The sequence below is a fragment of the Athene cunicularia genome, assembly GCF_003259725.1.
Source record: "Athene cunicularia isolate RWA chromosome Z unlocalized genomic scaffold, athCun1 chrZ_part1, whole genome shotgun sequence".
In the NCBI taxonomy this organism is placed as follows: Eukaryota; Metazoa; Chordata; class Aves; order Strigiformes; family Strigidae; genus Athene; species Athene cunicularia.
Genome location: NW_020799142.1, coordinates 21,821,253 through 21,943,207, shown reverse-complemented (window position 1 = coordinate 21,943,207; position 121,955 = coordinate 21,821,253). Strand labels below are relative to the sequence as shown.

At 39.9% G+C, this 121,955-nt stretch overlaps 1 protein-coding gene across 2 annotated transcripts; it reads left to right on the top strand.

Moving 5' to 3' along the window:
* Positions 1–64,589: 64,589 nt before the first annotated feature.
* LOC113489636 (leukemia inhibitory factor receptor-like) lies at positions 64,590–117,094 on the top strand. 2 transcript variants are annotated; one of them, XM_026865552.1, is made up of 20 exons: positions 64,590–64,608; positions 84,217–84,371; positions 85,087–85,207; positions 87,222–87,373; positions 89,075–89,238; positions 90,079–90,253; positions 90,520–90,789; positions 92,523–92,652; positions 94,504–94,667; positions 96,108–96,253; positions 98,954–99,119; positions 99,289–99,359; positions 99,761–99,974; positions 102,713–102,892; positions 104,498–104,599; positions 106,193–106,360; positions 107,009–107,170; positions 108,210–108,303; positions 108,850–108,928; positions 109,578–117,094. In XM_026865552.1, the coding sequence occupies exons 2-20, from the start codon at positions 84,290–84,292 to the stop codon at positions 110,208–110,210; spliced, it is 3,273 nt and encodes a 1,090-aa protein (XP_026721353.1). In that variant the 5' UTR covers positions 64,590–64,608; positions 84,217–84,289; the 3' UTR covers positions 110,211–117,094. The 2 variants fall into 2 exon arrangements, with proteins under 2 accessions (XP_026721353.1, XP_026721352.1); XM_026865551.1 differs by lacking the exon at positions 64,590–64,608 and adding an exon at positions 71,908–71,927.
* The last annotated feature ends 4,861 nt before the right edge of the window (positions 117,095–121,955 follow it).

Genomic DNA, 121,955 nt, shown 5'->3' with positions numbered 1-121,955 from the left:
TGAGATGAGATGAGATGAGATGAGATGAGATGAGATAGATGAGATGAGATGAGATGAGATGAGATGAGATGAGATGAGATGAGATGAGATGAGATGAAATGAGATGAGATGAGATGAGATGAGATGAGATGAGATGAGATGAGATGATGAAATGGGGTGGGGTGGGGTGGGATGATCAGAATCCTGGCTGGATTAAGCATTGCCTTGTACTGAGGAGAGATCTCTCTACAGGTAAAAACTCCCGTGGATTTCCTGGGGAAGGAGTGAAGAGGCTCCTCTAAACAAGGGCTGTATGTGGGGTATGTAGCTTCTCCAGAACCCGGGAGCACCTTATTGTACTGTACACATGCAGCAAACAGCTGGGGTAGAACAGAGGATTCTCTAAGTGCCTTTTCTTCGTGAGGTTGGTGGGATCCCTGATATTGGATCAGTCTGTAAATCAGCCATGCATCACTTTTATAGGGCCTTAGCTGAATGCCACTAGACACACCACACTTCATCTCTTCAGAAGTTCAGCCTTTGTGCAGTGAAGCAATGCCTCTTAAAATAGCCTGTCCTACTAATATTCTCCGAATTTTAATTGAAGAGTATTGAATGGGACATGATATGCAAAGGGGAACAAGGGAACATGATCTAGAAGATACAACAGCTTAGTTCTGATACCAAAGCTAGACTGTAAGTGATAGTGAGTGGAGTTTTATTTTTGCAGGTAGTAAGATGCTTCATCATTTGGCCTTGGCATCCATAATAAAAAAAAAAATTATTGTCCACAAAGACAAGAATTCTCTTTAATTGTGTCAAATTTATTTAGTGTTGAAGAAAATGATCCTTTTATTTTGTTGGAGGCTGTGGCTGCCCTACTTGGCAATCGAGAGAGTGTCATCAGCCTCAAAGTTGTGAATGAGAGCAGACGTGATATAGCCTTTTGGGCACAGTCAAGCAGTGGTTCATGCTTTAGACTGGGACTTCACAAGGGGATAATATTCCAATTTAAGCTTTCAGTGTAAAATTACACTATTGTTCTATTTCAGGATTGATTGAGCATTTGAGGATAAGTATTATTCACTAGCCTGCAACTAAAACCCCCCAAATCCATCTGGTAAATGTAAGGAGGGTTAACTAGATTTCCCCAAGAAGACCAGAGAGAGAAGTGAAAGGAGTGTTATGGCTGTGGGACCTGCTGAAATCCCTCAGTTGTTTTGGGGCTAATCATGACTGGCTTTGAAGAGAGTGATTCAGTGCAGGAATGTAATTTATTTCCCCATCTGGTTAGAGAAGGTGGAGTTCAGGTTTTTAACATAGGATCGAATGTTTTCTTGAACCCCTTGGCCTCATTTAGAGCTTTGAGGAGCTTTGAAGATACTTGCAGCTCTATGACCTCCAAGTTTATACAGTCCATATCCATTGATGCCCAACTGGAATACAGAAGGGGGAATTAGTACCGTCAGTGAGGATGCTACAGTACCACAGAAGCTGTTTTTTCCCATTGGCTTCATGGAATATGTTAGGGATTGGGCTGCTACTTAACACACACATGGGATTACCATGGGCTTGCAGCAGCTCCACAGTTCTGTGGAGCACATTGATGAAATATCCATGTGAATTACTTCTGAAATCTCGTTTTTTTTCCTGTGCAGAACCACAAGGAGTGCTGTACCAGCCTGGGTATATCAATCAGTGAAGCTGTATTGAGAAGCCATATCCAGAGACTTTGCTATAACAAACCTTGAGGTCTATATTTCATTTTGTCCTAGAGTTGAACTTTGTATTTTCTTTTGGGCTAGTGGCTTAGAAATGCTTTCCCACATAAGGTTTCTAGGGATGCAGTCCTTACTTGTGATATTCTGCCACGAAGGAAACCACATATTAAAGGTCATGACTGCCATCTAAGTGTTCAGAGTTGATTAAACACCAATAGCTTGCCATGCAGCTTACCTGCCAAAACTCCTAAGATGTCTGCTCATGACTTTTTAGTTGCTGGGCTAAACACCAATTCTAGCGCTCTGTTTTTCCACGCTTGATAAATTATGGCTGACCAACACAATCTAGGAAAGAATTTGCACAGAGTATTTAATTCCTGAGAGACTGTTAAGGAGTCTTTTAGGAGTCTTAGGAGACTTTAAGAATCTGTTTTTCACTGCCATGGCTAACAGTAATGATGCTGTTGACATAGTGAAATAACAGTGGCTTAATCTCTCTCTAAATGTTTGATGCAAGAAGGGGAACTTTTAATTTGCCAAACGAAAGTTTCATAATGCAAAGTTTAGGGATAACTACCACTTCCATCTTTCAAACATCTAAAGTATAATTAGACAAATCTTAAGTACTTCTGACCATTCTATTCCAGGATGACAGCCCTGATCCCATGTTAGAGCACAACTAATGCAAGTCTCTACACATTGCCTTTGAAAAGTGGAAGATGTTGGCAGAAACATCAAATAATGATACTTATCTCTTGGAGCACTTTTTGGCTGTAGGGAATGAGAAGCTCTCCAAGTATTGTTGCACCATATTAAACTACAACTGATAAGTGCAGGTACCCTTTCCTTTTGCTTTTTCTTACTTCTCTGGTACTAACATTCACTGACTTACCCCAGGAAAGGGGCCACAACAAGGGATCAAATCTCCTGGTTGTTAGGAGATGCTTTGTTTAAAGGACTTTTTTTGATTTTAGAAAAGTTTGGAGCTCATGATGTCTCACTCCAGGGTGACACATGGAACAAAACCTGTTTTGTCTCTATTGGATTCCACTTTCTATCCTAGTGCAGGATAAGAGGGAAACCACAGACTAGCTAATACTAGTGATGCTAACTCACATACAAATTCTGGGAAGAGGTATAAGTAGGACCATGTCCTCCCATTGCATGTAGGTTCCTGCATAGCTTTTATCTCTACAGGTTTCTCTGTGTGCCAGAAAATACCTAGGAACAGTTGAAGGCTTCTGACAACTCCTGTAGAAAGGTAGTATTTCATGGTTCCTCCAAGGAATATCAGAGCCCTTTATCTAATATGGGTTGCCCTTCCTTGTCCTCATGTTTCCTATAAGCCATATTTCTTGCTTTTTTCCACTCAGCAGGTAAAGACAAAGGGGTTGATTCTCAGACATTCACAAATTATTTTCCTATAGACTCTGACGAATAAGAGAGTAGGAAGCTACATGGTGAAAACAAAATTTAACCCTGAAATATCTCAATTTTTATTTTAGAAGTAAGAATGAGCATTAGATTCCAACAGTTTTCAGTACGAATTCTCAGCTCTGCTTGATTCCTGATCTATTTCTGACCTCTGCTTTGTTTCCCAGATGGAATGTCCTTTAGCATCACTGCCTTGTGGCCACTGGAACATTAAATTTAGCACTTTGAACCATAAGCAAGAGAGTCAGAGCATGCTTAGAAGACCAGTAACTCCCAGCAAAAGCCTGTTTTGTCCTTAAACAGCTTCAAAAAGCTTCAAAAGTTTCAGAGAATGAAACAGTTTTTCCAAATTGCTTCAATTCCACAAGCATATTCCTCCCTCCCAAGCACAACACTTCAGGTGTTTTCCCAAACATTCATAACTGTTCTTAACTAAGATCATCAGAGCTGTCACACATTAAAGCTAGGATGATCTTTGACTGCAAGACATCTAGAGCTTTTCAATACCCTTCCCTTTCTCTGGAAAGCTGAGATATGTATGTTCTAGGAGAAGTTCAAAACTGCCCATAAAAGAGTGGGTATTTTCTACGGTACAGAAACCTTAATACGGTGTAGTCTATGGAAACATCTTCATTTGCCTTTAGGTTAACTAGAGTTTTATCCCAGTTTGTTCTGCATCTGAACTAGGAGAGAACTGAGTCTAAGGGTTTACGTAACATCAGCTTTGGAAACAAATTTCTTTTTCTGGAAAACATGAAAGTAATAATTTGCTTAGAAATTCCAAGACAAAGCACAAAAGACAAGTGAAATGAGTGAATTTTACACTCATGAGTAAATGAGTGTTGTAAGAGAGAAGAGATCTTGTGGGAAGGTCTCCTGGGAAAGACTTGTTCCAGCCACTGAAAGCAAATACTGTTTTAATGTATAATAACACACTTTCTTTCCTTTGGTCTGGCTTCTCCCTAGAAAATGTTACAGTGCAGCTGAGCTGTAAGGAAAAGAAGATGACTGTCTCAGAGCAGTTTTACTTGGCTTTGTATTGCAGTTAGTACCAGACCACAGAAGCACACAGCTACGGTCTCACCTGTGCAACAGAGGCGAAAATATCTTCTCTCTACCTACTCTTCCAATGGTCTTAAAGTCTTCCACCACTGATGCTGGGAGAATCTTTGCCATATTCTGAATGCACAGAAAGCCTAAAACACATGAATGAGAAGGTGGTGTTTGAAACAACGTAAAGCCCTTATATGTCTTGGTCCTGGTTCTACTCTGTGTACATAGTTTCTACTATTTATTCTGTTAGAGTAATCAGCGGGCTAAATCCAACATCCTACTCAAATCCATTAGTATCATTATCATGCAGCACTACCTATGCTTCACCCTCATAAATCTTTCTCATGTGTTTCTCCTCTTCAACCCCTTTGAACTTCACTGCATTCATGACTAGAACAACCTAGCACTGATAGCAGCAATCAACTCTGATCTCTATCCATAATGAGAAATGTCAGGTTGCTAACATGGAAAAGGACAAGGATTGCAGGAAAAGTTGTTGAACTTGACAAACGACAACAGTGAGGTTCAGGTCTTCTCTTGGAGAGCTGAGAAGATGCCAGAGAGAAATTACTAAAAAACCCAACAGATCCTTTGATCTGCTGCTGCTAATTCACCTGACTGTTGCTGAGCACTTTTAGACAAACAGTATTTGAATCCAGGTCCATTGGAGGTCAGGAAGTACTTGGCACCTGTCAAGCCTGCAAAGTGCTTCAGCTGTAACTCTGAGTGCTATTAGATATCTACAAAAAGGACCATGGGAAGTCCCAGCAGAAGGTGGGTGGGCCCACTGTGCTATGTGCTGCTCAGATGTATTGAGATGAGGATTAAGAAGTTTACAATGAGATGCAACAGATGATTAAAACAATAAACTGACAGGCTGGGGATGAGGAATTGGCATCACAGGAACATGGTTTTAACCTAATGACTAGTTGCCTCCACTGGGCAACCTGCCTAACCTTGGTATATCTGAGTTGCATCATTTCAGGGAATGCTGTCCTTGCGTGATTATTACCGCAGTAAAGTTACAGGTCAAAAGGTCTGAAGCATGACATGTTAGGAAAGATGGAAAGCAAGGTGGTTGTTTAGTCTGGAGGAGGAAAGACTGTGGGGAGGCATGGTACAGCTTCAAATTTGCAGAAAAGAGAAAAGGAATAAAATGTTGCAGAGAGACCAGGAAGTAGTGGGTATGAATTGCAACAATGGAAATATGTGCTAGTAGTGTTATGTGAAGTTTAGTTCGTCTGTCTCTGGATTAAGTTGTTTAGGATACTGTTAAATCCCCATCAATGAAACTAAGACCGAATTAGACAAGTACCACTGTGTGATATGAATACTGTAGATGGGCAGGGAGCTGACCTAGATGACCTCATGCTTTCTTCTGGCAGTAGTTTCAGTAATTTTTGTGGTGTCTCTGTGTCCTTAAAATACACATAAGGCTGTGTATTTTAGAAGTTGTTTATGAAGAGCCTCTCCTAATCTTTAGGGCTGCTTGATTTTGCACAACAAACTATTTTTTTTTTCTCCTCTCAACCTTTCTTCAACATCCCATATTTGAAGGGAATATGGGCAGCTCTTTGCAATTTTAGTACTTGTGTGATAAAAGAGGTTTATTGTTTTGTTTCCCTCCTTGTGTTTGCAGTCTCTTGAGTTTGTTTTGCTAACTTACATTGTCAGCACATTCAAAGCAAAGAAGCTAGAGTCAGAAGAAGTTTTATAAAACATTGACAGCTGTTCATCATGCCCTATTACTGACTGCAGTTTGTAAGGGCTTTTTTCTGATTCTCATGACTCTGTGATAAACCAGCATTCTATTACTATAGTCGAGATTTGTCTAAGCCTGACCTAGAGCAGCTAGTCCAAATATGTAGAGGTTCACAGGGAGCAGAGTGATCAGGGAGCCAAGGAGCTGTCTAATTCTGTAGTAAAGTAACATAGCAAGAGTACAGAACTGACAGCTTACTTATCACTACTTGCTGATGTTTCAAATAGAGAGAAATAGCTCTCTCAACTCTTCACTGCAGTTTTTTCCTGCTTCGGTACTGAGCTAGTCTTTCAAGTGGCACTGTTTCTCTATTTCCCTTCTGACCCCACGACCCCTGTTTATGAAACTTTTCAAATCAATGGTGTGACTTTTTTCTTAAGAATAAGGCTCTCTGCCAGCTCTGATTAGAGGAAATGCTTGAAGGCATATGACAGGATGGTGCTTGCTTGCTTTGCGTGTGCAGAAATTTATGCAGCAGTAACCAAAGGGTACAAATATAATGCAGTGCCAACTCAGAGACACTGGACTGGGACCCAAATAACCATGTTTGCATGGGACTGCATTGTGTTCAGACTGAGTTCAGGTGTTTCTAAACTCTCATATAAATGGTATGTCTACTAGTTTGTGATTTGGCCAAATCTGGACAGATTTTCAGGCAAGCAATACAAGGTATCATATTGTCAGATTGTCCCATTGTCATATTGCAAGATTCAGTCCAAATCTTGACATTTTTAAAATTAATTATCAAGTGTAATACAATATTTTCTCCTTATTTTACTTTCAGAAATGAAGGTGGTGTTTTGCCAAAACTAGGAACAATCCAGAACAGTATAGCAACACTCCTTGCATGGTTAACATTTGGCAAAAGAAAATGAAAGTGTGTAATAGTATAATTGAAACAACAACTTAATATTGCCAGCTGTCTTCTTTATGGTCAGTATTATTTAAGATCATAATTTCACTGAGAAAAGATAGTGATCAGTTAATTGATATGTGGTTCTTAGAAAAGTTGATAAGTTTTAACCTGAAGTTTTTAACTTGCTCCATTGAAAACTAAGCTTTGAACGTGGTGTGACCTTTGCATTTCTTAGAATAGCCAGGTAACCTGAAGTTATTAATAACGAAGTATTTGGAAATGTTGTTCTTTTTCTGGGCTGACAAGTGGCATGCACTGTGTTATCAGTTGGCTCTCTTCTGCATACCTTCTTACAGAAGGAAATAGCTGGCACACTTTGAGACCTCTGGTTAAGATAATCTGGGGACAAGAGCAGGGGAGCTGGAGGTGATGGAAATAGTCAAGTATGATATCTGACAAATACCTGCCAGATACCTATTTGTGGTTCTATCCTTTGCTTTTTATTCATCCCTAATCATTAGCCCTGTTAAGAGTTTTAGATTAAAAGTTAAAGGAAAAGGTTAAGTGCGATTCCTTTTACCTTTTTTCCAGCTGATATTTCTAAAACCTAAAGCAACTAAACTAAAGCAACTATTTCTAAAACCTAAAACAACTAAAGCAACTGTGACAGCGTGGCTCAGAGAGGGGAGAGAAGGAGCGAAAGTAAACCAAAGGGACAGTGACATTTGCTGCTAGACTCTTGGAATGCACAAGAACTGGAGCATGGTAGATGCCTTCAGTGCATGGCTGCCTTCTGAAAAATACAGAAGACCAGCAGAGTGAGTCACCAAAATGTTTTTTAAAATCTAACCCTGGTTTCTTCCATTTTTGGTGTACTCTGCAGGATCAAGTCTATCCAGTCTCATCAAGGACAGAGTTAGCTGTCTGTCCCCCAACTACACATGGGTTTTATACAATAGGTTCTCACAGAACTGAGCTTAGCGCTATGACCTCTCTCCTGCTCCACACACCAGATGCAGCTGGTTGGCTTCATTTGTGCTCCCTTAATCAACGGCATATGCACATGTGGCCCTGAGTGGGACTGTGGTCATTCTACTGTGTTGCAGCCAGGATAAGAAGGGAGAATTTGTACCTCATAGCATTGTCCTCGAAATAAAAGAGCCCTGATTGTAGCCAGTCCCCACTCTACTGTACCATGTGTTGACTCCTGTTTTTAAAGGAAATACTCCCCATCATGTGTCCTAGCATGCCTCTGTCTGTCAATATCAAAAAGAAAGTAACCTGCAAGGTCTGCAAATGTCCTACAGTGAACAGCTGATAAACACTGAGCTCTTCCTTTCTTTGCTCAGACAGTTTACAGTAAGACCAGTCCCTGACTTTTCAAAGTCTACTATATATGGGGCTAAGTACCCATATTAAATATGATTTTCACAGCCATGGCAGCCACATGCTTTACTCATGACTCCTGCAGCCTAATGTTATGCAGCTAAAGAAGTACAACTACCTAGTGAAGAATAAATAAACCTTAGCTTGCTCTTGGTGTAGGTTTTCTTAAACCTGTATTGCCAAAATTATTATAAATTGATAGTAATATGTCACTTTGGGTGGATCTCATGTCTTTTTTTTTTTTTAAGTGACAATTTTTAGAAGTATTTGAGGTAAAAAAAGGTAGATTATCTCTGCATTAAAATATATGCACGCATTAGTAAATGCTGAAAGATGATTTTATGCACACTTTTCTGCTGTGCCTCAGTACCAAGTAAATATCATGTAATCATTGCATGAGTGCACACAAGTGAGAAATTATGACAGGTAATTTCTCTGATGTATTTTCCCTTTGGGCAAAGTCTTCTAAAACTGTGTCATCCTTTATATGCAAAACAGCTACAAATAGTAAGATTACACCAGAGAATTTAAGATTACAGCATTAATGTATTTTAAATCCTTTTTTTCATAGGAAGCTAGTGTTTATAAACACATGAAAATCCCCAGAATGTGCCTGGTAGCAAGATTACACTTCAGTCTGGTATCCATTAGGTGAAATTGAGAGCCAAGATTTCACAAGACAGAGAACCTCTTCAGCACTCTGCTACCCAAAACCAATGTGGTAGGCAAGATGAATATATTTTCCCCTTCTTACTCCTCCTCCCTTGAAGGTCAAATCATTACTTTGACCACTTAATAAGAACTGTCATGCTGACAAGCCTGTTAAGCAGAGAAGATCTCTTGCCCGGTATCCTGTCTCTAACAGGGACCAGTAACAGATGCCTAACAAGAGATGCCACCTGGTATAGTGTCCTAGTTGTTGGTCTTTGACACCTTAATGACTTGCTGAGGTTGTGGTTGCATCTGGACAGTGCCTAACAGCCACTGACAGTGTCATATTCTTCAATCCTTTCTTAAGCCTGCAAGGGTTGCAGTTTTCTATGTCTTGTCTGTGCATTTTCCTGGGAGAAGCAGGTCAAGTAACAGAGAGGATGTCTGCCTTGAGGAGCACCTGAATGTGCTTACCAGTAGCAGGACAGAAAGGTGGGGAAAAGGCACTTTCCACAGTATGGGGTGGAGCAGGCAGAAAGAGAGGCACTAAGGCTGTATTTCTGCTTCTAAATGAGACAGGCTTAGAAGAGGGTCTCAAACACTGAGCTGCTGCTTAGTTGCCAGCACAGTGGTACAGTCTGGCCTGTGCCAGCTAGCACCCTCTGAAATATTGCCCGAGTATGGTTCAGGCAATAGCATGTGCCAGGTTATTCCCAATGGGCATTCATATGCTGAAGCCCTACCCTTGAGGACAGCCTTTTTCTATTCTTAGACATCTTAAACTGAAAGGAAAAACATGCCAAAAAATGTTTTAGAGCCACATAATCACCACATGGAACACAAAGGAGACCCAGAGTCAGCTCTGCACAGTGTGGACACTGCCATTTGGCCGAGGGCATGGGAACAGTCCCTGCCATAGTGTCACTTAACAGAATGAATGGATGCAGTGAGACTGGGAAGCTGATGAGAAAAGCAAGAAGCACACGCCTAGCCATACCTCAGAGATGATAGAGAGAGCACTTCCTTTATGAACCTGAGGAGTTGTGTGGAGCTGATTGCATGTCAGAAATCCACTACACTGCAGGAGTAAGCATGAGCCTGAATCCAACAGAAAGATAATTAGGAGGCTTATAATCCTTCTTAATATCTATTCTATCTCAATATTGTCTACTTTAAAACAATTTTATGCTCATAGTTTATATCCTTTCCTCTCAAAAAACGTTAAAGCTTAGCCCAACCCAAACTAATGAAGCCTTCATAGAGGCACCCTGAAGTATCCATTAGACACATTCTCTGACACACTCAAAACACTGACTTCAGCTGCACCTTTCAGCTGTCCTGAACAGGAAATTTGCCTTGTTCCACAGAAAAAAAAATATCGCTAAAATTTTATAATCCCTCCTCTGTGGAAGTTTTCATCGACACTACTTCCTTTTAGTCATCATTAAACTTGTATAGCATGGTACTCAGGAATAGGGCCTGTGCCACATAACCTTGGTAATGCAGTCTCGAAAGGCTGATGGACAAGAGATGTCACAGGTATAGTGGCCATAAAGGGGCTTGCATAAATCTCTCCTCAAAAGGTCACTGGTCTTCCAAATTATCTCTCACCATAATCCTGATTTAACCAAGTTGTGCCAAGCACCATTTTTAGGCAACTCAGTCTGACACACTGAATTTAACTACATCTCTTCCAGACTTTTCCCACTAGCTAGCACTAGCTACATGTGGTTAAAATTATGTTGGTTCTTTCAGTTTCTTGTTTTCAGAAATCTTAATATGTTTTTTCTGGAAATGGAAAAGTTATCTCTCAGCAGGCATAAATTCCTGTAACGATATCATCTTCTGTCATTGAATTAACGTATTTTGCTTCATAGTTGACCTCGTAAAAGTTGATTTCTCAGTTATTTAAAAAGAAATATTCAGATCAGAAAGAAAACACAAGAAACACAAAAGCATTTAAAGAGAGAAGAAACATTTGCTGAAAGCACTTCGTATTTGGCATATGTATAACAAAAATTCTCAGTTTTTTGTTCATCTTCTCATGTGGCCACTTCATATGCAAAGGATAGAAGAAGACATCTAGGATAAAGGCAGATACATAACCTGAGAAAAACAAGAAATCTTGAGAGTGCTAAATAAATTCACCCTGTGAATCACTTCAAATGCCTCTTTCTCTGAATCCACAACCCTGCTAGTGCTTTCCAACACTTCATCAATTTGTTGTGGAGAATGAAATGGAATGCTAACTTGGGAGAGTTCATTTTTTCCATTGGCATCCTCTGGTGCCAGTAAATCATTAGCCCCCTAGGTTGTCACAGCAGAAAAGACAACATATTGAATTTAGCTAGACAAACTGGGGCCTAATTTGAAGTGTTCAGATGAGCTCTTATTCCATATGGGGGATATTCCTAGAGAGAACATTAATAAAATTCATGAGCATGATGAGAAAAGGCAAAAACAATCCCTTGAGTAAAAATGAAAGGGACAAAAGACCCTTCTTGACTCATTTCCTAATTCAGAATGGTTAACAACATACAGATTATTTTTCTCTGCTGCACATGGCATTTGCTAACATGCAGGTCAAAGTTGACTGACAGTAATAGTATATGTTCCAAAAAAAATATTTTAAGATGTTCAGAGCCCATAATATTGTGAATTTGCTGTTTTCATTCTCTTCCTCAATGCACCTTTAGAAGCATGAATCTACTTTTCATAAGTACATTAGCAATTTGATGCACAGGGACTTTACACCATGACACCAATTGAATTTAATGAAAGTTCTACAGCTGAATTCCCACATGCTCTCAGCTGAAAATGTACTTTAATGGTGTTTGAACTTGTTGTTCTCTATGAGGTTTTTTTCTGTAAGTTTTTTACCTTTTATGTCATTAAGAATTGCAGCATAATTTGCATGTTTTGCAGTCACTATGTCTATGTGTTCTAACGATGTATTTTTCCTCGTCAGCTGAATTTAATCAGAATTACTCTGCATACTCTAATGGATAGGGCAGAAAGTGCTGGCATACTGCATTGATCTTCACTATAATTTCAACCTGCCAAATTGTATTCTGTTAATTTGAAGCAGATTCTGTTAATTTACTTAGTGTCTTCACTTTTTCTGATCATTTTTTGGATCGTGTTTTTCTGTAAGTGCTTTTCTTTTCCCTCCTTTCTACCTACTCTCTTGATTTTCTTCTCAACTGTGTAATCAACAGAGAGTATCTTCTCATTATATATTAATGGCATGCATGTTCTCAAAGCTTTTATCAGATCTTTTTACCTGAAAAAAAATGTGGGGAAGCCATACCACAGGTTTTCAAAATAGAGCTGTTACTTTTTATTTTATCAGTGATATATTCTCTGTTCATTTAATAATTTACATAGATTATATGCTGTTCTGGACAAATTCTGACTTCATATAGGTATCATTATGTACGGGAGAATTTCAGGAAATTTCTCTGGTTTTACAGTGTAGATGCTGAGATTGCAGTTTGGCCCAATGCACTGAATAGAAATGTGCAAGCATTTATAAAGAAGACCATTAGTTTTAGTTTTGATCCTACATGCACTCATTCTAGTAGGGGAAGGATCCCTAAAATTTGTCTCTCTCTTGTGTGTCAAGGAGCAACAAAAGCAGTCCACTCTACAAAGCAGGTCAAACCAAAGCAACCACAACAGAGATTGTGCTCTCACCAGAGCATAGGTCCACCCCAGCTGAACAGTTTGGGCAGAGTAAGTCTGCTGATAACTGGTTCCATCAACAGATCCACATGTGGGAAGGTGGTGAAGGAGGTCCAGTGTCCATCCAGGGACCTAGTTAGGAGCAGCAGGAGATGGGACCAGAGACAGGACTTTAAACCAGGTTACAGCATAGGTCCAAGAGTCCTCTAAGAGGTAGGGCTGAAGTTAACAACATAACTCAGGGAGTGAAATGCCCAGGTCTGAGCCTACATGGAGCTCCTGGGCCTTGGGCAAAGGGTGGAGGTCCCAGATGAGGCTGGTCAGAGCAGTTAAGACATATTGGTACAACTCGCAGTCCTGATTGTGTGGTCTTGGATGAATTTCTTAGTACCAGGTTTTCAGCTGTTTCATCTAATTCCTACCTACTTCAAAATTAGAATCAAATAAGCTGTTTAAATGTCTTCAGAAAGCTGGCTGTAAGTGCAAATGATACTTGGCTGTTAGACGCATAAGAAGCTTTCAAGCACATCCCTGAGGTCAGTAAGGCCATTTATTTAGTCAGCAAATGTTTGTATCACATTTTAACTTTAATTCCTCTGTCTCTTAGCTTCGTTGTCTTTAAGATGACACTCTCATGGGGATTAATTAGTTCACATTTGTATTGCAAAGAACAAAAATTTCTACAAACTGCAAACTGTTATGCTAAGGGCTACTTTACATGCTAATCTTAAAGATATTCATACCAGCTAAACTGAATGATAGAAGAGATCCAGAAGAACCCATTCAGACTTCTCCACCTCCATGTGCTTGTGCTTTGATTAGTTTGTTCTGCACTAACAAGCATGTGGAAAGTCAAAACCAGAGAAGGTAGATTACAGTGATTCAAGAAGTGAGACAGGAGAAACGGCAAGGGAGCATGAACCTCAGATGTGTGAAGCATGACATATCTGTAGGTTTTTTGTAATAAATAGCCTGAACTCCCACTGTGCCTCATGAACCATCCCAGAGACCCAGAACAGAGCACATGAGAGCACAAGTAATGAGATAAGGCTGAGTGCAGATTGAATGTACTTTGTAATGGATAGGGACTAGTCCTCAACATCCAGGGGACAGAACCTATTGCACTACTGATCTTGCAAATTCCAAATGCTATCATCCCCTTTGACTTGAGAACTGCAGCTGAGACATTTGGCAGGGCATCAAGGGCATCTGTGAGAGAAGAGGAGGAGACTGTCATACTTTGCAAGTAAAAAGTATAGGGTATACAGATCAACCTCTAATGCATTCCTTCGTGTCATAAATATAATATTTATCTAGTGAATATTATGCACCTATTTGTTACTTTCAAGGCTCATTTTGGATTTTTAGCAGTTCAGCTATGTGTCTGTATAGATGAGTTACTAATTTTGTAGTAGTGCTATCTTTGGAAGGTGAGCCATTACTAGCTGATTGCTATAGCAGTATGTTGAGCCAAATTTACCCTGACATGACTGCATTACTCAGGGCAGCCACACAGGTCTGTTTATGGCATTTCCAGACAACAATTCACATCCTCCCAATGCTGAATATTTTCTATTTCAGGTCTATGTATCCAGGCTTGGCTCAACACTGCATTACTCCATGTTTATGCTGGTAGAACTCCTTTGGACAAAATGATATAAAACTGGAGGCACACAAAGATAAAATAGGCTTCCAATTGTCATTTTCGGAACACTAAGACTAATTCCCTAAGATAAGGATGAACAGACATATCCTGTTTGAAACTGCTGCCTCAGCATGTATTTTTCACTTGGTTTTGATCCTTGAAGCTTTTAAGTATTCGCTGTATGTTTCTGAGCACCCCTACTGGGTTACTCTGATTTGGTTTTTCCCACAGAAAACTGGCATTAAGTGATCCTTTTCCCAGCAATAATAATCTCATTTACTATAAATTATTTTATTTGTAGTACCTTGGAGACACCCTAATGCTTTTACATAATAAAGGAACCATTTATTTCCAAATATTTTAAAGCTTGTTTTTAATGTTTTTTTTTTCTCATTTTTAAAGTGGAAATCATTGAATGTGATGGGAAAAGAATTGTGATTTAAGAAAATAATTTTTCAAGTATATATATAATTTCATGTGAAGGGAAAGAAACAAGGAACCCCCTATTTTTTAAACATATAAATGAAAATACAAACTATGTATAGATAAATAAAATGAAAAGTACATGAAACAAGTAAACTATGCACTGGAATGAGCTTTCCACTGACATTTACACTAACGCTTACAGCTGTCTGCATGAAAGGTAACATCTGATAATAAGGAAGGTTTTCAAAATCAGACTTGTACCAGCATGACTGATTTTTAGGCGAGTCTGGCTTAAAGGAGGAATCTTTAACACCCAATTTTAGAGGGAGGGTGAGGTAATGATACAAGTTAAGTGTTTTCATAATCCTTTTTACATAATCTGAGCAATAGGGCAGTCAGGTAGGGATGTCCAGTGTACACTGGCAAAGGATGCACAAGGTACCACAGCAGCTTAAAAGTAAAATAAAACACTTTTTTTTTTTTTTTCCATATTATTTATGGAATAAATTCCAGATGTGGAATTATTCTGTGACACTCTAAAGGGTCCCGATGTACCTTCTGAAGACCTGAACCCGCTGGCCCAGTCCAGCCCCATGGTTCCCACTCAGGGCCTGGGACCTGTATGCAGCTTGTGCCACTGGTGGGATTTCCAGGGTGTGGCTCTAAATAAGCCATCCTCTCAATCTACATAGATGACAGCCAGGAGGGTGAAAGGATTTAGCACTGTACCATTAGCACTTCTTAAGTCCAGGTCAACTGTAAAGCAGATGTAAATGTCGCTCCTCCAGAAAGACCCTGTGACCAGTGTGACGGGAAACAGCATGCCTAGCTAATGGGAACAGGCAGCTGGGGGGCTGTGGGACAGCGTATGGGAAGGGTCTGTTGTGAAGCACTGAAAAGCTGTGTGGGGTCAGGGCCAGAGGTGTTAGTGCTTTTATGTAAATGCCACAAAATTTATTTCTGACTCTTTATTTTGGTTCCTTGTAGCTGCATTCAGTTCAAGGCTTAGATTTGATACTTGGTCAAGAGCATGGTAAATGTGTGTAAGTGCACACAGGTGTGAGTGTGTGTTTGAAAGATTATTGGTCCTGTTCAGCAAATGCACTTCATTCCCATCTGGCAGGAATGAAAAGCTACCACAGACATAGATCAGTGGATATGATGAGCTGCATGTACAGACCATTGTCCCACTTGCCATCACACTTCTTCCTGTGCTAGCAAAATTGAAGCCAGAGTTACAAATCAGTGTTACCCAGTGGGTCATGGCACACATTATGAACCAGTATAGAACCATGCTATCAAAAATCTGCCTTTTCTGAACTGGCAGTAAGTCTTAGAGAAAAATTAACAAAAAAGTCAAGATTTTTCAGGTTGTAATGGTTTTGCTTTGGTCAGGCTACCTTCCATGACTTCGATGCTTGTTTCCTATGAATGTTTGATTACTTGTTTTTTATGGTAGTTGTCAACATTTACATTTATGATTGTTCTCATGTATCAGTATCATCATGCTTTGATCTGACTATTTTTTAAATAATTATGTGTGCATTTAGAGTGCTGTGTCATGCTTGTAAAGCTAAACATGCCATATGAATTACAATTAATTTCTGGTATAGTTTGTCTTCCTACATACTTAGAACAGATGTGCATTTTTCAGGTTAACCAACATGATTTTGTGCTAGAGAAAGTGCATACGAAAGTATGTACCAGGAACAGTTTTGACAGTGGGACTGAAGGATTTTCATCTGTCACTGGATCAATTTCACAAATGCTCCATGTGAATGACTAATGTTCAACAACTGGACAGGCACATGAAATAGTAGTGGAGACGCTCTTCTCTAGGAATGTGCAGTACACAAATAATAGAATCTCCTCTACTTACCCATCAGTAGGTACTGCAGATGACTATAGTGGGCTTTTTACTTTATGGAGTGCTGTCAGAATAGTGTGCAAATCTTTACATTCAATATACGCACTGTACAGAAGCTACAATTAAGAGGAAGGGCCACATTGATTTTTCCCGTAAGAATTCTATTTTTTTTTTATTCTTAGCTCTCTGAGAGCCAAGTTATTAGCTATCAGTAGAGGTTGCAGGATGTTTGAACTCTGCTTTTTAGTGGCAAGAAAGTGAGATTAATGGGAGTTCTAGTGTCTCTCTGCTGACAAGAATCCCATTTCCATTTTTGCTTTTAAAGGAAAGCAACACATTTCTCGTAATTTGCAGGAGAGCCATCTGCTAGATATGAAGAAAAGAATATATATTCAGCCTCCATTCTGAGACATGGCATTCTTGTCACAGTTACTGGCAAATGAGCATGCACAGCACTGCACTGCTGTGTTTGCTGAGCGGTAAAGTGCAGGCTTTAGTATATTGGGACTTCTTAAACCACTCACTCCACCCCCCAGTCAATTAACCCACATGTTGACTTTACATTCTCATCATGGACATCTGTCTTGCATGTTTTTCTTCTGTCTGCTGCAGATAGTTTCACAGAAATCTGTGCTGAAACAGGGTCAACCCTGTGTCCTTTGTCAAACAGCTTTTCCCCAGTGAAGCTTGCCTTCGGGAGCTGTGGGCTGCGGGGAGTGAAACACTGCACAAACCACTCTGTCTCCACTGATTTGTGTGCACAGAGCTGTAACACAGACTTGTATTTGTCCTAAAAGCTTGTCTGGCACCTTTTGATTGATTATGCAATCATTAATTTCCTCAATTTTTTTTCCCAATCCACATGTACCATCACCATTAAGAGGCTGCACAAAGCCTTTTTAGCCTACCCAGTTTCTGTAATGTAGTGTTTAACTCCTAGGCTCCTATATTTCATAGAATCATAGAAGATTTCAAGTTGGAAGGGATTCATAAGGATTGAGTGCAACTCCCTGCTCTGTGCAGGACAACCTAAAACTAAATCATACCCAGACTATATCCAGACACTGGCTTATGAACTGCAGAGGAGCTCCCAAGTAGTATATTGTAAGCTGCTCTTGGTCTGCCATACTTAGGTTGTCCAAGAATGTCTTGCAATATATTATACTCTTCAGCTGTAGTTTTTAGGCCACTCCTGATCAGACAACATCAGATAAATTCCATTTTTTTTCACTGTGGAGAGCAAGACAGAACTGACTGAGGATGAGGATAGCAAAACCAAACAATGTGAGGATTTTCCCCTCTTTGTTTAGTACAGAGGGCATTTTGGTAACATCTGCTCCTCTAACTCTACAGCTTTTTGGGCAATAACCATTCTGGAAGCTTTAAACCTGGCAAATTTCAAAACTGATAATGTTTGTTGAAAAGATAATTCTCAGTTTTTGTTTGTTTGATTTTTATCAGAAAATTATGTTCTGTTCTATTCTATTGGGAGGCAGGGTAGAGCACACTGTATATAGTCTAGGCACTTCTATAGGAAGGCAAGATTCCTGTCCTCTGAATAAATATGAAGTGATTGCTGGCCCCTCATACCTCTTTCTCATCTGTTTCTGCCTGCACAGGTGTCTTCGGTTATGAACACTCTCATAGATTGCTGCTGTGTGTAAAGCCAGAGGCAACTGAAGGGAAGTAGGCCCCCTCTATTACCATCCTGATGGATGTGAGATAAAGCAAGTAGGAAGATCTAAGCTGCTCCTGTCTACAGGTTTTACAAGATCTGCTAAAACAGAGAAAAAAGAAGCAAGTGGTAGCACAGTTACTGTGAAGGTAAGCAACAGCAAGTGTCTGCTAAGCAGTGCTTCTGAGGTCCACAAAAGTCTTAACTTTAGCCCAAGGATGGACAGGCAACCTAAGCTACAAGCATTTGCAGAAAACATGGCTTTTCAAATTCTGGCTGCTCTGCGATTGGGAAGAAGAAGAAAGCATTGAATTTGAGAATACTGGAATAGATGGAAAAAGAATGGATCTGATGATGAAAACATTTTTATAGGAATGGAAAATGTGGAGTGGGATGGAAGAACATATTTGTTAGGAAGTGGACAAAGCCTTTATCAGGCTAATTAAGGTCAATTGGCGCACTCATGGCCCTAAAGGCCCTCTAGGAATATTATGATAGTAGTGGTGAGTGCTGTTGAGGAGAAAGGAGCCATGTGAGACTGTTGCAGCAGTGAAGGCAAAGACTGAGTTGGGAAGAAGGGAAGTGATGTATCTGGGAAGGGCTTTGGAAGGCAGGAAGTAGGAGGACAAGGGGAAATCTGGATGGAAGACATAACCAACCTCATGCTGAGAGCTTGCAATCTTCAGATGCTCAGCTTTTTGTTATAAAAAAGCATCAGTGAAATACTAAATGAAACACCACTATATAGTTTATGGCTGTTTCACACTGTACTTATTTGCTTGACTTTGGTCTGAAAAGGTTATCCCTCCTCTGTGCCAGGAGACACTGCAGAAATAGAGTGCCTAGTAGGATGACCAAGGTCTGAAGCAATATTAATGGTTTCTAATTTTTGTTTCACTGAGAGCACAACACACAGGCTGAAAAATAAAGTCATGTTCAGCCAAGTTTCCTTATTTCCATACATGTTTTCCACAGTCACTCACTGCACTAACTTTAGCCCTATAAAACCATGGAAGAAAAACTGTACATGATGAAGTATTGTACATGAGGCAGTAGGAAGGCCTTTGCAGCCACCCCAGCTTCTGAGGCATAAATTCGATGTTCAAATTTGCCATTCTTTGGAATCCCCTTCCTTGTTTGAGTATAGCTTCCCTGACATGGCCCAAGCCTGCAATTTTACTCTCTGTTATTGTCACTACCCAATAAATCCCCATGGCTTAATATATCTATGTGATCTGCTTAACAACTGTTTTGGTACATTGTCCTAAAGCATCCCTTACTGCATCTCTTACTGCAAATGGCAAAGTGGTCTCAGACTATCCCATAGTTGTTATCCTGCAGAAATTTGTTTTGTCTATCTAGGGACACCTCTGGGGTGTCTGCCAGCACAGTTGTCAGAGCTGTGTGTGATGCTTTTTCCCCACACTCTTAACCAGCATGTCTCTGCCAGTAAAACTTCCAAGTTTAGACTGGCTTTAGTGAGAATGCAGTTGTATCATTAGGGCTTATTTCTGTATTAGAAGAGGACAATGTTGTACCACTGTAAGTACCTTTATCATCACACTTGTATTATGGGCTATATCAGCATAGGCACTTTGGTACAAGTGAGAATTAGACCATTTATCTATCTCACACCCTGCTGCTGCTGAAGGGGCCCAGTTACAATCAGCTCTGAGCCTCTGAGGAGAAAATGCAGGATTTGCTGACTGGGACAAGTTATATATGATGGGAGAGATTCACAGTTTCATGTAGTTCCAGTGGTGGGTTTGAAAATAATTATGGGAGCCAAGTGCTAAAAATCCAACAGATACCATAGCAACCTGATGGGCCACTACATGTTTTCTGGCTGGTGGCATCACCCTTGTTTGCAGGGTTTGTTGGGTTGGCCAAGGCTTTTTTTTGGTCTTGATACTTCATGCGTTTCTTAATGAGATATGATTCTGTGACCTCTTCAAAGGTTTTCTTAAGCTGCAGACAAGGCTACACCTAGATTTCATTCATTTTATTTTCAATCAGATTATTCAAGAGAAAAAAAAAAAAAAGGCTCAATTGACAAAACACTGAAGAGTAAGAGCAGCATGACAGGATGAAGAGACATGCATTAACCTTAAAATTTTAACAACTTGCTTATGAAACTGTGGCCCTGTCATGTTCAGCTGTGTAGTCATAATACCTTTTCATAATACGTCCTTTACCAGTTGTTGAGGGACACATAGTGTATGTGCTTTTCATGCAAACTGAAGGGATTGGAAAGTATTTTAGTAAACATTCTGTATACCCTGGTGTTGAGTGGGAACTTTTTCTGCATTTTCTGGGGAATTCCAGAAGTACAATTTCAGAATTGTTTCCATCACAAAACAGAGTTGAAATGAACCTGCAGATATCTTCCAGAGACCAGAATTGTCCAAGAGTTGTCCCTTACCTGAGAACCTCAAGGCCTTGAGCTCAAAGTGTTTTCTGGCAAGGACATGATTTTGTACTTAGGCAGGTTTCAGTAAGACATGGAGCAGCTTTCTCAAGGAGGCAATGTATCTGTGTGTGTCAGTGCTCACACAAGGGGATGTACAGGAAGAAGGTACTTGCAAGAGTAGTACCTGACTGCACTTCGAGCAGGATTTCCAAGCCTCTTGTGGTACTTAATGTATAGACTCTAGAAGTGATGTTTCTGAAACAACTCGAAACACCACACCCTTCCCTGTCTGTACTCAAAAGATTGCAAAGCTTTTCTACTTTTTAATATTAACATGAGGAATCGTCCATTCCTTTTATGTAAATTCTTTGCAACATGCCAGTGCAGGGTCCTGGGAAAAAGTTAAAAAAGGATTTACTCTTGTCTCTTACAAGCAGTAGTAAACTGTTTTGGATAGGCAATAGAAGGGTTTAAAGGCAAAGATTGCCATTTATGTGAACTGACAGAGTTTCTGCTGTAGTCCAGGGTGAAGCCAGACACAGTTCTAGCCTTAAATGAAAGCCTGAGAGAGCATTTGCTTGTCTTGCCTGATTGGCTACGGGAGTGCACTGCAGGCTCCCATCTCAGTACCCCACTCCAGGCTGTAAGGTAGCCAGGCATGTTACTGCTTTGCTGGCAGAACCAGCATAAAGCAATTCTATTGGGAGAGTTAAAACAAACTGAGAAGCTGAAACTGAGTGGCTAATGTTTCAGCTGGGCTGTTGGCTGGTTTAGATTTCATCTTTATTAAGAAAAATCTTACATCTAATTCTCCTTCTTAAATGGACCAGAAACAAATGGTGAAACCTCCAGGATTTTTTTCTCAGAACAGAAACTGTGTGCAGCATGTACAACAGACTAGGCAAGTTGTCTCTGAATGGGTCTTTTCATGAATTCAAGGGCAAACTTCTGCCCTATTTTATGTAAGGTTGCCTCAGAGAAGACACAGAGACCCTCCAGCTCTCTCTAGGCTTTGGCAGATGCATGCAGGAGCAGGATATCCTGTATTTCTGGTACTAACCTTGGCACTCAGGTTGGTCTCAACTAAAACACATGCTGACAATCCATCACTAAGAAGAGACAGTTATAAAACATTGAGAGCAAGCTTTCCTGTCTCCCTTTTCCTCCTTCAGGCCTTTGCACACATGGCTCTTTTTCGTAGGAGCAGAGTTTTAGAGGTGCATGTTGTTCCAGCCCTTTGAACCTCAATGTTCTGTATGTCCTTTGAAACATTCTGTTCTTTGTTAACACACAGTTTCTAACCTTTTTCCATCAGCACATTTGGTGTAGGAATCTGTTCTCTTAGTAAATATGACCTATCTGAACTTTTGAGTATATATCTCAAGTCTCCAGTCAACTTTTCTACCCTAAACCCATTTCTCAGGGGATGAAGTGCAAAAAGCAGCCCTAGTTTCTGTAAACGTCTGGAATTTGTCTGAGGAATTGAGTAAAATTAGGGGGATTTGAATATAAAGAGTACAGTGTGTTTTCTGCTTTTGATTTTTCTGCCTCTGCATTCATCTATAATTTGTGGAATCACAGTTAAGTCATGTTATGCCACTGACATTTTTGTATGGTGTAATCATTCCTGATTGCTGTCTCTGCCCTTTGCTAGCTGGTTTCTGTCTGCAGTACAGCTCTCTTGAGAGACCACAATTAAAAAAAAAAAAAAAAAAAAAAATAGTGTACCAGCAAGGCACTTAATTTTCATCTCTGAATGTTTGAGTAAAACAGGTCTCCCCTGAAATATGAAGTCAAATGAAATGCTGAACTAAGTTAATATACCATCTTGTCATCTTTCTTCCCGATCTCTTCCAAAGCAACAGAAACTTGCTCTCATCAGCAAGTCTTAAGAAGCATTGGTTGCTGGAAGGGAAGCAGTCCGCATTCTAGTAGGACATGTGCCTCACCATGAAGGGAAATAAAGGCGTGATTCACATGAAATCTGTCCTGTTTCTGCATTGTACCATGTGAACATCTCTTGACCTACTGGCAGGCCCTAGCGTGTGTGCCTTGCTACTTCAAGTTGTTCTCAGAGTGGACAGGTTGTGAAGAGGCCATACAGACAATGTTTTCTGCCAGTTCTGTCCTGTGTGGGCCTTAAACAGTGCAACAGGGAAACTGAACAAACTATTGCTCATGGAGTGGATGAAAGGCAGTGTTGTGGCCTGGCACTGGAAGTGTCAGTTGAAGCAAGCTGGCTGGGAAACAAACTTCCTCCACTCTGGACATATGTCCACACTCTCCACTGTGTTGTACTCCCCACCCAGATAACCGCATCTTCAGGGTCAGGAAATCTATAGACAATACCATCCTAGAGCCAGAAGTGTTTGTTACTTTGAAGGTATTGCTTAGAATATATGAGCAGTGTTGCAGTAGGGTTTTTACACAGGCATCCACTTCGGTGTCACTGGCATGTTACTCTCAGCTAGTATGTTACTCCAGATGGGTTTTAATCATTACTAAAGCACATCTGGCTCTGAGAGGACAAAACATTGTGTATGGAGTCTTCTTCATTCAGATTCTACAGAATGGTGAAGTGTGTCTGAGGTCTTTTCAAATATACTTTTAAACTAACACTTTCTGGCCAGTCAACCTGGTGATACTCACTTCAGCCAAATACCTGTTAGATTCTCCCTGAGGGTAACCATCTCTTCAGTCTCAGCTAATTTAATCCAATAAATCATTAGCTGGTGCATTTGTGAGACAGGGCTGTGAACAAGAATGAGAGAGGATTCACTAACAGCTTACTGTTGGTGGCTTACAGGCACTGGCTACATCTTATGTAACTCATTAATACAGAAAGAGGGAGCCGCAGGTGCTGGAGTTCACTATCACAGAACATTTCTCAGGAGATTTCTGCATGGAATTTGTATAATTTGATGTCTTTCTATCCTCCTTCCAGTACTGTGACTGTAGTCCATAAAACAAATGGCAAAAGTGTATTTTAAAAGCATTTGTTTCCAAGCATATATTTCAATATCCACAAGGAAAGAAACAAAATGGATGAAACTGAATTAATTAAAGAACATGCAAAGTTTAGAATAATTTTCATGTGTCTAGGTCTGAGCCATTACAGCAGCTCTTCCCTATATGCCTTTTGGATCATTTGTTTAATGAAAAAAGCTGAGCTGTCTCTTCATTATCTTTTTTCAATATTTTTTTTAAAATTATTATGAGTGCTTTATATTATTTAAGTTCAGCTTTTGGACATTTTAGCCAGTTTAAGTTCTTTTTGTAAATTTTATCTTTCACCCCTGCTCAGCTCTATGATCTGTAGAAGAAGGCAATATGAATAATGAGTCTTTCAAAGAATATATTCTCTAAATCAACCCCATGAAATTTGAATATACAGTTAATCTTTTGTGTATGCTAGTGCCTATTGCCACACACAAATTATAGGGTTATGCCAAAAATTTTACTGGCAATGCTGGCCCTTACATTTGAAAATCTGATCTTTAATGTCTTTGTGCATTAGTTCCCCTTTGTAGAAACTATGAGATCTAATTGGCCTCTGCAGACTTTTGTGATTAATAGAGTTCAAGTCTGGATGGGACCATGGTAATTATTTAATCTGATATTTTGCAGAAGACTGACTGATATATGGAATTCTCCAAGACCAGAGGGAATTTATTTTGATTCATAAAGAAGAAGGACAAACACTCTTTGCAGTTGATCTATACCCTATTTTTCAGAAAACACATCAATGTAAAGATTTCAGGGGTGAAACTTGTCTTAGATCATTTCAGGTTTAGTCTTTGGTGTTTGCATCAGTTCCCTTTCCAGTCAACACAGAAGTAAGCATTGTAGGCTGACACATCTAAGAATGATGGGCTCTATCACCTCCAAAAGACATCTGCCTCTCCCCACAGAATATAGAGGGGACTTAATCAATTAGTTGAGGACACCCCAAGTGCTAGTGTGGAGATATGTCATCAGATCTCTAACGGCTAATGCTTACATACCCCTTTTTTCTTTTTTCCTAAGTATAGCCCACCACAAACACTTGGCTAGACCCTTGATAGATGAAATTGCCAGTTAGGTAAAGAACTCCTTGTAGTATATCCTAAAAGACAGTGATCCCATGAAGTTTCTGATCCCTTTCACAAACTTAATAGATTGACTTTTTTTTCATTTTCATTAAGAAGCCAAATTTCCTGGCCATGAATCATCTCTCCTGAAATACAAATAATCAGAAAATAATCCTGCAAAAAGACCCTTAGAGGTTCTTTGGTTCCTCTCCTTTTCCCAGGGTGAGGTCATCTCCTTCCTCAAGACAGAACATTTGTCATTCCTAACAGAGATTTGCATAGCTTTTTGTCAAAGGTCTCCGAAGGTGGAGATTCCATATTTGAATTCTGTAACCAAGCCACATGCTAGAGTTTTACTGTTTTTTTTAGGAAAAAGTTTTCCTTAAGATTAATGTTCATCATTGCAGCTGCAATTTAAAGTCCATTATTACTGCCTTTGTAGTCTTCTGGTCTCTGGGTATGGAACAGTAGTGTTTTTCTCAACAGCACATATAGAAAAAAACCTTAATTTTTCTCCCCTCCCTTTGTTTCATCGTAATGCAAAGAAGCTTGAAAGTTGGATCTCTCTTTTTTTTGTTTGTTTGTTTTGTTTTGTTTTGTTTTGTTTTGTTTGGGTTTTTTTAACCTCTATGTGGAGTATATGTATTACCTGACAATCTGTCTGTGCACCACTAACATAATTCCTTGTTAATTTTATACTGATGAGAAACTGAGTTATGTATATACATAGGTGAAACCATTCTCCTAGCTTTGGGATACTAACCATAGACAAAGCATGACTAATGGTTCTTGATAAGAAAGGGCATGCTCAAAATGTAATCACCAGATTAAATACAGAAATAAAAGGCATGGCTGTGGGAAAAGCATTCTGCTGATGGTTTCAAGTCTAATTAGAAGAGTGTCAGACCGTAACAGTTGACAGGCTATTGTTCTTCCCAGATACAGAATCTGCTGAGACAGGAAGGTGAGGAGATGGGTAGCTAAGTTTTAACTTGTTTGCAAAGCACTGTCTGAACAAACAAGCTTTCTGGATCATTTTCTAACAAGGAATCAGGGATATTGTTTTACTTCAGGAATGTATTAACAACAGAAGGTTGCTGAACTAATGATCTCCATGTCATACAAAATGCCACAGGCTTTCAGAGTTGAAACCATTGAGTGAAAATTATGGTCCTATTCAGCAGAGAAAATGCTTGACTATAGCCAACTAAGGTGCACTTATACTATTTTTCTGCAGCTGTGTGTGGTGTAAATGGAAATCAACACTGGTTTGTAGAGATTTAGGTCAGTGTCCTTTCTACTGTGTCCCTTCTGAGTAGTTTAGCAGCTGCAAGTGCATGCAGAAGAATAGAGTGGTTCCTAAAGTCCAAAATTTATCTTGTGAAAAAAAAATTATAGTTATAAATCTCAAGTTTCACCATTCCTTTAACCTTCATCCTACATGCATACTGGCATGGCACACAGTCTTCTAGACCAACACCGAACACCCTGTGTATGTATCATAGAAACACATGACCTAATGAGAGATGGTGCTTGGTGTAACTGGAAACATCTTGAAGCGTACCTGTATGTACACTGTATGTCAGTAAATGTGGGATCTTTGTAACAATTCCAAAGCAGGACTCTACATTCTTGATGCTCAGTTTAAATCTGAATGAGAGCCTGAGAGTGCTGACTGTAATTGCTACTGTGAAATACCAGGTTTTTTAATCATTTGGAGACTTGAACAAGACATGCTAGAAAGAACACAGGACGAACAGTTACAAAGCTGTACACACAGAAAACCTGCTTTCAAATTCTTTGTACTTTAGAGAAAGAGAAAATAGTCTTTAATTGCTTTTTTTTTTTTTTTTTTTAACCTTTTGAGTCTTCATTTTCTCCTCTGTCCATGCTGCAGTGTTACTTGTACTGCTTCTGTCACGGAGAGTCTGTTTCATTATCAGGGTCATGACTGAACACCTTCATAATCTGCTTCGCTAGGGCATGTGGCAAAACCAGAGTACATAATTGCTGTGACTAGTTGTAACATCTCTATTTCTGAAACAGTTTTTGCCTGGAGCCTCCATCCAAACATTTGCTGGTTGAATAGCTTTCTTGTGTGACACAGGGCTGATTGACCTGGAACAATAATAATTAGATTAAGATCAATGCGGAGATTAAGATCTTGAGCGGAGTACCCTGCTAGGAGAAATGAAAATGGCCCATCTATTTCCCAAAATTATTTGACATAGACTCGATGTATCAGCTGAACGGAACTAGTTTAGGTCTCTAACGGTATGTTGTGTTGTAAAAACTTGACATCCCTATTACTAATGGCTGTAGGTGTCAGATCAGTATTTCAGTGTGAAGATATCTCTATGCAGTTGTATTAACACATGTGTTTACCAAAGGCAGTCACGGGGAACACTTGTTTACTGAGATTATGGTCTTTGCTAACAGATCCAGTGTAGAGAGTTGTACGTGAATGCGACCTGTCTGCAGTGAGTAACCTGCACAGATCTTCAATAAGTATGGATTGTGAGTGAATGATCCTCATTTGCTCCTCATTACTGAATGAAAGTTTCATTCATTTCTCCCAAATAATGTATCTTTAGAGACAATTTTGCCTCTGCTCAGGTTAAAAGTTAGATCTATTAATGCTAAAAGATTTCCAAAACCTCCTGCCAGAAAAGAAAGTTAAATAGTTGAACCAGAGGTGTGAACAAAACAAAATCCGGTTTAGCATTGTTTTAAGGATTGAATGAAAGAATAAAGACCTTCTTAAGTTTTATTATCTCTCAAATAAACTCCAGGACTGCGGACAGTTTGTAGTGTTTTATTTTTCAAAATTAAAATTGGTTCCATTACAATCTATGCCATTCCTCTACAGTCTATACTTTAATTTCATTGAGCTACAATTAGACTATAGAAGGACCCAGATAAATGCATCCAATTTTAATATATACATATTTTGCCCATATTCAGTATTATTAAGGAAGTAACTGGTACCTAAATACCTGAACATATTGAGAAGTTGAAGCTTCGTTGTAAATTTTGCACAGATGACTACCCTTATCTCTTTTTTTTTTCTTTTTTTTTTTTTCCCCCCAAATATATAACTCTCTGTGTGCCTGTATATACAGTAATGCAGCCCCACTCTTATAGTCAGACGTCTACCAAGGACTATGCTGGCAGGATGGCACAAATTGCTCAAACAAGAAGGGGGAGATTAAAATGACGTCTGTCTACTGGCAAGTGGTTGAGCAAACTACTGTCTGTACTTGAAAAAGAAATGATACAGAAACATGACAACATAGCTAATCTCTTTGAACAGGGAGAGCAAAAGCTTGCCTGTTCCCTGAATAGTTTCTGACTATTCTGGGAATACTCAGGTTTGACTCTGAAGGCTGTGGCTTTCAGGGAGCACAAAGTGATCACAGAATAAATAAAGAAATGAAAATACACACATTCCCACACACAGAACAGGTTAAAATAGAAAGGGATGAACACTGAGTTCAGTTTATTTACTTGGTTGTGAATAAAAGTCAGTGTCACTGTACAAAATAACATGGGCCTTGGATTGTTTTTCAAATAGGTGAGGTAGTCTTTTGGTTAGAATTAGAAAAGAAGTAGTGGTTTGAGACAATGTGCCTCAAGAAATGAGCCAAACTTTCAGAGTGCTTGCATCTCACTTAAGTCTTACTTAAGCCTGAAGCCTTAATTAAGTTGTTATCTTATGGGCATTACCAAAGACTTCTAAATTTAAGTATTTGGGTCTAGTAATTATCCAAAGTCATTTAGGTCAATTGTAGTTCCAGAGACTTCAGCAAACTTGAGGTCAAGTCCTTAATGAGAGTGTTTTGTTGCTATGTACATGTACACAATAAATACACAGTATATACATGATGCATGTATTGCTACAGAATAGAGCTATATATTACACAGAAATTTTCCCTGTCTAATAAGCATAGTTAAAGAGGGTTAAGTATACCATGGTTGTTTGGGTTTTTTTTCCCCTGAGGCAACCTGTTTCAGATATGAACAATCACATTTTTGCAAGTTAACTATTACACAGTTGGTTATTAACTTTAAACACCCTTCATTCCTGAAAACTATGTGGTAAAGACATTTTAGGCTGGGGCAACTCCTCTTACATAATAGAGTCTTTCTGCCAAGTTATTACCTCAGATGGTCTTAATGTTGTAGGTGAATGTTTATACAAAGATTTCTCCTCCTCACACAACAGAGGGCTACTGGAGAGCTCAGATGCCCAGCATATGGCAAGAGCAGGGAGAAGTCAGTCTTGTATGTGATAAAACAAACAAAAAAAACCCTCTCCAAAATTATATAGTGAAAAGGAAACCAAATGCTGAATTGCAATCACATCTCCTGTGGAGTCTTCCTTACTCCTGCTGCTTCCAGCAAAAGCAGAAATCTCTTGACACCTTGCAGAAGCTCAGGAACACCTGGCTGACTCTCAAGGGTAAGTCTGAACTTGTCTATGAGTTCACTAGAAAAGCACTAGCATGTTTTTCTTTTTCCACCTGACTTTTCAGTTTGCCTAGAGAGGCTCTGGTCAGTGCAGTTTCTGCTTCTCAGAAATTCCATTAAACAAACGCTGATACGCTTGGCTTGCAACTTAAAAGTGCCAAGTTAAGCAGCTGTCCTGAAGGTCTTAGGCTCCCTTGGGTGCCTGAGGTTTCTATGTTCTTGCAAAAAGAAAAGAGAAGATGACATAAATACACACTCCTTTTTCTCTTTTCACTGGTTTGCTGGTCTGGGGACAGCATGTACTAGCTAACAAGTTCTGCCCTGTGCTATTGTTATCCTAAATTGGTACTCTTTGGTTGGACAATTAGATCAGGCAATTAGAGGGCTCTGTTGTTAGGCTTCCTTTTAATGTGTATTTAGATTATGGGCAGACTAAAAAGACTACTGTGGGTGTCTGGATAGATCCATACAATAGGGTTCAGAGCTACTCAGTCAAATTCACTTTTTTCCACCCAGCCAGAAAAAATATTAGGGTGTCTAAGAGGGAGGAAACTGAGGGGTTTCTCACTGAGCTGTAGTCAGACTATTAAGGAGTGGTGTCTATGAATGAACTTGGGGAAGGCTGAGAATTCTTGCAGGAGAAAACTGCTTTGGCCCTAAAAAAGAGGTGTGAGCAAAAACCCTTTCAGACATTGGCTTGCTTCCCACTCCCACTGGAGTAAGAGAGAATGCCTGTAATTGATTTCAAAGAGAGAAAACAATGCCAGCATTCGCACAGAAATGCTATTTTTCATATACTTCAATACGTGGGACCAAAGTTCTGGCCCTTTTGTAGCTTATGTAATGGAGTAACCTCCAAGGAAAGGGAAAATTGGCTGCTATATAAATGTGGAAACATTCATTATTCACGGGATCAGCACTCTAAACATTTCCTGTTTATATCCAAAGTGACACTTCTTCAAATGATATTGCCAGCTCAAATTTGGCATTGATGTTTTATTTTGTAAAAACAAGCTGTTATCAAATTTAGCAGAAATAGAATGGTTTCCATGGAGAAAAGGATTCTGAATGGCCTTTGGTTCAGATCTTGTTTCAGAAAACAAACTTTCTTCAAAAGTTGTGATCCTGTTACCTCAGACTGAAAAACTGAAGGGAATCTGGTTGAAAAAATTAAGTTTGGAATTGTCCTGTATTGTCCAATTCATGAGAAAAACAAAAATGATTTATTGTAGAGATTTCCAATTGACTGGCTCGGCTCATGGTAAATGAGCCTCTGATGGATGTTTTTCTAAAGAGAAACTGCAGTTGTACTGCTCACACACCCAGAAACATCCATTCTGATTCTTGTTGTTTGTCACTTGTGCTCTTGCAGAATTGTCATGATCAACATTTCTCTGTCTGCTTTTTTCCCCCCCTCAGACCTAAACCTACCTCCTTTTTCTTGGCAGGAGCCAAATAACACACAGCTTGTAGCATATTTGTGACTGCTGCATGAGCATATAGACAGATTTTGCAGGGAGAGAGACAGAAGGAACTGGGGGAAGGAAAAAAGCAGCTGAAAGCCAAACCTTTTCATATTCACTTCTGTAATTTGTCTTCAGCACGGCAAGGCCAGGCTTCTCAGGATAAATGTATACTAGGGAGTTCCTATACTAGGAAACAAAACCCCATTATTTAGCACTGAGTTTAGCTGGCATAGAATAGCTGTGTCCATGCTGTTAAACTCTTTTGCCCTCCAAAATGGGTTGATTGCATCCAGACTAACAGTGGGGACTGATGCCTGGAAGCATTCCTAGGAATTGTTTGGAAGAGCCCTACTTGGCCTTTGCTGAAGCCATAGCCCACCAGTCCACTTCTTTAACAGCTTAACGGTGAAGGCAGTTGATTGTCAATGTGCACACAAGTTTCCTGGCATTATATAGTTTACTACTATAAACATAACTTAATTGTCCCCTGGACTGCAACCACTATGGACAATATGCAAACAGTGCAATGAAAATTTAAGTTATAAAATATTCTGAGTTCCAGGATCTCTATGTAAGAATCAGAAAGTTTCACCTTGACACTCTGATGTATCTCCTCTTCCCCCTACACATACTTAGCCAGGGAAGGACCTATATGGTAGGATGTTGTGGGGAGGAGTATTGGCAAATTCTGTATTCCTAGCACACATGTGGCTTGTAAAGGAAGAGGGAAAGGCCTTTTTCAGAGAAGATAGAGAAGTAACACATCCAGACTTCAACATTTCCCTTGCCTGTGTGTCTGAGCCATGACATCAATGCATGAAAACATCATTCCCAAATGTTGAACTCCCATATCTCTCACCCCTTGAAAAACAGGTGGGTGAGTAATTCATAGTAAGACATAGTTGGTCAAAGTATAGTAAATATCAGAACACTGTGTCTGTTCTTACTTCTTATCTGTTCTGCTGTTTCAGCACATGGAAGAAACAGACTTAATGGCATATAAACTGCTGATGGAAGTGTGAGTCTCTTGTCATATTTTGTGCGAGGCAATTGTGATTCTCAGAGTTTGGTTTGCAAGGTAAAATCTCTTCAGCAATCTCATAAGAAAATTATTCTTGATGCTTCAGTGTCGGTGTTTCTAAATAAAGTAAAAAATGTTTCAGGGAGGAAGGCTGTAGTTTAATTCAAGCAAATTCAGTTCAGTGTAAGAGAAACAGTTTAAAATTCAGTGTGTTGCATCAAAAGAGACTACAGAATAACTTAAACTAGTAATCATCTGTTGGGTGTTTTTAAATTCAGGTCCCAGTGATATGGCCAGCAGAGGAGCTGTAAAACTTTGGCTTTCTGTTCAAGCTGTCCTGACATACATTACCACAACAAAGCACTTGGCCTTTGCCTCTACAACACTGCCTTGTTCCCTGGCAGGGTCAGGAATGTAGGAATGTGGCTCCCAGCCAAGATGGTGGGGAGAGAATTCCCTTGACCTGGAGGATTTCAGCTCTCTCCACGTCTGCATCTTTTGTTCAGCACTTTGTGCCATTTGTAGTGCGTGCTTCTCCACACTGCCCACAGCTGCTGTTCTCTCCCCTGCATCTGCTCTTCTCACACTCCCAGCCTGGGTGGCCATGCTGGGTTTGTGCATTGTGGGCTAGCCAGGATGTGGCTACTGAAAGGGCAAATATGGGGAAGGCCAGAGCTTGGCTATATGTGAATAACATCGTCAGTCAATGTTCACAGGCTGAGAATACCAGTTTTTGAGCTAAGGGGAAGTTCTTTGTTTTCGTTTCCTTGCACTAGTAGCTGGGTTATTTCAACTTAATAGAAGTGTCTTTATTTTATGCTCCGTGAACCTGACCCATCACAAATCACTTACAAAAAGCCTATAGGTTCTTTCCTCCTGCTTCTAGCAGGAAGGGCAGCTGAGAATAATTACTGATGAATAAACATGATAGTTCCTAGAGGGCTGTATTCAGTGACCTCTAAGGTTTTTCTCCTGCTTCAAACTCTCACAAAAAGAGAAATGAGTTTCAGGTGAGGTGGTGGTAGTAGGAGAACAGGCATTTTACACTTCATCTTCACTAGCAGGCAATTCCTGACTGTCCCTCTGATATGCTCTGTAACTTTGGGAAGCATCTTCACCAATGATCCTATCAGGAGGTAAATAAAGTCTTCTGTGGAACATCATATGACTGCAAAGCAGCAGGTCCTCAGACTTCTGCTTGACACAGAGATGGAGTTTTACTTCACAGTTCTCCCTGTAGACTGAATGTACCAATTTCTGGGAAGTTTAGTGTTAAAGAAATGAGTGGTTTATTCTGCTATAAAGACAGGTACTACTGTGAATCTATCCTGTGGCTCTGGGTCCAGATATTAAAGTTGACTGAAGCCCACCTCTCATACTAAACTCACTGGTAGTCTACAAAGGAATTAAATGAATCAGCAAGGATTTAAATTGCATCTTTTTTTTCTAAAACCTGTTTATATTCTTTGCTTTAATCATACTTTCGTTGAGACAGCAAATAATAACATTGTAATAACATTGTGCCAGATAACCCACTTCAAAAACAGGAAGAAATAGAAATTACAGACACTGAACTGGCAGAGAAGACGACCACTAGAGATTGCCTGAATGGTGCCGCAGTGTCTGCAGACGTTGCAGGCAGACAATAAAAGACAGTACAAGGAGATAGAAGCTGGTTCTGGAGGCAGGGTGTTTGTTCAAGGGATGGAGGATCACAGCCTCCGAGATTTGTATTTGATGTACTTTATTTAAGGCCATGTTTTAAAAAGTATTTAAGTATCTAAAGAGTCAGTTTTGTGTCTGTGAGATTTCAAATGGAAGCTGGAGATGTAGGTGCTTTTGAGTTCTTATTAGTCACCATTCTGCTGCTTTAAATACTGTAAGAGTCTGGCTTTTTGAGATTGATTTCTCCAAAGCACTTGATTTCACAGAGGGATGAAACAATCAAACTTGAGTGGTGTCCAAGACTGTGTAAGCACTGAGTAGCCTCCATTCCCATTCACACTGGTTGGGGTATGGAGATCCTGTCCTCTGCCTCACTGTTCCCACAGCCCTATTACTTAAAATCCCCAGGCCCAAAGGTAAGATTTGACCTACATGAGGTTGCTCCAACAAGTGATGATTTGTTGCCAATTTCCTTTCCACCTTGCAAGAGTGTTGTGATACAAAATTTCAGTTTGCAAATTGCTCTGGCAGGAAAGCACTCTGACAAGCAATATGTTGTGTGCTGCAGAGTTTGGTTTTAGTCCAAAGAGACAGAAAAGCAGCAGGAAGGAGGCTGGAATTATAGTTAATCCTCTGTATTTCTGAATCCATGTAGAATATATCTAGTCGTCCGCAAAATCTCAGTATGTTGAACGACATGTGAACATGCTTAGTTGCCTGTCTTGAAACTGTATTGGAGTTTTTCTCAAGCCACTGACTCTTGAAGGTCCAGCACATTTAGTGTCTGCAAGCTGAGAGAGGAGCATCAGTGAAGTTCAGGCTGAATAATGCAGATTGAAGAAATGCATCTAGGTATCAAGGGTGGCTAAATCAAAGCACCTTCACCTCTAGATATATGTGACTGCAATGAGTGGATTAATTCTCGTGGCATAGGAAAGGATACTTAGTTCACTGTGGTGTGTATAGCCGAGGAGATACGAATGTTTGGTCAAGAAGAACACACAGCAGTGTCAACAGCAAACAACCTCTGACTCACTATATGGTTATTAGCTAACTTCTTTAACTTAAAATTTCCTCTTAGCTAAAGGGAGAACATTGGAAGTTTGGAGTTTGTACATTCTTACATCATTTAATGGAGCTTACAAGGAGGTGCATTTAAACTGCCTATGGAGCATGGACATCCAAGGACTGGCTGCTTTTTATGCTAATACAAACTCTTGGTGTTGCTTCGATTTTGTGCTTAGCCACTCCCAACTATTAAGTGCAAGAAGAGCTGCTGCTAGCAGTTGAATCTTCTGCTATTTGCTAGGTGGCAGGATGATGGATGGCTTCAGCAAAAGAAGGGAGCCTGATTTGTTGCCTTTTTTCTCAACTTTGAAGAGCCCATGTGATTTGTAGCACATATGATCACTTCATAAAGAGAAATCTTGTTGGGCAGGAAGATCAGAGGGGAATGGGCTTTTACATGGGGACTAGCACATACAGACAAGTATGTGATCTTGGAATCAAATGTGCATATATACATTTGCGCATGTGTATGCATATGAACACACATAAAATTTTGCAACAGCGTGACGTTGTCTCTACAAGGAAAAGCAAAGAGAAATTCATAGCTATCTATAATATAGATGTCCACAGCTGAGCTAGTCACTCTACACTTCCTTACAGTCAGTGGTGAGAAACAGGCACTTAGCAGAGCACAGTTCATCTCACCATCTGAAATTAATCACATTTTTAAAAGGCTCTCTCCATTATCTGTAAAGGAGCATAAGGCAACACCTTCAGCTGCAGAGATCCATGTTGCAGAGGTGTAACATGAAGTGAGATGAATCCCACCTTTCCTGTCTGAGCTCTCCAGAGTATTTCACATACAGGTTATCATGTTATATGTTGCTTACAATGCTTTTTGTGTGACCTGAGTGTTCACTTGACAAAAGCCAATGAGTAAACCTGATCTGAATCCAGCTGAAAATGACAGATTTCTCCATACAACCACCCCAGTATTTATTACAGTGGGCAGTACTTTCTCAAATGCAGTCTTCAGTCTAAAAGATCATTAGGTTCTGGAGGCTTCTGGTTTAAATTCAGTTCATTTATTGATCTAGGTTATAACATGATCACACAGACTGTAGTGTTAGCACAATAAAGAGATCTCTGCACTAAGCCATGGGGCAAGGGGCAGCAATCTCCTAAACTGGTATTTCTGCTAAGATTTGTCTTAAAAGGGAAAGTGTAAAGGACTGGTTTGTCACACAGCAGTTAAAAGCTGAATGAGTTTACTTAATCAGTAAAATAATCAGAGTAGTTATCTGTCTCCTTCATATGTACCTGGCTAGAACATTAGAGGGCGTTCCCCAGGGGGAGTTAAATAAACTATGCAACATAAAAATTCACATTTCAGTAGCATCTACACTGATCGCAGTTTTGTATGACAGAAGATGCACCTCTGAGATGCTTAGGATGGTTTAGGTTCAAATTACGCAGAGAAAATGTCAGATGACACCAGTCTGTTTATACATCTTTTGCTTATTCATATATAGGTATAATGATGTAGGTGAAACAGGGATTGCTTCAGCTGCTGAGATGCCCAAGTCAGAAGTTTAGCTATATTAACTCACTGTGGCATTAGTGGAGAGAGAAAGGGGCACACCCAGAGATCAGTTCATATTCAGATTTAAGTTGGTCTCCATAGATGCATCTCTCCACTGACTATAGAAGGACCTAGAATAACTACGCACCAAATGTAGGTGCTGTTGTTAAATGGATGAATGTAGGTGCTATTCTGTCAACTCCTTAGCAGCCACTGTATGGCATTCATAGGGTCCACAGCAAGTCCAGATTCAGATCTGCATTTGGTATGTCAAGAGAAGAGCATATTTTTCCCTAGTTACGCAAACACCAGTTTATCAGTCAGCAGCGTGCTGCTGTGTTTTCTGATAATCTCAAAATCTCTTTCCTGAGAGTGCTGACAGAGGAGTACATGGTGTAGATTTTCAGACTGTACTAACTAGAGAGAACAGTACTTACAAACAGTTCATTAACTCCACTTCCATTAGGTACTTACAGCGGATGTTTACTGGCTGTCTTGGCTGGAGTTGTAATGGTAAATGGTTGCTAGGAGGCAGGAATGGATTAATCCTAAACAGAAAGGAAGAAGAGAGAATCAGCTTTTAAAATGGAAAAGTTTTTGTCCCTTCTGAAAAGAGAAGCATGACATGGAAGTACTCTGTCCTCTTAAAAAAAAAAAAGCCCATGACATCCAGCTAACCAGACCAAACCTGGTGCAGGTGCTAGGGAAATTGTGAAGGTGTAGCATTGGGAATGCATATATCAAACCTGCAGGGTCCTACTTTCATGCCTCTAGTTCTGATGGTGCAGTGCAAAAAATAAAGATAACGCTGCCCTGGCTAACGTTGCAAAGAGCAAACAGAGATTCTCACATCTACTAGATTGACTTGAGAAACATGGTATGTTGGCAGCACTCGATGCACTGGACCTAGGAACACATTAATCCCTTCCCTTTTTGATCAAAAGGGTAAGGTATCCTACACAGAAACTTGCACCATATTTTCTCTGGAGACTGTAAGGAACCTTTAGAATTAAGAAGTAGGTGAACTTTATGCAAAATAGTTTTTTCAAAGCAAGAATATTCTCATAGGTAATTTTGTGAGGGTTTTTTTGATGAGGTTGTTTGGTGGAGTTGGTGGGGTAGTTGGTTGGTTAGGTTTTTTAAGGGTTCTGCAGTGCTGGATAGTAGACCACTCCATCAGTGATTGGAAGGCACATTCAACCCTCCCTTCCAGTGTTGAGATGAATTAAATGGGGATTCTAGAAACCCTAGAACACTTTCAGCATGTTTGTGATGGGAAATAGGATTTCACTGACTCCACAGAGTGCTCTTTGCTATTGCTGAAAATAAGATGCCTTGTGCAATAGCTGTTAAAACCTACATGGAGCTCCTGGAGAGAGTCCAGAGAAGAACAACTAAGGTGATTAAGGGATTAGAGCATCTCTTCCATGAGGACAGGCTGAGAGAGCTGGGGCTGTTCAGCCTGGAGAAGAGAAGGGTTGGGGTGATCTCATCTGTATGTACAAATATCTGAAGGGAGGCTGTAAGGAAGATGAAACCAGGCTCTTTCCAGAGATGCCCACTCAGGACCAGAGGCAGTGGACACAAACTGAAATACAGGAGGTTGCATCTGAACGTTGGGAAAAACTTTTACTGTGAAGGTGACAGAATAAAAACAGGTTCCCCAGAGAGGTGGTGGAGAATTTAACAGCCATCTGGACATGGTCCCAGGCAACTGGTGACCTGCTTGAGCAGGGTGTTCGACCAGATGGTTTCCAGAGGTCCCTTACAACATCAGCCATTCTGAGATTCTGTATTTGTGGGCCTGGACAGTGTCTATGGATTTGTGGTTGCCAAAGCTCAAGGGAAGGAAGTTGCCCTTACCTATGTATGAGTATGTTAGTAGGGAAGAAATCACTTCCAGCTTAACTTTGGATGTCACTGTGCTTGCAAATTGTTGAGGAATTAACACGCATGGTAGCACTAATGCTTGCAGGACGTGGGATCTGTGGACCAAGCTGAGCCACATGCTTCCCAGGCAAGAGGAACGGCTGAGAAAAATGTTTCATTGTTAACAATACTTGCTTGCACACCCATGGATCAGCTTGCTTTGGCTTATTTCCAACTCTGGGACCCAGCTGCCAGCAACCTGGTTGAGTTCAGCTGATTTTTTGTTTACTTTTTTTTTTAAATGTCAAACTCTCAGAAAGTTAAAAAAGCAAAGGAGAAAATAAATTTAGTGACAAAGATGAATAAGAGTTAAGTAAATTTTCTTTCATGTGTGTAATGTTCATAACCAAGTGCGTTTGGTAAACACCTGGCCTATATCCTCCTCCTCCATCATACTTGAGAGAATCCTATACATGTAGTTTGCTCCTCTTTCTCAAAAGAGGCAGCCTGTGATCTGGAACACATAGCACTAAGGAGTTCTGCTGGCTTTTGCAAGTGACCTTGGATTGTTTCCATAGCCTTTCACTTGCAAATTCATCAGATAAATAGTAAGCCATAATTCTGCCTATTTGATAGGAAAAAATAATTTTCATAAAACTTTCAAATAAGTTCATATTCTATTTGTCCCAACTGACCAGGAGAGGAGAGATCATGTGAAAATGACCTAGGGCTAAATCATCTTTGGGGCCCTGGTATGAGGGTATAGCAGTCTTCTTACTAACCAGAAGCAGAATAAATGTGGCAGACAATCTCAAGTGTATATGGGTAAAATAACTCTGCAAGTGTTGGACCCAAATGGTCCTGGCACAACAGAGCTCTGCTTTCACAGTCAGTTGCTCTCAGAAGTTACAGTTTTCAGTCTCCTTGATCATATCTACAGAATATGATCCTGTTGCTACAACAGGATCTTTTCAGCGTGATACATGCCACATCCCAAGTTGTATTCAAAGACCTTCCCAAGCAGTTGTGCTAGCGTTCCCTAATATGGAAACTGCATTTGAAGAGTGGGCAGAAAATATTATATGGTACAGTCCTCTGTTTTCAAACCTAATCATATATATATATATATATATATATATATATATATGTATATATGTGTGTATATGTATATATATATGTATATATAGCGTGCCAAATCTGGTCTCTCTGTATGAACTGAGAACTGTGAACTGTAAAGTTATTATGATTTGTGTAGGGTAAATGCTTCCTGTTGGTATTTTAAAGAACACAGAGACAGGCTTAAAATAATGTACCAGCCCAAGAAGTTCTTTAAATAACACAGGAAATATGATGAACTCTGAGTCTACCAGTGACAACACAGGAAGAGGAAAGCCAGAGATCAGATAAGACCTTGGTAGCAGGAATGACGGTGGGATAATTTATTCCTCCAGAGCTTATCACATGCTTGACTATGATATAGGTAGACTCTCACTAATAAAGAGAAGATACACCATGATGGGTTATAGTCTTCTAATTATGGAGCTGTTTCTGTGGTTACAGACAGAAACCACATTTAGCTTGGTTTTGATGACTTGCTGCATGTATAGCTTTAGTAGTATGCTTCCAGAGAAATAAACAGGAAGCAAACAGTGATTTGTATAAAAGGGACAACACAGCAACATTGTCCTGCTGTCTTTCTTGAACACACTGACAAAATAAAAGTTGGTAAAAAGATAATTCTGGCTACTTTTAAAAGGAATTTCCCTTATAAACTCAGCTCCAATGAGCTCCAATGTCCTTCATAAACTGGATGGAAAAACTCTTGCTATCAGACACCAAATTTAATTATAGTTTAATTGCAGTCCTACAACTAGAACTGTATTCCACATTTGGAGGGAAAAAGCCTTATTTTTTTATTAGTGATATGTTGCTGCTATTAAAAATTGCTGCAGAGTCCAACTCCCTCCCCTTTGTCTGTTGATTTATGTGGGTGTTGCCTCACAGAATTAGTTGATAATCTCATTATGGCTAATCCTGTTTGTTCCTTCTACAAAACAATCTTGTCATGACTGGCAGAGCTCCCTTTTCTTCCTATTTTTCTTTTCCTTTAGTTGTTTCAGAGATATTCTCTAGAAAGCATTGACTTTTAGAGTGCATGCTTATCCTGTTTGCTGGCCATAATTCCAGCCTCATCAAATTTAGCACACTACCCTTTCCCTTTCAATAAACATTTTCTTTGAGCCAAACAGCATACAAATATTAGCTGTAGCTCTTTTATGCTCAGTGCACTATTCTGAAGCAATTAAAGTTTCTCAAATGAAATTTTGGGTTTACATTATCTTTTATGCCTTTAAACAGTGATCTCCTTTACAAGGTTTCTTTATGGGCAACAAAGTAAAGAAGAACTCAAAGCTCCAGTTGCCCACATATATTTTTGGTACTTGGATACTAAGGTCCTTGATAAGGTACATTGACTTCATCCAGGATATTTCAAACGTATAACTAATGGGGAGTATATTTTTGGTGACTAGCAGCTCTTAATGAAGTTACTAAAAGCATATGAACATTGTTGAGGTGAATACAAGCATTAGGAGCATGCACACAGAAAACATAACTCTAAACTGCAGTTGTAAAGCAAGATGAGAACCATAGCCATATTTACCTATTTACCTTGTTAAGTGCTAATTTTATTCAACGATAGTATACCTGATGAGGATTTGCACAAATATGCTTTGTATTTTTTGTTTTCCTTATGTAGTGCTTGTGAAGAGTGCCAAGGAAAATGAAGACTATATGCTTATTTCTATGACCTAGACAGTGAATAAATCCATTTCCTGAGTTTGTTTTAATCAGATATTCCTATTCTGAAGTGATAACTTTCAAAAGTACTTCAGCACAATAGGTTTTGGAAGAAAAGAAGGCTCATAAATTTCCTAATTATTCATTTTACACAGTTCCAAAATAGTTACTTATACTGTAGTTATTCATTAGTATTTGTCATAGAATTTCTACACTAAATGGGGCAGGAATTGTAGGGGAAAGTAATGTCACATTTTGATTCAGTCCAGAAAAAACAGATAAGCTTTTGGGCATGTAACAAGAATAGTTCCCCTCAAAAATCTTACCTTCAAACTTTTGGACCAAGAAGTACATAATAAGACTTTTTACAGCCTTGGCACTACATATGTCTTGGTTATACTGTACATGAGAAAACTATTTCAGCATCATTCAATAAACTGCAGTTCCATTATCTTCCAGTAACCAGTATCTGCCTGTCTGCCCAGAACTGCCATACAAGACAATAAGTGTTCATTCCCTATGATTATTTTGCATTCAGCAACACCCTGAAGCTTTGATCAGGATCCACTAAACAGATAATCCCTGATAATAAAATTTTCAGTCTAAACAAGAAAGATCATCTGATTATGACAATGAAGAATCTCACTGGGGGAGAAGTGACTGTCTCAGCACAGTCTCTAAAGTCATAGCAAGTAAATTTATGAGGACGATTAAGGCTCATATTTCAGTACCATGTTACCAATAAGAACTTCCACAGCAGAGTCATTTGCCATGTAGCTGTCTAGCTGCTTAAAATCTTTGTGTTTTACTTCCTGCCCTTAACATTTCTGAAGTTCCTACCTGTAGGTATTTTGTCACTGCATTGGGCTTCACTCAAAAGTCAGATAGTAAGAGGAGGTCCTGTAAATTCTCCTGTAAATGGAAGAATTGGTTTTACATCCTTACTTAAAATTATTTAAAGAAGAAAGAATTTAAACCAAGTCCTGCCCTCCCGCAGCTGAGCGCTCTAGTCACTGGCCTCTAAAGTAGATATTTTAGACTGGTAGATCTTTTAGACTGTTCAAGTTTTTCTATGTCTCATAAAAAGCTGAAATACCTGCTTGGAACAGGGACAGGAATCCCAGTGCTCCAGAATTGTGTCCTAAGCATCAAGAGTGAGGAGCAGATCTCTTTCTCTTGCCCAAAGACTATTTCAATAATTTGTATGGAGAGGGATAACTTCTACCGGAGAATTGGAAGAAAACTGCCCCATTTGACATAGCAAAAATCTGCTCTCAAATTTGAACCAGAGGAGATCCCAGATCACAGTCTGGGTCCTTTAATTAATAGGCTAATAAGTTATTAATGGAGACTATTTTTTCATGAGAACAGCTGATCTGGACGCAAATGGATCCAGCTGATATGCTTATGAACAGAAATAGGAGGTACACACACAAAGACTTGCCCATCATATAATAGGAAACACATCCCACTAAATGGTACCAGTGTGGGGGAGAGGGAGGCTGTGACCAGCCCGGTAAACATGCACACTCTTATCGAATTCCTCTCAGGCAGCTCTAAACAACTCCAGCACTCTTGGCTCTGTGTGTTGGCTTCTGGACCTTCAGTTCTTAGCTCTGTCACAGGCAAAAGATGTGCATTGAACCAAAGCCTGTTATTTCTGTCTAGGTGAAGAAGGAGTTACACATTCTCAATGATGAGTGTTGTAGTATTCACCATCAGTGATGTTAGCAAAGATTTACAGCTGTGGAAGTATGTAAAACCAAGCCCAGACCTAATTTCCATGATAGTGTCTTGCTCTTTACAAGGTCTCATTTTCTCTATTCCTCTATTGCCCTACAGAAATTATTCTTAAACTAGAGGGGCCAGATTTGCAGTCCAGTATATCCTGTAGTTGTATTACTGTATATTTACAATAAGAATCCATTAGAAATGCACCTCCTAAAATGACATAGGAAACATCCCAAGTACTTACCTGTCTCAGAATTTTCCTCAGTTTCACTGGTTTCTCTCCTTTAAAATCTGAGAGCTTTTATAGTGCAGAATGTTAGCAGAACATATTCCCTGGGTACTTCAGGATGTTGGTATGTGAGGTAAAGGGCTTTTCAGACAGCTGTTCTTTCTCTGCTGCCCCTGCTGCTAATGTCAGCCTGTTTACCTCATCTCTCCTTACTTTTACCTGTAGGAGTCTTGCAAAACTCTGCACAATTGGGCAGTTCAGGGACAGAGCCAAGGAAACTCTTGAATATCCTCTCCAATTCAAGCCTGGGAGACAAACACATAGAGACACTCTCCATGTGCAACTTTGGGGTATAACCTGATTCAGGCTACTGAGTGCTCGGTAGGAGGGCTCTACAGTCTTCTGTATTGCACAGAACCATTATCAGTTTTGAGATAATAACTCAAAAGAGCATTTCAAAATAGAGCTATGTTTTAATTCTATTTTCAAACCCATCAACAAAGAAACTAAATATCAAATTAAAACTTGCTTATATAATTTGTTGAATCAATCCTTTGCAGGCAGCCTTCTTTTTCTTCATAGTGCTTCACTTCCTACTTCATTGTAGCTGTGATCCTGGCATCTCAACAGCAGGAAAGTATGGCTGTGCCCTAGCATTATAAACAATGGCATTTGAGATAAAAACATTCTGAGGAGAAATTCTAAGTCACAGTTTCCTTTTAACAGTTAAATTAAACCTGCAGCGGCAAGACCACCCTGCAGATATGCATAGTCAGACATGGATATATAGACAGATACCCAGAGAAAGGGCCTTCAGACTGTTTTTACTTAAAAGGACACAGAGTTTTTTTGCTTTACAGGAATTCCCACAGACTTCTAGACGCAGCATTGATGAGAGCATGCTGTCTCTTGCCTAAACAATTTCAATTGATTTTATTAAGAAAAAGGAATCTGCTGTAAAAGACAGTGTCTTTCCTTCTTATTCTGACATAATAAGAGCTGACAGAAAAAAGCATAGAAGTATATCTTCTGTGAGACATCTCAAAGTCTCTGACAGCTGCATTCAGTGTTGTGTTTGGGCTGTAATTTTCAGAGGATTGCAAGGATGCAGGGAATCAAATCCTGTATGAGTTGGGGCCTTTGCTCTTTAGGCGCCTTTGAAACTTAGACTTACTTGCTGCAAGAAATACTCTTTACTGCATGGTAATCTTTACCAGACTTACAAGTAACATTGTTACTCAGGCCAAGAGTACTCTAAGCTATAGTGCAGCAAATACAGAATGACATGCATGTGATAGCCTTGCTAATGATGTTTATGAAATTCATGCTGTTTTACTCAGACAAGACAATCAACAGTTAAAGGGAAATAAACTTTATGGTGAGTGGTGCCATGGCCATGGAAAGAGAGGTATCTTCCCAGGTGGACATTAAGAACTATACCAAATAGAGGGAAAGCTGTCCAAGGCTACTTTTGCTTCCTAGGAAGGAGTATCACTATTTATTGTAGCAGCAAGGGTGATGGAAGAAGGTCAAGAAGAGAAAATTTTGTCGCTCTATATCTCCAGTGATATATTATCATAAATTCTCAACTTTTATAAGCTTTAAAGGCAAAACCAAGCAAACTGGCTGTATCTCAAGCTAGTGGAATATCCAGTACATTAAGAATAAATAAATGTGCTCCCGTCAAAGAAATACCTAACAATATAAAAGATTAATTCTGTGCTGATTATGATAATAGTCATCAAGAATCTTGCAAAGTACAGCACCAAAATAGTGGTAGGTGGGTGCAATAGAAAAGTAGAAAAGGAAGATGTAGAAGACAGTGAAAAGGATCTCATGTTTATCATGTAACAATTAACAATGACATGAAATTAATTGGTTTTGTCACAGTTAAGGATACAGTTGAATAGTACAGAAAGTTTCTTAATAAACATGTTCTCAAGCATATCCATTTATCTATAAAGGTGGTTCCTAGTAATAGGATTGCATATTTTGTCTCAAGATGCAAACCAAAGTTTGGAAGCATAAGAGCTGATCATAGAGTGATAGCTGAAAAGTTATAAGAAAATTCAGTAGACAAGTTACAGATATAATGCAACATCCTGGAGGTATCTGAAAAATAGACTGCCACAGGTAGCAATTAAAAAGAGACTTTGGGAGGTATCATGACAGACTGGAACAAAGAAGATAATTTAGAATTCTTAGTATAAGGAACAAGGGATCATTGAACAGCTCATGGGAACGTAAGTGGAGATAGACATGCAAACAGTGAGAATATACTTCCAAGGTGGCCTCGTGATAAGTTTGATAAGGCCAGAAAAATAGCTAAAGGACCATGCAGGATTTGCAGGATTTGGTGGACTGAAAGGAGCAAGACAAAAACGTATATAATGTGGGAGTATTTTGTGAGAGCTACAGCACATGGAGAGAAGAAGATCAACTGTGAGTCTGATAAAGAACAGAATGCAAGAATGCAGTTATGAACAGGGGGAGGATGGGAGCTCTTTAATGACTTTCTTAGTATGGACATGTTACAGGTACCTGAGCTGTTTGTGGAAGATGTATTTATAAGAGATTTAAGAGGCAGTTTAAACTCTCAGCAACGACAAAGACCAAAATGTTGGGAATTTTAGAAGTGAATTATTGAAACCAGAGAGGTGATGGAAAGGACTTTGCAGGATGGTGGGATAAGATAGCTTAAAGACTATGCAAACTGACTTTGTTGGACTGAAAACAGTGTTTGTACAGCATTTCTTAAAAAGTGTTGAAATAGACAGTAATAAGGACAATAAAAATTCCTGGTATTGCAGTTTATAAATTTGTAACATTTTACATGCCCTCCCCTGACACAGAAGAGGTAACAGCGGAATAGCAATGGTTTCTGGAAAATAAGAATGAGAGTAGACAGAAAGATTGACTCATGACTTTTTAAGGTGTCCTGGGAGTCATAGCACAATTATAAAATTTGCTGGTTGGACTGAAATTAGATGATCTTTACCAGTCCTTCTGATGTTACTGATAATTTTGGTGACCACAAAAGTCAGAAAATAACAAAAAATATATAATTGAATACCTCAAGGAAGTAGAAAGAAAAATGGAACTTGAGATAAATAAAGATAAAACCAACTGTTGTCTTGAATCTGATGAGGATTTTAAACAAGCAGCTGATAACTGTAGATACCAAAACAGGTAGCTGAAGTACCTCAGATTATTGACAATCAGAATATCAGTGAGAACAATTATATTAATGCCAATCTGAGGACGTAAATAGAGTAGGAATGTGTGATTCTTTATTTTAAATTTAGAAGACCAGAGTTTAGGATATACCAGACCATTTTAATATATTCTGTTTTACATAGAAGTGACACTTGGTCACTTACTAAAAAGACAAAGAAAGAAACTAAATAACTTCAGAAATAAAATACTGCTCAAGGATGTGTGGGTAAGATTTAATTAGGAATTATGGGGGATCAGTAAAGAACATGAATAGTGATTTAATCCTCACAGCTTCAGTGGGCAGTGTGTGGTTAGAATGACACAAGACAGACCAAGAAGCATCTGGGGAAAGCCCTTCCACTGCTGCTTGAGGCTGGTCAATCAAAACGAGAAGAGGAAACAGTAAATTGAAACAGTATTCTTAAAACGCCTGACCAGCTAGCAAAAAAGTGCCCTAACAGGAGGAGTTTGGGGCAAATTGAGGAGCCATGAATCACTATGAGCTCTAAAACCATGAAGGAGGAAAGGAAGCAAGTAAGTGGGAATGAAATGGACCACCAGCAGAGACTTGTGCTTTGCAGGCATAGCCACAAGCAATAAGAGACAACCGTGTAACAGACAAGTACATTGCGATTATGGTCTGCCAGATGGTGAGAAAACCAAATTGTAAGCCATATCACCATTTACATCATTCCTGAGTTTACTCATCCAGATCTCAAAATAAACAAAAATGAACCTCATATTTTAAGATGTCCTACTTCAGCTTGAACAGAAGTTTGTACATATTCCCTGAGTCCAAAAAGAATGTCCAGCTGCCACTAATGCCAGTGCCTCTGAGGTGAAAGTGAGATGGGTTGTAGGTGCCTATAATGCATACTGTACTGCTGGGCTGGCCACACACAATATTGAAAGTAATAACAAAAATTGAGGTGTAGTTTATGGCTCATTTGTAATATGCTGCAGAAGCTGTGTGAGGAGCTAATCTGCCCAGAATTATCAAGGAGGCTGTGGATTTCAAGACATATTTAATTGCCATTATGAAAGAAAAACCTTCCCACTTATTTTCTGGAGACTATATTTTTGCCTAAGTATTTGAAAATGCACATACCTCTGCCCTGAAATACACAGTAGTGAATAATAATGCTCCCGGTTCTTGCATTTAAAACATTATCCCTGGAGCTAAAAAATACCTCTGTAGAAATTTGAACTATTACAGAAGTCGTTACACTGTAGTTTTCTTAATACAACAAGGCCTCATTCCTGCAATAACGACAAATAGGGTTTTTTTTCCTTCTAGGTTTTGGGTGCTTTTGGCTGAAGATGCTTCCCAATGTTTCTAAGGCAGGTGTGTGTAAACTGTCCTTGTCCGCTGCGATGCAGCTAGTCACAGTGATTCCCAAACTCTTTATTCTGTATGGTTTCATGGAACCATGAAGAAAGTGTCACCTTCAGGCTTGGAAATCTAGAGAAGGGTATTTCCCTCCTGTGAGTGATTTTATAATAGAATTATTTTTAACTAGCAATTTTCTTCTATCTACAATTGAAAACAGAAATAAAAGAGACACTAGTGCCTTCTGGGAAGAGTCAGTGGCACAGAGAGAAGAGAAACTATTTTACAAATATATTCCAGATTTGAAGACAGACTGCATCAAAGCTGAACTGAATTTGAAGCTAAATCTATATTTTAAGAATACAAAAACAACTTGGGGTGAGTCACTGGGAAGGCAAAAGTAACCACAAAGTTTGTGCACAGTCTATACAGTGAGTTTGACATGGTTTCCAAAACCTTTAATTTCTGTTGGTTTGGGTGAACTAAACACTTCCTTTAAACAAAATGCTGTGTTTTTGCAAAGTTTATGCTTTGAAAAAATGAAAAAGTTACTGAAAACATTAACTCTTCAGTGCTGTAATCACAACATGTGGGAAGGATATGTACTACTGAAAAGCTTGCATACAGGTCACCTTGGAAATGGCTGTCTGAACTACGGGCCTGCCCTGCAAAGTGTTCAGTTGAAGAAAAGGAGTATTTTTCAGCACAGTTGCTTTTATAGTTCAGAGCTTCTCTTCCAGATGTATTTCAAGATACTCTATGATGGAGGAGATATAATTTTATTCATTTCATAAAAATTAGGTGCCTAATTTTCACCAGACAAACCTGAGCTTGTCTGTTATCTTCAATAAATCATGAAAATTTTTCTTTGTGAAACTTTTCTCACCTGCTGAGAACACATCATGCCTACTTTGCAGGTGCTTATCAAAATTAATGAATCTATGTTAGTGAGGAAAATTTTTTGGCCTCAGAGTCCAAGAAGCTTATCCAAAGCTCACTGGATTCAGAGGGAGGTTTTGCATGGTGAGGATTTGAACAAAGCCTTTAGTACTAATATGAAATCCTGAAGAGAACCATTTGTCATTAAAGAAGTATTTCAGCAGTATCAATGTGATGTCAGTGCAAAGATTTTCATTGCTTCTGTGGAAGCAGACTGGTAAGAAAAAAGCCATCATAAACATAAAATATTTTCTGAGTTACTCTGCATGAAATGAAGAAAACAGAAGACCTAATAGTCTCCTAAAAAGAATAAATCACATTTAAGCAGGTTTTGCTTTACCTGTGATGATATGAACAGAAGTTTGTGATGATGACAGCAATGAAAGTTAATAAACTGTGTCATAAAAAAATCTGGTGCCCCTTAAACATCAATAGAAAATGTCATCACATTCTCACCTGTTTGCCTGAACCCTGAGTGCACTATCCCCTCTCCTTACAAGGGGAATGAAAATCTTTCAAGTCACTTTGTAAAGCCTGTACAAATTTTTCTCAATAGCTCACCAAGACAATGTGAACTGGAATTTATATTTCAGCATTTTTTATTTGGATTATTCAGAGTATAAATTATATTTTCAATGCCATAGGTACTTAAAAGTATAAGTGCATCTCTCTTATGTAGACTGAAAAAGAAATAGTTACTTAAAGTGTCCTAGACATTTGGCTTAAGGAAACTGCCCACAGGATGCAGGTAATTCCTTAAGCAGTGTGTGTGACAGGGACAATATGTGTCTTTTTCACCGCTTCTGTTAAAGCCAAATCACTTTGTAGAAAGACTTCAAGTTTCATCAAGCAGGAGCCTGAATCCTTAATGCAGTAATTGAGGCACTTTGTAGACTAATGGAAACGTGGGTTCTGGTCCTCCTTAAAGAGCTATTTATGTGAAACAGTAACTGGATTCAGTGCATATACAGTCCTTGAAGCAGGGGTTAGAATTGACTTCTCCCCTTCTCTTGACAAGTACCCAACTTAACACATTAAAAATGCCGTTGTCATCTGGTCTCTCTGTTTTAGTAGGAATCTGGACAAATGTCTGTCGTTCATGTTTTGTATTGGCTATATTCAGGCACCTTTTGTAATGAGAACAATGACCTAAGGCAGTTCCTTGCATTCCAATCTCAGAGATTCAGTTATGAAAGCCAAATGCTCAAGGCTGAGACAATGTGTGACTTTGAAACACCTAAGAAAGGAGCAGATATTGGAAGCCAGGCTTTCCAAAAACTCGTTCAAAGCCTCTTCTTAGCCTCGGGTCTGTTTATCTCAGTAGGAATGGGAAAACAGCTCACAGCATCTGGAACACAGTAATTTCCTGCAAACTAATGGTCAAAATTGTAAACCTACACTCATGTATTATTACTACATTACCCTCCTGTGTATGATGTACTGTGTATTAAGGATAAGTCTGACAAAAAATGATACAGATACTGTTTAGAAGACAGGAGGAAATATGCTGAAATAGGTCATTATTTGGCTATTATCTATGTAATGCAGGGGCCAAAAGTGTTGAAAACAGATTATTTCTCCCTGTGTATATTGAGGAAGAAAAGGTTACCCAAAGTTTTCTATGCATTTGGCCCAAAGATGCTGCAATATGAGAACATGTGACTTGTTAGGAAAATCCTATGTGACTCTTCTACAGCAGCTAACCAAGTAAACAAGAAGTGAGCTGGAACTTTTTGTACAAGGACTTTTACTGGAATAATTCGGAAGCTTTTGAATATACTCTGGTTTCCTTGGGAGGTTCCCTCCATGTTAGATGTGTTGCTGGAGGCATTATCTCTCAAACAAATGAACTTTGAACAGTTTAAGATTTTGGACTTCAGAAAAGGTTTTTCACCACTTAAGAAGTTTAGGGTCATGTCACCACAGTGATTTCTATGCAAGTTGATAGGCTTTTACAAAATACCCTCTACATTTCAGTCTGTTCTTTAAAGGAAAGAAACAGCATAAATATAATTTAATAAAACTTTGACCATAACAATCTTGTTGATAATCTTCATGTAGAATATGAGTATCTTTATAAGGTCACAGTTCATCTCTTTACATATCTTTACATGTGGCTTTTCAGACATTCAAGCTAGCATCTGTCTGTGCCATTAAATATAAAATGATTCAAAACTTCCTATCTTATTTTAAGCTTTCATCTATGAAAACCACCAGTGTAAGTCTTTTCTTGACTCCAATGAAAAGCATATGGGCATCACTGAATGCTGAAAGCTCAAGTCTATCATGATCACATTATGTCTCTCAGGAGAAATCAATAAATAGTAAAGGGTTCTTAAAAATTCACAAACAGAAGGCATGAAGAGTATGATTATTGCTGAAAAAGTTTTAACTAACCAAGCACCTCAGCTCATTTTTATAAATTATTTTTAGCCCCCATTCTGCATAGGCGTTTTCAGAGCTACATCAAGAACTTCACAGTTTCTGTAAGAAAATATGGACATGATTTTTTTTTTTAATTATTTAAAAATTTGTTTCCCTTATTCTAATATGGTTGGTGAGAGGGACATGTGGGTATATTTTGCCCTTTTTGTTCCCTATCTGTTTCTTCTCACTTGGTTTTCTTGTGCCAGCATTTCCACACTATTTCAGAGGAAGGATCTCAGCTCAGAACTGTTGGTTTTTGCTTGCAGAAACAAATTTGAACAGTGGGTAGCCATCACCTTTAAAATTCATCTTCTTTTCTGTACAGTGACTATGCCTGTTGGGCTATGCCCAATGACAAAAACACAGCAATATTTTGTTCCAAAATTTGGGAACCACTGAGTCTGCAAAGCCCTGTCCATTGTCCTCAGAATAATCCTCCAACTTTCCACCTTAAGCACTAGAGCCCCATGGTTTCCACTAGTTTCCATTAGTTTCCAATACAGAAATTGCCTGTGAAAATTATTTCTCATGCCACATACACTGACATTTCTAAATTGTTTGAATAACAACAACAACAACAACAACAATAATAATAATAATAATAATAAAAATAATAATAAAAATAACAATTATTATTATTATTATTATTATTATTATTATTATTATTATTAAAAACCCACAACAACAAAACAAACCTCTTCAAATCTGCATACAATAAAAGACTTATTTGTAGATGAAGACTGGACACTGTTTGTATATTTGAGTTTTTAGGTTGGTTTCCTGGTCTTTAGGCTGTAGTAGTAACCATTCAGGATAAATATGAAACATCACTTTGGACACTGATTGGACACTGAACAACTGCTCAATATTCATTACTTTGTATCTAGGGTATTTCTAAGATGCATGTATCCTATAATTTTAGGGAATTTTGTATGATCCTTCCAAGCAATAATGCCTCTCCTGCACCCTCATTTCATTTGTGCAATTAACAAAATGCAGGCCGCTGTAGATGATTCCTATTCAGAGAAGGCGGCAGTGACAGACTCATACTTTTAGTAAGCCTGTATCCCTGGCTACACTGGGATAGAGCTGGAATCGCTGCTCATAATTCCCTGTTCCTTTCAGCCAGCATTCACGGGAGCTCCCATTTAACTTTCTCAGGTGCTTGTGGCAAGTGCTCTGCAGTGACATCTGTTATTTCCATGCTATTTTCCCTTACGGACCATTTCTTTGACTGTTGTCTATATAAACCTTCACAACTCCATACTAGAAGAGTCCTTCTATCAAACCTTAGGGTAGGGAGAACATATCTTAGTTGAAACCACTTTCTGCTGTTGTTTTACAAAATAACAGTACACTCACACTTTCCCTGAACAATTTTTGGTTTCAGTTCTGCTATTCTGAAGTGGTGGGAAACTGGATAAATAGCTTAAAGATGCCAAGACAGCCCTGCAATTTCATCTGGAAATGAAGAACACAATATTTTATATGTCTTCTACAAACATGTGAGGTTTTGCTGGATGAATAAGTCATAGAAAAATAGTATAATGGAGGTCCTCTTCTGCTCACTGAGCATCACAGATTCTTCATTCTCTAAGTACTTTGTTTTAGATGCTATAGATTAATTCATTCTGAACTGATTAAGCTCAAATAGGAGATTTTGAAGGTCACAAAACCCATAGACTGGAAAGGTAAAGTTTTGTGGAATATATTCCCTTGATACAGTTAATTGTTGCCTCTCTTTCTGAGCTTTGTAAAACCAAACGAAATACTTTTTATATTAATAAAGCTAAAGAAAATAGAAAATGTGGCAGCCTGGAACTAAAGGAAAGCTAACTTTTGTAATTAAAATAGCATGTGCAATTTAGATAGTGATTGTACACAGATTGGTCAGCAATTAATACTAGTGTATTAAGATTATTGAGGAGCTGCCCAATGTTGTTTCTCTTTTGCCTAAAAAAAAGAGGGTTTCATGGATAAAACCATTCCTTGAGAAAAAAACCAAAATGTGTTGATCTTGAAACTTGTAACGATTATTCAGTGTTGCATTAATTCCAAAAGTCAAATTGTAAAATCACAAATTATGTGAATTATGTGTTAATTGCATTTGTTTGCAAGAGCAAGCATTAACACACATCTTTTAAACATCATTAATTGGCTTTTAGGAATAAAGTCATGGGGGAAGAATGAGTCATAGTGGTAAAGTATCAATCTTTCTAATAATAATAATATCACTAAAGTCATCCTCTCTGCTCCATTCATTTTTTTCAGGAAAAGCTTTGTGAGGGCATAGGTCATATAGTAGAGAGTTCAATTATTTTCTCACTAAAACTGACAGCAAATGTTTGCATATACTGGATCTGCTCCTGCATACATCAAAGACAAGGGATTCATACTCATTTTGCCTAGCTGGATTTGATATTAAACATTCATGTTAATAAATATGAGCTGGTTTATGTCCCTTAATAAAATTTAACATTTGCATAGCTTTATCTTTCCAAACTGCTGGAAACTGCAAATGACTAGCTAAGCACAAAGATAACCTTTCCTCCCTAATCTTTAGAGTCCCATGTTTCCCATTTGTTTCCAATACAGATTTCCTGTGAAAGTTATTTCTCTGTACAGCACTGCAATTAGAAAAGAAAATTTAAGGCCTCTCTGGGAGGGGTTGGTTCTGCAGCTTATGGTTTATCTCAAAAGGAAGGAGGAGCATCACATTTGGTCAGTATGAAATGAGGGCTAGCTCTCTGGAAATTTCTATGACACTTGGGGCCACAGAGGGTAGCCCTCTGTAAGAAAGTACCAAACTAGCCCTTTAAGCAACTTCAGAATAATAAAAGGAAAGAGCAATAGGACAGGAAGGGGAGAACAAATAGGGAAAAAACCCAATCAAAACAAGGAAAGTGAGAGAGGCAAGAGCATTTGCAGAGCTGTAGCAAGATATTTTTTGGTGTTTGAGGTAACACTGTCCCCCAAAGTTTCTCTTAAAACTGAAATGCTTATTTTGGGTTGGTCTGAAACTGTGCTGGGTACTTCCTGTTGGAAGCAAACCTTATTTTTGTTCTTCCTCTTACCAGCTGTGCGAACCCATCCCACAGGTGAACTGGTACAAATTCTCCCCGAAGCCTTTGGTACACTCCCTCTTTCTGGAGCCAGAACCAGCTTCACTACCAGGACAGATTTCACATCCATTGCAACAATAACAGCCAGGCTGCAGTCTCTCTGGCAACAACTTCTTGCAAAAAAAATCAATGATTTATGCAACCACTGTCATCTGTGGAGCATATAAACTTGTTTCCTAATTCTGGAGTCTCACTCTGGAATTATGGGCATGGAAACAGTGAGACGCCTGCTTTGGTACTACTGCAGGACAGTGCTGCTCTGTACTCCCAGCTCAAAACAGTGTAATCAGGCCCTCCTGAGAATCACCTTTTCTCACTGCTGCTGATCTTTGGTTGACACATACCAATGGCTACTGCAGCTCCTGCCTCCTCCAGATGTGAAGGTTTGGGGGAAGTTTTTACCACTTGGACCCTTAAGAAAAACCTGTTACTGGCACAATTTATGTTAAACTGTAGAAGGAGTGGAAACTTCAGCAAGTCTTCCTGTCGGGGCTCTCTTGTGCTGGTTTCTCTGTGGGAGGGATCAGGCCATTCTGGAATAGCTCAACACAAAGACTTGTGTTCCTCTGAAGTCCGGGAAAGTGGTAGGATTGCACAAGATGGGTCAAGGTTGTTGCCTGTAATAAGGGACAGGGTGAATCATAGTGTGACTGTCATGGGTAAATACTCGTTTCTTCCCATCTTCCTCAGCAGGCCTAACTGTACTGTGTAAAAAATACATGGCTTCTGCACCTGAATACACAAAAAATGTATGCCCTGGAGCAGGGACCAAAAGCTTGCACTTCCCTCACCCTACCCAGGCACTACTGTTTGCACAATCACCTTCATTTCTGCTCCAGCCTTTTCTGACTCTATAGCATCACTTTTGTTTTTTAAGCATGGATGTCCATGCTTCAAAAGCAGAGTGGACAGTGCCCTCTAGCCTAATGAGGTGGTCAGAGCACCCTGTGGACATGGGAAACATCCTCTGGAGCACCCTTGCCCATTTTACCCAAGCTCTTCCACTTCCCAAACACTTCCACTTCCCAAACAAGCCTTTAACCACCTCTGTAGTTGGAGGTGATGTTTTCAATGACATATGATAGCATTTGTTATTTCTCCCATGTGACTTCAGAAAGAGAAAATTATCTGTTGTTTAAATCCAAGAGAGGGTTTAAGGCCACAAATGCCAAGTGGGGAAGCCTGAGGATTGTGAGTAGGTAGCACAAGATATAACACAAAAGATGGATGCTAGTGCCATCATCTCCAAAGCCACGAGAGAGAGACTCCATCTAAATGTGACTTCACACAGTGTATATATTCTACATCTTAAAGGTCAAGACTGTCAAGAGAGTCTTCCTTGACATCAGTCTTGTTAATTACAGGCATGAGGAGGAGGACTACATGGAAGGCCAGGGGTCTGGAACAAGGCATGGTGGAATTGCAGCCTGTTGACATATATCAAAAGAGGGAAGTCAACAAAACCTCAGCTTACAGAGCTGTGTAGAAAAGCAAAACTGAGAAAAGAAATGAGACAACAGGAGTTTCCTTTTGGCTATAACAAGTGCCCTGTGCTCAGCAGGTTGCTTCCTGCAATCTTTTTCTCTGTTAACTAGATGCTTCTATGGATTTGTAATTATATATTTTAGATTCAGCAAAGAGTGTGTCTGGGCTTTGATTTTTTGAGTTCTCAGCTTTCCTTTAAATGAAGGATCACTAGCAGCCTAACCAAAGTATGAGCAACATTAAAACACTGAGTGCTGCAGTGCGCATAACTTAAGCGTGTTGAGCTCCAGGATGCATTCCGCAACAGTGCCGGGCATAAAATGGGGTAGAGGTACAGGATGAAGAGGCATGCAGCACTTGAAGCTTGCAACAGCCAGTGTGCCAAAACCAGACACCCTCACAGGTACTTCACTGAAGTACCACTAAAACTGGGATTAAGAACCTAATAAAGGCTTCCTAGATGTATATTCTCCTGAAAGCCAGGTACTCCTGCCAGACAAGGTAGTATCCATGTTCCAGTGACTACCTAAATTACTTGGTTATAAAGGTTGGTGGAAGATGAGCATTGGTCTTGTGCTGAGATGTGAGTTCATGAAGAGCAGAGTCCAGATGAATTTTAGGGGCACAATTAGGGGTACTGCTCTGTTCCCTCAACTGTCACTATGTTGCTTCATACACTGGACAAAAAGCAAGTTCCCTGTTTTCCTCAGATTCCTACTGTCAGTCCATCCTGGCTATTGTGGGTGTGCTCGGGTCCTGGGCCATGCCTGAAATACTCCAGTCTAGTGGCTAAGGCACATAGCTGACAGCTGAACTCACTACCTCTCACAGACTAAGGACAGCCTAGAGCCCAGGACTGTGGTTTGACATGAGGCAGGAGTGCTCCTTCAACTTTTGCCCTTGGCTGTTTATTCCTACCTCCTACCAGCCTTCCAGTGGCTTGATATTTGAATTCAGTGTAATTCACAGAAGGGGAACTATTCAGTTAAAAAAATACCTTGAGGGGAGGTTAATTATTGGGGAAAAATAAAAGTAATTGTTTCTTTGATCAGTTTTACTGTGTGGATGTGTGCAGAGATTTATGCTAACACAATGCAGTAGAGGATGATAGAAGAAGCAACACAATGGATGCTCAAATTCATACTGCTAGCAGAAAAAGTACCTGCTAAACCATAATCTAGGCCAATACATGTGTTAACTCAGTCTGTGCCTCATGCACTCACATTATCTGTCTCAAGAACATGCTTTGCAGACTCCCTGGTGAGCTGTGTTTCAGAGCAGGGAGCTGTGTGAACAGAGACAAGTGTCAATGTGAATCAGGTTTAGCTCAGTGCTGACAAATAGAGTTCTATGACACAGGGATGGTTGTTCTCTGCATCTCAGGTGACCCAAGTAGGGAAGGAAGTTACATGGATATCCAGCTTGGCAAAGACAGGAAACAAGACAGCGCATGTTCAGTTGCACAATTTTCAGTATGTATGTACATTTCTGGTGTCTCCAGTGCTGTCCACACATGTTCTAAGAAATGTTTTACAGAAAATAGTTTTCTGCCTGAAGAAGCTTAATTTTACAGCCCTGATGCTACAACAAATCATCCCCTGGGTGGGCAGCTCCTTTGGTTTTACTAGGCATGTGAAGAGGCAGATTGAGATTGATGTCAATTTGCAAACTAGAGAAAGCCAATGTGCTTGTTACACCAGAAGGGAGGATGTGAGGATGTATGCAGATATGTAATTAAGTGGGTACTAGGTTGGGATTGTAAGTCATTGGTAGAGATGTTTTTGTATAAAAATAAAAACACGAGGACAAAAATAGGTCCACCTTTATGGAAACTCCTGGAACACATACAGAATTTGCTGCAATGTTTAACCTTATGCAAACAATCCCCTGCTTTTATGAAAACATCTTTCAACTTGACTTTCAAATATGCTGAGATTATCTTCTTTACTAGAGTTAGAATTTCTGCTTACGTACAAATATAGACCTTTTATTAGCCTGCAAGAGTACTGTGGTTAACCAGGTGACTGAAACACACCAAACAATATTTCTAAAGTCAGGTCCCGGAAAGATAAAGTTGCTTCTAATAAATGGATTTTGCCATTGTGTCCTTCAAGGCCACACCTTAAGGTGTCTTATTTGCACATTATTTAATACTGTAATATTCCAAGCCCTGATGCACTGTGTTAAGCAGTACTGAAACCCACATCTGAAAAATGACATGTAAAGACTAACAGGAAGAATGCCATGAACCATGTAAAGAGAGAACTTCACACGCTCCTGAAAAGCATTTGTTAAGTGTCTCCACCTCCTCTCTAGCTGAGCTGTCTTTGTCTCGATACTTTTATGCTGATGCATAGAAATTTGGTTCCAAGCAGTGTGGGCTTACATCTCTGTCCAAGGATAGTATGGGAGAAGGCATATTTCTTTCCCTGGATAGTGCTCAGGGTGGGGATAGGGTGTTGCTACCTGGAAACTTTGTGCAGGGAGAATTTTGAAAATCGTAGCCACTTATTCAGGATCCATTGAAGCTGGCAGCTCAGCTGAGTTACATGAATTCTGGTCAAATGGCTCCAGTTGATGTAGAGATCAGCTCTGCAGTGCATGCAAATTTCATAACACCTTAGGGTGCTTCAAATTCATCCGACACTGATCAGACATGTTCAGGCCATGGATTGAAGCACAGAAAATCTGAAGCCTCAACTTACTAAGTTTTGTGGTACAGGGGACATTTCTTCGTGGATCTCACAGAAATAGAGAAAAAATGTCAACTTCTAGCTGATAAATTTTGGTGAGCAGAAAGGTATGACTGACGGGAATGGCACTGCAGTGGAAACAACCAGAACTGCAGTGATAAGAATTGCTAAATAAGAAGCACAGTTGAAAGTTGCACAGAGCAAGGCAGCATGTTTGAATGTGACTGATACACTGATATTGGGGAGCTAACTGAAGGCCTTGCAATATTAAGAGTATATGAATGTCTGAGATGTTCTCAGTATCTTTTATTTGTAGATTTCCATGCTTCTCTATTACAAATCTACATTAGCTTCTGACTCTCATAAATCCTCTTTTTCATGATGTAATTAGGCGCTTCCACTACTGTGCAAAGTAAGCCTCTTCAATTTCATATCCATAAATCAGACTTAGTTCTAGGACTGGTTCCACTAACCCTTCCACAGTTAGTAAGATTGTTACCATTTGTTGGTATTTCTTCAGAAATTTATATTTAGCTTTATTTCTTTCCAAGAACTATGCTGTATCTTATTTCACTGACCTGAACACTGACCTCTCATGCTACTGTACGGGACTCAGTAACGGGACGCATCCAATACAATGATTAAGCATGTGCTGAACTTTGCACTGCCAGTATAATAAACTGCTGGATGGCACAAATACTTAGATTGGGAAACAGGACTGCAGCTGTAAATCAGTTTACAGCATGTAGGTTGTGCTAGCCAAGGAACTTCAGCAGTAGGTCCCTTCTCAGGCATTAGTTCACTGAAGGCCTGTAGACATTTGTAACTGAAGTATTTAGACTCATCTGAATACATCTGAATGGAAATTCCTGCATGTGGAAACATCAGAAGATGCACTAGAGCAAAGGTGGAAAGAATGAGCATTAATGGCCATGATGAACATGAATGACAGCAGTCAAATCCAGGAACTGTGATGACAAGACCAAAAATTCACTCCCCTTGCTCTGATAAAACGATAGCATAGGCAACTTGTTACCCCCAAACCCATGCTCTGCTACCATGGGCTCAGATATCATCTTCCTAAGAGGAAGACAGACAGTAGCCATGAAGATGGCAAAATGAGATAATAAGGCAATGGGCAGAAATTTTTCCAAAGACTCCTGGAGGATAAGGCAAGCAAGGGTCTGAGGCATAATCATTGCCTAACAACTGTTTGACTCACAAAGATATAAAAGACCTGTTCAAAAAAATTGTTTGTTGTTGCCAGTCAAGATAGACCCAATGTACTCAGTGAGGACTCAACAGCTGGTACTCCTTGTCCTCTGTCCTATGCACAAATGACCACAGTCAGACCACTTGGACATAAAGATGTTGACACTTGACAGTGCATGTCAATGAGATCCACCTTCTGGCATCTCTGTGTCTCATGGGAGAAGTTTTACCTTCACTGCTGACCATAAGGGTCTTATTACTGGTAGTGAATCCAGTATTTTCACACTGTATATTTTTCAGGCATCTGAGGTAGACTTTTTTCCACTGAAAGGAATGCCAGTGCCTTCATTTTAATTGTTTTTGGCAAGTAGTATTTTTCTTTCCATTTCTTTTTAAATTCATGGCACTATCTAAGTTAGGGCAGGTCAGTAGATCAAAGTCGTTCATTGCTTCTCCCTGCAAACACAAAACCCACAATGGACCATATGGTTTTCCTGCAGACAGGGGAGATCAGGGAATATTTTGAAGCCCTATAGCAATATATTGCCAACATGTCACTGGGTTTACAGGCATAGGTCCCTAATGAGGAAAAAATTCTCTGTATTTGAAAAATATTAATTAGAGAGAGTTTATTTCTCTGGGGTCCATGTACTCATTTCCAAGAATAGCTCTGCACCAGCTTGACAACACAGGGATGCTTCCACTGAGACCTCATAGGAAAGAGCTGTTGTTTTGTGAGTGCACCAAAACACATGTACTATCCACAGTACTCCAGGTTATTCTTGGCATGAACAGAGGCTACCCCTGCTCTTATCAGAGCCAGTGTGAGTTTTGTTATTTGCTTTCCTGAATGCATTCAGTCAGACCCAAATTTGCTTTGTTGCTTGTATTATAGAACCATTTTTTAAAGAAAACAGGGATAGTCCATAAAAAGAGTAATTGTCAGACCTTTGCTGGCAGTATTGTACAATCTCTGGTGTTTGTAAATGCTGGTAGAAGTACTACCTTTCACATTTCTGGTTAAACTTACGGTTTGCAAAATGTGCGCACAACTTCTCAACAAAGGAAGTTCTTTAATATTCTTTATTGGCTGGAGGAAAGTGGGTGCCAAATACAACTGTGAAATGGGAAACAATGCACAAAGGAAAAGTTCCAGAACATCAACACATCCGTTCCTTTTCTCTGCCATAAATAACCAACACACCCTTGAATACAAGACTAAATGGCTCCAGGAAACTCTCATTAATGAAAATGTCCTAGCTGGTCTTCTCACTTTCGTTTGGAATTTACATGCCCCAAGAAGTTTTTTCTGACCTAGACAGCAGATATATTGTTCTCTAAGTAATAATAAGCACTGAGATAAACTAAGATAAACTAAACCTAGCCTACTATCTGGTGGGACTTAAACTTTTCTCTCTCACTGTCCAAAATGTTTATGTTGAAAGGCTCAGCCCTGCTGCTGTAAAATCAATGACAAAACCCTACACTGAGTATATAAAGACACTGTGCATTCCAGCATCTGTCCTTCAGTTTTCTGGGAACCAGAGATAAGGTAGGAAACAAAATAAAAGGCCTGCATATACATACTACATGCAGGTAAGTTTCATTATAAAATATAGCAGCTATGACATTTTACAAGGAAGATCTCATGATGAGACAGGATGCATAGATAGCATATTTTCTGCAGATAAGTAGTAGTAGGGTAATTATACCAGTCATTTGTCTAGGGGATATTTATATTATTTATCATTTTTCACTGTTTAAAAAAGAGATAACTGATACCAGACATTTCTAGCTTTATCGCCTTGAAACTTATACTATACAGACTCAAATAGCATGAGCTCTAGAAAGTTTCTTAACTTCCAAATAAGTCATTAAAAACTGAGTATCAATAAAATATCAGAACCTTAAAATAATTTCAGGAACTACCCTTACCTCTGATTTCTCCTGGCAGCTTCTGATTTCACAATCACATTTTTCTGCTTAAAAAAAAAGCCAACCCACATATCCTTCCCCAGTTCCTGTATGGAGTGTCTGTGAATTACAGGGAAGTTGCATTGCTAATTAAAAAGAGAAAATAGTAAAAATTACTACTGCTTGATTACATCACATAGAAAATGAGCCAGATCTTCTGCAGTTACTCATGGTACACGGCTTCCTGACAAGTGAGCCTTTATTAAACATGAAATAACATGAGCTGCAGAGAAGAAAGTTGGTATGATTTCATTTAACATTTTCTATGCCTTTGAAAGAAGGTTCCTGTGTCACTTTCATGGATGGAAACCTGAATTTGTGGGTATATCATCCAGTGCAAGGTGCATCCTTCTGAACCTTGGATGCAGACTCTACAGAGGGCACCACTGCTGCAATTAATGAGGTCTGGAAACAGAGACAGGTAGAGGCTGTCCTCCCTTCGATGGGTCACGTGCAGTGATATGGCCACCTTCTTCCCAGGTCTTCTGGTACTACGGATATTCCCAGTTTCATTGTGATTTGGCTGTGGTTGCATGGAAAGAGGGCAGGAGGCTTCTGGGCTAGAATGGGAACAGGGAACTAAATGCAAAAATGGTCTTAGCCAACTGAGGTACAAAACCTCTTGGTGCCTGGAGTGACATCTAGACCACAGAATTAGCCATCCAGCAGATCCTCCCAGTGGGGAGAGATGTGGGACTGTGAAGAGCTGCCTGACGTGCTGGAAAAGTAACTGCTTAAACCCACTAGATAGAAGACCCCTAAGAGAACTCTCTAATGTCTGTCCATTGTTGGAGCTATGAATTCTTCAATGTGTATCAGGAAAAGACATCATCTGCTTGGGACGCACATCCCAGGGCTTTTCTCAAAATGCTGTTTAAAAAAACGCCTTTCTTTCCTAAGAATGACATATTTATAAAGAGACTCAATCTTTCCTCTTGAGAAGGTGACACAGGTCAACGGATAGACAACTGTCTCAGGATACAAGGCCTGAAGTCAAGCATGCTCTTGAGTCAAAAGAGATCTGAACTCATGTTCAAATGCATGACCTAACCACAAGGTTCATGCATCTCTTGCTGACCTACTGAAGCTGCAATTCTCTTTGCACAAGCAAAACCACTGAAAAGTGGAGGAAATGGTGGAAGATTTCTTCTCTATGAAATAGCCTGTATTCACTTAGCCTGAGTAAGGAATGTGCAGGATGGCAGGAGACTCTGGCTTTAGCCAAGATGAGACACAAGTCTAGCCCAGGACCTCCACACAAGTATTTGCAGTTCTCTACCATCTAGGTTCTGAGAAAAACAATCTACAGCAACTTGGAAAATGTAGACAGAAAAATGCAAGGAAAACCAAGCAGTTACTTTTTCTCCCTGTTCTGCTGTGGTTTACTGGGGAACAAGAGAGGAGCCACAGGCTTGCCAACTCTTCTGATTTTATGGGTCTCGTGGTATATATTTTTTTAATTGCCTGACTCTTGAGACTGTGGGATTGTGAGGATTTCAAGTGTAATTTAAAAGGGACGCTGGCATGTAGCTGTTGTGGCTTCCAAGAAATGTTGGAGGTCAAGTCCCAGACCTCAAAAACTAGAGACAAATACAAAGATAAAATGAATCAAGAACCTCTGGTTTTGGAGGGCCAGGCCCACCGCTTTGAACCCTGGAGGGCTGGCACCGTTGGAGATAATTCAAGACACATTTCTAAGAAGGATATTTGACCGTGCCATGCAGAGAACATGAAACGGCCAGATCAGATCCGCGACTTCACCCCCCGCCCCCGCAGCACGCCCTTCACAGACCACTGGGGACCCAGCGAAACCACCGGCCCCTCCAGTCACAACCGGGTCGCGACTGTACCGCGGCAACGCAACTAAAGGCGGCTGTCAGCCTGAAATCCTCTTCGGCTTCGGCCCGATGCAGCCCCGACTACGGCGAGGCGCCTCCGCCGAGCGGCCGCGCTGCCCGGGCCTGGCGGCGGCGGTGCCCCGGGGGCGATTTGCACACTTAAAAACTCCATTGCAAAAGTAGACAGATATTTATATTCCATAACTAAGCTGTCCATGTTGTGTCAAGTTCCCTTCAGGGAAGCATGGGCATTGAGTAGCTTTCTGCTGTATTTGAAACCCAACTTGTTACCTAAGTAAGGCAATGTGACTTGCCTTTGACATCTCACCTGGAAGTCCGTTCTGGTTTTTTTCCTTACTGTAAAAGAATTCTTTAAATTCTTCTTAAACCTTTACTTCAACTCCACAGCACAAACCCAGACTGTTAATCAGACTTAACAGGTTTAGTAGCTGTGGGGAAGATTAAAGTCCATGTCATGCCATGTTCCCTCTCAAATCCACACGTGGCAATGCCAGCTGAGACAATATGTTGTTTAATGTAGATCCATCCGTGCACATATGCTTTATATGTAAAGCTTTGCACATCCTGTAGGGAAGAATGCATGAATGGCTTGATCTGCTAAAAGTCTGTACTTGTCTTTAGCTTCTCAACCATTATATGCTGTGTGGTTTTGGTGATAAAGCTAAGCTTTGATTTCAGTATGGTTTTGGTGATAAAGGTAAGCATGTGCATAGAAATCTCTTGGATTTGGCCCCAATCTGAATCAAGATCAAAACAAAAATTATGTTTTGATAAGGTGAAGGATTAGTATGTGGAAGAGACAGAAGCAAATGCAGGGAGTGGATGGATCCACAGAATGAGTAGTATCATATCTGCAGTCGATTACTATTGCTTAGCATGGGTTGACTGTCATTAGCTGAGTAGGGGTCTGCAGGTTACATCTGAGATCTCTGCTGAGACCACTAAGACAGTATAGCATCAGTGGGCTGCAGGGCTATGTATCTAAAATGGAAAACGTTGCAGAAGTCCCCAAATGGAAGGCTTAAAAATCACTAACTTGGAGCTGGAGTATTGCTTTTAGGCAGTCAGTAGATCACCTGATTTTGTTTGATTTTTTGCTTTCTGTTTACTTAGTCTTCGTATCCTTTCATCTTATCACTGTTTCACCTATTCAAACTTTTACCAGCGTTATTAAGTGATAACAGTTTCCATTCCAAACATATCGCTTTAGTCACTTAGAGCAACCAGTGGCAAGTACTATCTATGAGTTAGATTGTGCAAAATCCCTTTACAGGTGTGCTGAGGGAAGGTAGAGACTTAACCTTTAGGGGAGGGCATCCCATAGAGACTTGCCAAAGGCAAGTCAGGAATATGTGGGAACAGCCAAATAAGTCGGGATGCCCTCCACTTGTGGAGATGCTCTCTTTCACAAGTGGCAAAACTGTTGCTGCTACTTTAGCAGGGAATTCATGGGCTTTAATTTTCAAATGCTTGATGAGTTACTATCTATAGCTCTAAGGTCACATCTTTTTCAACATCATGCAGCTCAGGGATTTAGTAAATGTTCAAAAAAAAAAAATAATCTGAATTTATTACTGTCCGTAGGTAATGCTAGAACAGTCTGTAAATCTGTTAGAAACATCTCTCGTAGAGAATTAATATTAATTTTTTTAATCCAGTGTGTGACTGATAGCAATTCTTGTGCCTTATGAGAAGATGTATTTAAACTCGGTACGTTAGTAAGAATTCCACCTGAAAGATTAAATGGTACTTCAGGAAGAATGTGTCTGGTAGTCTTAAACAATCCAGGTGTTTATAAGTACTGACTCTGTTTTGCAGAGTGCAGTGCATCACAAGGCTGGTGCAGACAGATTATATTTTTCTGCAGATGACCCAGTAGATGATGTGACTGGGTAAATGAGGTTCTTTTCCACTGACACTGTGTGCTAGTGCTCAGAGGAGTGCAAAGTATGCTATATTCAGCAGTTCCTGTTGTATTAATACATTTGTTGGATGAAAGCAAAAATGATTGATAGAGTTTTAAATGATAGTTTATATTATCTTGTAATTACATTATTTGAGCTGTTGAAGGCAGCTTTTAGATAATGGAAGGCAAAACAAAAAAGAAATCAGGAAAATTCTTGAAATTAGTTTTGTTCTATTTTCAATAAGTATTGATCTAGGACATAGTTATAACGGAAACACCGATCTTAAATTTGGACTGATGTTGAAATACAGAGGTGGTTCAAGTGATGGGATGTTAATTAGCAGTAGAAGAAGAGGTCTGATGAGGGAGGTTTAAAGATACTTACATAGGTGGAAGGATTGAGAAATCAGATACTGGTGGCTCTTTGAAAGGCGATGCTGTTGCTCTGAGTTAGACATTGATTCTCATGCGGAGAGACACGGAGAACAGATGTGAAAGTCAATTTTACTCCTGTTAGCATAGCTAGCTAGAATTCGTTGAAATGATTCATGTTTTGGTGCATCTTCTCCTCTGAGATTCAGTTACAACTTCTTTTTGACTGATAAGCATCAAATTTCTGTCTAAAAAGAAGATAAATAAACTAGTTCTTGATAAGGCTTTAGAAGTGATTGTGCTCTATGCCCCAAGGCTGCTCAATGTATTTTGTTCCATAAACAGTTTAATGTAAAAATTATAAATAATCCTTGGGAGCAGGACCTGGAGGCCATGGTCCCTCACTTGAGAAGGTGAATGCCCTCTCACAAGGACATGGAGTCCTGCTCTGACTCAGTGGTTACTTAAGCTGTGGAGAGAAATGTCATCTACAGAAAGGCTGAAGAGGTCTCCATCCTGACTTGCCTGTTACTTCAGGTAGTCTCTGGGGTGGTTGGAGGTGTTTCCCATACACCAGCAAGTGCTGCAGTGGCTGAGCTGCCTTAGAAAAGGGAGCATCACTGCTGCTTTGTTTTCCTGATTATATCTTTAAACAAAACCAAAGGCTTCTGCTTTTTCTGGGGAACCTAATTTTGTGGTTCTACACACATTTTTATCAGCAGACAGAGGCAGAGAATAATTGTTTTGTGAATCTTGAGTGTCTAAGCATCAGGCAGATGTTGTGGCCCTGTCAAGTATGAGACTGTGTATCCGTGCATGCTGATGCCTACAAAATTTATCAAGTCTCTCTCCTTTCTTTTTTTTTTTTTTTTTTTTTTTCCTTTTTCCTCCCACTAATACATAGCTGTAGCTAAATGGGATTTTGGAACCCATTTCTTTTAGGTTTAAGCAACAAAAGTTCAGGTTTTTTAGGTGCTTAAATGTCTCCAGGGATCATCTTACAGAACCTTAGGGATCCTTTCCAGAGTCGTTAGCATGGCAATGATAGGCGCCATATAAATTCCTAGATGGCCAGAGCTGTTTTCTTACCTGCCTTTGGGAGGGAGGGGGCAGCTAGGATACTAATCACCAGCAAGCAGAGGTTCCCCTGTTCTTTGCCTGCCTTACTGACTTAGAAACCAGCAGATGGTTATTAGACAATGATATCAGAAGGTTCTGATCTGACATTTAGAATAATACTCTGGGTCTGTTTTTCATATGCACCATCAGTATTTTGCTGATCGTTGCTGTTCTCCCTCACCTGGAAAATTTGCAAACTGAAAATTTGCAGACTGGGGGAGCCCTCCTGTGCATCTATAAGGTCCTTGCACTTCCTGCAAGAACCAGCAACTCTCAACAGGGGCTTTTGCCACTTTGCTGCTGTGCTGTCTGCCTTTCCCTGCTGCTGTCTCATGGAGTCACTCCTAGTAGTAGGTTTCAACTGCAAGCAGAAAGCGCTTAGACTAAAAATAACTCCTAGCCCGTTGGTATGAATGTTGGTCGGTGTGTAAGGTTTTGAAGGGCATGTCTCCCCTCCTTGCCGTGCAAGGTCTGGAGCTGGCATTGGAGCGAGTTCAAAGACTGACTGTTGCTAAAACAGAAGCAGCTTTCCCATATCCCACAGTCAGAGAACTGCTGAGTTGTCAGCTGTTGAGTCCAAATTACGCCCTTTACCTCAGGGAGCACAAGTTACAAAAGCACATGTCATGGAAACAAGGACAGCACTGTAGCAATTCACTGCTCCTTCTGCCTCACTTCCTACCCTGCCAAAAATCAGACCCACAGCACAACTCATAGCAGAGGACGGGTAGCCTTTGTTGCCATCTTGGTGTTAGGGGAGCACATGGGAGCAGGGTGGTTTCACACCCTCTTGGGCCATGTGTTGCCAGGGAGCAGAGTCCCCTTTCTCACCTGTAAACCCAGCAATTTAGGGGCAGCTCCCTGCAAAACAAAAAAGCACCGCCTTTTCAGCCAGCCAGCCTTGGCTCCTGAAATTTCCTAAGTAGATAAAGTAGCTCTTTCTTTGGGTTGCTTTTATGCTGCAGCATTTTCCTCACCAGCCACATAGCTTCACTGATACAGTAACATTAGTTAGAGAATGTCTGTGGGGTTTTGATTTTTTTGAGGGGGATGCTTCTGTAGATGAGCAACATTAAACCAGTGTTCTCTGCCAGTATAGCTTACTACATTTTGATCATCAGTCAAAAGCACTCTTTCAGAATATATATATATATATATATATATATATATATTCTTGAAATAGAGGTATATATCAATGTAGCTTGATAGTTTGTAGAGAATAATCATGCAATTTAAATAAAGCAATGTATTTTTACAATTTCTTTAGGTGATAAACACTCTCTGAAAAGTATGCTTGAATACTTCTTGTGCAACAAGGACAAAATTATGCAAGCATAAGTTGCTTAAAGATATATAAAAGTAGAAGTAACGGTTGTTATTGAAGGTGGTTTACACTGTCAGTCTAGCTCAGAAATAGTCCATGATTTACTTCTGAGCCTTGGCCATTCATCTAAACTAGTTTTGCTCCCTGAATAAATCAGTTAGTTCCCTAAAGAGGAAATGCAAGCCTAGTTGACTAAGTAGCATGGTTAAATGTTTATTCTGGGTGCTGTGAATATGGCCTATGACAAGCTTGGCTAGCATGGTGAGCAGAGCAAGGCAGCTCTATCCCAGCTGGCTTTATGTCCTCAAATACCCCCAACGTTGTGCCCTTGGGCATGCCACACATTTCAGCCTAAAGCTTTAAAAACTACTTTCTCTTCATTTCAAGCACTTTAAACGTAGAAGCATGGAAGAAGCTGATTTAGATGCAGGTGGTGACCTGGACCACTTTCTGCAAAGTGGTCTAGTTTGCATCTGGACTTGTTGGTCCCAAATAGCGTGAAGGTGAGCCTATCTGCAGCATTTAGGCTCGGATACTTCCACATTGCAGTCCACCAGGGTGATTTGAGCATCTCTGATACTCATGCTTTCTGTAACTCTACAGGCTACATTTCAAATCACTTGCATGTTTGGGAGTTGCACAGCACGTCCCACATAATCTTGCAGAGCCCAGAGGAGAAGGAGATTTGGATGAGTGGGCGACCAGGTATGGCTCTGCTCAGTGTGGGACTGGCTTGGGCAGGTAGTTGCCTTCTGGGGCTCTCTGATGGTATCTGCCTTAGCCTGGCAGCCTTTCTTCCTTCCAAACAGGACTTAACATGGTCACCCAGAAGCTCTTGTGATGAGACAACAGTGCTGCTCATCATGTGATGTAACCCTGTTTGTATGACTGACCATGGACTTGCCTTTCTTGAACTGGGTGATCTAATGGCCTCTCTTAACTATAAAATCAGTGAGGACAGAGCTTCAAAATATCTTTCTCAAATAATTGGTCTTAATATTACCACAGGGCAAAAATGCTGCTTAAATCAAATTAACTTCAGAAGAAAATTATAGTGGTCAGTATTATAGGTGGGGCTTCTGCAGACTCTGAAGCCCAAAGGTGAATGTAAGTTAAAAGTATTCCCACTGCAGCTAATTTTTGCAATATTTCATGCTTTGGATCAAGTTCAGCACTTGTGGCAGAAGAGATGTTTGACCTCTGAGGTTTTACATCTACTCTGGAGCTAAAACCGAGGAGATAAGCTTTTAATGTTCAATCCTAGGCAGAGAGAGAATGGAGGAGGGAGGAAAAAAAAAAGTGATTTATTTATATTATAGACTTCAGTGTTGTCTTCAGTTATGTGCAACAAGCACTGAAGTACTGTGTGTGTGAGATGGACATAAATGTCAAACTCTTTTACTTCTGCTAGGATTTCTGCTGGTTCTAAGGATAATAATATCTGTTCCCTAGAGTCTACCTGTTCCTCTTCCTTTTTCCCTCCTTCCCCCTGCTCCATATTCTTCCAAAGGTCATGGCTATGAGAAGTCTTTAGCATACAAGTCTCTGGGCACGTAACTCATAATTCATCTGCTAGAACAGCATTGTCATGATTCCCAATATAGATCAGCCTTTTCCTCCAAATTACATGCAGTTGGCCTGTTTCTTTTTTTAAATGCTAGGAAATTTCTGAAATAAAGTATTTTTCACTAAATGTTGCCTCATGATTCAAATGACAGGATCAGTCTGGATGTAAATGCAGCAAGTTATCACGTGACCCTTATTTGAAATCTTACCTCAAAATCTGTAGTTTGTCCCCTGATATTGTCTCCACCATTAGAACTCCAATTAATGTGAGATCTGTGCAAGATTCATGCTCATCTAGTCTGACATTGGTGTAACGTGAATTGAAGACTTTAATCTGGGAAGATTTAAATTGAGCCTACATTTAGAATTTTTTTTAGGAATGCATCCAATCTTATTTTTTATTTCAGTCACTTCACCCCATGCTTGAAGAGCTTTGCCAATACTTAATTACCTTTACTTTTCACCATGTGCACTTTTCAGTGGAGGTCTACAACATAGTGTTGACTCTTGTATCTCATATATGGTGGGCTATATATAAATCCTGTTTCTGTGTAGGTAATTGAGAACTGTGATCAGGTAACCTCATTGAACTAAATAGTTGTATTGTTTTAGGCTTTGCAACAACAGACGGTCTCTCAGACCCAAACTGCTCTACGTAATCATTTGATCCTGTGTATAAATCGACTTTCTACTGGATTAAACCATTTCCACTGCTAACAAACGGCTAGTTTTTCTCTTGCACTGTTGGATCTAGTGCTTTGTAAGGTAGGCTTATCTGTACCAAATAAGCTGTGAGGACTTTTATCTTCAGCAACTTTTATGTATTTATTTGCTTGAGCTGTAATAACTGATACTTTGAAAATTGAACGTTTTCTGATTGCTTCCCCATATTTCAACTAATGAGTGGTGCAGCGAGTGTTAATACGTGAAGAATGTATCCTTGAAAATATTAGATTCTTGTCTGTTATCCTTTTGCCCTGCTGTAGGCATGCTTGCTGATCAGTAGGTAACTCTGGGTTGGAGTTTGAGCAGTGATCAGACAGAAATGGGAGCAAGCACTCATCTTTACAATAGCTGCCAGCAGAATTAGGTCACTAACAGGCTTTCAGCAATATAGTGTTAATTTTCTTCTCTACACACTTAAGCACAGAAGGTATAATTATAATTCCACATCTTTCTGAGTGATCCTCTAGTGTAGCATTCTTCCCAATGGATTATATATGAATCTTTTAACCTCATGTACCTAATGTGACTGTCCAGTCCAGCATTCAGCTCTCCCATAATGAAGGCTTAAGGACCAAGCCTGTCGCAGGCTCCTGCAGCTGGGCTCCTGCCAACAGTGCAAAATGTAAGTTTATGCATACCTTTATTCATAAGCTAGAATTAGTCATATACTTATGTGTTTGCAAATTTAGGAGCAATATGTGTATATATGTGGTTACTGAGGCTTATTATCTTGTATAAATCAGCAGTTAGTTAGTCACAAGCAGCCCTCCATTGCTTTGAGGCTTTGAAATATCTATTGTGAGAGGGCGCAAGTGATCTCTGATAGCATTTAGCTGCTTGTTTTGTGGGACTTGAGAGTTAAGATGAATGAAATGCTGCAATCTAAACCCAGGTATTTGATGAATGGTTCACTTTAGTAAGAATTTAACAAGTATTGGTAATAATTGCCTCCAGTTGGTCTTGTCCTTTGAAATAATGTGCATGATTTTTTACCATATTTAATAACAGTTGATTGTACTTTTTTTCTTATTTGAAAAAAAAAAAAGTTGCTTGCATTACTAATATGTATACTCACCTCTGATCTTTTTAATCTCTTCTACTGTAGCTCCCAAAGACTTTCTGAGTATATTAAAGTCAAATATTTATGTCCCTAAGGCATATGCATTGTCTTCTAAATATGTTTTGCAAATACGATCCTTGTACAGATCCAGTTTGTAGCTCTTTAATATGGAAAATTGCAGAAATAGGAAAAGCAGAGTACTCTCCAAACATGTTTGAGGTGGTGTTATTTTTAAATGCACTGTGGGTTCTAATGACTTGCTTCTTGGTGAGACTGGCACAAGTTCTAGTATAAGAGTATTTCGCAGAAGGAAGAAAAAGTGAGACCTTGGTGTCTCATACCATGAAATTTACATTAGAGGTTTTGCTGGTCTCTGGATTTAGACAGGTAAGCTTACAAGAACATGCTTGACCTTGTGAGTCATGCAGTATGTATCTGGATGGACATGATTAGATGCATAAAGTGCAGAAATTTTCCTAAGGAATAAAATACTGCAATAGAAACTAAAAATAAACTAAAGCAGAACATGTAATTTATATAACTACACCAAAAGGTTAGGTGTCCGATTAACTCTTTATTCTCTGCAGTTAGTTTTCCTCTCGTTTTCGCCTTCTCCCCCAATGCCTGGGCACTTCAATCTGCAGCCAGGAGACAGACCATTGAGAATTGTCGCACGTCTCTCTTTCCCACAGTCAGACTTGCTCAGCACTTTGGAAACAATAGCTGCTTCATTGCTGAGTTGTGAAACAAAAAAGTTAAATGTATCAGCAACAGTGCATGAAAAATGTGAATAACAGCCTTCCACAGGAAGAGATTTTTCCATGCCAGTGTGTAGGTATACAGGATTTATTGGTGACAGAAGCTAGTAAGTAAGAAATCCTTCTTTTGTACATCATCTGCCAGCTAAATACTGAGAGAAGTAAACCATGAGTTTTTACTAATAATAGCAGGAAGGAAGAACCCTGTTAAATGAAGATAGCAAAGTTGGAATGACTTGTGTGTGTAAAATCCAAGGTTGTTTTCCCTCTCCACAGACCTTTGTAGTCACCCTTGGGAAAAGAAACAACAAAAAAAAAAAAAGTGCTCTTAAGAAGAAGAATCTTGATTTCAAGGGAGAATTGAAGAAGAGGAGGCAGATGTAAGTTACAGATGGTATATTGATGGTCATGTGAAAATTATGTGAAGATGTGAGATGAAGTGCAGTTGTGCTCTTGTGGAACTGACTCACTCTGTGTCCTATTAGTAACAGTTTCAATTTTCTATGAGCTGCTTTTAGTTTTAAATGAGGTGTGGCATCATTAGCTCTACAGACTCTGCTGTCTCAGCACTTGCTGGTGGGTTATGTACAGGGTCTCAATTCACCACTTTTGCTAAATTCTAAAAGGAGTGACAGAAAAAGCATTGATTTATTTCACAGCAATAAAAATTATATATATGGATCCTAGTCATATTGTGTCTTCTTTTAAAGTGTTCAGCTTTTCATTGCTTTGTTCCTTTTGCTGAACATTATTTTAATGGTGCAGAGACTGCTCAGGTGTTTTATCCTCCTGCAAAGAACTTTATAGCATATATACTTATATATTCTGACACCCTCCAGGAAACAGCTAAAGAGCTGCTAGTTTATTTACATCGAGCAAAATCAGTAAACTTTCTAAGATAAATAAATCCAACCAACAGAGAAGATGTAAACTTCTCATTCGGAGTATTCTGAAGAAACATGAATTTTATAGCATCTTTTTCACTGTTGTGGACTGAGAGATCTCAGTCTGTGTTTGAATCAATTTTGAAGTAATTTAGTAGAAATTGAAAATAGAATTTGAACTTTATAATATGTTTTGGTTTAAAACAATGTTCTGTCTAAATTATTTGAGATGGGAAGCCAGGTGTTAATTTAATTCTAAAACAACTACATCTTACTCCTGTGGCACTGCAGCAGGTAAGGAAGTGCTGCATGTTTCTAGAGTTGGGGATAACATAGAGGAGTATGCTAAAACTGAGCTGAGACTGTATTTTGGAGCTGTCAAAGTCAATTAGAGGGGTAGAAAGGATAACATGAATGAACTGGATTGCTAGTTGTGCTGCTATGAGAACTGATCCATAAGTGGACAGTAAGTCCCTTGCAGGTATCTGGAGACCTTTGTGAGAGGAGCAGGGCAGACAAAGAGTAGTATTAGCTTCAGACATCTGGATTAGGTGTGCCTGCATATCTTTTGGGTCCATGGCTCCAGTGAACGCTATAAACAGCAAGAGAATGAGGGTGACAATACCGTGAGCAGACGTGCATGTGGGAGAGATGCTGAGTCTCGTTTTCCAGTAGCTGTGTCCATGTACATGCATGCACAAGAACGTTTATTCTTTACAGCCCTGAAATGGTCTCTCTTGGGTCTATGAAAGTTATTAGAGAAGAGACCAGCTCTGATGCGTGTTAAATCGAAAAGTCAATATTTGTATTTCTGAGTACTTAATTCCTACACTTTGCCACCTTAAAAGGAGGATATGGATGTATATACGTCTATGAAAAGCTGGAGGGTAATAAAGTACAACTAACACAGTATGTGAAAGAAATTAATGGCAGCTTCTGTGTAACTACACATGGGCAGACTTGATCTGAGAAATATCATACTAGATTGTAGACCTTCCTTCTTTGGAGAGGTTGGGAGGGGAATGGCATCACTTGACTCCCCACCTGTGAGTGGAGCAGAGAGGAAAGCATTTGCTCACCCCAGTGGAAGAGTGATAACATGATGCAGTATGTCTTCATGTGACACAGTTGGTACTTACTAAGGGTGGAAATACAGTAGGCCATAAGAGCTTTTAAAGTCTCAAGAAAGATTAACACAATGGGAATTTATCAGAAAATATAGATCTTTAGTTTCGGGAATTGCCCATTCCCTCGATTACTAAAAAATCTATTTCTTGTAAGTGACTCTCATTCCTTACATTCTCTCTAAAAGGATATTGCATAACTCTTGCTTGTTATTCTCAATATGTTATTTAATGTGAAAGCCGCATTTCAGCATTTGATCTATTTATATGCTGTTTGTACACATGAACACAGACTTTCTTTGGATTCGATTCATTGTACCTTAAAAATAATTCAAATACCACAGGTTTCATTGTAAACAGTGAAGGATTCCAACCCTCAGGTCATTGCCTGTTGTTTAAGAAAAGCACACTTGGAATTGCTTCAGTAATTATCAGTGTTCTCTTATAAAACTAAATAGGCTTTTCCTGTGATGGAAAGAAGATTAAAGGTCATATAGTTCAAAATAAGTTTTTGGACATTGCCAGATTAAGGAAAATAAACTCTTTAATTAATAAGGTCAACTTCTTTAATGAATGTTTATTAGTTCATAAGGATGTATGAGCTGAAGAGAACTGGCGGGGACAGAATTAAGTAGATAGCATGACTCTTCTGAGGAACGGCAATTTTTTTCTTCAGCCCTCTTTGTAAAGTCTGAATGACGTGGTCTGGCCCTTGAACCTCACATTGAATAAAGTGCAGTAGATAATGTGGGCAAATGATATTTTCCTCTGAAAATATGCTGTCTTGAAAAGTACCCGCAAAAAATGAAACATGCTTTGGAATATCTAGTTTGTGCTTTATTTCAGTTATGTATTAGTAAAATGTAGCAAGCCCTGGAGAAATGGGAAACCATCTCTTGTGTATTCTAGGTTGATTGATTCTAGGTTTATGAACTGAAAAAAAATGTGGGTACATTTGTTTCTATGCTTTGTAGCTGTATTAAGTGTTTGAAAAAGCATAGTGATTAGCCATAGCATTGGTGATAAGAGGTGTTTTCTGTGTATGCAATTTAAGATATTATTTGTCGGACTTGTGTGCCTTTGCTCAGTGTACTTGTTCCATGCTGCATTGCAAAGTGCAAGAATTCAAGGAAGTGTGTCAACCATGAGATCACCAAATTCAAGCGTATCAGGAAATGTGTGTAGCTGTATCAGATTTACACAAATACATAAGTTGAATCCTTCATCTTACTGCACTATTAATTTGTCAGTTGTAGTAGGTATCAAGAAAATTTTTGAATGGGTTAAAATACGAGTGTGTAAATGACTCGGCACCATTTCCTTTTCCAGCACAGCACAATAGCCTAGAAGATCAAAATTTCTCTTTTGGCCAGTAGTGTCCCTTAACCTTCACCCCTTTGCTTTGTTCTTTGTTCAGATGATTAGGTGTTTTCCATCTGCACCTCAGTGGGAGAAGAATCTGTGCTTGTTAATTTGAGCTGACTTCCTAAGGAAGTTGGGCTTATCTGATAATGCTTTGTCTGTCCTCTTACCCTTGCAATAACCTTTGAACACACTGCCCAGGTTCAGTTCACTCAGAACAAGGAGGTGAGGTCTCAGCATGCTATGTCCTTACACACTTGATGGAACTCTGCAGCTGGATGTAGAGACACTGCTCTGAGGAGATGGCTGCAGAACGAAGCCTGGACTGCAATCCAGGCCTCTCTAGTGTGCCTTCTCTGTTCTCTCATGAGACTTAGGGGGTAATCTGTAATAACATTTGACTAATATGTAACAGCAATAGATCATGAACAGGCTTGCAGGTATCCCAAAACATAATTACTCTATTTTGGTAGTATTAGGATTCACTGTGTTTCTTAGAAGAATTTGTTTTCTCATGTTACCATCTGGAGAGTAGTGCAGTGTTCCCAGTAGTAATAAATGTGCTTGTATTTAACCACATGCTTGGTGGAAAATCAGTATGAGCAAGGAATTCCAAATTCAGGAGTTAGACACCCAATTTTCTTTTGACAATGTCTTTGTTCTGAAAATCTTGTGCTAGAAACACCAGCTGTAACGTCTGGCTTGGGGACCACTCTTGCATGATGTATGCTGGGCAATGCATGGCACATGACTCCAGTAGGACCAACAGTTTTCTAATAAGCATATGTTTTAAATGAAAACAGGTATAATTCAATGACAACAAAAGGCAGAGGGTGCAAAATGTATATTTAGCTTGGAAAACAACAACAACAAAAAACATCTAACAAGGTCAGTTTTAATTGTGGTAAAAATAAATCACTGATTCCTACGGTGTCTCTTTGTTCTGCGCTTTCAGTCTGCTGCTCTGCCTGACTGCTCTGCCTCTTCAGTATCACCGCCTTTCTTTATCTCTAGCCTGGCTATCCCAGCAGGGATATTCTTCTCAGTTCTCTCTATAAGCCACCTGGCTTGTTCTCGTTTGGTGGGGATTTTTTTGGTTGACATGAGTAACCTGAAGGAGTCTTCCATTATACTTTCCAAATCCTTCTCAAAATTGTATCCGTTGCTATGACTAAACTATTTGACATACGCTGCTTCTGTATATTTTCCTTCCTTTCAAAAGGCAATTCCTAAGGGTTTCAGTTCCTCTGTGTGTGTAGTGTGTTGTGTTGTCCAACGGGTACTAAGTGCTTTTATGAAATGACCCTTGAATTGTGGTGCTTATTCATGGATTTCTTAAGCAAATGACTTGAAACTTCTGCGATTCCTGTCCTGTATGCAGTCTTCATGTATCACTCTCCCCAAGTCAGGAAATCCCATGGAAAGAATTATAGAAGAGTTTTCTCTCATCTCCTTGTCAGGTGAGGGTGCTTCTCATGCTAATCATAGAATCGTTGAATGGTTTGGGTTGGGAGAGACCTTAAAGATCATCTAGTCCCAATCCCCCTGCCATGGGCAGGGACACCTTCCACTAGACCAGGTTGCTCAAAGCCCCGTCCAGCCTGGCCTTGGACACTGCCAGGGAGGGGGCAGCCACAGCTTCTCTGGGCAACCTGTGCCAGTGTCTCACCACCTTCACAGTACTTATAACTAATCTTAGTCTACCCTCTTTCAGTTTAAAACCATTACCCCTCATCCTACCCCTACACTCCCTGATAAAGAGTCCTTCCCCATCTTTCCTTGTAGCACTGGAAGGCCGCTATAAGGTCTCCCCAGAGCCTTCTCTTCTCCAGACTGAAAAAGTCTCTCAGCCTGTCCTCATAATGGAGGTGCTTTAGCCCCTTCATTGTCTTCATAGCCTTCTCTGGACTCTCTCGAGCAGGTCCATGTCCTTACTGTGTTGGGAACCCCAGAGCTGGACACAGCACTGCAGGTGTGGTCTCATAAGAGCAGAGCAGAGGGGTAGAATCCCCTCCCTCAACCTGCTGGTCACACTGCTCTTGATGCAGCCCAGGATAGGGTTGGCTTTCTAGACTGTGAGCACACATAGCCAGCTCATACTCAGTTTTCAATCCACTACTACTCCCAAGTCCTTCTGCTCTGGGCTTCTCTCAATCCACTCATCGCCCAGCCTGTATTTGTGCTTGAGTTTGCCCCAACCCATGTGCAGGACCTTGCACTTGGCATTTTTGAATGTCATGAGGTTTGCACGGGACCACCTCTCCAGCCTGTCCAGGTCCCTCTGGATAGCACATCCCTTCGCTCCAGCGCGTTGACTGCACTACACAGAATGGTGTCATCAGCAGACTTGCTGAGGGTGCACTCGATCCCACTGTCCATGTCGCCGACAAAGATATCACACAGCACTGGTCCCAACACCAACCCCTGAGGAACACCACTTGTCACTTCTCTCCACTTGGACATTGAGCCATTGACCACAACTCTTTCAGTGCAGCCTTCCAGCCAATTCCTTATGCACTGAGTGGTCCATCCATCAAATCCATGTCTGTCTTATTTAGAGACAAGGATGTCCTGTAGGAGAGTGTCAAATGCTTTGCACAAGTCCAGGTAGATGATGTTAGTTGCTCTTCCCTTATGCATCAACACTGTAACCCTGTTATACCAAATCTTTCAGGCATGATTTGCCCTTAGTGAAGCCAAGTTGGCTGTCACCAATCACCTCCTTATTCTCTGTGTGCACTAGCATAGTTTCCAGTAGGATTTGCTCCATGATCTTGCCAGGCACAGAGGTGAGACTGACTGATTTGTAGTTCCTGGATCTTCTTTTTTTGAATTTCCCTTTTTGCAGTCAGCAGGGACTTCACTGAACTGCCACAACTCCTCAGATATGATGGATAGTGGCTTAACCCCTTCATCTGTCAATTTTGTCAGGACCTGCAGATTTATCTTACCAGGTCTGACGGACTTGTGCACCTTCAGGTTCTTTAGAACACTGCCTTCAAGTAGCCACCAGCTCTCCCAGTCTGCAGCTTGCCTATTTGTATTTCCATTGTGTTTAACACTTCTGAGATCAGAAGGAAGGAAGAACTGGGAATACTGGAGAGCAGGTGCAGCTGTGTGTTGGCCTTAGATTCTGAATCAGCTGAAATATTTACTCCATCTAGGATGCACCTTCACTCTTGATGAAATGCTTGCCTTTGTGCTTGCGACCGGGGCCCTGAAAATGAATTATTGAAGTGTCAATCCTTTTGTCAAGCTTGTGTGTTGTGTCATGACATCTCACTTCACCTTGCAGAGCAGAAGCAGGCTGAGGTGGCTGCAAGGTAACTGCTGTGACTTCCAAGCATCTCAGAGGTGATGCTGCTGTTTGACTGCTAGAGGAAGGAGTAAGGAGAGAATTTTTTTCCTTGTGCTTGACAGGAAAAAAACAACAAAACAAAGTTTGTCTCAAAGGACTGAAAATTTGGCCTTGTGCACTCCTGCACATTTACTGCATGGTATCTTAACACCCTGCCTTTGTTTCCTTTTCCTCTGCTGCAGATTAGGAGAGTGCATTTGGTTCAGATTGGCAACTTGAATTATTTTATCAGCTTTCGGAAAGAGAAATAGCAGATTCTTAAATTAATTCCTCAGAACTGGGGAAAGCCAGATTCCCAAATGGGATTCAGCCTTCATTTATAAACGAATTTTAGTGATTCATGTCCTGCGAATCTTTTATAACATGGCATGTTGCCATGTTATAAAACAGAGAGGGAAAGCCTGCATTTAGATTACTAAAGAGAGATTTTTGTCTCAACTTTGGGAATTTTTTTAAGGAGGTGGAAGAATGTACTCTATTGAAAATCAGCCTAAACCCTCAAATCTTACTAATTCTACTTCCATTTTTTTTTATTACTCAGCTAGCTTTAAAGTCAAAGACTGTAGGCTATGGGATCAGCAAAGCTGTTCTAAAGAAAACCAGTTCATCTTCTGTTTCTGTGTTCATTGTCTTTACTGTCAGCTGCATTGGCAATTTGCTTGGTTTCCCAGAAATGTGTGCTTCTGGCATGGTCTTTCAGATAGGGGAATTTTTTGGAAGCTTTCTGTTGGCAATAATAGGATGTGAAATTTGATATATTAATTTTTATCTGAATATAGGTGTGTTTTCTTTCACTTTGAAGGTTAAATTAGTATCTTTGGGCAGAGACAAGTAAAGTGAGTGTTCTTTAGCTGCTAAACAGAGTAATTTTTTTTTTTCTAGCAGTAGGGTTTTGATCTAGGTGCATACTTAGCACCTGCATTTTTGCCTGGCTGTATTTAGGAAGATGGCTGTTCCTATTGCCAAAAATGTAGCCTGCCGTTAGTCTCTACAATTTTTTGATGGTGTGCTATATAATCATTTTCCTTGAGAGCTTTTAATGTTCCATTTGGTGGTAAATTATCATATGATACCTTTAACTGTGGAGAAAAAATAATTGAATTGTACCTTGAGAAAATATATTAACAAATGGATTTCTTCTACTATGTTTAATACATATGTGTTTACTGGTTTCATGTTTTTGTCTAGTATTCTTCACTTACAGTTTCCCTAAACCTTTTGTATAAGCTGACTTTTTAACCGTTTATTTTTAGATACCTGCTTGTGGAGCACAAACATAGCCATAAAAAGTGTGGCCACTGGTCCTCAGTTCATAGATATTAAAAAAAATAATCTGGAGAGTTGTGACTGGCAGATGGGACTGCAGGCAGAAAGCAGTCCAGAAAGATTTTTGATTTTTTTTATCTGTTTTGTCAGTTTGTTTCCAAAGTCGTTTCCAAGCATTTAACAATGAAATACATTCAGAGACCAGAAAACTCAGAAGTAGAACATAGCTTTGGAGAGCTTCTGTGTTTAGAGAACTGATCTGTTACAACTGACTAAGAAAATACTTTTTTTTTTTTTCCCCCTAAAGAGAATCAAGCGTTTGGTCAGCTGTGCTTTAAAAAAAGATATGCAGAATCAGTTAAGTCAATAAATACATAATATGAAATACAGTCAGTGGGAGAGATACCAGTTATCTTCTGTTTTTCCCTTTGAGAAGTTAAGTCTAAAGAGGCTGGTAATATCTTAGCATGTTTCTGTAAAACAGCTGGTGCTGCCCTCGTTTTCTCAGTTTGTCACAGAACTTTTAACCTTCTTTACAGCTGAGAAGGTTTTGAAGGAAAGCTGTCCACAGGTGTTTTCCACAGTGCACTATATTGACTTGGAGTACTTTCTAATCTATCTGATTGCCAGTAGGTGTACTGTATGCATCTAAAAGTCCACAGTTGGTATTAAACTGTTTTAAATAAGGGCCACAATACGTTGGCTTCAGTGATTAAAAATCTGAATTCCTGTGTATCTTATTTGCATAGAATGCAATTTAACATTACTTTTTTATGACCACGGACACAAGGGTAGTTCCTCTGCACAGCATAAAGCCCTAAACAAAATTCAGGACATATCCATGTACTGTAGCTTCCAACAGTTATTGTGGAATCCTACTTTTATTAGTTGCTCTTAAGTATGGCAATTATATACTGAAGCCAGACATGCCTTTGCTGTTGATATGTCATGAATTTGCATGTGAATACTTTTTGGGTACACATACAGTGTTGTTCCTTGGCATAGATTTATGGGAGGCTTGTTGCTTATTTTAAAAATTCAAAAGTGAAAGACCTTTTCAGGTAAGGCCTTTAAGATGAATTTGCTGTGCAAATACACTCATGCTAAGTCAGGAGGTTTGCAGTCCACTTGAGGATGAGATTGCAGTCTGAAGTACTAGATAAATAGCTACGTGGCAGCTTTATACAGTAGTATCCGGGGCTGGATCACACACTGAAATTGAGTCAACAAAGTCTGAATGTTGGGAGAAAGCAAATATGGCATGGGCTGTGTAAACACATACTACACATAGGTTTGCCTTAGAAAAGTTCCTTCATTGTGCTTGATAATGCTCAGGCCTCAGGGGGCAGAAATATTTCAAAGCTGAGAATACAGCAGATTTGGTCCATAGAGAAATATTTGATCCAGAAATGATCAGAAATCTAGAAACTGAAACTGGGAAATGGTGGAAAAAAAAATGGGTATTTTTAAGGGAGGAGCTAGTAGAGACCTGATATCAGTCATCTTCTGTGTAAGAGGTTGCTGCAAGGCAGAGGATAAACTGTTCTTTGCTGAAGACAGGATAAAGTAATGGACTTAAAATGAAGCAAGAGATAGTTGTGTGGCACATTGTGAGCACTAATGATAGTGACAGTGAAGTAACATGAATAGATTGTCCAAGGAAATGAGCTTGTTAGGGGATGTGCTATTGCTGATGTTTTTTAAGATGGATAACTGTTAAAAATGGTTTGGTTGCAGTTGCTCTTTCTGGTGGAGAGAATAGGCTGATCCCTTTCGTACCAGTTTTTAAAAATAAAGATTTATGACATAAAGACATTTACACTTAGTAACAACTGCTCCTGTTGTACTCCCTCCAGTCCTGGTCAAGATTTTGCTTTCCTCTGACAAGATTGAGCTCTCTTGTCCTAAATAAATATTTCTGACTCTTACATTGTCCTGTCCATCTTTAAGAGTACATCTGCTTAGAGGATAACATGCTTTTCATAGCTCTCCAGGGGTAGGAAAAGACCTTCATGAATTAGTTTGGGCTGATGGAAGGCAGCTTTGATTGAAAGAAAGTGAACTTCCTGCTTTTAAATTACTTGAATTATTTTGTAACTTTTTAATTAAAACAAGACTTAAAATGGGGATCTTTTCTACTGACTAACGGCATTTAATTATGTGACATGAGGCTTCAAATTGCCAACTTTTCAGCAAGCTGTAAAATGTGTATGAGAAGACAAGAGCCAGGGAGTCCACACTTCTTACGAAAGATTGTGGTTTATGAGACACTCATCATGCTCTGCATGAAAGTACATAGGTTTCTTTTGGTGCTTGACTCTGAAAGAGAAATTAAAACTGTTTTTGAGTTAGGAGAATTTGGTATGACTCAAATTTCTTGTAATTCACTGCTATGATGTTACTTTTAAAACTTCTGCAGTAGGGAGACTACTCATTAAGTTATGTATTGAAAGAGTGCAGGAAATCAGATTTTCTTGAAACACACACACACACACACACAAGCACATGCAGTTGCTGAATCTGTCTCATAAACCTGGCATGATAAAACAGGTTTTGTACAATCCTGTACAGATAATGTGTTTAGAAAGTGAGAGGCTTGAAATTTAATTAACTTAACAGTGCAGTTTTCTCTCTTTCAAGTGGCATCGGTGCTTTCATGTTCTTTGGCTTCTGTTAGGTGATAAGGGATTGTCAAGTGATTTCGATATAAAACTTGAAATTTTGACTTTGGGCTTTTCTGCAAACCAGACCTGGCCTTTGAAGAAGTACTCACAACCAAACAGATATAATTTATATGTACACTGCAGATAGAAATCAGTCATTTTATTCTTGTAACTCCTAGGTTTGTCTGAGTGTTCATGTTTTTGATGTTAGAGGTTTGTGAGCAAAGTTTAAACCTGGAGGTAAAATCCCATATTTTCATTAGTAACATGGGCAATTATGAGACACCATAGAGCCCATAGAGACACCAAAATGCAGTGGGGGACTTCTGGCATAGAGATTATTGATATTTTATGTGGTGGTGGCTTTTTGATTCATCTTTACCTGAACGTGGATTTGTAAAATTTCACTCTTGATTTGGTCTTTAACAAGTCACATGACATGGATATTACAGTTCAAGAATACATAAAAAGGAGATCCAAATGTGTCTGGGTGTAGTATAACTTAAATTAGTATGATTTTATTGAGGTCTTCAGATGTCTTGAGAACATGGTGAAAATAAAATAATTGTTGAGTTTTAAGAGTGTTTATTCTCTCCAGATGTAACACTGGCCTTTACCATAGCATTTCTCTCAGCTCCTGGGCTGCCTGGGCCTTTCCCTCGGTCTGATTATTGCAGACCAAGAGAAAGAAGTGGCTGCTTGTGAACAACTCTGTATTATTTAACATAGAGCTGATATGTTTCTGCTCATACGGTGCAGATTAGTAAGGGACAGAAGAGCATTTCAGACATTCCCAGCTGTCCCCGGAGGGAGAATTCCTTAAGAAAAAAAGTAATTTAAAAAAATTGGTTGTATTGCAGGTACTCCTGGTGGCACAGAGGACTTAAGTGGAGAGGTTTCTTTTAAAATTAGAGACATTTAGACAAAGTCATTTTATTCTGACAATGGTGTACATCTAGCTTTGGAAGAAATTTCTAAGGCAAGATTGGGAGCCTTTCCACTTCTGACTTTTAAAAGAAGTAACCTGGGCAAAATGGGGTTTTTACAAAACTGCCCTGTAGGAGAGGCTGGCTCAGCTATGTTCTTACATGAAAATGGCCGAGCTCCTGCTTTTGGTCACTGAGAAGGCTCCTTGCTACATGGGAGTCATGGTCTCTGGGAGGGCACTTAAGTCTTCAGAGCTTTCAGGTGTCAGGGAAACAGTGCACAAGAGAGTTGCTGGGATTTAGGATAAGCTTTTTCCTGCAGCTTCCTTTTTGAGAAAAAAAACTGATAGTGGCCAATGTGTGGGTGGAACTCAATGTGTTCCCCAGATCCCGCTGAACAGTCAAACTTCTCTTTGAAAAGCATGCTACCCATTAATCTTCAAAGAACTCATCAAATGTAATATTCTAGATAATTTTTACCTTAAGGTAAGTATTTACAGCAACAAGTTAACCAGTTGATAGAGAAATGGCTCTCATTTTTTTTCCTCCAGACATTATTACTTTACACTGTATAGAACCACTGATCAGATCGATTTTGCAGTGGCTCAGCCATCCCCTGTCTTTCGTTATCAACAATATAAAAAGTGAGCATAGGGGAGAGGAAAACAAATGGGCTCTTCTGTCTCCTTAAACCCATATCTGAAGCAGGGCACATTTCCATTCACAGTATACAAGACACTTGGTGAATGTGACATTTCATCTAAGATGAAGAGACGTGTTCTGGGGGAATACCCTGCCATGCCTATTCTGTTCTGGCCTTAGACAATCCTGAATGAAGCCTATGGACAGTTGAGTTTATATGTCTGTGATTTGTCAGGTCAGGTTTGAAATGTCTTGCTGAAAACATATGCATCAGGGAATGGTTGGGACAGTGAAAAGGTTTGCTTGCCAGACAATGAAAAAAAAGGAGTTGCTACACCTGGGAGCAGCACTGAAGAAGAAAAATAGATGGAACAAAGAGTGGCATTTCTGTAGTACCAGCTCTGGAATTTCAAGGGGTTTTTTTGTTTTTGTTTTTAATTTTAGAACTGACCAGCTTGTTGTAAGATGACCTTTATTCCTGCTTGAAGCTGCTGTCCAGAAAACAAACAGTAGAAGAATGTGGAAGAATTCAAGCATTCGCTGCCTTTTCGCAATAGCTATTTTATGTTTAAGAAGCTTAATATACGGCCAAGAGACAGGTGAGTTCATTGCAATGTAATTCACTAATTACTTTTTCTTTGTAGCTTCTGTACTGACACCATTTAATTACATTGCTTTCCTACTGTATTTATGTTCAAAACCTGTCAGGTCTGTGGTCACACACTATCTTAGGGATGAAGGTACTAGCAGGCCTGGTCTCTGCTTTCCAGCACCCAGCAGGATCTTGTAAATCAGTACAAAATCAGGTGTTAAGTTCTCCATAATGAACTGTGGGAGTCTGCCTATGCAGTTGGTGTAAATGTCCACACTGAAACCTTCTTGCTGTATATGTCTGATGTCTGCGACAATTTCATACATTATCATTAATTACCTTTCTATCATTAATTGCCCTCCATGGGGGACAGTGGAGGAGAGCAAAAATCTCATTAAGTTTATCATCAAAGCTTGTGGTTTTGCCTTTGGCCCAAAGCCTGCTTATTAGGCTGGGCTAGGAAGGGGTATTGTGGAAAGAGACAGCTGCCTGCATTGTTGCACACAAGTATAAACCCAGATTTTAGACACTTCTAGAAATCTTTTGGTCTGTGGCTGTCTGTAATCTGGCACACAAGCCATTCAGCACTTTTAAAATGCTGGCCAGACATGTGTGCAATAAAAATGTAAAAAGAGTGGCCATAGATGTGAACAACAGAAATTGTTTTACAGTTGGTCTTTTTTGACCTAAAGTTTGTGACTGTAGTTCTTATATGATTTCAGGATCTCTGGGGCACCCCCAGAATTTGAAATGTATAACGCACAATTTACGTAAAATGATCTGTACTTGGGATGTCTCTTCTAAAGGAAGACATGGACAAACTGACATTTGCTACACTACCAAGTAAGTCCCATGCATACCTAGTTGAAAACTACCAAAGTTTCATGAAAGTATAGTTATTCCTCAGTCACTGCCCATGGAATTTGTGATGCTGTTGTTTCCCAGCATCTCCCCATCAGTTTTCCTTGGGTGGTGCTCCATCCAGGCATGTTAACTCAGGCAGTGGTGGGGTTTCTGGCAAAGTCTTGTTTCATGCTAACAGTTCTGCTGCCAGTATCTGTTTGCTCTCTTCAAAGGACTGGAAGATGCTCTAGTTTACTCAGACTTCTCTGTGTGTCTGCCTAGCCCTTGCTCAGAGTTTTCATAAGGGACATCTTTATACCAGGTTCAATCCAAAAGGAAATGATAGTTGGAATAAGTAAATCCTGATGTTATGGGCCAAAGTGGTAGAATATGTGACCTAAGCGTTGAGTTTCACATGTGGAAAAACCTGAAAAATCTCTTGGTGGCTGTCTTAAAACATTTATAAATTTTAAGCTGTCTGGAGAGCACTATATTAGAGGAAATGTAAAAATTATGCCACAATTACAATAGCTTTTCCAAAGTGAATGCAAGTTGAAAATTTTGAGAAACATTAAAAAAACCTTAAATCTTCAGTGTTTTTTTCACTAATGAGAACTACATGTTCAATTCCTCATGCTGTGGGTCTGCCAAATGCTTATCATGTGCTAGGGATGAGTTCAAATCTTTTTTGCATCTTGATCCTGCCCCCAATCCAGATATTTGTACTGTCTTTTTTCCTGTAAATTCTTCAGGCAGCCCAGATTTGTCCTTGGGGTCCCAGGGCTTGGCTGCACTTCTTCCACCTACATGTTTGATTTTCTGTGTCTACTTATACATACTGCATTGCCAGCTATCATTTCTGTACAAAAACAATGCATATATGTGACATTATGGCCAGAGTTCAGGAGTGTAGAGTTCATGAGGTACTGCCCTCTAAACAAGAACAATCATGTAGCTGCTGCTGTTTCTCCTTAGCAAAGCACAACAGTCTTGGGTCCCTGAAGCAGAGAGGCTGAGAGCTGAGCTTAATGCAGACCTCCCTGGGGGAAAGATTTTGTTTTTCAGTTGCCCAAATATCCTCTAATATATTTCAGTACAGAAGAGGAATACCATTCTGAGCGCTTAAGGCTCAGCTGGCCTCCACTAGCCCAGAGTCTTGCATGAATCTTAAAAGCTCAACCCAAGCCCTTGACTCCAGTTGATGGGAGCTCCAGGGTCCTGTTCCAGTTCATAAGTGAGTAACAGTCCCTCAGCAGGAAGTCTGGCATTGTTCTCTTTGCTTTCCTTCCTCCCATCATTATCCCAAGAGGAAGATCTGGATTTTTCCAAACTTTTTGCCTTTCTAGTTACATATCAGTGATAATGAGCAAAGGGACTTGACCCATCCATTATTGTTTCCTGTATGTATCTACAACTCCAGACAAAGGCCAGATCACATTGTGCTGAGCACTGCACAAACATTATGCAGAGACTGTGTTTCCATATGGGATTTTAGCAATTCTCTCCCCTGCCCTCTGCTTTTCCCTGCAATCTGAGCAGCTGAAGGGAGCTAAAAGATTTGTTCTAAGATGGGGACACAGATGGGTAAACCTGTTCTTTGCACCCTTATGCAGTCACTTTGAGAAGAAATGTAGGGAGAGAGAGTCAGAAAACATAAAGCGAAGTGAAGATTGCGTTTTGGGGTTTTTTTATTTTGCTTATTTTGAAATGTTGATTCATGGTGACTGTAGGTGTCTTTTGGTTAAAAATTAAGGTTTTCACTTTAAAGTGTTCTTTTAACAACTAGGTAGCTGCATTATACAAGTAGTGCACAGCCTATCACCATGATAAAAGTGTTTTGCTTGTTAATCTGATACTAACCAAAGCCCATGGAAGTCTTACTTCTTCAAAACTTCATATGCAACTCTCTGTTTTACAGAGGATTTGTGTTTTATTAGTGTCCTAGGAATAGGACTTAACTTGCCTTAGCTTCCTATCAGCTGAAATACTTGCTTAATCCCCTCTGCTTTTTCAGTGACCTCCCCCCTCCAGTGTGTTTTAAAACTAAGGAGAAAAAGGTCGAGATTCCAGTCCCAGAGAGCTCCAGCACAATGACAATAACCACAAACAGCATTTCTGGAACTCCTTTTGTTACCAAAGAATTTGAAATTCACAAGAAAGACATCTGTAAGTATCAGGTTTTATGTATGTAGGCCTTTATACTGTGATTAACAATGCTCCAGAAGTGTATATGCTTGCAGTTTTCTTTGGCAGTGTTCCTGTCTATAAAATGATGTGCTGAGTCCATATGATTCTACTGTACATAATAGGTTGTATCGTCTTCCCCCTTCAGGGTAAAGAAAACCCCTTTTATCATAGCAGAGGAATCAAGGGTAGAATGTGAGGAAGAAAAAGAAGTACAACACTGTTACATCCCCCTAATCACTCTTTGTCTTTTTATTTCCTAATTGTAAATTAGGAAGGATTTGTAAAAAAGTTCCTAATTTGCATACTGAGGTACCTGCATGGTGCAGAAAGTGCATTTGGTCAAACTTGGCTTGAGAAAGGCAGAATAAACTTCCTAGTGCCTGTTCTTCCATTTTAAATGCTGAATAACTACAGAATGAGTTGGTTTATACCTTCAGTTTCACAATATTTTAAGGGAAGTTATATGTCACTCTCAACAAGATCAGATTGTCTTAATCTGTTTAAATGTATATGAAACTGAACAAATATGTTTGTGCTTGGGAGGTAGGCTGCATCATGTTGAGTCATAGATAAATTAGACTTTTTTCCCAATTCCTTCCCTCCAAAGGATGAAGTTGTAAGCTGAAGATGGCATTGACCCCATCTGCCACACTTGCTCATAATTTAGTCTTTGGGTTTGGTTTGCATGCTTATTCCTGTAGTGCAGTCAGATTCTAAAATCAATAGCATTTCTTATCCATGGCTCAGTTTCCAGTTGATTGCAGCTCGACAATTTGAACAAAACACAAAAATATGTGGGCAACACCCTGGGTTCTCCAGTATCTTGCTGACTTCAAGCAGGATGAGTCTCTCAGGTTCATCACAGGTTATCCTGGATAGTGTGTTGACTGGGCTGAACACTTTGCATGCTCTCAGAGCCTTGGACAGGACAAGTGGGTAAATGACACATTTTAAAACCAGGATTTATCCTGCACTAGGCCCAGGGAACTGCCATAACTCTTGTACTACAATAATCGCTGCCTGCTTCTCAGCCTCTTGCTTCACCACCACCCATTAATAGAAGATGTACTTCTCTTTAATCTCCCTGTCCTGTCACCATCACCATGTCATGCCTTTAATATTTCTTCTAGGGTAAAATTGCATTCACCATGATTCTCTTCAGAATCTCATGTGAGCTTCTTCCATCTTGTGATTCTGTTCTCCTTTCTCCCTCTCTTGCTGTTGTTCTCAGTCCCCTCTTCTCTGCTGGTGTCCAAAACCCACTTCTTCCTTTGGGTTTTTTTTCCATCATCCTCCCTAGATTTGTTCTCATGTACACTTCAAAGACTGTTTCCATGTTTCCTTTATCTCTCAGGCATTGAATGAAGGTTGTGAAAGACATGATGTCTTTCTTACTATGCATTTTGAAGAGTCATGTTCACGATCAATTACTCACACATCTGCATGCTGAGATGTTAAAAGAAAATGCTACCTGGTGACTCATCAGCACCTGTGCTTTCCTGGGAACTTTCATGCTCAAGTAATGACAGAGCCCATCTTGTTCTTATTACAGAGGTTGAGTTACATGTTTGTATGGCTACTAGCCAGTGCAGAGCAGAGAGATGTGGGTCTTACACACCTGTAGAGTTGGTTGCTGACTAATGACTTGGATATGGCTTTTTTCCCCCTCTCTTTTTCAAGCGTTTGTTCCTCTCACTCCACGCATTCTTAGTTTAACACCTGACTTTTCAACTTCCACATTAAATCTGAAGTGGAGTGACAATGGATCAGTCTTCCTATACGGACTGGATGCGTTTTGGCAGATTCAGATACTCCGTAAAGAAGCAATGGAAAAAGTTACACAAGTAAGTCCTTTTTTTTTCCTTTGTGAAAATTTTTGCTCTTGGTAATATCCTGGGAGGTCATCAGAAGAAAGCTGAGAATAATGAAGACTTTAGAGCTTTACAGAACCTGAGTGTAGTCATGCTTCTGGTAGGTAACTTCTTGCTAAATTTCAAAGTTATGAGGACACTGAATACTGTACTATCAGTACTTATTCACAGTTACAACATTTTTTTTTTTTAAATCTGGTACAGTTGTTGGGTTTTTTTTAATTAGAACTGGCTTATGAATTTGGCAGGTACTTTACACCATTATCTTTGCTTTAATTCTCCAACAGTGTCTCAAGTCTTGGTGGTCTTTGAATGTTCAGTTTTCCTTATTTTTTTTTTTTGCGACCACAGCTATTCTAGGCCAAATTGTAGCTCTGTTCTATAATTTTTAGGAATGGAGAAAAGATAAAATGTGCAGCCTGGGACTAATATTAGAAGAGTTTAATTTTGGAAAAGTTGGAACATTTCCCTGACTGGGAGAGGCCCAGGATCCTGGGATGTGGTGTATACCTTTTGAAATGCTTGGCGAGCTTCCTGCTCTCCCTCAAATGTCCGCCCTCTGGTATTTCTGGCTGTCAGTCTACCTGGCTGGTGGGCTGTTTAGCATCTTTGGCTTTTGTCCAAGTAAATTCACAACACAGCTGAAAGTTAGATGAGACAACCTATCAGGATTTTATGATTTACTTCACTTAATTTGCAGTAGTGTTGACACCTGTGAGATTATGTCATTAACAGGTGTTTGTACACTCTCCCTTGGTTGTTGTTTTTTTTGTTTGTTTTTGTTTGTTGGGTTTTTTTTCGTAAACTCTGTAGGTAACTTACTATTCAAAACTGAGTCATGAAGACATGATTCTTTCTTGGAACTGGACATCAGATATGCCATTAGAGTGTACATCGCACTATGTGAAGATTCGCTGTTATATTAATGTAACACAGTTTGTTGGCCCCAAGGATTGGAGTGACTGGAGCCCAATAGAAGAGATCCCTGGTATGTTTGTTCCCTTGCCACTACATGAACTTTGATTGCTTTCTGAAAACTAAGCCAAAATCAGAGGAAAAGCATTAGGCAGTGATGGGCTACTGCTTTTGGGGGTGTTTTGATTAGAGAAATAATGCAATCATTAGTTAATGAATCCTAATAAACATTGATTTGTATGCATTGGAGTGCTCCTCAGTCATGTTTTAGCTGGTCAGCACCCTGTTTATAGCAAATTGTTCGTGTGTGTTTTTTTTCTGTTCTTCCTTCTCTGCTAGGAAAAGATACTGAGCCAAATGGGAGTGGAGTATATCCTCAGGACACTGTGGTGGCAGTAGGTTCAGATGTGACAATTTGTTGTGTTCATGAAAAAGGACAGCAGATACAACGGATGACATATGGACCAGAAATATACCCAATGATACGTCTGAGCAGTCGGAGCAGTGCAATCAGAGTGTTGAATGCCAGTGCTTCAGATACCAGTGGGACAAATGTGGTGTGCAGACTGTCTGAAGATGACATGGATGGAACTGTCTTGTTCGTAGGGTGTATGTATCATTATATTTACTAACCTTAGTAAAATACAAATATTTTTAAGTCTCTTAGGGCTCTGCTAAGAAGCTTTTTTTTATCCCTGGCCTTTGGTTTTTGAGGATGAACTGGGATTGTACTTGTTTGGTTTCACTGTGGAAACTCCAGCCCCTGGAGAAAACACTAAGGCTGGGAGGTTGAGGAGGTACACATGTAAGCCCTCTTCTCTTACAGCCTGGCCCAGACAGTGCTTCTGTCCTTGATCTCTTTTTCTAAGGCACTTCTTCATGAACTGGAATACTTAGTAGTTAATTGCCATATGAAGATTCAGCCCTAGTCTCTATCAGAAAGTACCTGGTTCTTCTTTTCCATAATTGGTCACTTAAGAGCTTTGTGTGTTTTTCCCACAGGGGTTTAGAGAGTTGTCATCTTCCAATAGCTGCCCATTAGAATCCTGTTCCCCATTACAAATGCCAGCCTTTGAACTTTGGGTCTTTGGGGTTGAGGGAAATGAGAGAAGAAACTGGACTAATATTGAAAGTGTGTTCCCAGCTCCAGCCTGTGCCTCTTGTCATTGACTTTGTTTATTAAATATGTAATAGCAAATGCAAAACAGAATCAAACCTTTTATGACTTTTCAGTGAGATGTCATTTTTACATTATTTGTGCAGTATTTGCTTTTGTGAGGGGAATCTTCTCGGTAAATAAGTCAGTGGTTCAGGGACGATAATACCATAGGTTTTTCCCATACTGTGTTTTTTTAAGATCTGGGATGTGGTAAAGTCTGTTACCTGCCAGTGTTTCTTCTTTTGGTACCTACTTAGTGGGAAGGAAGTGGAATTCTTATGATATTTTTGTTGATGACAGACATTTGGGGAAGCAAAGGTCAAGGAAGTAAGTGTGTATGTACATCACCTTGGTTAAGCCTACGTCTGGCAAAATAAGTGTTCTTTTTAGCCTACTGCTTATAATCTGAACTAAACCTGCCACTGTTGCTTCTTGTGTTAGTGCCCCTTCTCTGGGGCTGCTACATGGATATTATTGTACTACCTTTTGGAGAGGAGTGTATGAAACTTGAAATAAGTGCTCTGCTTAGTTTCATGTTAACATGAACCCTCTCTGTTTGGACCACTGCTCATCTTCTCCAGGAAGGCACTAAAGAACATTTTAGTATGGGAGCAAAGAACAAGCTTTAAAAGAAAAAGACAGGCATTTCCAAAGCAACAGTGAAGAGGATGAGCCATTCAGGGCTTGCTTTAATTTTCAAATTCAGTGTGGAATTCGTGCTAAAGGGAACATCTTCTTGACACGACTTGCTTGAAGAATTCAAAGTAGCGGTGGGGCTGGCACATAAGAAAATGTGACGCACAGCGAACAGCACTCCTACATTGCTCAGTGGCTAAACTGATGCTCAGAATGTTGGAAGAGTCTTGGCAGAGTTTCAGTGAAACACTTCCAGGTCAGAGCCTGGAGCTTGTGAACATATTTGCATGTGATTTACCAGATTACCCACCCACTTAGAAGCCTCTAGTCAAGTGTTAGTCAGATGGTGCTGATAATAATTATTCATCTGTTTTATTGGGATTTTTTATTTATATGGTTGGAGTGTAACTGTTACCATGTACTTGTGAAGCACACAATCTAGACCCAGCAAAATGAATGGTGATGCTTTCAGGAAGCTAGCAGCCCAGCTGTCACTCCAGGATGGCAAAACATTGGCTAACTATTTTGGTTTCCTTTCATACTGCAGATGCCCCTGATACTCCCCAAAACCTCAGCTGTGAAACATCTAACTTCCTGAAAATAAAATGTACCTGGAAACCAGGCAGACCTAGTGGACTATACGGAAAGCGAAGAACCAAGTACAGTTTATTTGAAAGGTAAACCAATTCAGCACTAAAAGGAGTAAGAGTGTAGAATTGGAATATAACCATTGCTGCCTGTGACGAACTGCACAATGCCTATGTAAATGAGATAGTCTCCATTGTTAGAGCCTAAAATACTTTTCAAGAGTTTGTGGAAGTTGAAAGTAAGCTAAATTTGGAGAACCCTTGTCTAGCCCTGCAAAATTCCAATGGGAATTAAGGATTACTTTTCCCAAAGACACATACCATTATAAACTCATGAGAAAATACAAAAGCTCATTGTGGTGGGCTGCTGCCAACATGTAGATAAGACCAATATGAAAATATAGGTAGATAGTAGGAGTCACTCACTAATTTTAAAAATTCTTTTATATGCAACCTGTGTCAGATCATCAGTCTGACATTTACTTGAGCTTCTGCTGTGCAGGATGACAGAAACTCACTGAGGAACAGTCCTAAGACAGGCCATGGGGCATTTCCCCAGTGCTACTAGGGAAAATAACAATCAACTATAAGCTATCCATTCTCCTCCCAGCATTAAGAATTAGATGGTATATAGCAGGAAAAGTGCATGTCACCTGGAAAAAATTGAAAGGGACAAATTACATTGGCATCATCCACAGAAAGAAGTGAAGGCTGGTATCCCACTAGTTTATTTTACACTGTATGCCATGTAAAGGCTTAAAAGTGAAAAACTGTTGGTTTGGAATAGCACTTGCAAATGGAATTCCTTGGTAGTTATGATTAGACATTAGTGAGGAGTTAAAAAAATTTCTGTGGTGAGGAGGCTCCCCTCTAATGCCAAAGGAGTAGTCGGGGAAAGGAGCCAGGAGAGGCCTGAGTCACACAAACTGATGGGAAATGGAGTCTTACAGTGGCTTTGAAGCAAGTCAGAGGCAATGAAGATTGGGTTTTGGTCACAGATGTCATTCAGAATGCTAGGGCTAAAGTAGTCGTTGAGTAGGGTGCAAAGAGGTGGACAAAATGAGGCAGGTATTCAGGGGAAGGAAGCTTCAGTCACTGGCTGCCTGTATTCAGCTCATGAACGGGAGTGTAGTTCAGACTTGTTTTGCTCAGCCCAAAGCTGTGAGGAGATTAATGTGATGCATTTCAGGGTAAATATTCACATCTTTGTTCTAAACCCACACTGAGCTATTGACATAGAGAGTATGGTGTGGAAAGAACTCAAGAGTTCAGCTAGAATTCAGTAAAAATGTCCAATGGAAAAAATGAAACTTGTGCTGATGAATGAGAGGTTTACACATAGTGTAATTAAAGCAGCTTCTATATATATACATACATACAGATACTCACTTTAGATTTTACTCCTAAAGATGTAGCTCTGGTGTTGGCTGTTACCAGACTGCTTCTCCTGCTTTTGATTTCAAATCATTTGGGACTAGGGGATGTATCCCAGCTAACAAACCTTAGTTTAGATTTGACAGGGTTGATAGAAAGATGTAATGTATGTTGCATCTCCCTAGTTCAGGAAGCAATTAAGAACGTGCTTTAAATGCAAATATATGCTGATCTGAACAAAGATACTTTAAATCAGAATCTTAGTTGTGACTTGTGAGGCGGTTTTACAGGACCAACCTGTTTTCCAGGCTTTTGAAAAGTGAGAGGATGGAAATGTTATGATAGTGGAAGAGGAGAGTTTCATATGAGAACAGGGCAAGTCATGACTGATGCCACTTTAACCTGCATTGTGGTGTTAGATATGCCTCTGCAATCAAATAATTCTGTTAAGGCATGTGTCAGTGAACCCATCATTCTCTACTGTATTTTCAGTCTAGACTTCTGACTCTTATTAGAAATTATTTTATTAAAAACTTAAGTTGTTCCTCCCCTCTTTTTACTTTGTAGAATATCTGGTAAAAATGTCTCATGTGAAGTCAATGAAATGAACAGAGAGCGTGTCTGTGGCTTTCCAGTACTGGCTGATCAAAAAACCTATGATTTTGTATTAGGTGTCTCCAATCCTATTGGGCAAACAGAGTCATTGCTTTTGGTTGATTTAACTCAAAAAGGTAAGTACTTAAGAATTACAGAGGCAAAAAGATACATTTGCTGCATGCTAACAATTTGTTTGGAGTTTGAAGAACTCTGACATGTTATACTTGTCATTATTTTGTTCTACTGTCACCAGTATTTTACTGTGTTAAATAATTTGAATCTGAAAAGAAAACAGCTTAGGACATGTCCCAAGGCAACAACTAGGTGTACAGGGAGATGCCAGTTCTCAACAGCAACGTTACCAGGTTGGATACACTGCGGTGTTCATAAATGCCACTTGGCGATCTCATAATTAGCCAGCTGCTGTTTATGTATTACTTCATATTCTATTACACATCAATAATTAAAATTTAGGTGTAACTTTTGTGAACTGTAAGTGACTCTGTATTTCAGTGTCTGCTTATAGAGCAAAATATTATGTACAGTATTATTTTACAACAGTAGCACTAAATGGTAAAAGGTAATAGCAGGAGTATTACCTGCTATTGGTAATAGCCATGATCGTCTGCTGTTGTGGTTTGTAGAAAGAAGTAACTTATTTCATTAGACCTTCAGTTTAAGCAAGGAAAGAGAGAAAATGATCACCCTTCTAGTGCTGTTGTCCCCATCCTTTTCCATCTTCCTCCACAACCACACCCAGGGATTCAGGGATTCCTAATGGTTACAGCATCCTTCCATTCTCTGTGAAAAGCTGAATTTAAACGTGAAGACGGTGTGGGTTTTTTGTCAATGTCCCAGTTCAACTAGCCTGAGATTAGAATTGTCAGAGTAAATTGGCAGGTCCTAGAAAAGCATAATTTGTTTCTATTAATTATAAGCTGGGCTGTTTTGTACCTGATCGATACGACTGCTATTTCCTATTTGTTTCCTTTCCTTTCTTTCCCTCACTGTCCACTTAATTCCCAACACAGAGTACATATTTCCTTAAGGGTAACTGGACCAGTTCCAACAGTAGAGATTTTTTTCTCTGATAGCTATGAATAGTAGCACTGAATATTAGAAAAATTCCACAAAGGGAGTTTTGGAAAGGGAGAAGTCATGTATGTGTCCTACCTTGTCCTAGTCTGTCGATTTTAAGTTTTGACTCAAAAAGTTCCGGGAAGGTAAACAAAGTTAAGTGAATTTCATCTGTCACTGTGGTCCTCTGAAATACCTTGTGTTTTGCTTTTTTGATAAAGTCAGTAGGAGGGGAAATTTTTCTGTGTCTCCAACTCCTTATCACGTGTGCCAGTATGCTTAACCTTAATTAAATTTGTTTCCATGTTTGATAGCTGAGAAGAGCATCAGGAATGAGACTGCTTGCAGGTGCCACCCTAGCACCAGCTGTCCTAGTTGCTGATTGGATCACTTATGTATCCTTCTGATTCTCATTGATCTTTTAAAATCAGATTTTTCTGAATTAAAATGAATGATTTTTCTTAGAACTGAGGGTTTCCTTTTCTTTATTTTTTAAGTTCATCCAAAAGCTCCGGAAAAGTTAACTGTTTCTGGGAACAGCTCTACAAGTGTCCATCTGCATTGGTTTATAAATGGCAGCTTTGCTGAGATCAGGCTTCTGTGTCAAATTGAAGTTAGCTGTGGTCACTCTGAGCGAAGATTGGTAAGTGTTGCTTTTAGTGGATTTTTTTTACTCAAATGTAGATTTTTTTCACTGAGCTAATCACATTTCAAATTCTTTTCTCTCCAAGAGCTTTATTCTGATCATCTTATTAAATGATTGATGTAGTAATGACTAGTAGTTTATCTACTAAAATCAGAAAAAGTTCTGCTCATCTATGTTGTTGACTGCTTTGGAGTTTTTTTTGGTTGGTTTTAAACAATTTAGGGGAGGATGGAATTAACCACCATGGTATTTGATACTTGGAGAGGGTCCATGGTGCTGTATGATGACCCTTTAGGTAACATGCTGTGTGACAAATGTTAATACTAACACACACAGTTCCAGGATGCACTGCTGCTCTGTGGACTTCTACAGTTGTTATTTCACGTTGCCTTTTGCAGTCTGTAGTTGAATTTCTTTCTCTTTTTTTTTTCTCTTTTTTTTTTTTTTTTTTCCTTTCCCTTCTCTCAGAGAAGAGTTAATTTGCTTGCTGTCAGCAATTGCCATGCATGTGGCTGTTACAGGGAGCTGCTAAACCTGCTTGTATGTCAGTGATGTAGAGACAGGATAGGGAAGGATTCTCCCACTGGGTGTATCAGTAGGTGATCCCCAGTGAACACCTCTGCAGCTGGAGAAAAGGTGGTACTTCTTGGTGGGGTTCAGATTTTCTGGCATTCAGGCTTCCAGCTGCTGCTCAGCAGAGTAGTGCTCCACATCATGGACTGGAGCTTCATATTTACTCTGTTGACTGTCAGAAGAGTTTAGGATACTAGTTTAGACACCAGCATCAGATGTTGAGTGTAGGCGGTGGGAATACATCGTCTACTTCCATACTGCCTAACTTAGTGTGGGGGTGATCTGGTGAATGGCAGAATTGGATGTTCAGTTGGCCTGAGATTCAGCTCCGAATTCTGTTTGCACATTCAGAAGGAGTTTGAGTAAGCCCATGCTGAATTATCAGGTCTTGGTGCAGAGCCTGAATTTGTAATCTGAGCATATTAACCTTAGAGGCTTCTTTTTACGATGCTTATTTGATTTTTAGCAGTATTCTATTACGCACTGCATTTAGTTGCCTGTTGGGCACAGCTATTGGGCACATCCTTGAATAAAGTCACTCAAGCCACAGAAGTTATGCAGCTAAGACAGAAGGTAATCATTATATACATTGCCTCTAAAGTAATAGGGTAGTAGTTAATGCATGCTCTGTAAGAGTATTTTTTAAATACTTTCAAAGAACTTGATGGGTGTGAAAACCTTAACTTTTTATATTTCTCTGTAATGACATGTTTTACGTAGTACCCAGAGATTAGGTATTGCAAAGAAAATCATAGATATCTTTGGAATTAACAGGAGAAGGGGCTGGCTTTTAGATACCATCATCCCCATTTGTCTGCATTTCTCTGCTCCCAACAGTTACTGCTTTTGGAGCAGTCATCAGGGGAAACAAGCAGCCAAGCGTCACCCACCCCAAGCTCAGTTAAACTGCTAAAAAAGTAGTTTTGCACAGTTCTGTCTAGCCAGTGCCGCTGCTTGAAGCCTGGGGTACGCACTTGCCTGTGAACTCTGCTACTAGGTCAGTCATCTGGGGCAGTGGGAAACGGTAAGGTCTTATGCTGCCACAGTAGTTTGATTCACTGTAGCCTGCAGCTACTGATATTTTGAAATACAGCAAACAGCTTGGTAGAAGTTTTTATAGCCTTATTATGTTGTCTCTTGTTGCTTAATAAAAAACGTCCAAGAGTTCTCTGTAATAAATGAAAGTAGCTGTGAAATTATTATGGGGTTTTACATGGCATTTTGAGGATGTTTTCAGAAGCTTTTTCATCTGTATGAGAGATTGTTGGCTTTTTAAATATTTTTCAAGTTGTCATTTGGCTTTAGAAATGCACAATTATTTGCATTTTAAAGTCACTTGGGAGTCCAGTTTTTGGCAGCTGTGATGCACATGTGTTATAATTAGATTCAGAAAAAAATAATCTGAGGCTTTAATCATGAAAATGAAATAATTCCTAGACTCACACTATTTTAAGAGTAATAGGAGAGACTAGTCCTGTTAAACGAGCTGTGAACAGAGATCACCTGGGTAGGACTTGGATAGCATCTTTCAAAGGAAAAAGGACTGTCTAGGAAGAAGACTTTGTGATAAGCATCTTGTTCAGATGGACTGTCTTCAGCACGCTTCTGTGCATGTGTCTTAGGAAAAAGGCCTCTGTCCACTCAGTTGGATGTGCATGTGCATGGTGGAAGTGCAGGCTCTGAATACTAGAGATGAAATCCTGCCCGGCCTCATGTGAGCAGTTTTGCTGCTCATGGGAGAGAGAACTGTATGGGATAGATGGGAAGCAACATCCCACTGTTGTATGCAGAGCTCATACTGTTGAAGGCTCATCAGTGTTGTCTCTCCTTTTCATGCATTATATCTCAAAGATTCTACCTGCTGGTCATATTTCAACTTCTGTGCTACATATGACATTATTTTGGCAGATCTCTGAAAACCTTTGTTTAACCTTTGTTTAGGGTGACTACATAGGAAATACTTTCCTTTTTCATTAATTTTTTTGTAGGACTTGACTGCAGCTTTTTTTCACTGTTGGTATTCTTGGGGAAAAATAGGACCTTTTTAGGTGTTGACTTTCAACATAACCTAGGAGCAAAAAAAAAAATATATATATCATGTCAATTTCTGCAAATTATCAACAGCACAACGTCTCCATGCCTGGTGGAGAATTCTCAACTTACACAGCTCAGCTGAACGCATTGCATGCATATACCAAATACCAGTTCAGGGTGCGGTGTTCGGCTGCTGACCACTTCTGGCGGTGGAGTGACTGGAGCAGGATAGAGGAGCATACAACACTGGAAGCCCGTAAGTTTATTTAATTCTTTGATGATAAAATGTTGAACTTGTGAAGCCATATATTTTAAAATCAGCCATCTAAAAAACCTAATTTTTTAATAGCTGGTAAATTGTCTACTGTGCAACTTGGGGAAGGAAAAACCCTCTTTTTTTTTTTCTCTTTTTTTTTTTTTCTTAGCTCCTGCAAGAGGGCCAGATATCTGGAGAGAGAAAAGTCCTTCTGGAAAAAGTCTAAAAATCTTTTGGAAGGTAGATGCAACACTTAAAATTTTAAAATATCATATAATGTAACTTTGTGAAAACATTTATAAATTAGTGAAGTTTATAGTCAATAAATCAGTCTGCTTTTCTTCACTTTTTATAGAACCATCCATTAAGACAAGTATTTTTCCCCAAATGAGAATATTATTACCATTTTATACTTCAAACATTGGATTGAGAGGCATTTCACATGAAGAATTAAATTTTTAATATATCCCAGATGAAAATTAAAAACTAACGAGCCTACGTGTTAATTCTCAAAGTCACACTTGAATATCTCATAGTCTTACACAGTCATCAGACTAGATGAGGACCTTACATTCATATTATCCTGTGTCTTTTTTTGTGTATTCCATTTTGGTCTTAATGTGCTCTTTGTCTGTTCATAGCCTTTATCCCTTTCTGAAGCCAATGGAAAAATAGTGTCTCATGAAGTGTCCTGCTACCTGCTAGAGACACCACTGGAGCATAAAGAAGTCACTGAACCCTCAAATAGTACTGAGATAAAACTTGGGACAAGTGACTGTATAATTAGTGTTGTAGCCAAAAACCATGCAGGCTCATCACCTCCTTCGAGGATAACAAGTGTGGAACTTCCAAGTGGTGAGTGCTCCCAGCAAAGAGCTAAACACCTTCAAAGCTTGAGGAATACCTGGGCAAGTTTGTTTTTTGAAAAATAAGATAGATACATGCTTTGTTTTTTTGTCTTTGGTTTTCTGTTCATTTCCCCACCTCTGCAGCTATTTGCACTTTTCTGGAGACCTCCCAGGAACAACAAGGATAAGGCTTCAAAGCATTAGAGCATCAAAACATCAATCTCTGACATTTAGGGAGCTCAATTTATTTCTGTGTGTTCTTGTTTAGGTTCTGAAAAGTGTTACATGCTCAGGAGAATCAGCATAAGGTTTTGTGGGGCTTTTTAAGGGGAAAATTGTCAGTTCAGTGCTTTTGAGCTCTGCAGGAGAATATTAATTGTGCTGGTTGGTAAAGCGTTGGCATCCTTGTACTAATAGTTGGTGTTTGAAAAGGAGGTAGGACTTCTCAACTTCTCAATTAAAGCACTGCCAGCCTTGCTGCGGGCTTTTGTAAATGAAGATAGCTGAGCCAGATAATGATTTTCTGCTCCCAACACTGAGCTTGGGGAGAAGATAATATTGCATGTGGTGGTTGAGAGTCCATGCTTCTCTGCTTGTCAGGAAGAGTGTCATCTCCCAAAGCCCAAAGCTGTAGCTCAAGGTCTGCAGGAGGGACAGATTTATGTAGTAAGGCCCTCTCTGCTTGCTTACCAGGAACTTTTAGGGTGCTGCTTCTTCTTCCCCACCCAGAGAACAGGTATTGTAGTTGCCTGTCTTGCAACTTAGTTTCTGACAAGGCAGGGCCATCTCTTGTAGGAAGAAATGTGCTTTGGCTGAGATTCACAGTGAGAGAAAAAACAAGTTTGCTTCTATGCAAAGGAAAACTCTTGCTCTTGTGCTTCTCCAAAACACCAATACCTATAAGTATAGTCCTAGTCTACTCCTTGGAGGGAAAAGTAATTATATGGGACAGTTGAATGAATGACAGTACTTTAATAGCTCTCCTTCAGCAGTGAAAGAACGAGACTCTGGGAGCCAGGGATGTGTCTTGTAATAGATTTGTGGTGTGGGACAGCCGATGGCAAGTGGAGCTTTGCTTTCATTTATAGCCTTCTCTCAGATGTCTGAGGTTGCTTTTGGTGTTACCCAACTTGTACTCATTGAAGATTTGCTCCCAAGTTGGTATAGGAATTATTTGAGTCACTGACTGGAGTCATGAAAGATGACTCATTCACTGAACTGGATGACAGTTCTGCCCAAACATCTCTTCTGGCTGTTTCCTGCGTACAGTCTGTAAGTGCTTTTAATGTCCATAAGAGAGCAGTGGCTCTGAAGCTTGAGATCTGCTGAGCTTTTGTGAAAACTGAAAACACAAACAAAGGGTACTCTGCCTTAATTAATTTGTCACTGTCTCTGAAAAGTTTTCTGCAGAGCTGGGGCATATAATCAGTCTGTTACAGACTCCCCCCACAGCAGTACTATAGTACTAGTAGTTATTCCTACTAGTCCAAGTTGCAGCTATAAATACTAAAATGAGCAGTACTGCCATAGGTGGATTTCTAGTCATCTGGCTCAGGAAATAAAATTGAGTATGGTGTATTTAAGCATTTTTTTTAGAGAGTATGTGCTCGCTGTCAGTAAAAAGTCTTTCCTGTAAATAGGAAAGCTAAAGCAGTCTAATTAGAAATATGTTTTCTTCCTGCGTCATGGAAGTGTAGTTTCCCTGGATGCATAGTAATTTTTTAGGGAAGGGAATTGAAAGACTTCTGGAGTTGACTTGCTTTTTTAGATCGTGTATCTTTCTTGCCATGAGCAAGCTAGAAAAGGATTGTACACTTAGCTGTATGTTAAAATTACTTAGAAATAGACTGTCCTTCGACATTCACAGCACGTCTGTGAGAGTAAAGTTTTCACAGCAGTGATTCTTAAAAACTGCCCTTGCCCTTCAGCCTTCCATAGTTTATGGTTTTAATAACATGAAATAATAGACTCAATAGGGAGCATAAATGAGAACACTGAAAAAAGGAAAAACTGAAACCCTGAGATTGTTTTTGCAGATAGAGAGTGGGGCCACCACTGTTGTGGTGGCCTTTGGAAAATATCCCTTAGCTCGGCAGGGTCCCATCTGATGGACAGTCATGGAGGGAAGCTGCAGGAATCAGAAGTCGTTCCCAGATCTGATCACTTCAAGGGCAGATAAACCCTTGATAATAAGAAACAAGACAAACAGACTAAAGATAGAGCGCTTTTTTTATTTACCCTTGGTAGACTGGAGCCTCTGTAAAGTTCACCAATGCCTTGACTTTTGCTGTTGATTCTTGGTGAAAAATGGTTTTCTGTGCTTGGGCGAGTGACAGCAAGACACTTTGAAAGAAGCACAAAGCAAGCTGTTTGAAATGACAGCAGGAATTTATAGCTGGAGGCTCTTGCCAAATCGGTGTCAAGTCAGATTTGAACCTGACATCAGCTGTAAATCCTTACCTTGAAAAAGTGCTTTTTAAGCCAGTCCTGAGCTTCAGCACTTCTCGTCATCGTACTTAAGGCTGGTTGAGGGATTTGCTGCAGGCTACGTCTGATTTCCAGCACTTCAGAAAGCATAGCTGAGTGCACCACTTCGAATTTCACAGTACCAGGAGTGCGCCTCTCATTCTTAGAAATGACTTCAGTTTATAAAACCTTTGTGCTGTGGCTGGAAGGCTTTCTTTCAGCTTGAAGTACAGATAAGTGTCTGCTCTCTGATGGATTTTTGTATCGTCTTTGTTGCAGACAATGTCAAAACAGATCGGGCTGTGGCAATGGGGAATGGAATTTATATTTCTTGGAATTCTTACCCCAACATGACCTGTGGCTACATAGTAAAATGGTGTCATTCATCTGGGTCTGAACCCTGTAGTGTGGACTGGCAGAAATTTCCTTCAAATACAACAGATGCAGTGATAAAGTCTGGTAAGTCAGAAATAATTTTTTGAGTCTTCCTGGTTGAGAGCCTGAGCAGCAAGTGGAATGAGAGCAGTACTAATGCTGTAGGTTGAAGATTGTTGCATTGCTGTGTGCTTGTGTATATAAAAGAACCCCTTCTTGGTACTGTGTTTATTTGAATTTCTTACACAGCCTTGCCAAATCCAAATATCAGTCTTGACTTAACTGTTATCATCCTATGTTTATTCACTGTTTTGAAATTACCTCTTCTAGCTACACCCAACAACTTCCTAACTCTAGGGTAATACATAATGGTTAATCTAGGGTTTGGGGTTTTATTTGGATTCTAAACATAAACAGTGCTGCTCAGGATGGGGGAAGACTAATCCGTTGTTTTTACATGAGACAGATTTTTTTAAAGTGTGACCTCCATGTGTTGGCTTGCTGTCAGCAATTGAAATTTCCTGGAACAGGGCACGTTCCAGGTCTCTAAATGCTGGTGGGCAGATCAGGGAAATGAAACTCAGCTGTGATGGGACTAGTAGGAGCAGAAGAAGAAGAAGAGGACCCAAATAAAATGTGGGATTTTTCTGTGCTATCTAAAAGGGTATATGTTTGCTTTTTAGAATAGTTTAGAATATAAAGTCTCCATTAGAGAAAACAACTTGGAACTGTGTATGTAGGAAAGTTGAGGGTGAGTGGGACCTGAGAGGGGAGCAATATGTTTTCCTGCCTGTAATTAGAACAGTGTCCATGTTTTCATTTGTGCTGTCTAAACCTTGCTTTTACTTAACCAGGCAATAGTATGTTTGTCCAATGATCCAATGCTCTAGTCCTGAGCTCTCCCTGGGATGCTTCTTGCAGTGTGGTGTGGGAGTTACCAGGGTGCTAGGGCTGGGCTCAAGCTGGCAAACCTACCTCTGTGCTTAGTCCTGCCAGGTGAATCTTTCAGGCTGGACCCAAACTCTGGCAAAACCCACTTGACTTCTGTAGAGTTTGACAGTGGCATCTTCTTTAGAAAAAATCATGAAAGTAGTGTACACCCCTACTTGACAAAATTCCAGGAAGTGGTAAATTATTTACATGTACTATCAAACACCTGTGCCTCCACCAAAGACATGTGAAGCGGAAATTTGATCACTATCTGTGTTTTGTAGAGTCAGTTCTAGCCTGGGGTTCATGTCTGAAGTGCTTCACTATCACTTTTGAGAGTTCTCTGAATTTCTTTTGTACTGTTGCTGTAATAAGCTTGGGTATTTCAAAATACATTTGTGTTTCTGAGGAGGAGGCAGGATCTACACGACTGTTGTGGGAGGAAAGGAAGAGGATTGTTTCTGGTAACTTGAGTTTGTGTTTCCCCATGGAAAGAGCAATTTATGCAATTTGAGTAGCTTGTTTTGAATCTCACTTGTTTAGAACCCAAATTTCTTCGGGAGCTAGATTTGCTTATGCTTCTAAACTGCATCTGATAGCATAGCTTTTATAGGAATTCAGGTAGGGATAGTATTTATACCTAACACTGTGGTCTAAGACTTTTTAATTTTTTAATATGTATTTATATAAGTATCATCTGAAATCTAAAAACATCACTCTTCATAAATGAAATAATCTTACATTAATTTTCTTTTGCAGCTCTGTTTAGACCTGGTGTGAGATACAACTTTTCACTATATGGCTGCAAATCCAGTGGATATCAGTTATTGAAAAACATAACTGGGTATATAAAAGAGCTCCGTAAGTGCACTTCATCATTCAGGATCTTTACAAAATGAATTTAGACTGTGTCTACTTTTAGCTTGGTGTTGGCAGAAGAAGATTTGACACCAAAATCCCCATATAGTACTACTGACTTCTTGATCTGTGTATATAATTCTAATACACTTCTCCAGCCACTTCCAGTTCCCAGCATGCAGTAACACTGTGTTCTTCAGCTTGTGTGGTGACACAGTGTCACAGAAGTGTGCTCAGAATACAGTGGTCTTCAGAGTTGAAGGCATGGGCATAATTTCAACCACAGGGCTGCAGTCACTTCTGCAGGAGAAGAGGCAACTTTTTTTGATTTGTCAGGTCAAAGTAAACTTCTGAGCACATTTGGTACGGCTCAGCAAATATAAAAAGTGTCCATAACATTTCTGTTTAAAAGCTTTTCTTAGACCAGAACTAAATCCTAGAGTATAAGCCACTTTGAGAATTGCACTTGTATTCCCTCCTGTACCAACCCCATCTGGGTAACTGCAGTTTGATCCAGGTCTGAACTTTGCTTTCCTGGAGATGCATTAGTGTCTGCATGCTTTCTGTTCCCAGGTATCTAAACATGGCTTTATCCTTTAACATCATAGCTGTAATGTATTGTAACCACAGCACTCCTTTTGCTTTGAAGTTTAATGTGCTTGGAAAACTGAGTTGCTCACTTAATCTGAGCCCTTGGAAATGCCACTGTTTATTTCATTGCTAAGGCTGAATGTGAGGTTAAGGCAATTTTACCAGAAACTCAACTTTCAGCCATTTGTATCTCTAAAAATCCTGAATGGTTTCCCAGAAGGTTTTTCCTTATGTGTTCTCAACAGATTGGAAGCTTTCAAGGTAAAAGGATAAAGTCTTTGGCAGCCTAAAAATATATTGAACATGCAGAAGAACCTTACTAGGAACTGAGAAATGTATTCACTTTGCACAAAAGCATAGATTAATGCAAAAACTTAAGATTTGCTTTTGGACAGATAAGCATCAAGACAAAAGTAGAAGCATTGTTAAAGATAAGCTCAGCACTGGTAGATCAATGCCAAATGTCAGACTAATTCCTGATGCACATGACCTTACAGAATATCTGCTGTAACTTTTCCAGTGGGGTACAGATATTAGAATGACTTGTGATGCCTGCTAAGAATAGTTTGTTTAAGCTGAGATAAATTTCCATGATACGAATGTGGTGTTTGTTTGAAGACAAAGTATAAAGTACAGAGTTAAAGCCTTTAAAAGTTAAGTAATTAGTATGCTCTGTATGTTTATGTGATCTTTTGGGGGTTGTTGCAGGAAGAAGGGTATTTACATGTATGGGTCTGTAAGAAGGCTGCCCAAGGAGAGATTTTTTTTCAGCTTCTGTTAGTAGATAATACTGCAGTAATTAATGCAGTGAGACCAACAGACTTGTATTTTTGTAGGATCACTTGTTAAGTCTTTTCACATTTTTTTGACAGTAAGGGAAAAGTATTCAGGAAAAAGTTGAAAAAGCAAGCCCTGAAATAAAACTGTTGAAGCACATACATGGATTCAGCATTTAATGTTAAGGTGTTTTCTTACTAGCTTTTTCCTTTGCAATTCTCCCTACAGCTCCAAAACGTGCACCAAATTTTACTGTAGAAGAAACTTCTTCAGATTCTATACTGGTAAAATGGGAAGACATTCCTATTGAAGATTGTCAGGGTTTTTTAGAGGGATATCGACTTTCCTTTGCAAAAGGTGAAAAAGATGCTTTAAAGCCTACACTTTCAGAATCAGGTAAGTGAAATCTATAGATTGCAACTTAGTTGCTCAAGTTGGATTGATTTTTTCTTTTTTTTTTTAATAATTCAATTTCACTTTAAAAAAAGATGCTTTAATCATAATTCGGTTGCATTACTCACTGACATAACTGGCCCCTGATATGTGACAAAGGCATTTGAATTAATCAGCTCCTTGTGTGGTTAGCACAGTTGGGTTTTTTTAATATAAGGCAAAAGTCAGAGAAAACTCACTAAGGCCATAAAACTATGTAGTGACAAAGTGGCAATGTGACACACTGCCCTGTGTACAGATACCCTCAGTAGATGAGACATGAGGGAGGTTACATGGCTATATTTAATTATGGTATTTTCTTCCAGCAAGGACATCTCTGTGCAGAATTGAAGCCTGACTCACATTAATGTAAGAGGACAAGCAGGAGTATAAGAAACTGAAGCCAGCCTGCAGCACCAACACAGCCCTGTGCTGTTTAGTGCTGTGTAAGCAAGCAGCATTGCCAGGATTCTTTATTTCAGTTTTCCTTTACACAAAACTGTTCTTAAGGTTTCATATGCTGACTTCAAGAAAGCCTTGCTAAAGCTGAGGCTGTCTTTGTGAATCCTGTCTTACAAAGTTATGCTTTTCTTACTGTTTCCAAACAAACAGGGAATCCAGAACTTAAAGTTAAGAATATCACTGACTTAACAAAGAAGTCTTTGAAAATACTTGATCTTCAAGGCAAAACAAGTTACCAACTGGACCTACAAGCCTACACTGCTGGTGGGTTGAGCCCTCCAAACAGCCTCTATGTGGTGACAAAGGAGGACTGTAAGTTGAATATCCCTGTTCATTAATGGTCTTCAGCACAGGGGCTGTACAATGTATATAAAGCTGAGCTTATTTTGTTGTTTTGTTTTTTTTTCTGTATCCCTTAGGTAGTTTGGGCTTACAGTCTCATTTTTAATTTATTTAGTTGATTATTTTTAAATACAAAAATTGGTACAGTTCAGAGTGAGGAAAAGATCTTTTTTTTATTACAGCTACATTGTAGTTAATGGTAATGTATGCAAGAACTAGAATTAAATATGGTGGAGTCCGAACTTAGTCTTCTCAAGCAGCTAGTTCTTTTTGTCAGGTTTCCCATGATGAATATCTGCTAATACATGATGGGAAGAAAGACACTGTGGAAATATCTACCAGTTTCAGAATTATAAACAGATGCCTCTCTCCTTTGAATTCAGTTTTATCAATCCCCTGACAGAAACAAACCCAGAAAGACAGTTAGGAAAAAAAAAAAAAAAAGACTGACTTTGGGGAATGAGAAAAAAAAAAAAGCATATGAAAAGCTAAATGCTGGGGTGCAACTAAAACACACAAAAAATCAAACTTGAGGCACTTAACATCAATAGAGGAAGGCAGTGGGAATGTATCGGAGCTAAACCCTGGGGATTAGAAGCATCGTAAATCACATAAAAGGCAGTTGCAGTTTGTGCAATGAGTTGTTGGCCTATAAGAGCCATTACCAGAGGTTTGGCCAGCTCAAGTAACATGGAAGTGCAATTCCAGTGCTTACTGAGAACAGAATTACAGTGGCAATTAGTCTTGTGTTGCACATGAATCCTTTCACAATTAAGTAATCATAGAGAAGTATCTGCTGATTCCTGTAGTATCACTGAATCAGCTGTTTATGGATGGACTTTTGCCCTTCCAGCAAAGGGGAAGTTTATCATATAGGTCACTGTCTGCAGACAACTGTTGGATGAGTTTAATGAAATGGTCTCTAATCTATGGGAATGTGAGAAAATGTATAAAACTTGCTGGTAACTTCAGATATATATTTACTGTCTTTTCTTTTTTCATCCCCCAGCTGTAGGATTAATCATTGCAATTCTCATCCCTGTGGCAGTGGTTGTGCTGCTTGGAGTGGTGGCCAGCATCTTCTGCTATCGAAAGAGGGAATGGTAAATGCCTGCATTCGGCTCTGATCTTTTTCTGGATGTGTTTCCTTCAGTGCTAGTGTTTTCCATTATTTTAGTTACTCTTTGTTTTCTCCAAGTACCCAAAGATGTCTGTGGGCTTTGTTTAGAGGTGGGTGTCAAAAACACATTGTGGAAGGTGATGGAGAAACTGACTTGGAGAGAGCTCAGAGTAAGGAATGCAAACAGGTTTAGTGGGAGCCTGTCTCCCAGTGAGCACCGTTTATAAATAGTTCCCAAATGAAAATAAACTGGCGACATACTGTAATTTGTGAGCCATCCACAAACACTCAGGTAGACATCCCATCTTCAACTTCTCATAAACGTGGCATATCGAGTTCCCCAGTTTAAAAAAAACAAGTTTTGCTGTTTTTTTCATTAAATACTTAGGGAAAGTTTCACACATTAAATCTTTGTGCCAGATGTCTTCAGTATTCTGAATTAAAGGGAAATGTCCTGACTCCTTTTGTGTATCCAGAATCTGTTTCAGGACTTGGTAACTTTTAAAAGTCTGTTCTTTCCTCTTTAAAGGATTAAAGAAACATTTTATCCAGAGATCCCAAATCCTGAGAACAGTAAGGCACTGCAGTTTCAGAAGAACATCTGTGAGGTAACTCATTTTAAACTTCTGAAAGGTATTGTGAGTTAAGAATTTTTTTGCAAACTGAGTCTTCTGCTCCAGTTGTAGAAAAAGCTCCGTGGAAGGGAGGAACAAGACAAGTTACTCAGTAACTTTTGTCAGGTGCTATCTAGAGCTTTCTGCTTAATGTTTGAACTGGGAAAGGATTGCTGCATTTCTCTCTTCTTGAACTAATGAAAAGTGTCAGTGCATGATAACAGTGTGGGAGTAATGTACACGTTGGTCATAGTGTTAGGAGAAGTAGAAAGTGTGGAGAAATATACATGCCGTATCCCTAACCTCCTGGTAGACATCATAGCTGGAACTGGGTGTAACATTTAAACAACCTTGTGGAATGGGTTATACAAAGCTGAGATTTGGGGAGAGAGTTCTCAAACACTTAAGCAAGCTCTGGAGTCTCTTTAAGTCAGCTAAAATACTTTTTACATTAACCAGAAAATGTGATGAGCCAGAAAATAAGAACGAAACCACGTGTTTTTTTTAAATATTGTACTAATGGCAGTGGGATGAGTGCAAGCCACAGGCCAATGTAATGGTTTAATTTGGGCAAGTTTTTGCTTTCAGGATTTTCAGGTCTTTTTGCTTAGTCTCCTCCCCTTTCTCCTTTTTCTCACCTCAGGGGAATAAGACACTTAAAACACTGGAAATGAACCCATGCACCCCCAATAGTGTTGAAGTGGTAGAAACCCGGTCTTCAGCTCCCAAGATTGAAGACACAGAGATGATGTCCCCAGCAGCAGACACCACTGTGCCTGAAGATGGCTCTGACTCAGAAACGGAGAACCACGTGGTTGTGTCCTACTGCCCCCCTATCATTGAAGAGGAGATCTCAAGTCCCCCGATGGATGAACCTGTGGGGTCATCTCAGGTGGTTTACATTGATATCCAGTCAATGTATCAGCCTCAGATTAAACCAGAGGAGGAGCCAGAAATAGTGACTACAGCAGGCTATAAGCCACAAATGCAGCTGCCTGTCAGTGCTCTGAAAATAGAGAGTTGCTCACCTGCAGAGGAAGAGTTGGATAAAACTGCAGGTTACAGACCTCAAGCAAACACAAATGCCTGGAACATGGACACTCCAGACTCTCCTGGATCGGCTGAAAGCAACAATGAAAATGCATCTTTTGGGAGCCCATGCTCCATTAATTCTCGACAGTTTCTGCTTCCCCCAAAAGATGATGAAGACTCTCCCAAACCCAGTAATATAGGGTGGTCCTTTACACACTTTTTTCAGAACAAACCAAATGATTAACAGTAAGTCCTCATTGCACCTGAACCTGCCTTCTAAATAAGCTCTTATGTTGTAAAGAAAGTAAGAAGAAAAGTGCAAAAGGCATGAATTATTCTTGGAGACAGTCAGCAGAGGTTCTAGTGAGCTGAATGCTACCATGTTTAACTTAGTGAAAGTGTTAATATTCCATTTTAATAGAGGCCAAGAGGCCAAAATTATAGCAATTTAGTTATTACTCTAGTAAAATATATTGGATATAAAGGGTATTGAGTTTAGAGCTCCTGATAATCGTAGTCTGAGAACTCTGCCTGCCTTCACATAGTGCTCCAAGATTAATATGATCTCATGCAATTTATAACTTGGAAAGATTGCTTTGCTTTGTTGTAGTTGTTTTCAACTGTGCATACTCAAATGATGCAGCCCCAACAGATTTCCTTACTGAAAGTTTCATTTATAACAAACCTCAACACATTGAAATGATGTGGTTGGAAACTCTTGAGATCTTTTGCCTAGTTATAAACTAAGAACAAATGAGAGTGCTATTTTTTTTTCTCTTCCCATACAAAGGGTATTGTCACTGTTTAACACTTCTGAAGCAATGGCCATTCAAATCTGTTGCTTTTTAACTAGACACTAGCTTCTGTACCTACTGTACAATGTTTATTCAATGTTTGACTCAGGGGTACAAACTTGGGGAAAAAAGTATAACACTGATTTAAACCTCAACAAGAACTGCATAAAGTTTAAAACTTTTTTTTTTTTAACTTAGGATGCTCTATATTTTTTCTATCCTTTGGTTAAGGAATTAATCTTTCCTAATGTATTGCACTAATGCATTTTGTATTTCATAGCTTTAGCTCCACATCTCCTGCATCAGAGTGTTACAATGCTCCATTCACCCCTGGTGTTCAGCAGTCTTTGCACTATACGGTAATATAAGCCACGGGAAAACCCCTGTCAACTCGCATTAGTTGTCCAAGCAGTTTGGCACGTGAAATTAGAGGTAGTAGTACTAGCTCCCTGAGAACAAATTGCTCTTTGGATGGTCTTTATTGTATTAGCTTTGCCACCTGCTGCCTGGCTGTTCTCCAGGGTCTACCCAATGGGACATTCTCTGCAGATTCTACCTGGGAGTACAAGGTGAAATTTCTCTAGTGACAGGGAAAAATCCTGGGAGGTTTTAGTGCCTTTGTTTCTACCTCTCCTTTACCAGACTCATAATACAAAGAAAGCTTAAATGATATACATTTGTGCAAGGAATGCCCAGAACAATCATCTTTGAAAATGCTTGTTTTCAGATCCATCTCTAGGCAGCTGTAACATTTCACTGTGTAAGCTTCAGACTGTGGCAGACATGAATTTCACTAGCTTAAAGGAGAAAGTGCTTTTTAGTTTATCTGTTCCTTACTATAAAACACTGTGGTGAGGGGTCACAAGTTAAAAGAGCTTGATCTAGAAGGGTGTCTGTAAAGTCCTAACTGAATTTTTTTTTTTAGATTTCAATTTCCTTAACTACTTTGTGATTTTTTTTTTAATAAATAAGGGGGGAGTGGTCTTCTAAACAAGATCCCAAAACAGACAAGGAGGCCGAATAAGGATAAGCCTCCAATAAGGAGGCTATGATGCTAGTTGTAAAGGTGTGAGAGAAGACCAGGAGGATGGCTAGCATGGCAGTCATTTGGTCTCCAAACCATGTGATCTGGCCATCAGAATAAAACCAAGCATTAGGTTAAACCTAATTGCAGCAATGGATGGTACAGTTTCAGATGTTGGTATATCTCTGACATCTCTGTAGAATGAAAATACAGAGGGATTTAAAAACTGATAAAAAAGCAAAACATTAAATAACACTGAAATCATCATCAGTAAAAACTTCCTCTGCGTGCCTCCTGGATGAGTGTACTGTGAAGAAAGTAAAATTAATATCTGTCTGCAGACCTGACAAGAGTGCAAGGTCTGTCTGAAAGAACAGAAAGTACAGCTAGGATTCTGCTTTTGAGGTTGAATCTTGGAATTAGCAGAGCAGCAGGTGCAGAGACAGGCAGGCAGTGCAAAGAGCTGGTATCTATCTCTCAACAGACATCACTGGTGATGAGAAAGTTTCATGCCTAATCTATTACTGCTTAGAACACTAAACTAATACATAAAAGGAAGCAGTCCTGCCCTTTGTGCTTGATAGCTGAGAGGTGGCTAAATCCTAGTAGTAACAACCCTTTCTCACACTCTCTTTTCGAGCTGATTTCTTTTTACTAATGCAGATTTGGTTTAACGTGTTTACCTCCTAAGATGAATTTTAGATTGTGCTGCCATATGCTTTTAACTGAAAGCAGAAGATGTCACAGACAGTGTGTATGAGTAGTACTTTAGGTTTCTTATGGAGCAGTTTCTCAGTACAGAGGAACAATCAGTATTGTATGGTGATCCAAACAAAAAAACCCTTTTGTAGTGGAACAGCTGATCATGAAAAATAACTGTGTTTTCATATGGCTGTGTATTGCAAGAAACACAACCAAACTGAAGTTTCAGAGTGCTAGCAATTTTTAATTTGGCAGACTGGAAGCCAGGGCGCGCACACAGAGTTTGCAGGGGGCAGCCTAACACCCTTCACAGTGTTCCCATGGTGAATCACTTAAACACAAGCATCACATACTCAGGTTTTACTTTGTGCGGATGTTCCTGTTCGGTAAAGGTATCAGCATTTTGTGCTGCTTCGTTAATTTCTTAGTGGTTAGGTAAGGAAAAGGTTCACAAATAAAAGGTCTGCCTTGATGCTATCAAAGCATTGTCATCTAATTACCCAGCACTTTTTTAAAAAACTTTGACTATATATCCTATTTGACTTCCAGGATGTAGGGCAGAAGAGTCCTGTTAATAGAAATGGCTTACCATATGCATTGTCTTGTGTCAGTAGCAGAAGAGTGGGGGAGATGGGGGAGAGACACAGGCTTGTGCAGTATATGTAGCATCATTTACTGTCCTTAATGGTTATAATCCAGTAAGTAGTTTTCATTCCAGCACTTAAAAGCTCAGCTGCTTCACCTCTGTGGTTTTCTTTGAGCCTATTTAGTTGGTAGACTCCTTTCAAATGCCTATCTTAAATCTTCAGTAGTGAATGCAAATACCAGATAGGCAGTGAGAGGTTGTGTGCTAATTTAGTGATCATGTGAAGACACCCCTAGGTGCATGGAGCAGGGAGAGTGGCAGGGACCATCAGGAAACAGGCTTGCTTTCTGAGCCCAAGTGCCTTGTTAAACCAGTGAAGCTTCTTTAGGAAAGTCTTTGTACCAAATTCACTTTCAAATCACGGTGCTGTTTAGCTTCTAACTGCATTAATAACAATTTTAAGACTAAAACTTTGGGCTTCAGAGGGGATCAGGCTCCTTGCACTTGTGCCTTCGGGCTTCCTGGTGAGCCTTTTCAGTCAAATTACTTCTGAAAAATGTCTTGGAAAACTTAAAAATACTGCATTTCCTAACCATCATTTTCTGAAAGATCTTATTTCTTTATTGAACACCTATTTTGTTTTACTTCTTTTGGCTTTTGGGGTTTTTTTTTAGAAGACTAGAAAGTTCAGCTTCTTAAAAAACCATAACAAAACAAAAAAACAACTTCCAGAAGGGATATGACCAGAAGGGATTGTGTCCAAAACACTGTTACTCCTAAGTTAGTGCTTCAATCCTCCAGTTGGATCAGTGTTTAGAGATGTAGGGTGTTAATGCCAAGTAATTTCTTTCTGAAGCAAATCATCGGTGCTGCTTGTTTTTGAGCCATGCCTGTCATATGTGACAATTTGGTGTTTGTAATGGGGTTTTGTACTGTTCACTGTATGTGTGGAACATCAGTCATGTTTGATGTAACATCATGCACTCTCCTATTTGACACATTCATTATTTTTGTTGTTCTGACATGCAGGGGGATCTGAGATCTTAGATTTGTATGTTAAATTTTGGAATGGTAGATCTGCATGTGATATACCTCACAGAACTATTTGTTAATCAGCAAAAGAGTAAGCTAATACTACAGGCAGGTGGTGAATTACCTCCCCTGCTATGCAATGGCTGCATAGGCAGACCTAAGACCCAATGACTGACATTTGCTGTGGTAGCTGTCTTTATTATCTGTAGTTGCTGCTTTCATGGGTGAACCATTTCCAAAGGGAACCAGTAGCCGTGTTGTCCGCCATGGCACAATTGGCAAATGTGCTGTGCGTCTTCATCTTTGGTTTATGTAGGGGACCAGAGCTTTTCTCTGCTGGGAACACGGCAGCAGCAAGCTCCTGCTGACCTTGAGTTTCAGGCTGCTCTGAAGAGGCACGTTCAAGCCACCTTTTTTTTTTCTTTTTTTTTGCTACATTCAGCTGAGTAAAGCTTAGGGCTGTGGTGTCCTCTGTGATCTTGTCCTCCAGGACACTCAGCTGAACATGAACAGCAGCAGAAATGAAGGTAGTTGGATACATTGGAGACAGAAGGTGTTTAAACACCACTTTGAAAAGGCAATGAGAAATCATGTGCTCTATTTTTAGACAAATACTGCTTTGTAAATAGAATATTTGTATACCTACAAGTAGATAGAAATGCAGTGAAAGAATTTGAAATACATAAGAAAAATGTAACATTTAAAGCATCAGATTGCTAACAAGGTTCCATGTACCATAAATCTATCAAGAGCTTCCCATGTAAATAGCATCTTCTGTTCTGCCACAGACTTTGATGAAGACTTCAGTGCAAATGGCATTAATATTTTTAACACTAAGGAAAGTCCTAACCCGCACATACATGCTTACATCATTGTGTACCTAGGTGCATATTACAGTGGAAGTTGGCTTGCAATTCCCAAAGCAATTTTTTTCAGAGCCCTGTACTTGACTGTATGCCTTCTGAGATGCAGTTCCGTCTAGAGGAGACAACTGCCATCTGCACTCCTCCCAGCACAGTACATGGGAGTTTGTGCTGCTGTGCATTAAGTGGTGCTCTGTGCAGCTGATGCTCAGAGATGCTGCTGGCAGTTTGCAAGATCTGTTGTTGGCTTCTTCTTTGCCTTTTCCTTAGCAAGCCTGGAAACAGTCCCAGACCCCAAATGCCAGACATGGATTCAGAAATGTTGGCATGTTTAAAAACTAATTTCCTCATGCTTAGGCCTGTCTTAAATTTTTAAATATCTCCTTAGAAGCTGGAAAACAGTTTCTTCCATAACAATTTTCTTTCCTCCTCATTTATATAACTCTGGATTTTCCCCAGTGTTTCTAAGATAGCCAGTGTTTGTTTCCTTTTTGCATGTTATGCAAACAAACCTCAGATGATATTGGCAGGGGTTTCTGTAACTTTAAAAGTTGTCCCAGGGTGCATGACAATATTTTTTCCCCACGAAAACGTCTGTTAATTCCTTCTGCTTTTAGAACCAAAAAGTCTTCAGAAGACACTTGTATTTCGAGAGCGGGTTCTCATGCAGGTGAAGTTCTCTAACAGGGTGCTGCATGAGAGGATGGGGTTAATCCCTCTCCAGTCTCACCCTCTCTTTGTGCTAGTGCTCCCCGGGTGACTCAGTGGTGCAGCAGAGCAGATGACATCCTTATTTTTTAAGGAGATACCCAGCAAAATCTCTTGGTAGGTTTTTGGCCTTTTGCAAATCAGCACTTCAACTGTTGTTAACATGAAAGCAAGCTCCTGTGGAAGTGTATGCACAACTTCCATGAGAGGGTTCAATACCTTTGCAACTCATTTGGCCTCATGTTGAGTAAAATGTAGTAAGTAAAACTTACCCAGGGACAAAGCAAAAAATGAAATGTTCTTTTTTTCATCATTGGGGATGAGAAAAATTTTTTAAAACTAGCTTAAGCAGGGCACATTAACATAGAAACTGTCAAGGTCTCACACTTTTTAGTAGTAATACAATAAAAAAAAGAATCCTTGAACATCACTTTGTCAGTGTTTCCTTAGTGTGATTCAAGAGTGGCTTAGGATGAATAATATATGCTTCAAGTTTGTAAAGTTTTTAAAGCAGGGGATAGCAAAAAAAAGTTTTTAAAGCAGGGGATAGCAAAAAAAAGTTTGTAAAGCAGGGGATAGCAAAAAAAGAAGATAACTGAATCGACTTGTGTCTGAAATACTACTCGAAAGTAACACTAATTTGAACTGTGATCCTGTTGTGGCACACAGAACAGCAGAGCTGGTGGAGTCATACCGATCACCTGAAAAAAACCCAATGTTGTATTATAATGCTGTAACTTTAAAAAAATATACTGTGAACAGGTTCAATGTTTTTTTAGCTCTTTTTATACCATATTTTTTGCAACATAAATAATTTGTTTAGAGATCTCGTTATGTTCTTTTTTTACAAAGATTTTAATGACTTTTGTTTAATACTAGTGAAAATATTGTTTGCCAATTTGAAATAGTTGTCTATAGAAATAAATTCTGAGAATCAATCAATAAAACTGACAAAATAGTCTTCCTAACGCACTAAATCTAATCAATTATTTAATGTTATTTCTGTTGCTAAATGACACTGAATTTTTCCAGCTTCCAAATCAGCTATTGAAAAAATATTTCTTTCACAATTTAAACAAAATCATCACAAGGCACTTTAATGAATTTGTAGCATACCAAGTAAAATACTGATTCAACTAAGTGTATCAACATGAAAATTTATTAGCTAAGCAGTTAAACAAATGCATGCTTGAAAAAAGGAAGTGTGGGATCATGTTGGGGAAATAATATTCCAGTGTGGCAGATGACATTTAAGACTAACCTAACTAAGATACCAACTTTGCATAAGTTTTAAACTTAGTTTGCTTGGCTGTTGTAACTCGTGTTGTATTGCTTGGGTGTCTAAAACTACGCATGTATTTAACAATTTTACCATAGTATTGCCATGGAATTTAATAAATATATTTTCTTACACTCTTACATGTTTTCATATTCCTTGCTTGCATGTTTATTTTTAAGTAAGAGTTAAATTCTGCTCATGCTCCAGTACAAACAGAGTTATTTTAACTTTGTGCCAGAGTAAATAACCACAGGATCTGGCAAGCACAACCTTGGCTGCTTGATCGGCAGCGCGGGTAGTAACGCAGATATTCTCTGAGCAGCTTCTCCTAAGCACAGCATGCTGTAGTGCAATACATACATGGTTCTCTAAAGCCCTCCTGTTCCTGCCACATGATGTCATGATAAGAAGATGGTCAGTTATCTTAACCATGTTCTCCTTGGCTTATGGCTCTAGCACAGCTGAGGGTTGGAGATGTGACTTCACTGCAGACTTGGGCTGAGGGCTTACAGAGATGAGCAGCCAGAGGCCCTCCGTGGTGGACAGGTCTGTGTTGTGGACATCCCTATTGCAGGATGGAGGACATAGCGGGAAGTAGGGGCCCAGGCTGCACACTGTGGGGCTGGTTTCGGTGGCAGGACATTGTCTCAGTGTGTTTAAGTTGAATGATCAGCTTCTGTGGTGGCTGTAACATGGGCCTTATGTTTGAGGTCATTTATGTCAAGGCATGTACTTCTTGTCCTAACAACAGCCAAGGAATTTTGTGGTTCATCTAACCACGGTGTCTGAACTAAGTACTGACACATGGGCTTAGCAGTGTGCAGACAGACAGGTGCCACATCACAGCATGTCACATGAAGCCATGATTGCATGGTGGCACCGTGCTCTCTCCATCTCTTTGGAGGCATTCTCAAAAGTCAGCCAATTCATTGTCTTGCAATAAAAGATTGGTGCAGCTTATTGGTGTGACAGCAACTAGGTAGAATGTGTGAGCTCCACTGAGCACTGGGGAGGTGCAGGATCAAGTCCTTTAAGCAGGACTGAAGAGTACTGCTCTGAAAAGATTGAAACACATGGCACTGTGGCAATGAGAAAAGGCTTTGGTTGGTCAAAAGGTGAAATCCCACAGCTGCCCTCTTAAACTGTACATCTGCTTTGGCCAGTGCAAGAACATCAGGGATAGGTTCAAGACAGGTCTCTCTCCATCATCTGGGCCTCAGGTCTAAAAGAAGTAAAAGGATGATGGTTTTGCAATATCTTCTGAAGATTCAAACCTTGGCAAAACCAGTCTAACACTGTTGGGTTTGGTATTTAACACAGCTCAGGGACAGCTGGAGCTTCCCATCCATTGGCACCAAGGTACTTATGTGACAGCAGCATCAGAGGAACACGGACAAAGCGGTTTTCTTCACAGGGACAGCGCTGTGTCACATCCACAGTGGGTGCAGACCAGTTAGCCCGGGCTGTGCCCTGCCACTGCAGAGTGAATGTGTGAGAGCAGCTGAGAGCTCTGGCCCTGGGAGAGGTGAGTTAGGTCTGACCACTCCATGGACACCACCATCCCTGCCCTGGAGCAGGATGCTCAGCTGTGGCAAATGGCCCTGCTGCATGCCTTGCCCACATGCAGGGTGTGCAGCCCCATGCCTGTGCTGATTTACCCGCTGGGCTAATTGAGGAATTCTAGTCATGAAGCCAGCACAGAAATCAGTTGCTGAAGCTATCCTGCCGTGATACATTCACAATGCACAGGCACTGTAGCTGAAATAGCCCAAGCCACTTGTGAGCTGAGCTTTTAATTTTGGGTGCATTTATGAGGTACCTGGGAACTACAGATACAGGCACTTCTACAAAGTAATTAAAATCACAGGGTCTTAGTTTAATGTAGCAGCATGGCCATTCAAAGAAAATAAGTTGTGCTACAAAATCACAGCAACTGAATTTGAAGGTTGGGTAGTGATGGAGTATGTGAACTGTCCCATTTTACCATTGGGACAAGGGTGGGGAAAGGGACTCAAAACCATCCTTCTTTCCTGGCCCAGTTCCAGCACACACCATTATCTTCTGCTTGACTGTTCCTGTGCTGTCAATACTGGCTGCTCCTAACGTGTCACTGGCTGTAACATTAGCATGCAGCATTTCTTCACATTTGCAACCAGAAAAAGTTACATTAACACAAATAAAGGTTACAGAGTCCCTGTGTACAAGGCATTTGTCAGGTCTTAAAAAAAAAAATAAATCTATGCTTTGTAAGAGCAATCAGTTCAAATGAAAATTGCCTGAAAATTATGCTAAATTTGTTTTTGAATTCTGCTTTGCTGACACGAACATTAAAAGCTTTAGTGAGAAGAAAAATGGAAGCAAGAGAAATTGTAAAGAAAATATTAAATATTGCTCCTCTGGTATCTTCAAAAGACAGGAAAATTGAGGAAAATTTCACCATGTTTACAAAAAGTGACCACATAGGCTGCCACTATTGCTACTAGAAACTATATAAGGGTCTGCAAAACAAAAAAAAAAAAGATTGGAAAGCTGCTGGATTATAAACCTGAATGTGAGATGTTCTGTGCTCAGCAGCCCCATTTCTTCCGCGCTGTCACCATATGTCACAGTAATGTATGGTGCTGGAAAACATGACCTGTAGGATGTTGAAAGAACCAGCACTGTTGTTTTCCTAGAAAGGAAGATTAAGGGAAGCTTTAAAAAGAAATAAGAGAGGGGGAGGGAGCAAAGTCATCTTTGTCTTGTGCACAGTTAACAAAGATGCCCTGCACCTGTGCTTGGGCATCTCACATGGGTAACAGCCTGGTGCTGACACATGCGGTCACTGCAGATCTGTGAGGGCCTGGCTTTCTGCTCCCACGGACAGGACCCAATTAGTCTGTGAGTGCCCACTTCCCAAATCCCCTGTGATGGAGACTGCCTGCCAGTGATATGACTGACTGTCCTTATTTCTCTTGAATATCACCCTTGCCTGGGGCACAGGTGCAGGGACATGTCATTGCTCGACAAGGGGACCAGGGGTGCCCGCAGTGACTCAAACCAATGGAAAAAATGGAGTGGGAGGGAGGGAAGTGCTCATCAGAGCAGTCAATGCCCCAACCTGGACATCAGAGCAAGGTGTTGCTTTGGAGAAGGGGAAACCCCACTGCTTGCACACATTTCCCCCCAAGAAATAAAATGTCAATAAAACCAAGGATTTGGCTGCTGCTCTCCGTGCATAAACCATAGCTGCATTTTATCTAGTCCTTTAAAGTGAGATTTTCCCCTTGAGGAGTAATGCTGCTGTGGAGGGAGCTGCACGTACAGAGCTGGAACAATGCATTTCCCACCTATCTTATTTTGCTTTATCAACAGAATGAAAATGTTTTCTCAAAAGCAAAACCTGGCTTACAAAAATAGCAACTTTTAACAGGCACCCATGGCAGGTGTACCATGAAGGAATGGGCAGCTTCCCAACTCTGGCAGGCTCTCCTCCTCTTCACCTCTTCACTCCCTGGGGCCAGGCTGGGAGGACTGGGATGGAAAAGAGCTCCTGGCCCCTCATTTTTGACCAGCCTAGGACACACCAGTGCATCAAGAATTTGCCTACCACAGGGATCATTACTAAGTCTTGTCTGGCTTTAGTTTCCCTTGATGTCTTTTTTTACTTGCTTTTTTTTTTTTTCCTATTCCTTCTTTTGCTTTAGGATGATCTGAGCAAACCTAACTGTTTATTCCCAAGTCGCTGGTCCCCAGGGAGATGGAGGAGTGGTGGAGAGCCTCAAGATAGGCTGTGCCCCAGGCAGGGTGAGGGGCAGGTGGGGAGCAGCTCTGCCCAAGAGCCAGTGCCCAGCACAAGGCCTGACTTGGCCCATCCAAGGCTGGCACCAATGGGATGAGTGTTCAGCCCTAGAAAGTGGAGGTGGATGTATTTTGGGATTAATGTGGAAAATAAGGAAGAAAGCTAAGAACTGCAATTTTAGGAAGGTGATAAAATTGCAAAATGAGGCACAAGCACCTGAGACTGCTGGCTTCATTGCCAGTTTGCACAGGTACCTGCAGCAAAAAGGACATGGCTCTGCCAACAGACAAGAGCTCATCCTGCAGCAGCACTAGGGTCATGCTGAGCATCTGATATGGCCTGAGAAATAAATAACATGACTAATAAACAGCCTCAGAGACACTGAGCAGTACATGCAGGCCAGTTCCTGGGAATATGACTAAGCACTCTGCCACGCACTGTCTGCCTTTCGTCTCTCCTTCCCTGGCCCAGCATCAGGGGGGCAGGGGCGTGGCTGAGCCTCTACATCTGGTCAGATGTTCCTGGCACCTATTCCCTGCTCAGCCCCTTGAGTGGAAACCTCTGCCTCTCACCCAGCCCAAGGGCTTCACCAGGATGACTAGAGATGTGGATGCAGGATGCTTCCCTCTTCAGAAATTTCTGACTATCTTTACATGGATGCAGAAAGGACCTTTTTTTTTTCCCTTTAAAAGATCCCCACCCCCAACTCCGCCCCTTCGACGCGCTCGGGGACAGTTTGGGGACGTCCTTGAGGTGGTTACGGGACATCTGGGGTGGTTGTGGGTTGTTTGGGGGGGGACGTCGGGGTCTCCGTGGTGGAGCTCCGGGCCCTTGGGGACATCTCGGGGGCTTTGGGGACATCTCTGGGGGCTTTGGGGTCTTTGTGGTGGAGCTCCGGCCCCTTGGGAACATCTCGGGGGCTTTGGGGACATCTGGGGGTGCTTCGGGGTCTCCATGGTGGAACTCCAGTTCCTTGGGGACATCTCGGGGTGGCTTAAGAGTTTTTTTGGGGACGTCTAGGGGAGCTCCGGGACCTTGTGGACACCTGGGGGGGGTTTGGAACCCCCACAATGACTTTGGGTCCTCTTGGGGACATCTGAGGTGGCTTTGGGTCCCCTTGGGGACATCTGGGGGGGCTTTGAGTCCTCCATGGTGGAGCTCTGCCCCTTGGGGACATCTGAGGTGGCTTTGGGTCCCCTTGGGGACATCTGGGGGGGCTT

Bases quoted from the DNA above. Each gene is read 5' to 3' on its own strand.
- LOC113489636 (XM_026865552.1), top strand. From the start codon at position 84,290: ATGTGGAAGAATTCAAGCATTCGCTGCCTTTTCGCAATAGCTATTTTA. The intron at 104,600-106,192 runs GTAAGTGCACTT...TTCTCCCTACAG, and splicing joins TGGGTATATAAAAGAGCTCC to CTCCAAAACGTGCACCAAAT. The intron at 106,361-107,008 runs GTAAGTGAAATC...CCAAACAAACAG, and splicing joins GCCTACACTTTCAGAATCAG to GGAATCCAGAACTTAAAGTT.